Below are 143,222 nucleotides of genomic sequence, written 5' to 3'. Positions count from 1 at the left end.
GAAGGTGTGTAGTTTAAAGATTTCAGAATTGGATTTGCATTGTTTTCTTCCTCGTGCTCCCCTTTTCCCTCCCAAATCCATGTTCTGTAGTACACAATTTGTTAATGCTGTAAAGAATATTAATCCTGCTTGTTTCGCCCACACCACTCTCCACCTTCGTCCTCCCCATTCCTTTCTTTAGTACACAATTTGTTAATGCTGTAAAGAATATTAATCCTGCTTGTTTCGCCCACCCCTCTCCACCTTCCTCCTCCCCCTTCCTTTAACACATGTATGCGTGTGTGAATTACTTGCTTTAAGGTTTCAGTGTATGACTTGGGTATGCCTGTTTGAAAACCAAATTGGAAGTAGTTAGATGAACTTAGATTAACGTGAAGTCTGTTTCAACCTTCACTAACCCATGCTTATCTATCCTTCAGCTGCAAGAAAATATCAAATTTTATGCTTCATTCAGTGTTTAAGATTTTTACCGGACTCAAACATCATATGATGCGTATAGAAGTTAAATAGGAAATAGCAGTATTTTATGGAAAAAATGATTACCCAACATCCTCCTTTTCTTACAATGTGTAGTCATAGAGGTTATTTGTGTTATAGATTTTAGCATCCAATAAAGTTCATATAGTTACCTTTATAACTATTTCATCTGTATTTTCCTTACAAGACTGAGCAGTTGGGACAATAAATATAACTAATTCAGTTCTTCATTTGCTTCTATACTGCTTCGTTTGCAATATTGTTCTTTTCTTGCAAGATCTAAGTTATTGAAGGTGTTGCTTTCATTTTATTTGGCAGGCTGAGAAGTTGCATACAAAGACATTGCCCTATCCGTACACATCAAAGGAAGTTTTTGAACAGAGTATTCGAATGCCAATTGGACCTGAATTCAACCCAGCAACATCAGTTGGGGCACTTCATCGACCGGAGGTAGGTTTTGAATATAATTTTCTTCTACTTTTAGTTGAAAAATTAAAATGGAAACAAAGGGTAGTATGTAACAAAAAAGATGTGGGTTTTTTATTTTATTATTATTTTTTTTTTGGGGGGGGGGGGGGGGCGCATGGGGCTTTTAAAATTTATGAAACTTATGATGAACCTTCTTCTAATATTATATGCCCAGTAATAATAAATTGTCTCCTTAAAAATGGTGTTTGTATCAAGTTGCACATAGTCACATTTCTCACAACGGTGCCTTAAATTCAGGTGGTGAAGCGACCTGGTGTCATTATCAAACCCATTGAGTTTAAGGAGGTGAATCCATATGAGAAAGCTGAGGAACAGAAGAAAGGTGCACAAATGGCGAAGAAAAGTAAACGACGGGGTGAGAAAGCAACCAAGATGCATGTGAAAGTTAGAAGTTGAGTGCTACTAAGGTTGTTCAGCTAGAAGTCATAAATCGTGAGCTCTATTTCTTCTCAAATTGTGCTGACTGTAGGAGTTGGAAAGGTGGTTTGCTGGTGGTGCCCATGTCCAGTTTGTCTTTCCACTTCATTTTTGCTCCGTACCAATCCTTCTGATGGGGGTTGTCTGCTATTCCTATTTGTTGATTCTCAACTCATCAAGGTTATGACTAACCACCTCTCTCTTCTTTTTTTGGGGTTCACTAACCATCTCATTTAACTCCAGCAGCCGCAGCAGTATGTGATGTGCTAGCTATCCGAGTTTGAATGTATTTAGTTTTCTTCGTGTCCTTAGAATTCAATAAGTATTACGGATAACAAATCAAGAATATGGAGGAGAATCGATTGATGTATTCATGTAGTTTAGTAATTTTATGATGTAGCCACCCCCATGTATTTTTACAAACTCAAGATCGAAGAAGATTTTGGAATTATTCTCTCTTTAAGATAGTTGCAATAACAACACACCAATTTTTGAAGTTCCTAGGCCTCCATTTTTATTTTTTTGATACTGAAAAAACTTACTATTACTTAATGTGAATAGATACAAAGTTTAGTTGTCTCTAATACTACTAATGTCTTCTGATGTTCTACGGAGGATGCGGATGCTACATACTTGAGCCACTGTTGGAGTGTGGGCTGACTAAAATTCTTAATGTTAATACTCTTCATATTACATAATATATTTACCAAAAGCGGGACATAAGTTAATGGCCACTTGTTATGGGTCGAAGGTGAAAGTAGGTCTCATACATTCTTTTCGTCACACCAAATTTCATCTATTTATAGGTTTCTTTGTTGTGCTTGATCTATTCCAACTTGTATCCCATGTAGTAGCACGTCAGTCATTATCCCTTACTCAATTTCTCCTGTACTAATATGCTTTAATTGTCCTTCCCAGAGTAGCCCCACACTCCATCCGCCGCTGTTTAATACTGCATTATGTACCCCTACAAGCATGAGAATTGACATATGATTCATGTTAGTAATAGTTTTACAAAGGCAAACGTTAGGTTTAACACATTTCACTTTTTTCATTAGGCTCGATTTCAACGGTATCTATTGTGTTTAACTTTAGATCTTGGATCCAAGCCGAAGTGTTATATAACACTATTTTGGGGTTGGGGTGTTTCTATTGAAAACTGAGTTATTTCTTTCTTTCCAGACAAAGTAACAGGTAATTATGAAGACCGACACCATCCATTTTTCAGTTGGGTCGTTGAGTGTAGGATCTGATAAAAAGAAACTCCTGACGTATATGTGTATCAACCTTTCCGTTCTCAGTCCTAGGAGCCTAGCCGCCCAGATTTGTTTCGTCCAGTCACAAGAGACAAAGACATGCCATAATGTTTCCACACTTTTTCCGCATAGCTCACAAGTTGGGGTCATCGGCATCCATTGAGCATGTATTTCTTTAACTGGTAAACCTGCATTTATGAGGCCGAAAAAACAATTTAAATTTTGGGTGAAGAGGTAGTTTCCAAAAAAATTTCCACCATGTTTTAAGTGAATTAGATGTGGATGTCTCTCTTTGTTGTGAAAGTATTTTTCCAGCTAGTTTGACAGAGGATTCTCCATTGCTGGAGATAAGAGACATCCAATTATCACTTTCATTATTCAAATTTATGTTGGAAATGCCATAAAATTGAGAGGTTTGAGGTAGAGGAAACTCCCTATGTGGGTGATTGAGGGACGTTGCCGCTTGTGCAACAATTGAGTTTCTAGGCCAAAGCTCAATATCAGGTGGAAAGTATGTTCGAGCTGTTGAACCTTTTATCCAGGGGTCGAACCAGAAGCTTGTATTCCTTCAATTTTCCAATGTGGGTAAAATTCCGCAAATACCATTCCACGTCCATGATCCCTTACTTCTCAGTACCTTCGGATCAAACGGTGTCGTGTTTGGGAAATATTTTACCTTCAAAGTTTTTACCCACAGTGCTTCTGAATTTTAAGCATTCTCCATCCTTGTTTTAGTAACAAAGCCTTATTAAAATCCTCCATCTCCTTAAAACCCTAATCCTCCATTTTTTTTTTCCTTTTTTCTATTGATAGCATTGATCCCATGAGATTAACTTAAGCTGCCTTTCCTTTGTTGGATTTCCTAGCCAAAAATTTTGGCATAGAGAATCAATTTTTTTACACAGAGTGGTTAGGAATTTGAAGCACTGCATATGGTATAAGGATTGTGACTGAAGGATAGATTGAAGCAGTACTCCTCTTGCAGCAAAGGATAAGCTCGCCGCTTTCCAAATGGCCATTTTCTTCTTCATTTTGTTTGCAACAAATTGTAGATTTTTCAATTTGGATCGGCCATGTATGAGCTAAGAGCCTAAGTACACTGAGTCTTTACTCATCTCATTGATTCCCAATGTTGATAAGATTGCATTCTTTTTGTTTGGTGAAACATTTCTGCTAAAGAATGCCCCACTTTTTTCAAGGTTAATCTCTTGACCCATGATGTTTGAAAAAAATTCTAACAATGCTTTGAGTGCCAAGATATTTTTCTTCTCTGCCTGGCAAAATAAAAAAGTATCATTAGCAAAGAAAATGTGAGAAATCTCTGGGGCACTTTTAGCCACTTTAATCCCCTTGAAAAGATTAAGAGTTCTATATTCATTTAACAATCTAGACAAAATTTCCATGATGAAAAGGAAGAGTATGGACTCAGCGGGCATCCTTAATGCAATCCTCGGGTTCCAGAGAACTAGAAGTACGGATTGCCATTGTGCTTTATGGAAAAGGTAGCAGTAGAGATTAAGGACTCAATCAATAGACACCATTTCTGGTCAAAGCCTAAGAATTGAAAAAGTTTTGAAAATACATTCCACTTCACTCTATCATAGGTTTTTGACATGTCAAGCTTAAGAGCAACAAATTTTGTTTTTCCTCTGGTCTTACTCATGAAGTGGAAAACTTCTTGAGCTAACAAAATGTTATCCAAGATTTGTCTATTTTCCACAAAGGCTCCTTGACACGGGGAGATGAAATTTTTCAAAGACGTTTTAGTCTACGTGCTAGCAGTTTCGCCACAATTTTGTAGCTAACATTGTATAGGCTGATAGGTCTGAAATCCACAACCGACCTAGCATTCTCCTTCTTGGGAATAAAGCAAAGAAGTGTGTGGTTAACACCAAAGGGAAGTGTGGAGTGATTGAAGCATTTGAGGATGAAATCATAAAGATCTGTGCTCATTAAATCCCAATGTTTCTGATAAAAGACATCATTAAAGCCATCCATTCCTGGTGCCTTATAGGGATCCATAGAGAAAACAGTCTTTTTGATTTCCTTCAAAGTTGGGGTCTCGAAATCCCTTCCAGGTTTACACAGTTAGACATGTTCGGGAAGAGGCATTCAATGAAAAGGGGATCCAGAGGTTTTGAAGAAGTGAACAACTTTTGCATATAACAAGAGAAAGCATCAACAATTTCAAACGGGGTACTTACTGTTCTACCGTTGTGTTCAATGTTCTCAATCTTCCCCTTGCGACGATGGATTTTAGAGGATAAATGATAGTACCTGGTATTTCTATCTCCATCCTTGATATATTTACCTTTTGATTTTTTGAACCAAAAGAGCTCCTCAGCTTCCAGTGCCGATGAGAGAGCCTGTTTCTTTTGTGAGATCCTGTCCCACTCTGGACATCTTTGATTCTCCATTGCCTCAATTTCCGCAGAAACATTATGGAAAATATTGTCAATGTTCCCAAACACATCCTTGTTCCATTGAGTTAAGAATCTAGCAAGGTTCGCAAGTTTACAGTTTAACGTAACATTACCTTCACTTACCCATGTTTCTTCAATTGTTGATGTAAAGAGTGGGTGGCAATGCCAGGCCATTTGATAATGAAATTGTTTTTTTCCTTGTGGTTTGAAATTATCCAAGCAAAGGATGATAGGGTTATGATCCGAACCCATGACGGGTAGCTTCCTTAACTTGGCGTTCGAGAAAAGTGCAATCCAAGAGGGGGGAGGCCCAACACCTATCTAACTTCTCCTTGATTAAATTGGGGGTTTTTTGTCTATTTGACCAAGTGAAAGAAGGGCTTGGAGTGAGAATTTCTCGCAAGTCCAGACTGAACACTATGTTTTGAAGGGCAGGGAGAGCAGGAGATGGTTTGAAACTGTTTCCTAGTTTATCTTCCTGGTTCATGACTTCGTTGAAGTCACCTATAATGATGAACGGTTTAGAGATGGATTGGATGAAAAAAAGCATGTGTCCAAATTTTTTTTCTTGTGGCATAGGTGGGAGGGGCATAGATGAAAATAGTGACCCAATCTCTTCTTTTGAAAGAACAGTTGATGGCCAAGAAAAAATTTTCTTTTGTTAGAAGGGTGCACCCGGTTCCAAGCTTTTTGTAGCGCCCAAATTGCCCCCCTTCAAGCCTTTTACTCCTTGGTTGTCAAAGAATCCAATCGAAGAGTAATTCTTAAAAAACTTCCCCCTCAATTTTTTAAAAGTGTCATGATCCCCACATTTTGTTTCACATAAGAAAATCAGGGTGGGGTTGTGTTTGTTCATGAGTTTAGATAGGCATTGGGTAGTAAATTTACCATTGATGCCCCTAACATTCCACGAAAAAAATTTTCATTTTTGTAAAAAGTGAACAACCAACAGATATAAGTACACACGGTCTTCAAGTTTAGAATAGCTAGCGAATTCAAGACATAAACCACTTGGGAATAGACCAATATGAAGACAACAATGGTAAGGCAAGAAGAAAAAACAAGCCAATTCTAGAACCAATTAAAGGATAATAATAACTGAATAACAACCGGGAGAAATAGAAAATTCAGAGCACAATCTAAATGTTAGATCCTTATTAAACAGATTACACAAGCATTATTACAGAGATTAGGAGAAAAGTTCAGTCAGACTTACAGAGCATCAGGGCTTAAACCAACTTAGAATAATGGCTAATAGAAGCATAAAGTATACGATGAATTGGTCAAAAAAAAAATCAGAATATAGGTGATATGGGAATACTTGAGGGGCAATGGTGACTGGGTTCATAACATCTTCTTGGTTGGTTCCTTGTCGAGTATTAGTGTGATTCTCAAAGGTCTTCTCACCTTCAGCATGCTTGGGGAGGTTCGTTGCATTCATGTGGCTGAGTTGCTCAAAGATGTGATGACGAGCCTCCATCTCATGCTTGAACTGGTAGAACATCGTTAAAGGCTTAGCACAATTGTGAAGTGTTTGGTCCAGGTTAAGGCAAAGGGATGCTACAACGTTTTGGGTTGAAGATAATTTGGTTACTCTTCTTCTTTTGTGCAAGGAACCAAACTCAAATAAAAAAGGAACAGGCCCTGTTCCACCCCCATTAGATTCCCCCATTGCAGGTGACGCACATCCATCTTTTCCCTTGTTGACAGCCGCCTCACTCTTTTTATCTTCAATGATGAATGCCTGCATCAGTAACTTGAATCTTCTTTTCAATGCTTTCAATTCTCTCCAACAACTTGGTTAGGATCGAGTTGGTAGCACCTTGGTCTTGCATCTTCTTATAATCGATCACCTTCTGTTGATTGACAATATGGTTGTTGAGCATTGCTTCCATTTCCAACTGTTTCTCTATGAGGAATTGCAAATCCATATGGTTTCCTTCATCCTCTTCAACCAAGATTTGCTTATCCTTACTATTGGTTTGCATATTTTTTTCCTTTGATAATCAGATTACCTGACTTTAAGCTTGATGTCTTATGCCATTCACCCTCTTTCTTTGTCATACCTGGTGCACTTTTTTGTTGCTGTTTACCGCATAGAGTTGGATTACCTTCTTTTTTGAACTTTGATTCTCCAGGCTTGGCGTCATTGTTGGCTGATCCTTCCTCTTCTGATAGCAAAATTTGGTCCTCATCAATATGAATGTCAGGTACTAGTTGGACGCTCCCAAAATCCTCATCCTCCACTAGATTTACGTTTGATGCAGTATGTTGGGGCAAAGCCAACATGCTGCGGATGAAATCAGTGGACAGCATCTTTGGAAAATAGCCCTCCAAAGGATCAGTTGTCACGCCTTCATACACTCTCAAATGGAGGGCCTCATTGCAGAGAGACATACCCTCTGTTTCATACCTTTTGCAGAACCCAGTTTGGTGTGATATTTTTCCACACTGAAGGCATAGTACCTTAACTTCGTATTTCACATTTAGATTAATCCATTCATTCTTTTGAGATCTGAAACCTGTTTTTGTAAGCACTTTGTTATTGATATCAAACACAATCCTCACTCTTGCAATATTATTAAGCAGTCCGGCTTCTCTTGGGTTCATCTGAATTTCTAAGACATTTCCTAGCTTAGCCGCAGCCTGGAAAATGCCTTCAAAGGTTAAACATTCAGCTCTTTCACCACAGAGCTGTGTCCATATTACAATCGGGGGGAGGAGAGTGTTTTTCCAACATTCTGGAATGGGGTCTAAAGCCAAATGCAGAATGTGGTTCCCACTTAGAGACAAACAACACCTTGAAATTTTCCCTTCCGGTGTTAACAACGGAGGTGGCTCCAAGAGGATGCCAGAGGTCCGTTAGCTTCTTCTTCGTGACAGAGATCAGTTCTCTAGGGAAACCTAAGGCATAAACGTAGAGAATATAGCCTGTAGATGGAGCATCCATAAGATGTACATTTTGCTGTACATCCTGGAGGTTCCACTGCCTTCCAGGAATCAGCATCACTTCCTTTCCTCGATTCAGGCCCTTTTGTAGGGTATCGAACAGTTTCAGCTACATGGGGACTAGTAGATGATGAAGGACGAAATGGAGGGTAGATTGGGTATACACGTCCACTCTGTTGATTCATCTTTGCAAAATCCAATGGTAAATTTTCAGGGCATTGGTGGAGTTTGGCTTTCCTAAAGACGAAGGTAAACAGATCGTATTATCTTTCCTTAATGGGTTATCGGAGTTACCTGAAGAAGCTTACTGTGTTGGGGATCCAAAGGTAGTTCATGTGCTTAAATGGTAGGTGTTGGGTGGTAAAGATTTATGTTTATGGGTAGGTGGCTGTAATGTGTGGCTTGTAGGAGTAAGCATGGAAGGCTTCATTAGTGTGTGGTGCGAAATTGTTGGATGTGGTTTGAAAATGGTAGTCATAAATGGTGTTAGGATGGAAATAGCATGAGCCATTAATAAGATGTATACAGCAGCATGTAAAATGGAAGACATCGCATCACATCTCAGACCTGTTAAGAACACACCGACTTTCAGCTACCAGGCATTATTAGTTAATTCCCCCAGCCCCATATCGCCCAGGTCGATTCCCTCAGCCTGCCAAAGAACCAGTAACACAAGATGGACAGTGGAAAGGAGCAGAAACAAAGTTAACAATAGCAGAAATCAAACGTGAAAAGAAAGAGTTAGCCATATTTTTAAAAGCAAACATGAAAAACGCAAATATTCAACACTAGAAGAACACAGTTACTACAGATCTGTTGCTTTGTTCACACTTGTCTAAGTCTCCCAGCACTTGTCCTAGGCCTCCTATTGAATACTGTTGGTCTACTGCATTGCATCTTTGCACTATTCGATTGCAACTAAAAGGAAAAGTAGAAAAATGCAGGTTCGGCTTCTCTCCTTGGAGGGTTCTCCCAATGAGTTATAGAATTTATTGGAATATTTTTTAATTCAAAGGTTAAGGTAAATTCAATTAGTGTCATTGGGTTAGAATATCTACACATGGTAATTGCTCATCATTCGTCATTCACTGGGCACTCAATTGAGAAATGTGTGCTTCAAAGAGAGGATCCAAACCAAAAAAATGCAGCTACAGCATTGAAACATTGTGTTTGAAGTCGCTTACGGCAACTAACCCATTTGGACGATGAGCTGAACCACTTAATCAATGTCCAGTCTTGGGGTTTGACAGCATTGTGTTGCGAACAGTTGAGATCTCGTCCGTTTCTCAATAGTGTGAAAACACAATTTTCAGAAATGGATGGTTGAGATTGAAATCTTGGTCGAGTGCAGATGCTACGCATTAATTACGCAGAACCCAAGCAATTTCCCTAGTCTTGACCTACGCTCGTTTTTGAAATGGTTTGAACTTTGTAGAATGACTTGAGTAAAAAATTTTATTTGTTCTACGGGCTAAGAATATTAGTTCTAAAAAAAATCATATTCCCAATTGGTAATTCTATGTTGTGTCGGTGCAGACTGTGCAGTGATTATGGCCGTGATGGATGGAGTATTCCCTGGATTTGCTGTGTCTTAAATATGATTAGATTTTTCTTCCTTTCATTTTCAATCTTAAGTGGTCAATTTTGTTTGGAAGAAAACTAGAAATTTCATCCAATTCAAAAGTATTCAAATAGATCTTCTTGTTCATGATCCTTACACCAAATCCATGTGATGAAGAACAGATTTGCGGTTTCCTCCCAAAACAGGTGTTGGAAGTTCCTTGTCATTAATTTGGTAAGAAATTGGAGTTTTATATAAGTTGAATCAGCTGGAGGCCAGCTCAATTTATGGATTAGACCTAGCGGGGCCCCCCCCCCCCCCCCCCTTTTTTTTTTTTCCCAATAGGAATTATTTCCAAAGAACACCCCCCCCCCCCCCCCCCAACACCCCCCCCCCCCCCCCCCTTTTTTTTTTTTTTTTTTTTTTCCCCCCAATTATTCCATTTAAATTCTCACCTAGTCACATTTAATATGTTACCTTATAAAGCCTACATCATTAGGACATAATTGGAGCGATTATCAAATCACTCTAGTATTTTATAAGATTCATTACTAATTTAAATTGTTTCCAAAATCTGTGAAACTCTTGCCTAATCACATTTGGCATGTTGACTTTGATAATTTAAATTATTTCTTAATATATATTTCCATTTAAATCCCCGCCTAGCCACATTTAATGTGTTACCTCTAAGGCCTAAATCATTCGGACATAGTTGAAAAGATTAACCGACGATTCTATTACAAAATATCTTCATAATTAAATTGTTTCCATAAATTATTTCATGTATATATTCCCCCCTAACCACATTTGGCATGTTGACTTTTGAGGACTGATCACTAGAATATAGTTGGTAAGATCGCTCATTAATCTTGATGATTTTACTATAAAAAGTTTTTCTTTTTATAGGTTTTTCTTTGTGGATTTTCCTCCGAATTACTTTTAAAACATTAACTTTTGAGTCTTGAAACATTGTGATAAAAAAAAAAAGGATCTGAAGATGATAATCTCAACCACACATTTCGATTTTTTGGTAAAATTTAAATACAAAACGGTCAAGACTTTTTTTTGGACCATAAATTTCGATCTAAATTTGAAAACCCAAATAGAGCTCTAGAAGTTGACAGGCTTACATGGGAACCCATGAGTGGAAACGGAAAGATAACCACAATGAGGAAAGAAGAATTCAAACAAGCTTGTGTTTGACCTTGACCCATGAGAGTGAAGTGAAGAAATTGAGCCTGGCCACCTATGCTGCCATTTTGGAACACAAAAACAGTTTTCTACCATTAGTGGCGGGTAATGGTTCCCTTCTTGATAGAAACAAACAGTAAAGTAGAAAGGGAATTTCCTGACAAAGACACTGTTTGCAAGCCTAATTTGAAGGTATGAAGCTTTGGATTTAGAATTTGAACAGTGTAGAGACAGTAATGACTTTGAAACCAAAACCAACCCAGCAGAGACACACCACCATTCTTAACCTTGATGTGCTCCATCCATCTCTCTCTCTTGAGCAATCAAAGTTGCTTCTTTAACTGCGTTGCGTGTTGGGGTTGGTTTAGAAAACCTCAGCTTTTCCCCAGGTCTCCCATCGTCACTGCCTCTCTTTCACTCCCTCAACAGTACCAGGGTTAGGCTCCATTGCTTTTCTCCATTTGAATCCCAAATAGGAAACGGCTTTTCTTTTTCTTGCTTCCTCCTCAACGCCATCACACGTTGAAGTACCCATAAAATCCTTGAATTGAAACACACTGGTGGATAAGAAGAGCTTATCAGAGAGCAGACAGCCACACACACATCCATGATTCTATGGTTGTGGTCCAACCTTACCCTTCAATTCTTTGCGTCCACTTCATCTGAACCTTTCAATTCAATCTCCGGTGAGGCATAAATAATGACAATATGCGCTTGGAGGGCTTGGAACAGCTTGGCCTGTTTAAAGGTAGAAACTTAGAAACAAGATAACATGAGAGAAGACAGTATCTGCCCAAGAAATTGTCTTTCAATGAAGATCAGAAGCTACTGTAGAAAGAACCAAGTTGTCTCACCATTAGATGATTCACATGCATTTCCAGTGTCTAGTCAAGCTAATTTTGTAAAGTTTTTAAAGCAATGACTACAATTTATGAATAAAAACAAAACCTGCATCATGGTTAGGGAAAGAGAAAACAAGTAAACAAGATCTTGCAGAAGTTTGCAGCAGAAGAGAGTACTGTACCCACTGCAGGCACGTATAGAAATGTTACAGACCTGATTTTGAAGGGAGAGAAAAGAGAGGGGTGAGAAACCCATGTTGGAGAAGGGGAGCACGTGCAAAGTTGGGATGCATATGAAGCTTTGCACGTGCCCTGCTTCTCCAACAAGGAGCTACTCACCAAGTTGCAGAGCTAAAAACCATGCTCCTTCAATAATCCAATTACAACCAATTCAGATGTGATGGAAAAATATGGTGAAGAAAGAAAACTGCTCTCTTTATATTGGTAGAGAAAGTGAGGCGGTGAAAACAGAGAATAGTGGGGAATGAAGAAAGCAGGGTTGAAATTTAAAAGAAGGATCGATGGAGTCTTCAAATGGGAAATCTATCTTTAATTCAAAAGCCAAAACAGGACAGAAGCAATCAAGTATTTGAGTTGTAAGTGTTTGAGTGACAGAGTTGAATAAGAGTAGTTGCTCTTTTCCTTTATCCTTTGAGATACAAAATCCATTCAAACAGTAATTCATCAATAGTAAGGAAAAATCACAACTACGGCCTTCTCTGTCTTAACCGACACAAACCCATTCCCCAAATTCAAGAAGGAAAGTCTACATCAAATATTAGAGCATGTCAAAGAAGATCTCTTTCCTTTTCTTTCTCCCCATGCTTCCTTTTGGGCATAGTAGTGAAGCCTAATCATGGGAAGATAAGAGCTTATTAAGCTTCTCGCCCAAGCAAATCCAAATAGTAATGCAGAAGTAAGACAGTAATCCAAAATCCTTCAAAAGTTGGGAAAACCACCAGTTGGGGTCATAATAACTCATTGAAATTGCAGCAGCAGAGCAGCAAGAATCCAGGTTGTGATGATTGAGAATTTGAGATTGAGCGACAACTGACGTTCTTGCATAAATTTGGTAGGTAGAAAAAATTTGACAGGTATTGTTGATTCTTGGAGTTTGGGCTGTGGGGACTTTCTTCTTACTGCAATTTTTGCAGCTGCTAGTTAATCTAGTGGTGATTATACTAAATTATCCTAAATGACTTCTACTGGTAATATTAATCAATTTCTGATTACCACAGCCAGGAATTTTCAACTACCGCCAGTGAAATCACTATGACAAGTGGAGTAACAGGAATTGGTTGATAGGACAAGGGGGGGGTCTATATTGGGTGGGTCGTACCTAGCCCAAACACATCTCTTGATGGTGGTGGTGGTGGAACCGTGGAACCATGGGAAGAGCATGGAAAGGTGATTCTGGAGAGTTGGTCTTTGTGAATTATAAGGGAGTTTGAGTCACTGGATTGGATTGGATGGCGTCAGAAATATATATACTAGTTTTGCATGATGGGGCAGAGGACCAGAGTTAAAGGTTGCGTGTTGGGCGCAAAGTATTTGATGAAAGGTCTGTGGGTGTGCCAGTATGTGCCGTGCCCTGCTCCTGTGGGTATGTTGTTTTGGACATTAAATGAACCCTACTCTGTTTCCTCTCCATGTCCTGCCCATGTTGATATGATTTTTTTGTCAGCTCTCCTGATTCACCTCAGCCTTTACTCTCACAAAACTTTTGGCAGATGGGTTTGGTCCTCTGGTGCCTTCTTAGTAAACATGTCTGTTTTTTAGATGAGATCAGTGAACATATGTCTGCTTCACATTTAAACAAACATATGAAGTGCAGTCTGCTAAGATAAAAATGCCGCTTAGGATTATTTTGAGGAGAAGCCCATCAAATATCTGTACATTAATTAATCAAAATGACCAGATACAGATGGAAGATATGGTGTGGGGTGGAGGTGGGTAGTTGGGGTTTTTAGTGTTTAATTTAAAGCAGGTCGTCAGCCTTGTCTTGCTGGGGGAGAACATTGATTCTGGTCAATCCAATCAGTAGATTTGCTTTTCCCTCAAATCTGTTCTGTAAAACCAAGAAAAGAAGAGAGTAGACAGAGCACAGATTGTGAAACTTGCTACAAGTAACAGAGCCCTACTTTTGCCTAAAAAATTAACCATAGAGACCCTTCAGCAATGACATGATAGCTACATAGCAATTGTTTTATCCACACCTGCATTTCATATATTATAAAAGCTCTCAACACAATGATTCTCCAAACACTTTCACACCACTTGATTCATGAAATTGACTTCATGTCTAATGGAAGGATCAGACTAACCACAAGTGGCTTAAAGAGAGGGAGAGATTGTTTTGACTTTCTTCTTCCCCACCTTGGCCCCATTTGGTTTGAAAGTTAAGCTCAAAGACAAAATGGAAAATATCTTGGGAGGTTGACTAGGGAACTATTTAGAATATATTAGAAATATTATTCAGTTGAGATTAACTTGTCTTTAATGGATGATCTGACTTCTTTGCTATCTTGTTAGGGTTTTTTTTATCTTTATCTTTGGTGAAAGAGAAACTCTTACATCCAAATGTCATAAATGAGTGATTGATTATCTTAGATTTGAATTGGAGTAAGGTTTCACTTTGATTCTTAACCTTGGATAAGACAAACATAGACCAATTCAATTATTAATGAAGACTCCTAGAATTTATTCTATTAAACACATGTTCATGCTTTAACAGTTTTAAATAAGAAAAGGTATGTTTATCTTTACTAGATTTTTTTTGAGAAAAGAAATTAAAAAAAAAAACTTTGAAATCAGTTTTTTGTTCTTCATTCGCTTCTCTTCTTCTTTTTTATTTCTTTTAAAATTTGAAACAGGTTTGAAGATAAAGGGTTGAGCATCACTTGAACCCATTCAAATGATAATAGGGTTGAAGGTAAAAAAAATTTCAAGAGATGTAAACATAATACTTTATAAATATAATCGTTGTGTATTTTAATTTGAAACTAAATTCCTAAGCTAGAAAAAAGATATTATTTGAGAAATATGATCTCCATATTTATCAAGAGTTCAAGAAAATTTATAATAAAAACTATACAATTTCTTATTCTATTTTCAAACCGATTTTCTTCGTTTCGCCGTATTGGCAACCAAACAGGGCATTAGTGTTCTGGTGAATATGGGAGATCCAGATAAACCTCCGGGCTGGGCTTAGAAGGCAGATGGGCCTCAAGGCCCACAAAACCCTCAGCCCGTTATCAGACCCACAGAGCAAATACGAATATCATTGTGGGCCATATTGGGCTATATGTGAAGTCTCCAAGTGATTCAACAGATATGGAAGTCTAGACTTCCAAGCCCAGAAGTTTCTATATCGCAGTCAGCCCAACTTCCTTATAATTAGATTTTGATTGTGGGTTATTTTTTTGTTGGATTTTTTGGATTTTTTTTCTTCTTCTTCTTTTTCTTTGGGTACATAGACGGGTCAAAAGACCTAAATTAAAAAAAAATACAGAAACAAGATTAGCTAGCTTGAAAATCAACACGGAGAATCTCCATCAATTCCGAAGGAGTTTCCTAAATGAAAAACCATTAATTTTCTGGATCCATAGAGAACCTAGACAACCAAGTTGCAGCTTGATTATCATCTCTTCCCACATGATTGAAACGAACATGCCCTCTAGAGACAAATAGATGTTGAATTCCTTCCGTTATCTTGCCATACTTTACTCGCTCTTTATGACCTGTCAAAGAGACTATTTGCTGGGAATTGGACTAAACCTGGATTGGCCAAGCTCCCATATTTAATGCTAGTGACAAACTTTCTTGGATTGACCAGTAATTCTGCTTTGAGAACTTCACAAAGGATTGTGGGTTACTTTTTTATTGTATTTTTTTGGATTTTTTTTTCTTCTTCTTTTACTAAAATGAGAAAATACCACTAAATGGTTGGCCCAGTTGCCAATAATCAACACCTCTTAGTGAAAAGATTCATATTCGATTGTCCCTAGTGGTATATGTAATAATCCCATAATCCCCAACCCTAATTTATATAAATTTTCCAATTCCAATGAAGAAAAATAAGAGGGAGAACGTATCTTCAAGTTGCAAGCTTTATGTTTAGGCTTTGAGACCATCAATCACACACCTAGGTCACGATGAAGATGAATATGCTATCTGACACATTAGTGACAACCTTTTTTTGTAGAAATAGTAAATTTAAAGTATTAGATTTGAACCTCCGTGCTTCTATATTTTTTCCTCCACTCCCTTTTTCATTCTTGTAACTAATTTGATGATCATCGAAAGAAAAGTGAAAGAAAGAAACTAAATCATGTTTCTTCTTTCTTGAACTACTGGCCTTTCTGAAATTCTTACTTTTCAAGATATTGATTTAATTGAAGAAAAAAAGATATAAGTTAAATCAACAATTGTTCTAGTCAAGAAAAGATAATATTGGAAACAAGACTTAGTTAGTATGGTTTTCTTTTGGTAGAATTAATGAATGATTTTTTTAAAAGTAAAGTAATGAATGATTAAAACAATAATATTTTTTATATTAGTGGATGATTATAACAATAATGTGCTTAAAATATAAACCTTTTCAAAAGTGGTTAATACAAGACAAAAAGTTTCATGCCTAAGTTTCTTGACTTTTTACGTGTAATCAGTTTGTCATACTACAATAATTGGAAAATAAGTATTCATGGTTTTAAAAGTAATAAACAATTAGAGAATCATTTATTTATCAAAAAAATAAAAGAAATTAAGATAGCGTTTTTATTCTTAGTGAAGAGGTTGGGGTTTGGATCTTGCTTAGGCATATTAATAATATCCCCCATCCCCGACTTAATAAAACTCCTTTGTAAAAAAAAAAATTAATAATAAAAAAAAAGAAACTAAGATAGCGTTTTTTTGGGTACATCAAAATGGGGTTTCTCAACCCGAAGGAAACAAAAATCATACGGCCATTCTACTATCTGCCTTTAGGATCTCCTTAAGCAAGATCTAGAGGCTGATCCTAAAAGTCTAGCAAAGATTCCTCTGAGGTGGTTGGTCGTTTTAGCTAGCTAGCCAATTAATGTTAGAATCAGAATACTATAGGCACCGTATGACCGTATAAACAGATTAGTATCAGACAATAAGATACAAAATCACAAAGTAATATAATTTTATATCAGAAGCACTTACTCGTATGAAACAGAAGAAGCGTAAATGCTAAATAGAATAACACAAACTTGAACATGGTGAGTTGAGGTGTATGAATAATACTTTTTCTTGAGGAATTTAAACGCCCCCTTAAGTGCAAACCAGGTTTGACCTTGGATACAACTCATTTAGATTTGAAGGCTAGCACTTTAACAAATTCTACGTACATAAGACATACAACGGTAGTGTACAACACAAGAAGGGAAGAAAACAAAATTGAAATTTTCTCCACTTTTCAGAACATGGATTTTTTTTTTTGCTAAAACCAGAGTGCCAATTGTTGTTTTTTAATTTCTCATATATATTCTTAAACTCATATGGACACTTATATAGGAGAGTTACATTTGTATGTAAGGTCACCTCTGAAGGGAAATAGTTGTGACTAATCATTCAGTCACTTTCCCACAGCAAAACCCAAAAATGGGTTTTTTGAATCATGATTTATGATCCACGATCCATGACCCCTATATAGGAGAGTTACATCTGTATGTAAAGTCATCTTTGAAGGGAAATAGTTGTGACTATAAAAAAAAGAAAAAGAAAAGACGAAGAAGAGAAGGTCTCAAGATTGAGCCTCTGGTCTTCTATGTCATCTCCCCCAACTCCTTTTCATCCCTTGGCCGAGTCCCTTAGTCATTTTCTTCTTCTTTTTTTTTTTTGGGTTCCTCCTCCATATGAATAGGTTGATGGTAATAAAATTTTTTCTTTTTTATGTAAGTCTTTTAGTGGACCATAAACTAATTTTGAATATTCTTAATGTAAATATTACGTATGATCACCAAGCAGACTAACGTTGTTAATTGCTGTTAAGTATATTCAAATTTTATACGTGAAAGGACCAAAGTCTCTATCGGGTTATTTAATACATCGTGTTAATATATGATTTAAAAAAAATAATTAGTCATTAAGCATTAATTATATGGTTAAAAAATATAATATAGAAAAAAAAAGAAGAAAAAAACATAATGATACAATGTAATTAAATAACGGACAGGGGTTGGTCCGAAAAGTGATCGAATCCTTGTGGATGCAAAAATCCCCGTTGGGAGACTCAATAATACAATGTGCAATTGGAAATCACCCCCCGAATGAAGGACCATGAATTATCATTTAGACCCTAGACAACCATTTGCAATTTGATTATCATCTCTTCCCTTGTGGGAGACGAATAGATGTTGAATTCCTTAATTATCTTGCCATACTTCCTCACCTTTATGACGATCGGCGAAGAGACCGAACTTCCGGAACGGCCATGCTCTCATATTTAATGCTAGACAACCCCTCTTGGATTGCCAAGCTCCAACGGATTTGCAACTTGATTATCATCTATAACCTAGACAACCAATCTGCAACTCGGATCTGCAACTTGATTATCATCTATAACCTAGACAACCAAGCAACTTGATTATCATCTCTTCCCACGTGACGGAAACGAATAGATGTTGAATCCTAATTATCTGCCATACTCTTATGACCAATGGAAGAGGACAAAAGAGAAACCCCGAGCCAAGCCATTCCGAATAAAAGACCATGAATTTCAGGATTCATAGAGAACCTAGACAACATCTCAACATTATCACATAACCACAATTGCAACTTGATTATCATCTCTTCCCACGTGACTGAAACGAATAGATGTTGAATTCCTTTAATTATCTTGCCATACTTTCCTCACTCTTTATGACCGAACAGCCACCCAATAACAACAAACCCCTGATCAACTCCCATATACAAGGTCTTACCCAATTACGCCACTCCTTCCCCTGGAGACGAATAGATGTTGAATTCCTTAATAGACAACACGCAATTATCTCTAACCTGACAACCAATTGCAACTGATTATCATCCCCCAGACCGAATAGATGTATCCTTTTTTTTCTCTTCCCAAACGAATAGATGTTGAATTCCTTTAATTATCTTGCCATACTTTCCTCACTCTTTATGACCTGAATCGAGCGAAGAGACTGCCTGAACTGGCCAAACTCCCATATTTAATGCTAGACAACCCCTCTTGGATTGCCAAGCTCCCATATTTATGCAAGGTTACAATACATTAATAATGTTTTCTACTATTCTATATTCGATATATTAATAATTTTTTTAGTAATTTTTGTAAAATATATTCGATATATTAATCTTCCGTCTGCTTTCACAAAAAGGAAAAAAAATCTTCCATTGGTGATGACCTAAAGAATTTCTTCACCCAGTATCTTTAGAGTCATCGTTTCTTTTTATGTGTTACCTTTTTTTTTTTATGTAATACCTTTAACGTCATTGATGCTCATCAATTGGACTTTTCTGCACTTGAAACGACACTTAAATTATAATAAATAGTAAAATAAAAACATAAAAATACTTTAATGCCCTCATTTCGAGAAAATACGTCTCATCACGTGACCACCATACTGTTCGCTACTGGACAAAGCTGCCACGTAGCGGCTCGTTGCGTGCTTTACTCAAAAGAAATTGTGGGATACCCTGTCAAATCATGCTTATCCCCATCCCCACAACATTTACGTCCACATCCAAATGGTCCCACCTCTCACCCACTTTAATCTATATCGACGGTCCAAAACAATCTTATCCCTTTAAATTTGTTCGACATTTAAGGCCCTGTCTCCTATTAAAACATCTCTGCCGCCTGCAACCCAAAAGACCTGCAAATCTGCCATTCCTCCATTCCTCCATTCCTCCATTCCTCCATTCTTGGTGGGTAGTGATCAGTGAAGAATAACTGAAACCCTTTCACTCTACTGGCTCGCTCAGCTCAGTAGAAAGAAAACAATCGAATTTTCTTCATGGGTTTATTAGACAAGCTTTGGGACGATACATTCGCCGGACCTCGGCCGGAGAAAGGTCTTGGCAAGCTGCGTAAGGAGTCCTCCTTCAGTTTCCGATCTAATTCCGATAAGGGTATGCTTATCGAGCTCTGTTAACCAGAACAACTCAGATCCATGGATCTTTTTCCAAATCTTTGGTATTTTGATCCTAATTTTCTGATTTTGTTTTGGTTTACAGAAGTATCGGAAGGAGCGAACACAAGATTATATGGTGATGATAGTGGAGAGGAGGCCGTGAGGGTTACGCGCAGGATCATGATAGTGAAACCACCTGGAAATTATGGATCACCGCCGATTTCGCCGGCCGGATCCACTCCATCGGTTTCTCCATTTTCCGGTAAACCCTCCTGCTATTTCTCATCCTGGATAATGTAGTAGTTGAATGAGTAATCATTCATTGCCTTACCTGAAGTGGGTAGTTTCGGTATTTCAAATCTAGGGATTCTCGTGACCTCGTCAACGGAGAATCAATCAGTCTTGACTGACATGGTTGATGCCTTGAATTTTCCTTATAAGGACAAATGTGCCCTTGTGACCTAATTTCTCCGATATTCATGGATTTCTCCAGATATTCTGTAGGTCTGTGTTATGTTTCTAATGGGTTTGGAGATTATCATGCATCACTCGAATGTTTATGGGTTAGATCGGTTTTTAATGATGGTGGTGGTGGGGTGGCAGGAAATAGGGGATCGAATCCGTTCCGGCGAAGGTCAACGTCTGATGCATACGAGAGATCGGCAAGGGATGATGGAGCCAGGAGCCCTCCTCCTCCTTACGATTTGTGAATATGAGTGATAGACCTGTACGACGACGACGACGATGATGACGATAACGAGGGCTCGTTCTACAGCTCTTTTTTAAGCCGGCCGATGCGAAATTCTTCTGCTCTTTTACTATAAATATGTGAATTTTCTAAGTAGTGTAAGGAGTCTTTCTCTGTGTAGTAGATGTGGTGTCTGTGAGTAGTGTTGTGATCACTTGTGATGTAGTTGCAGGTGTTCCGGTAAAGCATAAGCTTCGGTGAGTTGGGAGGGAAGGGATCGGTGAAGCAGATTGTGTGTGTGTGTGTGATGTTGTTTATAGTATGTACCCAGGGCTGGTTTATGAGTTGTGTTTAGAGCTTTGTAGTGTTTTGGAAACTAAAAGAATCTCTCTTTCTAGCATGGTGAAGTTCAGATGTTGTTTTTGGATTTGGGTTTTTCCCAGATCAGTTAAATAACTATGCATTGAATGCTTCAGATGCTAGCTACAACTTCAAACCAGAATTAAGTCGAGATTAGATGCTAAAGCTTGGAACATAGATACCCATTTGGATCAGGTATCATCACTGGATTGAAGTTTGACAAAGTCCTGACTATTTCCAAGAGAAAATAAAATAAGATTTGGAACCTCCCTAATGTCTCCTGGTTATCCATCCTCAGCTCCTTGCACTCTGAAACCCACAAGCATAGTTGATGTTCTCTTGAGTCCAAAATCAATCAGTTTGGACTCTGAGATCCACAAGCATATAATTGATAAACTGTCAAGCATAGTTGATTTTGTCAAGCTCAAAATCAATCACTTTGCACTCTGAGACCCACTAGCATAATTGATCATCTCTCAAGCTCAAAATCAATTGATTTTTTCGTTTTTCTTTTTTGGGAAAGCATTATGTGTCTTTGTAAATTTGGCTGCTAGCTGGATAGCATGAACATCATACAACCACTGCTGATAGCCAATAATATAGAATTCATGTTTAGTATCTTTTATGATTCATTTCAGTGGTTGTCAGTAGGAATAGTTAGAAGATTTGTTTAATAGTTAACACGCTCACTGACACGAAAAATGAAAATCCTTAAGGATAGACTGATAAGTTCACGTCCGGATTGTTAAGGTGACCATCTTGCTTTCACTTCCCTAACTATCAGTTCTTCGTATATGTTTTATATTATTATGTATTATATCAAATTAATGGTCAATATATTTTATTATAATTTAATATATGTTAAAGAAAGACATTTTGATATGCATGGTATCTATACCTAATATAGATGGATACATATGAATAAATAATATCATATCCTATCAGATATTTTAAATCATGATTGCAATGCTATAAAGAAACTTCCACGTTTCATTATGTAACCTTTATGAAATTGTAAACAAATGTTGTGAGGTGCCGATCAAAATAAAAACTGTCAGAATATTCAACAGAGGCACAAGCAGTGGTAGAGCCACATTGGGGCCAAGGCCTCCACCTTCCATTTTTTTTTAAAAAAATTAGTTTTTTTTCTTCTTCTTCTTCTTACATGTGAAATATCATTTTCTTGTCTCCTCAAATATTGAATTTCTTTTTAAAGGTATTGATGATGGGTATAAATGTCATCCTCAATAATTATTTATTAGTTATGATTGAATCCTTATTTTCATAAGAATTTTTATTGGTATTATACATCTACTCACAACCAATGGGTTTATAGCATTTGAGCAGCTTAATAAGCTTCCCAAACATCATCATGTTTCATCAACTACATCATATCTTCGTTGCATCTAATTATAAATCTAATAAATGACTGAAGACAACTTCATAGTAAGTAACTGGATTAGGGGTGCCAATTTATAGCCCGAACCATTAAAACCGAATCGCATCGGCCCGTTATAGCCTGAACTGGCCCGAACAGAACCTTAATGGGCTGAGGGTTGTGGAGCCCGCACCAACCCGGAACAGCCTGAACTGGCCAGAACAGAACCTTAATGGGCTGAGGGTTGTGGAGCCCGCACCAACCCGAAACTGAACCGCAACCCGTTATAACCCGTTTTGTAATTTTACATTAAATAATTGTTGAATCATTATATTACCATTAGGTAGTTGGTATAGACAATTATAAAAAATAAAGCATGAATTCAAAGATCAAATAGTCATTTTACTATTTAATATCTAGATTCTTGATTTCTATAGAATGGGTGGGTTTTTTTTTAATGGAAATTGACCAATAGCAACTTTGCTTTCCATATAATTTTTGATTTTGTTGTAGGATGTTCAGTTGTTTCTTCCTTTTCTTTTCTTACACACCATAAACCTTTAGTCAACCCAAATCTAAACCGTTAACCCAAACCACACTAAACCGAAACCGTTATTTTGCTAATGGGCCGTGTTTGGGATAGGTGTTTTTCAGTCTGAAACCGTTAGGCCCAGCTCGAAACCGCCCCAAATCGCACCGTTGACACCCCTAAACTGGATCAATTTTATGCCAATGTTATAGTTATGTTCACTAAAAGTAGATCAAGTAGTCTAGGAACAAGCTATCCTTCTTGGCTACATCAAACTCTAGAAAAATAACTATCTAAGAATCCATAATTCTGGTGTTTCGACAAAGATGGAAAAAACATGATTTAGGTAAGAAATAGAATAGCAATGATCCAACTTTTGCAATACTAGGTTATACAATCTTAGCTTTGTAGATAAACCCCAAACTTTAAGATGGTTCAAGTTAGATTTATGAATAATCTGCAAAGAAAAATGAGTCAAAGGAACAATTTGAAAGGGACACGATCAATGATACAAATGGCTGTTATTAAGGCTTCACCCTATAGAAATTCAGGTAAATTAACTCTACTAAACATACTCTTCACCATATTCATAAAAGTGTGATTAAGCCTTTTGGCTATACCATTTGCTCAGGATTGTCAAACATAGTAAATTGACCAACTATACTCGAATCCTCCAAGTACTTGGTGAATGTGCCCTTAAACTATCCAGCATCCTCATGTCTTCTATAATACTCTCCTCCCTGGGTCGATGTAACAATTTCTATGACTTTTTGTAGATGTTTCTGAACTTTAATTCTAAAAATCTTTAACTTTTCAAGATATTCAAATTCTTCCTTAGTTGAGTATATAAACCCTATAAGGGGTGGACACCGGTGAATATGATAAAATAATAATTTCTACACAAGATGGTTGAATAAGGACCAATGATATTAGTTTGAATGACCTCCAATAGGTCAAAAATACAGAAAGCGGATTTCTTTTGGTCTTGATCAACTTACCCCTGCAATAATCTACATAAGTTTTTAAGTCACCTTAAAGGGTATGGAGGGTCTTAAACTTTATCAACTTTCCTACTCTTTTCTTAGAGATGTTGATAAGCTTTTTATGCACAAAAGTGTAAGACTATTTCTTAGACAAATGTCTTTTGGAGGCAACTATTCATCATTATGGAAGACATAGATATCCTTACAATTTATATAATATATATGACATTGTGTAACATCCAACCTTATTTGAATTAAAAAATACAAAACATTTGTTATCTTTCACTTTAAAAGGATAAATCACGCAAGTCTAAAACTGGATGAGAAATTAAATTTCCTCTTAAGTGTGGTAAATAGAATATGTCATCCAACATCAATATAAAACCAATATCTAATATTGAAATGATGTTTCCCACAAACTCTATTTCCTCTTCTATTGTCCCCATTGCGAGCTTTGATTCATCTCTTTATTGGCTTATACAGGTTTTTGAATCCTTCTATTGTGCTAGTACCACTATCTGGTCACAATAATCGAATGGGACAAGAAAAAAATTGGGTTCTCAAATAAGAGCTTAGGAATCAACACCTTTATTCTCTTACGTGGTTAACCAGACCTTATATTTGGTGCAACTTCTACTTACAGAAAAAGCAACGGTACCTCCCTTTTATAAAAAAAGGTTTATTAGATCTCAAATTGTTAGTCTGACCGGATTCTTTATCTTTATCTTAAGCATCTTTATGAGTATTGATGCTCATAAGAATAAAGTTCAATCTTGGAAAAAATAATTGGTCTTTATAATTACAAATTTGGTGGAAGATGTGGCCTTGAGTTTTGTTTTGAAAAACAATTATCTTATGAAGAAGCAAGTTTTCCATCTCTTCTGTGTTGAAAGTTAAAACCCTTTCACTCTACTAGCTCGCTCAGCTCAGTCGAAAGAAAACAATCGAATTTCCTTCATGGGTTTATTGAACAAGCTTTGGGACGATATACTTGCCGGACCTCTGCCGGAGAAAGGTCTTGGCAAGCTCCGGAAGGAGTCCACCTTCAGTTTCCGATCTAATACGAATAAGGGTATGCTTATCGAGCTCTGTTAACCAGAAACAACTCAGACCATGGATCTCTTTCCAAATTTTTGGTATTTTGATCCTAATTTATTGATTTTAGTTTGGTTTAGAGAAGAATCGAAAGGAGCAAACACAAGATTAGATGGTGATGATAGTGGAGAGGAGGGCAGTGAGGGTTACGCGCAGGATCATGATAGTAAAACCTCCTGGATATTATAGATCACCGCCGATTTCACCGGCCGGATCCACTATTTTTCGGTAAGCCCTCCTGCTATTTCTCATCCTGGATAATGTAGTTGAACGAGTAATCATTGCCTGACCTGAAGTGGGTAAGTTCAGAATTTCAAGTCTAGGGATTCTCGTCAACGGAGAATCGATCACTCTTGACTGACATTGGTTGATGCCTTGAATTTTCCTTATGACAAATGTGCCCCTTTGACCTAACTTCTCCGATGTTCATGGAGGAGACTGTGGGTTTGTGTTATGTTCCGAATGGGTTTTTAGGGTCAAACTGTTCCATCAGCTTTGAAACTTTTCATGCATCACTCGAATGCTTATGGGTTTGATTGATTTTTAATGATGGTGGTGGTGGGGTGGCAGGAAATTGGGGATCAAATCCGTTCCGGCGAAGGTCAACGTCTGATGCATACGACAGATCGGCAAGGGATGATGCAACTAGGAGCCCTCCTCCTCCTTACTATTTGTGAACATGAGTGATAGACCTGTCGACCAAGACGACGATGATGAAGATGATGACGATAATGGGGGCTCGTTCTACAGCTCTTTTTTTCACCAGCAATGCGAAATTCTTCTGCTGTTTTAGTATAAATATGTGAATTCTCCAAGTACTACATCTAGTGTACTGTAGTGTAGAAGAGTCTTTCTTTGTATGTACTGGATATGGTGTCTGTGAGTACTGCTGTCGTCACTTGCGATGTAATTGCAGGTGTAGCAGTAAATCATAAGCTTCGGTGAGGTGGGAGGGAAGGGATCAATGAAGCAGATTGGGTGTGTGTGTGTGTGTGAGTGATTGTGATGTTGTTTATAGCATGCATGTACCCAGGGCTGGTTTATGAGTTTTCTTGAGAGCTTTGTAGTTATTTTGGAAACTAAAAGAATCTCGCTTTCTTGCACGGTGAAGTTCAGATGTTGTTTTAACAGATCAGTTAAATGACTCTATATTGAATGTTTCAGATGCTAAAACCTCAATCAGAAGAAATCCAGATTAGATGATGAAGACTGGAACATGGAGACCCATTTGGATCAGGTATCATCAATAGATTGAAGTTTGACAAAGTCATGACCATTTCCAAGAGAAAAAAAAATAGAATTTAGATCCTTCAGCCTAACCAAAATGAAGCTGTAATACTACCTTGACTAACATCTCCTGGTTATGCATCCTTAGCTCCATGCCCTCTGAGACCCGCAAGCATAATTGATATTCTCTTAAGTTCAAAGTCAATCAGTCTGGATAAATTAACTTTCATTCTCAAAATCAATCAGTTTGTACTGTGAGATCCACTAGCATAATTGATCATCTCTGGAGCTCAAAATCAATTGGTTTTCTATGGAAAACAAATTAAGGGAGAGAAAGCATTATGTGTCTTTCTAAATTTGGCTGCTAGCTGGATGGCATGAACATCATGCAACCACTGCTGATACCCAATGATATAGAATAATTAAGTCTCCTTCTATGTTCATGTTTGTATTTTCAAAATGAATCTTTTATGATTTATTTTGGTTGTCAACAAGAATAGTTAGAAGATTTGTTTAAAAGTTAATACAATCACACTCACATGAAGAATGAAAATCCTTAAGAGGATGTACTGATCATTTCTCGACCTTATTGTTAGGTGACCATGTTGCTTTCAGTTCCTCAACTATCAATTCTTCCCTGATTGATGTTTTTAAGTATATGTTTAATATTTTTATACATATTGGTAAATATATTTTATTACAAGTTAATATGTGTTGAAGAAAGAAAGACATTTTGATATGCATCGTATAAGATTATATTTAACATAGATGATATGATATCCTTTTTCACTCCCCGTGGGGGGGGGTGAATTGTTTTCTACAAAACACCACCCCGTTGGGTGTGTTCCCCAATACCTTCCCATCACCCCACAACACCACCCTAAAATAAAAAAAAAAAAAAAAAAAAAAAAAAAAAAACACCACTTTCCATTTTTCCACCACTCCCCCCAACCCCCCCAAAAAAACACACAACAATTTTTTATTTTTTCCTCACTAACCTCTACTTTTTTTTTTTTTTTCACACCACACCCACCCCAAATCACTCCACAAAAAACACCCACCCCCCCCCACCACACCCCCCCCCCAACCCCCCCCTCCCAACCCACCCCCCCCCCACCAAACCCAAAACCCCACACCAACCCCAACCCCCCACACACAAACAACACAAACCCACAAAACCAAAAACAAAACAAAACAAACAAAAAAAAAACAACTCTTTTTTCCCCTCAATCTTTCTTCCCCCAAAAAAACCACACCACCCCTCCCGCCCTCCCTCCCTTTCTTTTCACAAAGCCTTCCCTCCCAACCGCCCCCTTCTAACCAACAAAAACCCTCATATCATATCATCTATCAGATAATTTAAACCACGTCGACTGCAATATTATAAAGAAACTTCCACGTTTGATTATGGAACTTTTATAGAATTGTAAGCAAATGACTATAAGCATGAGGTGCCTATACATAAACTATCAGAATATTTAAAAGAGACAAAAGATATGAAACTTCCAGTTGTAATAACATATCTTTTATTTGAAATTATGGATAAATGATTAAAGCCTATCGGATTACTTTTGAAAAGGAGATTTCCATGTTTAGATGTTGGTATAACATCTTTTCTACATTGTAGTACATGAATGCATATTATATGCTTCATAGAGGTGCAAGCTTGGTCCTACAAACCCAAATACAGGCATTTTTCACCTATAATTAATATAATTAAGCTCTTCATTTTACTGTTCCAGATGTTCAATATAATTAAATAAAGGTTTAGCCATCTGTCTCCATCTCCTGCAAATGATATTGTCTATAATATTTGGTCATCTTTTATGATGTACCGGTAACAAAATAAAGATTCAAAAGTATTCAAATACATCCCCGTAAAAACCCTACCCTCACAAATATAATAAGCATAGAGAGATTTGTTGTCTTCAAGTCGTGTTGTGTTGTGAATCCTATGATACTTCCAATTGTAATAACAGATCTTTTATTTGGAATTATGGGTAAATGACTAAAACCTATCGAATTACTTTTGAAAAGGAGATTTCCATGTCAATTTTTTATTAATGCATATTTGCACATTTTTAAACACAGGTCTTTTCTACCTAATAGTACATGAATGTAAATTATATGGTTCATAGAGGTGCAAGCAAATCCGAAAGGCAAACATTTCATTTGTAATTGATATAATCAAGCTCTTCATTTAATTGTTCCAAGTATACAATATAATTAAATTAGGGTTTAGCCTTCTATCTCCATCTCCCTCCAAATGATGTTGTCTATGATATTTGGTCATTTTTCTATGATATGCAAGTAACAATATAAAATTTCAAAAGTATTCAAATACGGCCCTTGTAAAAACCCTGACAAGAAAACCCTCACAAATATAATAATTAAGCGAACAGAGATTTGTTGTCTTCAAGTCATATTCTTACGATAGAGCTTCATAATCTCTATTGGAATACTTGTAACCTCATGAATCATATCCTTCAATTCCAATCCATTAACCGTGTCATTCATCAGCATATCTTAAGATGTTGCAGCGTTCTGCTTAACTGAAATGGTAAATATACGCAGTTTGATTTCTGGTTAGACACAAAACTGTAACTCTTTTGATTTTTTCTCCACAAGGGGGTTCCAGTTGAATCTTTTCCTTAGAATTCTGGTGCTGTCACTAAAAACTACAAACTACAAATTCACTTTGTGAATAACTTCTCGTGTGACTCGCCCACATTTGTAATAGAAGATGATTTGAGAGAAAAGGATACGGTTGGGAGTCTTAGGAGTGGTTAGGACAAGCAAGAAAAATTTGAGAGCCTAATTCAATTGAACACCTTACTTTAAGAAAAGTTTTATTATAACATAACCAATTGAACTGTAAGTAATATCGAGCAATTAATATTTTTAAGTATTCAAACTCGAGAAATCTAAACAAGGATTAAACTAAGCTGTAAGCTGCCTATGATAGTAGGTCATTTTTCTATTATATGCCACTAATTAAGAAAATATAGAGCTAAGAGTCTTCAATTATCTCATTCTAGGTACTGACTCTAACAATAGAACCCTGAGAAATATAGTAGAAATGGAGAAAATTATGGTCTTCCAGTTCCATTTCCGCATGATGGAGCTTCATGGTCTCTGTTGGAATACCTGTAATGTCATGAATCAGCCCCTTCAATGTCCGTACGCTTACTGAGTCATCCGTCCTCAGATAACGAATTTCAGTGTTGTTTAGAACTGTAAGGGTAAAGTCACCAAGACGTACGTAGGTGTAACTCATATATATCTGCTTTCCATCTTTTATTCCATAGAAATCAAGGGTGTTTTCATCTGCTAACTCTTTCATATTTTCACCCCACAATTTTTGTCGAGCAACTTCAGCACCTAACGTTGTTTGCAATCTTTGTTTCAGTTCAAGTACAGTCATTGATGGTTCTACGGTCATCTGATATTCGTCCCGATGTTGAGTTTTAAGGCTGATCAACATTTTATCACTTAAGCCTGCTGGCCTGGAGCTAAGATATCTCTGAGAAAAAATTTTAAAAAATAATATTAATAAATTGACAACTTTAACGTAGCTAATTTGAAGAAAAGGAAGAGATGTAGAACTGTTACCAGAAGGTGGCAAGGATCAATATCTAAAGACGACTCCAACCCTCTGTGATGTGAAACGAAATGCAAGAGGTGGGTTCCTTATAATTACAAAATTCATGTTAATTGGATGCTTGTTTAACTTGCTAGTTGCATGATATATGCTCATGGAAGTGGTGGTTGTTTTAACTTTTAACTTGTTAGTTGCATGATCAGAATAAACTGGATAAATTATCGATAAATGAGTGGACAAGTAAGTTTTGTTTTCTTAGTGAATGGGCTGGTAAATTTTTAGCTCTCACATTTTAGAGTTTTAATTCTAAAGCATCATATACGAATCTAATAATAACCTTATAACCTGTCCTACAACTTATAACCTTTGACATTCTCAAGGTACCCCAAGAATATATATACATCCTACTCCTAGGTTTCAACTTTCTAATGCTAAGATGAGCAAATTAAGGCACATAACCAAACACCTTGGGATTATTCAACTTGGGTGGTTTCCCCCACCACATCTCGTTAGGCCGGATCCTTAGAACCTATGGTAACAAAAGACCATCTATTGATCAAGGAAACAACTATAGTAACAAAATGACTCAGAATCCCCTGAGAACCCCATAACTAATAAACATGCATCTTATTTTATTTAAAATTGTTTTGTATATTCTTTCAACAATGCAATTTTGTTGAAGGGTAAATAACAGTACTATGTCTATGAATGCCTTTATCTTTACAATACAAATCAAACAATTCATTGAAATTTTATATTGGTTCTAAGGGTCTTAACTTTCTTACTACTCAAGTTTTTACTAGTGCACACTATTCTTTAAGTTTGGTAAAAGTCTCATCCCTAGTCTTTAATAAAAAGACCTAAGCCTTCTTGGACTAGGTATCAACTAGGGATAGAAAATAAGAGTTACCTCCATAAAACTTGACAAATCCCACACTCCTACCCCCATAAATCAACATATATGTAATTTGATGTGTCACTGAATGTGTGAGACCCGACTCCAAAACTTAACCTATATTGTTTGACTAGGACACAATGCTCATAAAACTCCCATCCAAAACATACAAGTCAAATTGAACCATATACCTAGGGGTGTCAATTTTCAACATGAACCGGCCTGTTATAGCCCAAATCGTTCTTTAATGGGTCGTAATTGGGCTGAGGGTCCTCAGCCTGAACGGTTTCGGACTTGGCGGGCCAGCCCGTGTGCGGCCCCGTCAGTCCATTAGCCTTTTACATAAATTAAATTAAAATGTTGAATGTAATTAATGACCTATTGAATTTGAGTCGGTGTTTGAGACTTTGAGACTTTAGTAGTTGAGTGTTTAACACGTTTAAGTTTTAAGTTTTAACTTTTTAAGTTTCAAATTTCATTTAGTTTTATTATTTTAAAATTTCAAGTCTTAACTATTAACTGTTAACGCCTTAGCATTTTTTATCTCAGGCAGGTGTGTAAACAATGCAAATGAGGACACATATGGTAAGTACACCCTGAATCTAAAATCCATCCATCTTGCCTATCACTTTTAGATATGGTCAACACTTCACAAATGTCTTCATATACATTAGCTTGACCATTACTAGATCCAGGCATATCAGAATGAGATGTTTCACTTTCTTTCATTTTTCTTTTGTATGCAAAACAAATTTTCTTAAAATGACCCACTTTCTTATAGTAAAAACATCTTTTGGTGCTAGAATTAGACTCATTTTTCCTATTATTGTTCTTGTTGTTTTTCTTGATTGTCATACACTTTACCTTTTCCTTTGGGCTTTCTTTGTTTGTAAGAGCCCTTGCCCTTAACAAACAAATTTTCTCTACTCCCTTTAGTATTTCCAGAAGCCAATAACTTTGACTCCCTATTCTTTAGAGCATCAATACATTGTTATAGGGTAATGTTTTGACAAGCATACTTAATTGAATTCTTAACAATAAGATAGTTATTATGAAGGAAATTTAACAAGATAATAGACAGGTCTTGGTCATCCAATTTGCTCTTCTCCCAGATCTGGTCAAGTCTGAACCAATAAACATATTAGGTTCTTATCTAGACGAAGAGGAAAAAAAATAAAAGATGAAGGTTTCGGAAATTTGTTAAGTTATCCACACCTGAAGGATATGTCTCTATTAAACACAATACACCATCGGTGATGGAGAGCAACCAGCAATCACTCAATCCTCAAACAAGATCAAGGAAGAAAGTGGGATCATCTATTGACCTAAGGAGTTTGGGTCATGAGAGAGTTTTTATATTAAAATCATCAAACTTTATGTCTACCCAGAACCCCCCAAGGAGTGTAAACTTAGGTACCAGGGTTCTTAGACAAGGAGAGCAAGGGACTAAGGGAGGAGAATCCTCCGGTAGACTAAATCCCTGCTCAACTCCACTTGGAGGTAAAATATACAAGATATAAAGAAAATTAATTCCAATATGATATACAATTCTAAAAATAAAAAAAAAAAAAAAAAGATTATAATAGTCAAGCATTGATCAATTACACTTTATGGCTAATAATATACAATATAGCATCATTAATTAAGCAAATTGTTAACATAATAGGAATACAAACAAATAAAGTGAATGTTAACAAAGAATATAATAATGCAATCGTATAAATTAGCAATTATAAACAGGATTAATTAAACAATTAAACATATAAGAATTACTCTCATACATAGGTTATACTAATAAGAATAAAAACAAGCATACATATAGAAGAATGCAAGGTTAGGTTATGAGGAGAAGAATATGTATAACAGAAATTAAATTGTAATTAACCTACATACTGGATGAGATCAAACAATCGAATTATATGTAAAACTATACATAAACCCTAATTCGATTCCCTCTAATCACCAATCACAAGGGAGAAGGATCGGGTGGTAATAGACCCATGTAAATTACCTAATTTAAGTAAAAATAACACAAGAGAGTTGATTACGGAGTTCGGTTCATATGAACCTACTCTCCAGGACTCGAGATAAAGTCCGATCTTCACTATGGGTTGAAAGAACTTACAAATGTCAGGGAAATGAAATGTACAAGGATAACCATATAATGGCAACAAAAGATGCTCAAACCTCCATCGAGTCTCCCTCTCCTTGTGATGAACACAAGCCCCTCAAAGGCAAAGAACCTCAAGAACGATGAATAGAGACGAAACCAGAGAGTCAAAGCACAGCCATGGACGAATCGCGAGAGAGCTCAGAAAACCCTCAAATCGTATTTGCAACATATAACTTAAACCAGCCCAGCAACATCATATACAAACAAGTGAACCAGCTGGTTCAACCAAACTAACTTAACACATATGAAATGCCCAGTCACTAAATCTTCACTCTGAAAAAGAAGATAACCAACAGACTACAAATTAACCTTGGGAACACCTTCTGGTGTTACTCACCCTCATTTTGTCATATGGAAGATGATTTGACTAAGCCACTGTAAACCTCAAAAGAGCCTAATTCAATCGAACTCCTTATTTTAGAAAATGATTATTACAAAACTGTAAGTAAATTTGAGCGATGTTTTATGGATTCAAGCTCAATAAATCTAAACAAGGATTGAATTAAGCTGCCTAAGATAGTTTTTCATTTTTCTATGATATGCCACTTACAAAATGAAGAATTAAGGGTCGTCAATTATCATTCTCAATACTAACTTTAACAACAGAACCCTCACAGATAAAATAACTGAAGAGAGAATTATCGTCGTCTTGCAGTGGTATTTCTACATGATGGAGCTTCATGATCTCCATTGGGATACCTGAAACTTCGCGAACAAGCCACTTTAACTCCGATACAGTAATCGTGTCATCGATCATCATGGGATAAGTTGCATTGTTGGTTTTAATTGAAGCTATAAATATACCATGGGGTAAGTAGATGTACTTCATAACTATTCGCATTCCATCTCTGACTCCGTAGTGATCGATGGTTTTTTCATCCGTTAACTTCTTCCCATCGAACCATAATTCTTGTTGAGCAGCTTTGGCACCTGACATTGTTTCCAACCTTTGTTTCAATTCATGTATAGTCATTGAAGGTTGTACAGTCATCTCATGTAGCAAATGATGTTCAATTTCAATAGAGATCAACATTTTATGACACAAGTTTAACCTGAAATTAATTAAGATATATATCCTTAAGAGAAATCATTTTAAAAAAAAACTGGTACTGTTTCGTAGTTAAATTGAACAAAAGAAAGAGATGTTGAACTGTTACCTGAAGATGGCAAGGATCAATATCTAAAGATGATTCCTACCTCTTTGAGTTTTGAAATGCAATACAAATGGTGGACTCCTTAATTTACAAAAATATTCCTTTTAATTTTATGTTTGTTTTAACTCGTTAGTTGCATGATGTGCTCATCTGGAAGTGGTTGATAGTTGTTATTGTGTCTCTCTTAAGCCCCAAAACTGGTTTGCTTTTTCATGATGAATAAGAGAAGTTAGGGTTGGACTGGGCTGTGCTGCACTAATAAGGGTTCTAATCGTGATCGTTGAATAATTTATTGTCATGTGTCACAATCCTAATCATTCATTGTAAGGTATTGCAGGACTGCAAATTGTGGAGGATGTGAATCGGTAGTACCCAGCATTGGATGGTCGGCATCTAGATTTCGTTGAATCTCATCCACTCAAAACATGGTCTGGTTTGTTTAGAAGAAAATCCCTTTCACTTAAGTTGGTTATTCGTGCACATAGTGTTTTGAGCAGTATAAATTCTTTCAATGAAGACTAAATGTCAGACATTCAAAGTTGAGCACCACAAGCACCACCATATCAATGGCACTAGCCTACCAAGATCAAAGCAAAATGGGTAATCAGATCTGCTGAAAGGGTTACAAGAGTCATAATACTTTTGTAGTTATAAAAAATTTGATTTCTGAGTATTGCCCATTGCTCCTTCTAGAGATTGTGGAAGCTCTAATTTGTTTGAAAGACTGATTGCCATCATTGAAATCTGGTAATTACTTTGAGTTCCTTATTATCTTAATGTATCTTACATGAAATCTTGGCCTTACACTAACTTATCTTGATTTTTATAATGTATGATGTATCAGCTATTGCTGTGGATGCAAGACTTTTGTGGAAATATTGCATGGGCCTTTTGAAGGTATTAAACATTCATTCCTTATCCTTAACTCATTCTTCTCAGGTTTACTTATTTGGAAATTTCGGTATTCAGCGAGTGGGAAATATTAGAGAAACAAATTGGGATATGGGACATCTGCCAAAAATGATTTGGAACTTGTGAATATTGCCGAAAATTTCGAAGGTCCATCGATCCATGACCACCACACAACACCAATCTCCATCATTGCTTCAATTTATCTTCCTCCATCGTTAACGATGATAAAGCTTTAACCAAGAGGACTGATGGGCATTTTGAAGGATTGACTTTGCAAGTGCGGCGTGGATTTTGCCTTCGAGAATTTAACCTATGTGCTATGGCTGGGGATCTTGCCTGAGAAAAACATAAGTCGATATTCGTCTTCTCCCTTTCCTACGGAAATGAACCCTATCCCTTTTCTCTAATAGCATGGCGTGAAGAGCTCTGCAACTCATCTTCTCGAGGTTCACACATTAGGCAGCGACACTTGTTTAACCTGCAAATCTTCTTCTCTCTACTTCGCCAAACCTTTGCATCTCGTCTTCTTCACTTCACCAGCGGCAATCCTTCACTCCACAATTGGGGGCTCTAATCATAGATCTGAACAAGTGATGGGTATTAACGAAATCTCGACAAAATCGTCAGGATCGTCAGGTTCTCCAAGGGGCGAACTAGCGAATTTTGCCGAAACTTCACACCTTGTTCGATATATTAATCTTCCGTTAGCTTTCACAAAAAGAAAAAAGAAAAAAAATCTTCCGTCGCTTATGAACCAAAGAATTTCATCAGAAGAAAAAAAAATTCCTCGACTATGCACACCTCTATGCTATACATAGCAGTGCACTTTTATCCCAAATGGAAAGTTGTGATTAAAGGTTTAATTTTGAATTAAAAAAAAACCTCAATATTCTTTTAATTTTTTAGTTTCCTCATCTACTTGTTTGGCATATAAATGCATTGTTGTACACAATAGAAAGATGTGTGCTTTAGAGGATGTTTTTCCGAATTTCTTCACCCAACACCCTTTTTTTTTTTTGGTAGAATCACCCAGCACCTTTAATATCTTGGTGGTCATCAATTAGACTTTTATGATGACTTAAAACGACACTTAAATTATAAAATAAAGAACAACTTACACTGGCACCCCAAAATGGAGGCCTTAAAGTACTCTCTCCCTCACCTCCTCTCTCCGCCTCTCTGGCCATCTTTTCCACCTCCACCCCTCTTCTCTGCCTCTATGTGTGTCTTCTCCACTTCCACTGCTCTCTTCGCCTCTCTGGTCTTCTCCAACTCTCTCCCTCTCTCCGCCTCTCCCGTGAAGTCCCTGTGTAGAGGAAAAAAAATCAGTTTCTCATTCTCTCGGTCTTTATCCGTTTTCCTCTTTTTTCTCAATTGGTGAAAAGGTTTCAGGTTATTTGAGAAGAAAAAAAAATTAAGGTAGATGCAATATCTAGTAGCGCATTCCGCAAGTCTGAAGGTTTTACGCCAGAGTTGGAAGTATCTCCTGTGGATCTGGAAGTTTTGCTGCTGTGAGAGTCTCATGTTGCTTGTCGCTGTCAGTGTGTTTTCGCCGTTGCTGTTGTTTCCGCCCTTGTGGCATGTTATCGCTCCACCCTTGTGGCGTGTTATCTTTCTGTTCTTGTGGCTTGTATTTCTGCCCTTGTGGCATGTCTATGTCTGCCTTTGTGGCATGTCGCCTTTTATGGCGTTCGTGATGAAGGATATGTATGCCGTATTCCTTGTGCTTAATGTTTGTTGTGGTCGTTACAACCATTATTCTAAGGGCTTGGACTTGACCCATTCCTTAGCTAGGATGACCTTGCATATTACATATATGTATGACATTTGGTCAATTTTCATTCCTTGGTTTGGATCGAACCTTGTGTTTTCATGCACTTATCTTATGTATTTCACTATTTCTGTCTTTTTTTTATGTGTTTGTATTTCCTTTCAAGTTTATGAATGAAGTTTTTTAGTTTAGTATTTAAAAAAAAGAAAAATTTGAAATTGGGATATCCTGTGAAATCGTGCTTATCCCCACAACATGTACGTACCCATCAAGATGGCCTACTTCTCACCCACTTTAGATTCATATCCACGTTAAAAAAACAATCTTATCCCTTTAAACTTGTTTGACATTTAAGCCCTGCCTCCAATTAAACGTCTCTCTGCCCTCTGCAACCCAAAAGACCTGCCAAGTCTGTCATTCGTGTATGTATTCCTCCATTGTTGGGTTGGGTAGCTAGTGATCAGTGAAGAAGAAGAAGAACGTTTTCCATCTCTTCTCTGTTGAAAGTTGAAACCCTTTCACTCTACTGGCTCGCTTAGTTCAGTAGAAAGAAAACAATCGAATCTCCTTCATGGGTTTGGACAAGCTCTGGGACGATACACTTGCTGGACCTCGGCAAGAGAAAGGTCTTGGCAAGCTCCGGAAGTAGTCCACCTTCAGTTTCCGATCTAATTCCGATAAGTGTATGCTTCTTGAGCTCTTAACCAGAACAACTCAGATCCATGCATGGATCTCTTTTCCAAATCTTTGGTACTTTGATTGTAATTTTCTGATTTGTTTTGGTTTACAGTAGTATCAGAAGGAGCAAACACAAGATTATATGGTGATGATAGTGGAGAGGAGTCGGTGAGGGTTACGCGCAGGATCATGATATTAAAACCTCCTGGAAATTATGGATCACCGACGATTTCACCGGCCGGATCCACTCCTCCGGTTTCTCCATTTTCCGGTGAACCCTCCTGCTATTTCTCATCCTGGATAACGTAGTTTAATCATTAATCATTCCCTGACCTGAGGGGTAATTTTGGTATTTCAAAGTCTAGGAATTCTCGTGATCTCATCAACGGAGAGTCAATCAGCCTTGACTGACACGGTTGATTCCTTGATTTTTCCTTATAAGGACAAATGTAACCCTGTGACCTAATTTCTCCGATATTCATGGATTTCTAAATTCTGATGGGTGTCTTTTTGGGCTCAATTCGTTTCATCTGCTTTGAACTTGTCATGCATCACTCAAATGTTTATGGGTTAGATTGGTTTTTAATGATGGTGGTGGTGGGGTGGCAGGAAATAGGGGATCGAATCTGTTCCGGCGAAGGTCAACGTCTAATGCATACGAGAGATTGGCAAGGGATGATGGAGCCAGGAGCTCTTCTTCTCCTTACGATTTGTGAATATGAGTGACACAACTGTTGACGACGACGCTGACGATGATGAAGATGATGACGATAATCAGGGCTCGTACTACAGCTCTTTTTTTGAAGCCAGCTAATGCGAAATTCTTCTGCTTTTTTACTATAAATAAGTGTATTTTTCAAGTACTTCTAGTGTACTGATGAGTAGTTTAAAAGAGTCTTTCTATGTGTACAGGATATGGTGTCTGTGAGTAGTGTTGTGGTCACTTTTGATGTAGTTGCAGTTGTTGCGGCAAAGCATAAGCTTCGGTGAGATGGGGAAGGAAGGGATCAATGAAACTGTACTACTACTACTACCTCCCTAATGTCTCCTGGTTATGCATCCTTCGCTCCTTGCGCTCTGAGAGACCCACAAGCATAGTGTTGATATTTTCTTTATCTCTTGGAGTCTAAAATCAATCAGTTTGGACTCTTGAGATCCACAAGCATAATTGATACACTTTGAAGCTCAAAATCAATCATTTTTCACTCTGAGACCCTTTAGCATAATTGATCATCTATCAAGCTCAAAATCAATTGATTTTCTATGGAAAAGAAAAAGGGCGAGAAAGCATTGTGTGTCTCTCTAAATTTGGCTCCTAACTGGATAGCATGTATGTAAGTCATGCAACCACTGCTGATACCCAATAATATAGAATGATTGAGTCTCCTTTATGTTCATGTTTGTATTTTCAAAATGAATCTTTTATGATTCATTTCATTGGTAGTCCTTAGAAGGTTTGTTTAATAGTTAATAATACAGTCACTTTGATATGAAAATGAAAATCCCTAAGGATAGACTGATCATGTCACGACCTTATTTTACTATTTCAGGTGTACAATATAACTAAATAAGAGTTTAACTTTCTATCTCAATCTCCTATGTTATTTGGTCATTTTCCTATGATGCCAGTAACAAAATAAAGACTCAAAACTCTTCAAATACATTCCCTGTAAAAACCCTGATAAGAGAACCCTCGCAAATATAATAAGCGAAGAGAGATTTGTTATCTTCAAGTCGTGTTGTCTCATGATATAGTTTCATGATCTCTACTGGAATACCTGTAACCTCATGAATCATATACTTCAGTTCTAATACAGTGACTGTGTCATCCATCACCATATCATAAGATGTTTCAGCATTATGCTTAACTGAAATGGTAAATATACCATTAGGTAAGTAGATGTAATTCATAAATAACTCCATCCCATCTCTTACTCGATAGTGATCAAGGGTTTTTTCACCTGCTAACCTCTGCCCGTTGAACCATAATTCTTGTTGAGCAGCTTTGGCACCTGACCTTGTTTCCAAATTTAGTTTCACTTCATTTATAGTCGTTGAAGGTAGCACAAACATCTCATATAGTATCATATGTTCAGTTTCAACGGAGACTAACATTTTATCAGATATGCTTAACTTGGATTACCTAGCTAAACTGAAGAGAAGGAAGAGATGTTGAACTGCTACCTGAAGATGGCAAGGATCAATGTTAAAATTATGACTGGAGCATACCCTCTTTGATTTGAAATGCAATGCAAATTAAATGTGGGCTCCATAATTACAAAACTCATGTTAATTTCATGTTTGTAAGGGTGTCAATGGTTCAGTTTGGAGCAGTTTTAGGTGGGGTCTAATGGTTTCAAGGTAAAAATACATAGCCCAAACACCAACCATTTGCAAAATAACTATTTTGGCTTGGTGTGATTTGGTGTCCTTTGGGTTCAGGTTGACTAATGGTTTAGATTGGAGTGAGCTATTTTTTGAGATCATTATCAACCCATTTTTAAACCGCTATAACTCTTTTCAAATTATAATCTCTTTTAACACAATTAATAAGCCAGCATAATATTCGATCTAGATAGTGATTTAGTCCATTTGATTTGGCCTAATGGGTCACTAACGGGTTAGATTGAACCAGCTCAAACCATATGGCCTCCCCCCCCCCCCAATCCGTACCCCATCCAAGAAGCCTAGACTTGGAACAATTTGAGTCATAACTAGCCAATTTGGTTTGGTCTATAAATTGACACACCTGTATGTTTGTTTTGACTTTTAAGTTGCATGATATGTTCATTTGAAGGTGGTTGTTAGTTGTTACAGTGTTTCTCTTCTATTCAAGTGGAGTCTATATCTATAAGGGGTAATCTGGGTATATCATTTGTATTACTTGGTTTTGGCTGAACCGGTTGGTTCAGTTTTTTGTATATCATATCATTGGGCCAGTTCACTCTCATTCGTATGCAAAACACGAATTGGGGGTTTTCTGAGTTTGGAGTTTCTGAGCTCTAGCGATTCTGGCTATGGCGATGTTCTTCCTTGATCTTCATCTTTGAGCTTCGTTCTTGGATGATCCTTGTATCACTCTAAAGGTAAGATGCTCAGCAAAGGAAGGGGAACACTCGATGGCTTTCTTGAGGCGATTCGGTGAAGACTGGCTAAGTTGCTGGTTGTATGAATCTCCTTCTGTGGTCTGCTCTTTGATGTGATTCTAGAGGACTTTCATTCCTCACATGAAGAGTGATACTCGATGGTGATTTGAGCCAAATGGTTGCCATATACGGTGACTTCTGTACTTTTCATATTTCCCCTGATTTCTATAATTATCTTTGATTATAGTGGATCGGATTTTATCTAGAGTCCCGAAGACGTAGGTTCGAAAAAACTGAACTCCGTAATCAAACTCTCGTGTTCTTCTTCTTGCTTAATTAGGGTAATAATGCATAGTCTAAACCTCGGTTAACGATCACAAGATCATCTACCAAATGGTTTCATCTCTAAATATTTTTTTATTTCGAATGTGAGCCAACATAGAATGTGTGGTCAAATGTGTCAGGTATGAGATGATCCAGACTCATTCAAGTGGTATTGGTATTTTCTTCTATTCAAATTAAAATCAATTAAATTAACTTGATTTTGTGATTGATTCTGGCTCTTAAAAACCTGGACGTAATCTTTAGAACACAAATTATGCGGTGGTTGAGGAATCCAAATTGATATGTTGGCATCTGAAATTTTCTAAATTGGCACATATTCGTTGTTTATCTGAATTAAAAATTAAAGGGCTGTCATTTCCATCATCACTAATGCAGACATCATAATAGTTTTGAACTAAAAAAAAAATCTAGAGAAAGATTAAACTGAAATAAGTATGGAATGGTGAACTAATTAGCTGCCTATGATATGCCACTAATAACATAAAGATTGAACAGAACTCAATCATCATTCTGTAAGAACCCTAATGGTGGAACCTTCAGAGATATAATAAATGTAGAGAGCTTTGTCATCTTCCAATCTTGCTTGCTTATGATAGAGCGTCATGGACTGAATTGGGATACCTGTAACCCTTTGAATCATAAGCTTCAATTGGGGTACAGTTTTTGACTCATCAACATTCACTATATTATGACTTGCATGGGAGGTTCTCGCTGTAACGGTAAACAAACCAATGGGTAAGTAGACATAAGTCATGAAGAACTCCATCCTGTCTGCTGCTCCATAGTAACAAAGAGTATTTTGATCTTGTAATCTCAACCCATCAAACCGCCATAATTCTTGTTGATCAGCTTTGGCACCTGAAATCTCTTCAAAATTTTCTTTCATTTGTTGTACAGTCATTGAAGATCGCACACTCATGACATATCGTAATTCATGTTCAGTTTCGATGGAGATGATCATTTTTATCTCGTAAGCTTAACCTTGGAATTAATATATCTTTGATAGGAAGTTGAGAACTAATATTAGCTTGTTAAATTGAAGAAGTTACCTGAAGATGGCAAGAATCACTATTTAAGGATGACTCACGATCTTTGATTTAAACACAAAAATCATATTAATTTGATGTTTGGTTTAACTTGTTAGTTGCATGATATATGTTCATTTGGAAGTTGCTGTGAGTTTGTTACTGCATTTCTAGAACATCTATTCAAGTTCTGGTTTGCTTCAAATCAAAATCAACTGGACTTGATTCTGATCAGACTGGTTCTGGGCCTTCTGGCTCTTACTTGGACCTTTATGAGCCAAAGAAAGAACCCGACAGTTTATACTTTGAATACACTGAAACTCAAAATTAATATGTTCAAATACAGATGAGGGGATTAAGTTATCCATCATGTACCATCAATTACCATTGTTCGGTCAGCTTGCACCAGACGCGGTTCACTCTCGATCTATTCCCGGTTCTTACATCAACCAGATGGACCGCTGGTCTGAACTAACCCATACACGTTTTGACACCCTTGCTCGGGCCAACCAATAAAAATTTCGAACATCATCTTAATTAGTAGGGGTGCAAGTTTGGCCCTGGGGGCCCTGACCCGCCCTAATTTACAAAACTCATGTTAATTTGATGTTTGTTTTAATTTGTTGATTGCATGATGTGCTCGTATGAAAGTGGTTAATAGTTGTTATTGTGTCTCTCTTAAGCCCCAAAAGTGGTTTGCTTTTTCATGATGAATAAGAGAAGTTAGGGTTGGGCTAGGTTGTGCTACACTAATATGGGATTTAATCGTGACCATTGGATAATTTATTGTCATGTGTCGTAATCCTAATGATTAATTGTAGGGTATTGCAGGACTGTAAATTGTAGAGGATGTGAATCCGTAGTACTTAGCATTGGATGGTCGACAAATATGATGGAATGCAAAATTTGAGCTCCTTAATTACAAGTTTCATGTTAATTTGATGTTTGTAGAGGTGTCAATTGTTGGGTTTGGGGGGCTAAAAATCCCAAACCCAAACACTGACCATTTGTAAAACAGCAATATCGGTTTGGTATCAATTGGATGAGACTTGGGTTCGGGTTGACTAACAATTTTGGATTCTGGATAGATCGGTTTTGAGACCATTAACTACCCTTTATTAAACCGTTATACCTCACTTCAAGTAAAAATACTATGGGTCTTTGATTTTGCCTCTTAGGCTTAGGGTCCAAAAAAATCGATATCTTTAAACGTCTTTAACCTCTTTAAAGTGTAAAGTAAACTTAGAATCTTATTGGAAAAAATAAGACACACGAGCTATCAATGTAGAAACACAAAAAGCTATCGTTTTAGGCTGTCTCTCTTAAGCCCCAAAAGTGGTTTGCTTTTTCATGACGAAAAAAGAGAATTTGTTAGGGTTATGTTGGGCTGTGCTGCACCAATATGGGTTTTGATCGTGATCGTTAGATAATTTATTTGTCATGTGTCACAATCCTAATGATTAGTTGTGGGGTATTGCAGGACTGCAAATTGTAAAGGATGTGAATCCGTATTACCCAAAATTGGATGCTCGCCATCTAGATTTCATTGAATCTCATCCACTCAAAACATGGTCTGGGTCGTTTAGAAGAAAATCCTGGCTTACTTTCACTTAAGTTAACTATTCGTCCACATAGTGTTTTGAGCAGTTGAGATTCTTTTAATGAAGACTAAATGCGACCATTCAAAGTTGAGCACCACAAGCACCACCATGTCAACGGCACTAGCCTACCAAGATCAAGGCAGAATGGATAATCAAATCTGCTGAAAGGGTCTCAAGAGTCGTAATACTTTTGCAGTTACAAAAATTTTGACTTTGGGTGTACGCATGGTAATGGTTTGAAGTATCCCACAATTCAATGCAATAAGCAATGTACATATCCATATTTGTGTTAACTTCAACCAGATATGTAGATCAGTGATGTTTGATTTCTGGTTAGACACAAAACTGTAACCCTTTTGATTTTTTTCTCCAAAGGGGGTTCCAGTTGAATCTTTTCATTACAATTCTGGCGGTGTCACTAAAAACCACAAACTACAAATTAACCTTGTGAATACCTTCTCGTCTCACTCACCCACATTTTGACATTTTATCATACAGATGATGATTTGACTATTTTAACTATGGATCAAGAGAAAAAGATACGGTTGGGGAGTCTTAAGGAGTAATTAGGACAACCCAGAAAATTTTGAGAGCCTAATTCAATTGAACACTTTACTTTAAGAAAATGATTATTATAACAGAACTAATTGATGAACAGTAAGTAATATCCAGCAATATTTTAAGTATTTAAACTCATCAATAAATCTAAACAAGGATTAAACTAAGCTGTAAGCTGCCTATGATAGTAGGTCATTTTTCTATTATATGCCACTAAGAAAATAAAGTGCTAACAGTCTTCATCCGTTATCTCATCATCGGTACTATCATCAGTTATCTCTTTTTCGGTACTAACTCCAACAACAGAACTCTCTTCATCAGTTATCTCATTCTCGGTACTAACTCTAACAACAGAACTCTCTTCATCAGTTATCTCATTCTCGGTACTAACTCCAACAACAGAACTCTCTTCAGTTATCTCATTATCGGTACTATCATCAGTTATCCCATTCTCGGTATTATCATCAGTTCTGCCATTCTCGGTACTAACAACAGAACCCTCTTCAATTATCTCATTCTCGGTACTAACTCTAACAACAGAACCCTCAGAAATATAGTAGAAATAGAGAAAATTATGGTCTTCCAGTTCCATTTCAGCATGATGGAGCTTCATGATCTCTGTTGGAACACCTGAAATGTCATGAATCTTCTTCTTCAATGTCCCTACACTTAGTGTGTCCTCCACCTTCAGAAGATGAGTTTCAGTGTTGTTCTTAACTGAAATGGTAAAGTCACCATCACGTACGTAGGTGTAAGTCATAAATATCTCATGTCCATCTTTTACTCTATAGAAATCAAGGGTGTTTTCATCTGCTAACTTCTCAGCCAACCATAATTTTTGTCGAGCAGCTTTGGCACCTAACTTTGTTTCCAATCTTTGTTTCAGTTCACGTATAGTCACTGAGGGTTGTACAGTCATCTCATGTCGGTCCCAATTTTGAGTTTTAATGGAGATCAACATTTTATCACGTAAGCCTGACTTGTAGCTAAGATATCTCTGAGAGGAAATTTTAAAAATTAATATTAATAAATTGAGAACTATAACGTAGCTAAATTGAAGAAAACAAAGAGATGTAGAACTGTTACCAGAAGGTGCCAAAGACTCCAACCCGGCCTCTGTGATTTGAAATGAAATGCAAAAGGTGGGCTCCTTATAATTACAGAATTCATGTTAATTGGATACTTGTTTTAACTTGCTAGTTGCATGATATGTTCATCTGGAAGTGGCTGTTGTTTTAAATTGTTAGTTGCATGATCATTTGGAAGTGGTTGATAGTTGCCACCTGTCTCTCTTCCATGGATTTTTATTTGATGCAGCTAAAGGCTGAAATTTCGCCACGTAATCAAAATGAAATCAAACGGTGTAGAATCAAGTAGTGGGGTTCATTTGTTAATAAAAATTTTTATTTTTATATTATAAGGGTTTAATAGGCCCTATCAACTTAGCACCGTCCATAATAGGCAAGGATAAGCCCTCATACAAAAAATGCGATGTAATTCAGATTGAAGGAATTAGAAGGACTAACGTAGACTTAAAATAAACTAAAGTGATGAGAATGGATATGCACAGCTTAAGCTTTGGATCGAGTATGACCTAAAACATAGCTGATTGGGAGGTTAGAATATCAAAAAAAAAAAAAACATGAGAAAGATCTGATGCAATGCATCTGTGTGTATTGTATTGAACCTCAATGGATAATATATACAAGAATAATTTTCTAATATAATTATTACATAGATGGAATACACAACTACATGAATCGAGTTTCCTAATCTTATATACACAAATAAGGACTTTACAATAAGGTATCGGATATACATAATTGGATGAGGTGTTAAGATAAGATTGCATGATGTGCTTTGAAAATTAAGAGAATCCATGTAGTCAAACCCATTTAATTGGAATAACGCTTGCTTTTGTTTTTGTTGTAGTAAGTAAGGTTATGTCGCTACTCTCTAGATTGAAGGAGATTAAGAACATCAAGAAAATAAGAAGGAAAATGGGGAGGAGAAGGGTCTCTTGAATTGATTAGAAGCTTGACTATTTCATTTACAGGTTCAAATTAGATAGTTTTATTTGATTTATGAGGTGTGCAGATGTTACGAGTATGGTTGGTAAGTATGGTCTAATGGGAGGGTAAGGGAACGAATGGAATGACATTTTAAGAAGTAAGTCATGGTTGGGAATACTAAGGTTAGAATGGCAGTAAAAGGGTTTTTTATATAAGGAATTAAAAAAAACAAAAAGTATGGTCTAATGGGAGGGTAAATTGTAAGGGATATCTGAATTGGAATGACATTTTAAGAAGTAAGTCATGGTTAGAGAATACTAAGGTTAGAATGGCAGTAAAATAGAGTAGTCCTAGTTTATATATGTAATAGGACAAAGCAATTTCAAGGTAATGAAAACACAACAATTTCTATCCTTTATCTCTTCGTTTCGAGGAGGTTTGTTGCCCTAGAAGCAACTCTTTCTTTTGCTTCCCTTATCCGTAATTGACGATTGTATCAGCAAATAAAGCTCGTAGCTAGGGTAGCAAGTAGCGGTCTACCTCTGCCCCTTATGGTATCCATAAGCACTGTCGTGGATAATGTGGCACCTGGAGAATATGTGCCAGTGCCCTAGTAGAAAAGCGGATCTCTATCTCTCTGACCCTGCTCTTGAGAATGAGTCTGAAAGGACGACCTGGTCCTCTAACCTCCTCGATAGAAGCAAGGTTGCTGAAGAACAACCTCACTAGCTCAGGATAGACGGGCAGGTCCGCCATGAACAGATGAGTCCATGTCTAAGTGTCGAATCTCTGTCGGATCCTGAACACCCTCAGCTCTCGTAGGTGAAGAAGCCGCCCATACTCTATGTGACAGTACTCGAAGAATGCCTCGTACAGGAACTCTGCATGCGGTTAGAGTCACAATAAACAATGCTTAACAATAATCATGCTAAATTATCAAGAATCTTAACCAATATGCCCTAACATACCCTCACAGAGGTTGATTGCATAAAACCCCTCTAGATTTCACCAAGAACCAAACCCTAATCATTGCTTTGATACTATTGTTGCGACTTGGTGATTAACTTGGTGCAAGGTTAAACAATAATATCAATGAATAGAGGAACATACGAAGAGTTTGATGACATAGTTCAACCAAGATGGCTATGTCTCCAGAGCTTAGGTAGAACTCTAATCCACTACAGCAAGGTGAGATTACAGTTACAGTACTTGTTCAAGAACATGATCGAATATAGATCTAAGCCCTAGACCAAAAACCCCATGAAATCTGATCCATTTGAGCTAAGAATCATCCAACATCCTCAAGAAACATGCTGGAATCATTAAACATCAAAAGAGAAAAGAGAGAAACCCGAACCATAAAGTCACAACTCCCTATGACTTCTAAAATCCATAAATGAAACGCCCTTACAAATGAAATGAACCAACTCAAATACCATAAATATGACTAGTCTAACCAAGGATCAAATTAGCACCAGCTCAAGAAGATCAGACCAAGGATAAACACCAGCTTTTACTAGAAAGAATATAAAATTCATCCCAAAAAAATAGATCAGTAATGCTTGGTTTCTGTTAGACACAAAATTGTAACCCTTTAGAGTTTTTCTCCGCCAGGGAGTTCCAGTTGACTCTTTTCCTCCAACTAGTAGAATTCTTGTGATGCCACCAAATTTTTCACACCGAAAAGGAAAATAAGAACGAACTAGAAAGTGATTTTCTAAACAGTAAACACCTTCTGGTGTGACTCTCTCTCTCGATTTGTCATACGGAAGATGATTTGATTATTTTTTTTTTTTTTTGGTAAATGATTTGATTATTTTGATCATGAATAAAAAAGATACAAAATCAGGATATAACTAGTTAAATTTCATAGCCCAATTCAATCCAACACCTTATTTTAGCAAAGCATTATTACAAAACTAACTGAACTTTAAGTAAATTTGAGGAATGTTTCAAGTATTTAAACTCCAGAAATGTAAACTATGATCGAACTAAAAAAAACGTTTAAATTGGTGAACTAAGAATCAACCGTCATCAATTATCATTCTCGATATTAACTTTAATAACAGAACCATCAGAGACATAATAAGCGTTGAGAGAAAAATCGTCCTCCTTCAATCGTATATTTGCATGATAGAAGTTCATGGTCTCTATTGGAATATCTGAAAACTGATTAATCCTCCACTTCAATGTCGATACAGTAACCACATCAGTCACCCTTAATGGATAAGTTGCAACGTTGGTCTTAACTGAAATAGAAATTTCACCATGGGGTAAGTAGGTGTAATTCATAAGTATCCTCGTTCCATCTTTTACTCCATGGTAATCGAGGGTTTTTTCATCTTTTAAATTCTTCCCATCCAACCGTAATTCTTGTTGAGCAGCTTTGGCACCTATCTGTGTTTCCACCATTTGTTTCAATTCATGTACAGTCGTTGAAGGTTGTACAGGAACCCTTACTAGGATATGATGATCAGTTTCAATGGAGACGAACATTTTACCAGTTAAGCTTGACCTGGAACTAAGATATCATTAAGGGAAAATTAGAGAGAAAATAAATTGAGAACCATTACCTAGCAAAATTCAAGAAAAGAAAGAGATGTTGAACTGTTACCTGAAGATGGCAAAGGATCAATATCTAAAGATGACTACTACCCTCTAAGATATGAAATGCAACGCAAAAGGTGGGCTACTTAGTTTCAAAATTCATGTTAATTTGATGTTTATTTTAACTTGCAAGTCGCATGATATGCTCATCTGAAGAGTTGTTACTGCATCTCTCTTCTATTCGGGTTAACTTTTGCTTCCGCTGAACTCCACAAATTTTGGGTCATAATTACTTTATTCTTTTTTTTTTTTTTTTTTTTACTTGATTTATTCCTTTGAGTATTGGACTCATGTAATTCATTTATAATATTGGATTATTTTCCCTGATATATACAACATTATTACAGAGGAACCGGGATCTTGGGTGTCGCACCACGGTTGTCGGGCGGGACCGATACCGGCGAGTGGGGTATGACAATATCAGGTTAAAAATAGGTATTAAAACAAGATAATACAACAAGATTGATAAACATAAGTACACAAACCACACTAATCGAACCAGGTTTAACAGAAAATGAGCCGAATCAATAATCACAATATGTGGTAGTTAACAAATTCATTCAAAAAAATCAAGATGTAACAATATACATATTAAATGCTTTGGCCGAACCATATTGCAGAAGAACTGTACCCATATCAGAGTCATAGTAAACAATGGTTAACAATAATCGTTCTAAATTATCAAAAATCTTAACCATATGCCCTAACACACCCTCACAGAGTTTGATTGCATAAAACCCCTCTAGATTTCACCAAGAACCAAACCCTAATCGTTGTTCTAATACTACTGTTGCGAGTTGGTGATTAACTTGATGCAAGATTAATATAATAATAGCAAAGAATAGAGGAACACATGAAGAGTTTGATAACGGAGTTCAACCAAGATGGTTACGTCTCAAAGCTTGGGCAGAACTCTAATCCACTACAACAAGGTGAGATTACAGTTACAGTACTTGTTCAAGAACATGATGGAATATAGATCTAAGCCCTAGACCTCAAACCCCCCATGAAATCCGATCCGACTCAAGAAGATCAAACAAGGATAAACACCAGCCAGCGGTTCACTTGAAATCAAATGAGATGGGCACCCCATCAATTTGTATGAACTTTGTAGCAACCCCACCATTCCCAAGTAAGTATTCAAGTCTATGCATGCATATGATGCACAAAACACATATTTTTGTCCTGCCCATTTCTTAGATGAAAATGGACTATCCATTTCCTTATGAATGAGTGACACGCGTCCAATGTTAGATCTAAGGAATGAGGTTAAATTTAAAAGATATAAAGTTGTTTATTTATATTTAACATCAACCCTTAGATCTAACCTTAGACACATGTCACTCATCCATAAGAAAATAGAAATCCATTTCCACATCAAAAGTCGACAAGATAAAAATCCCACAAAACGGTGCAAACCCAGGAGACAAGAGTGTTGTTGTCTCTAGTTTTCATCCTCAAATTCCACTCTAGAAACGTGAGATGTAGCTATCTCAAATCTTGTGGTAAAATTTTAGATACTAGAAAAACTCCAAACCATTCCAAATCTTATCTTATCTCTCCATTTTCACCCTTTAACCTTCCTCTTTCCACTATGTACACTCTCTCTTTTAGAACCATATATAAAAATTGGACTTTGGATGTATACATGGTGCATACAACAGTGCTAATAGAAATTTCATTATGTATCTTCTATTATCATAGGGAGATTCCTTGATTTGTATTTTAATAACTTAACTCATCTCAAGTCAAAAGTTTGTCATTTCAGCCAGATAAGTAGATCAGTAATGCTTGGTTTCGGTTAGACACAAAATTGTAACCCTTTTGAGCTTTTCTCCCCCAGGAGTTCCAGTTGACTCTTTTCCTCCAACTAGCAGAATTCTGGTGATTCCAACAAAATTTTCACTCTGAAAAGAAAACAACAATGAACTAGAAAGTGATCTTCTAAACAGTAAACACCTTCTGGTGTGACTCTCTCTCTCAATTTGTCATACGGATGATGATTTGATTATTTTGATCATGAATAAAAAAGAGACGATCAGGATAATTGAACTTTTAGCAAAGCAAATTACAAAACTAATTGAACTTTTAAGTAAATTTGAGCAATGTTTCAACTATTTAAACTCCAGAAATGAAAACAAGGATCGAACTAAAAAAAAGTTTACATTGGTCATTGTTCTATAATATGCCATGCACTAACAAAGCTAAGAATTAACCGTCAGTCAATCATCATTCTCCATATTAACTTTAATAACAGAACCCTCACAGATATAATGAGCGTAGAGAGGAAACTCGTCATCCAGCAATGGCATTTCTGCATGATAGAGGTTCATGGTCTCTATTGGAATTTCTGAAATCTGATGAATCCTCTCCTTCAATGTCGATACAGTAGCCTCATCAGTCAAACTTAATACATAAGTTGCAATGTTGGTCTCAACTGCAATACGAATTACACCATGGGGTGAGAAGGTGTAATTCATACATATCAGGGTTCCATCTTTTACTCCATGGTAATCGAGGGTTTTTTCATCTGCTAATTTCTTCCCATCCAACAATATTTCTTGTTGAGCAGTTTTGGCACCTGTCTCTTCTTCCAACATCTCTTTCAATTCAAGTACAGTCATTGAAGGTTGTGCAGGTAACTTATGTAGGATATGATGATCAGTTTCAATGGAGATCAACATTTTACCAGTTAAGCTTAACCTGGAACTAAGATATCATTAAGGGAAAATTTTGAGAAAAAATAAATTGAGAACTATTACCTAGAAAAATTGAAGAAAAGAAAGAGATGTGTTGAACTGTTACCTGAAGATGGCAAGAATCAATATCTAAAGATGACTACCACCCTCTAAGATTTGAAGTGCAACGCAAAAGGTGGGCTACTTAATTTCAAAATTCATGTTTATTTGATGTTTATTTTAACTTGCAAGTCGCATGATATGCTCATCTGAAGAGTTGTTACTGCATCTCTCTTCTATTCAGAAGCCCAACTAGTGGTTTGGTTTTTCAAGCAGAGTAAGAGAAGTAGGATTGGGCTGGGCTAAGAAAACATAAGGTTGGGTTGAGGTTTTGATAAGCCCTGTCATTTTAGCTTTCTAATAGGTAAGGTTGTGTCACCACTCTCCAAGATTGAAGATAGATTAAGAACGCCAAGAAAATATGAAGGTAAATGGGGAGAAGAAGGGTCTCCTGAATTCATTGGAAGCCATCACTATTTCATTTGCAGATTCAAATTAGGTAGTTTGTGCAAAGTCCTCAAATCTATCATCTCCTGGTCTAATAGATGATAGAACCACTTTCTTCACTCAGCTGAATCACTCATGCACCACCCATAAACACAAACATGCACAGAGAAACTAGAGCAGAAGAACTGATTCATTCATAAATTCACTCATTCAAAGGAAAATACTACAGCAACACAACTCTAGCTAATCAGTTCATTAAATCCAAAACTTCAATGCATCAACTCAACTAGAAGACCAGATTTCACCTACCTTCCTAAACCTTACCCAAGAGTAGAACTCTCTCCCAGCAAGTACACCTTGTTCTTCCTTACTGACTCCTACCCTGGTCCTCCCCTCTAAATATCCCCGTAGTTCTCCTAACTAGTACCCTTTCCACGTAACCCACATTCTCTAAAAAGTACAAGCTCTGCTGTACTGTGCATGGTTGAGGTTGCTCACCTATGCCTGCTTGCCAACAGTCCTCTCACTTGCTCTTGCCTCCAGTGGGCTCGGCTGGATTTGATCCCCTCCTGCCCTCCCCTTTTTATGGGTGTATATGCCTTAGTTACCAGTGGCTTATCACAACACTTTCAAGTCACCAGTTCATCTGCTCTCCCTTGTCTCCTCTCCTTTTCCCCTTCCACGTATCCTTTTTCTCAATCGTTCTCCCCAACTAGATTCAACAGTGGATTCAATGGTTTTCTTCCTTCAGAAAGTCGGAGCAGGAAAAGATTTTGTGGTTCAGAGTAAGCTGAAAAACTTCAGAGAATTCCCTGAGCAAGGAATCATGAGTAACATCTATCAGATGATGGGAAGTGTGTTCTGTTCCTGATCCACTGGAAGATCCAGATTCTTGCACAAGTCTCTCAATGCTTCCAACCTGACGGTCCCTTATGCCACAGGGAACTATATGTTGAAAGGGTGTTAGATCCGTGGTAACATTTAGTGCTAAGCCATGATATGTTATCCATCGAGAGATGCGAATCCCAATGGCAGCTAGCTTCTGATTGCCTGAAAGAGATATAAAAATAAATATATATAAATAAATAAAAACTCACAGAAGGGGCAAGGACACTCTATGGGACATCATTGTGTTGCTGAGAAAAATTCACCAAGCTATACGTGGATAGGTAAATTTTATTTTTTTGGTGAATGGAAGGGTAAATTTTCAACTCCCCCAATTCAGAATTTTCAATCCTCAGGCACCATAAAAGTCCAATCATAAGCTGTTCACCAACCATACTATTACTAATACAAGACATTCATACTGTGCCAGAAGTGGATCACTAGAAATAATTAAAAGAAACACGAGGTAACAATTCATAATGTAGCACATATAATCAGTTAAATCACATAAACACAATTAACCATGAAAGCATGAGAATGTCGAGTTTGGGAAGCCACAGTAGTAGAAAGGGTGGATATAAATTGATTCTAAGTGATATTAAACCCATAACCATTACAATTAAAGGCATGAAAATAATCATCTCAAGCAAGGTGGTTCAGCTGTTCAGTTTCAGAAGCAGAAAATACCCAGGGATATCTTAGCAGTTTCACAACTCATCTAGTGTATATACAAGAACAACTGTAGGCACTGCTACCAACTCTGAAACTGTTCAGGTGACCTAACAACTGCCCCCAAGGTAATTCTATCAAAAAACAAGCAAAATTATCGTCCATTGCCATATGCTGTTCTTATCAATAGGGTCGATACATTGTTACCTTCTCAGAGCATGGTCAAATTAGAACCATTGTCTGACACTAAGACTTGGTTGGTGGTCAAAAAACTGAGAAGGAGAGAGATCTCACTAAGACAGTGCATTTTTTGGACTGAACTCATTTCGCCATCTCAGAGGTTCTTTACTTTGGGTTTGAAACTTCGTCTATGGCCTATTTTGGAACTTCCAAACACAATGGCACTATTAGATTTTGTAAAAACTAAGTTGAACTAAGAGTCTGACTTTGGACCATGGTTGTTAATGATATGACATACTAAAAGTCTGAGATAACCTATTCTACACATAATTTAATGATAGAAAGTAATCAACTCTTACTTTTGATGTATGACAATTTTAATAACCATTAAAAAGGGGGGAAAGTGCAAACTTCATCAACCTTGACATAGACCTCATCATTATATTAGCAGTCTCGCTCGTTCTCACTTGAGACACTTGACTCACTCATACATCAAATACTACAGCGCTAAGCTGCTAATACATCATTCCAATGTTAAAATGCTAATTCCAAACACAAACTACACCAACTGAAACTCAGAAGAATGTCAGCCTCTGCATGTAACAAGACGGCTTCCCATGAAATAGTGGTGCAAAGAATCAAATTCTCACCCAACCAACATGTTTTGAACAATTTTTATTGGAAAAGGCAAAAAGAAGATTTGGGAGAAAGTGGCTTGCCTTAGCTTAAATTTGTTCAAATCTAATCTGCTTTCGTTATAGATGTCACACAAAGCAGGGATGATTTATGATATGCAGCTGCTCTGAAAAATTCTCCCTAAAAAAGCAAGCTCATAGGTGATATTGCAACACTCCAGGAGTCAACGGCACTAAGAGGATCAAGTCATGTGAAGATCTCTACCAACTTTATCGAGATATTTGTTTTTTGATAATAAGGGGCTGGGATGGGATGTCTACCAAGATATGCTACTTCATTATCTCATAGGACACCTCATCTTTGAATGTGAAAATAAAGAGATATTTCCAATATCTCAGTCAGATCTTAATGAGTTTTTGTACTGTAGTGAAGACAACAGCCAAGATAGCAACCCCAGCTAAAATGAACAACATAAAATTATATACATGATTTGTATAGAAGTTTAGTTTTTTAAACAAAAGAGAGCATGTTTCTCCCTATTAAACTCAGTTAAGTCACGTAACTCATCCAATGTTTTACTGTCCATGCACATTAGAAGCAATCTTGAATCCTCATTTACCAAATCCTCGACAAAAGCACTAAATAAATAAAAAAGACAACATACATCCGAAACATAAAAGAACAAAAAGATAACATACAACCAGAACACATAAGAACCTATATTGCCAGAAACTCATCGTTACTGCAAGAAGGAAACCATACAATCCGTCTGGTTTCATGACAAATCAGCAGGGGAAAAAATAACAGAACAGAGACAGTTGGGAGTGCCAATTGGGTAATCAGATCTGCGGAGAGGGTCACAAAAGTCATAATATTTTTCCAGCCGTGGAAAAGATATCTTCCTGACAAAGACAAACTGGCTCTTCAGTGAAGACATTGGTTTTGAAGCATAGAAATGTTCCTGTGTAGGAGGTTGATGTAGGTAGGACACAGAAGGTGTTAGTTCTAAGATCTACTTCCTCTTCTAAACCTCTTCGGCAGGAAAATGAGGTTATGGAGTTGAGACATCAGATGGGAACTTTCAATACATAAAGTTTACAAGAGCCTAGTTGAGAGCTGTTTGACTGATAGAGGAGCTTCTTCTATGTTTGTTCTGATTTCCTATACAACCCTTGTAAAGCCAGATTCCACCAAGGCCAAGACAAGGTTCCCTACTTCCCATTGCTTCTCTCAACAGCAGCAGTTGCAACTTGCAACAGAATATTATCAATGCTGCTTCAGTGACTTCTACAAGGAAGAGAGAGCTAGAAACAGAAAGGAATTGCCAACTCTATAGGATACACATAATGAATGTCTCCCAGAGGGAGATGGAACAAGAACTGAGTAGTTGTTCCCCCCGGCCTTTTTTTCTTTTTCTTTTTTTTTTGGGGGGGGGGGGGGGGGGTTGTCATGGGGTGTGTGTTCTGTTATTCTGTCAGAGCAAGATCTTGATGACCAAGTTGGGGCACCCACCTCCATTGGAACATATGCCTGGGGTCTTCATGGATGAGAACTGGCAGTTAGGCGAGGCTCAGCCGATCAGGTGTTCTCTGTTTCCCAGTGAAGACATGGAAAGAGGACTTTTGCATGGGTTATTACATAACCAGCAAAAAGATTTCATAGGAGGCGAAATGTGAAAACAGTGAGATATTTTATTATTACTTCCTCTTCTGTCTCCATTGATCTATTTTCTTTTCTTCAACCACTCTAGGGACAATGTCCCTGTTGTTTGTTGATTTATGTCCCTTTTGTCGTCTCACTCTCCCCCACCACCACCCACCCCTCTTCCCATTTTCCCATAATGGTGATTGGACTCAGACAAGGATATAAGTGAGCTCCGCCTCAAGTCTAACAACCTCATCTACTCCTTTGTGGAGTCACATAAAGATTAGCTTACTAAGCACACTGGCCAAATCAACCAAGAGGCTTTCACTGCAGCCCAAATGGTTGATCAGCTGATCCACAACCACCAAACGTGTGTGCTTTTGGCTTGGTGATATAAAAAGAATGTGATGTCAATGTCATCATGACAGTCATGATATGTGTCACCTGCATGGTAGACCAACCATAAAACCCATTTCCTTTTGGATTGCTGATATAAAGAAAAGTGAGTGTCTAAGGCTCTTTTTGGTATCAAATCTCATTTTCTATTATGCCTATTTAAAAGAAATAAGTACAAGAATTCATTATTGGTCAAGAATGAAAAATGGTTTGGTGAATTTTGTCAAAAATAAATTATGAAATGAAAAATAAGTTTGGTGTCAAAATAAAACATTGTTAGTAGATAATAGTGAGCAAGTGATAAAAGAGGGAAAAGTTACGGTTTTTATAAAAAAAATAATTTAAAAAAAAAAAAGTGTGTATTGACTATTTTACCTCATCTTAACCATAAAGTTTTAAGTAAACTCGTGTATAAATGAAGAGAATGAAATTCGCACCATAATTCATAATTGACAAAAAGTTCATTATGGATTTTGGAAGATTTTCTATTATTTTAAATAAAAATAAAAGTGATAATAAATGCCAAACAACTTAAAATAATGAAAAAACCTCATAATAGAGAATGAGAATTGATACCAAAAAGAGCCTAAGTCATCATGACAGTCATGGCATGTGTCACCTCATGGTAGACCAATGCCACATGTTCTTTGATGCTTTATCATTATCATGGACATGGTTGGAAGTTAAAGTGGCAAGACAGTGATGTAAATTGTCCAAAGCTTGCCTCCAAAAGTGTTATGCCATACTACTGCCTAATCTGCAATGGTCACTCATCTTTAGTTTCTGATACTGCTCATATCAGAAATGATCATATGTCAGTATCTTGGACATGATTTTCCCACCATAGAGGAATCTAATTCTGAAGTTGGCCATGGAAAAGGTAAAAACTGATAACTTTGACTTTCCTCTTTTTTTTTTGGTGCAACTTTGACTTTCCTAAAACTAGAATTTCCTCACTGAGATCCAAGGTAACTTGACTTAGAAATAAAATGAATCAAATCATATAAAGAAATAAGTCCAATATTACCATTAGTGTGAAAATTGATACATACTTAATTTTTTGGCCTACAGCTTTTTTTCAGATATGCTGGACTGATAGTGTTAGCATCCCTGTAAAATATCCCTAAGAAATCCTTGTTTCAGCGTACCAGACATCTTGTTAAGCATTTAATGAAATACTCATGCATCATTTATCAGAACAACCTAGCAGAAGAGTTATAAAGCAGTTGATGTGCACTGGTAGAAATTCCATAAAAAGGATGACGAGGCATACCAACCCAAACACCAGTTAAACCATCTTGTCGAGAAGCCTTAATAGAAAATGTTGATTGAAGAACTCGAATTACCACTTCTTCAAGTGCCCTTAGGTACCAGTGGAGATCCATCCTATGATACCTCAAATTGAGAATGGGGTACATGACTAGCTACAGAGAGGTATAAACCACAAATCAAAATAAAAGATAAATTAATAAATCATAAAGCTCAAGGGACAAGAAAAAAAATGTCATGAATAAATTAAACAACCTGAAGTTGAAAATGCCAGTTTCAGAAAATGTAACCGCTACATACTCCACACTTTAACAGTCCATGTTGAAGAAACACCACAACCACCAAAATGATAAAATAAAGAATAATAAACCTTTACTAGATCCCTCTACCAAGTATTGTCATTAGACAAAAATGCAGTTCACACCACATCTCCACATTGCAAAGTGAATTTCAGACTGGATCATCTCATATCATTTACGCCAATGCCCTCAAGGCATTCATTGGAAGCAGTCATCCAAAGGAGTATCAAGGCAATCCCCACCTTGCTTTTCATGACCATAATAGACCACATGGATATCACCAACCAATTCCCAAGTGTGCCAACCTGCAAGGCAATGGGATGGAGACCTCCACAAAGAGACCCTTGCGAAGGAACAGTTGAAGGTAATAGGCAGCGGTAAATAGAATTCCCATGGATATTGGGGATACTGAAATGCATTGAACTAAGAAAAGGACAGAAGAGACGAATTTACTTAAGATGGGTGCCAAAGAAACCAAAGATAGACATTGGAACTGTGACAGTAAGGAAATTTCAAGGAAGCAATACAGGGGGCATTACAAGCCCCTTCTGCTTGTTTATGTGGTTCATTAGGCAATGTGGGAGGGGTGCAAATAGAGTTTTATAGATCTGGAAGTGGAGGACTGGCAAGGCATGCCTGGGCTACTGTGGTAGTGTCCATGATATCCATGAATAGAGGGAGAAGTAACAATTGGCAAGGGAGTGGACGGAGAGGAGGATAGTGGAGGGAGGAGTTGATCTGGGGGAGCACTGAATGGGTATGGAGGGGAGCCACATGGATAAACATTGGGATAATAGAACATGAGAGAAATGAAGTGGGTGAAGCCAACAGGTACTCAAGCTGGGTAACAGATGATACAAGGCAAGTTCCCCATCGTAACACCCCAAACTCCATGTGGAGGAGAAAGTTGTCATTGATCAAGGATCAACATTACTTAGGTAATGAACTCAAACACACAAAGGGATTTCTCCATGGAAAAAGTGAATAGGTCAAATCCACTAAAAGAACAATAAAATTGCAACAGAAATTTATTTAAATATAAATCATAAATATTGTCATGAATTGTCTTATAGTTCCATCGAAATCCAAAATAAACTTCTAAATTCCAAGAATTACAATTACCAAAAGTCTCCATTAACTATCCTAAGAAATAAAATAGACATGAGCTTGACCTTCATACTCCAAATATCCACCATCCCCCTAATCAAGTTCATCTATAGAAGGGGTATGTTTTAGAAAGAAACTTAGCAAGTAAAATCAAGTACAAATCAACATTTTTCTTTTCTATTTAACCAAATAACAATTTTATACAAAATAAATTAACTGACATGTATAAAAAACAGTCATGACATGCTTAATTACACGGATGAGACTCAATAATGATAACAAGACATAAGTATACACCTTCCCACCGGTCTAGGGTTGATAGAATGTCTTATGTTGTTACATGGCCTGCGCGCATTACACAACCCAACATCCATCCTAACCAAATGTTTCAAACTCAATGCATGTTTCATGCCATTACATGGGTTGTGTGCATTATACACCCTAATATACATCTTCCTCCAAAACACAACTATCATCCCATATGCATCTTACTAGTCTAAGGTCAATAGGATGTCTCTCACGCCATTACATGGCCTGCAAACGTCCCTACCACAACCCAACATCCATCTACCCTAACCGAATGTTTTGAAATCAATGTATGTTACATGCTGTTACATGGCCTGCGTACATTACACAGCCTTAACATGCATTCTCATCCAAAACACCTATGCTAACTTGACATCACATGGATACTAAATACAAGTACGATCATGGCACACCTCGATGAATCATATGAAAACAATGCAAGATTATATGAGAATATGAAAATACAATTTATTTTAGCCCGCTAAAATTTAATTATGATTGAATTCTAACAACTACAAGATCGTTATCAAATCGATACAAAAATACAAAAATGACAATCTAATAAGACAAAATCTAAGAACATAGTCATACACAAAAGATCAAATTAATAAGTTTAAAGAAGAGATTTGACTACTAATAAATCATCATAGTCTACTAAGACATAATCTTTAAATAAAAAAACATATTCATGCTCATAGATCAAATTAGTAAATTTAAAGAATAAATTGACAACTAATCAATCTTGATAATCTACAAGACATAATCTAAAAACATACATACTAAAGGACAAGAACATATTCATTCTACAAATAAATCAGGATAACCTAATAAGACATAATCTATAAACATATTCATACTCAAATATTAAATTAATAAATTCAAGAAAAGATCAATTACTAACAAATCATGTTAATCTAATAACCTGATCGTACAAAAAAATAATATCATGTTGAGTATAAGGTTGCACTTACCATAGCGTAGTCACAACGAACGATAATTCACCCTTAGATAGAGGAGCTTCAATGCACAATCTAACCTTGTTGATCCCTTCGTCCTGCCACTCCTCTTCTACTCCTTACAGTCTCTCATCCCTATTCCTCACTAAACTGATCAGAATATTAAGTTCTTATCACCCCTCTCTCTCTCTCTCTCTCTCTCTCTCTCTCTCTCTCTCTCTCTCTCTCTCTCCTCCCACGTTTTCTTCCCCATATTTGACTTTCTACATATTTCATTCCCCATATGAAACTTTCTACATATTTCCTTCCCCATATTTAACTTTTTACATATCTATCTTTTCTTTTCTTTTCTTATATGTAATATTATTTTCTTCCCCATATTTAACTTTCTACATAATTTTCTTTTCTTTTCTTATATATAATATTTTATTTTCTTTAATATTTGTTTTCCTTGTTTAATGTTTCCTTCCTTGGCTTATTCTCTAGTCTAATATTTGTTTTTTATCCCTAAATTTCCAGACATGAATTTCTTTCTTTTAGAAAGTCAAATATTAGACCAAATTAAGCCAAGAAAAGAAACATTAAACAAGGAAAACAAAAACAAATATTAAATAAAGTCATATTTCATATAAGAAAAGAAAAAACAAATATGTAAAAAGTTAAATATGGGGAAGAAAAGAAAAGACAAATACATAGAAAGTTAAATATGGGGAATGAAATATATAAAAAGTTAAATTTGGGGAAGGAAATATGTAGAAAACCAAATATAGGAAAGAAAATATGTACGAAGTCAAATATGGAGAAGAAAACGTGGGGGGAGAGAGAGAATAGAGGATTGAGAAATTGAGGTAAAGTAGGAGGGGAAAAAGGAGAAAAAAATCGTGGAAATTTTGATGGATTGAGGAGTTGGGGAATCGTAGAAAATTGATGTTATAAAATAGGGGTGATAAGAACCCAATATTCCATTAGTTTAGTGAGGAATAGAGACAAGAGACTATAAGGAATAGAAGAGGAGAGGCAAGGCGAAGGGAACAACAAATTTAAAAGTGTGCATTGAAGCCCCTCTATCTAAGGGTGAATTACCATTCGTTTTGTGACTTCGCAATGGTAAGTGCAACCTCACACTCTCAACATGATATTATTTTTTTGTACGATTGGATTATTAGATTAACATGATTTATCAGTAATTGATCTTTTCTTCAATTTACTAAGTTGATTTTTGACCATGAATATGTTTTTAGATTGTCCCATTAGAATTATCATAATTTATTAGTAGAATGAATATGTTTTTGCGTTTGAGTATGAATATGTTTTTAGATTATGTCTTAGATTATCAATGATTTATTAGTAGTCAATCTCTTCTTTAAATTTATTAACTTGATCTATGAGCATGAATATGGCTCTTTTTTTCCCTAGAATGTGTTATTAGACTATCATGATTTATTCGTAGTCAATCTCTTATTTAAACCTACTGATTTGATCTTTTATGTATGAATATGTTCTCAGATTTTGTCTTATTTAGTTTGCCCTTCTTGTATTTTTGTATCGATTTGATAACGATATTATAGTTGTTAGAATTCAATCATAATGAAATTTTAGTGGGCTAAACTATCATATTTTTATTCTCTCATAAGATCTTGCATTCTTAGCATATGATTCATCTTGGCATGCCATGATCATACTTGCATTTCGTATCCAATGTGATGTTGAGTTAGCATAGATGTTTTGGATGAGAATGTATCTTAAAGCTGCATAACGTGCACAGGCCATGTAATGGCATGAAACATACATTTATTTCAAAACATTCGATTAAGGTAGATGAATGTTGGGTTGTGTAACGCGTGCAAGCTATGTAATGGCATGGGACATCCTATTGACCCTAGACCAGTAGATGCATATGGAATTATAATTGTGTTTTGGAGGAAGGTGTATATAAGGGTGTATAACGTGCACAGGCCATGTAACAACATAAAGCATACATTGAGTTTGAAACATTAGCTTAGAATAGATGGATGTTAGGTTGTGTAACACACGTAGACCATATAACAGCATTGGGCATCCTATCGACCCTAGACCAGTGGGAAGGTGATTTACTCATGTCTTGTTAACATCATTGAGTCTCATCCATATCATTAAACACGTCATAATTATTTTTTATACATGTCAGTTAATTTATTTTGTATAAAATTATTATTTGATTAAATAGAAAAATAAAAAGAAAATTGTTGGTTTGCATTTGGTTGCACTTGCTAAATTTCTTCCAGAAACTTACCCCTTCCACAGATGATGGACTCAATCAAGGGGATGACGGATATTTGGAGGATGAAGATCAAGATCATGTCTATTTTATTTCTTAGGATAATTTAAATTTAAAAAATTTTATAATTCTTAGAATTTTGAAGTTTATTTTAGATTTCGAGAACTATAAGACACTTTATGGCAATATTTATGATTTATGTTTGAATAATTTTCCGTTGCAACTCTATTGTGCTTTTGGTGGATTTAATCTATTTACTTTGTCTATGGAGAAATCCCGTTTGAGTTCACCACCTAAGTAATGATGATCCTTGATCAATGACGATTTCTCCTCCACATGGAGATTGGGGTGTTACACCCATGCCCATGGGAGAAAAAAGGGGCTGGGTTAGGACAGCCATATTAGTGGGGACCAGGAATAAAGTGGGAGGCTTGGGATGGCAGCCTCAAGGACAAGCAAGGGAAATAAAATGGGGGGTCTAGGTTGGAAGAACCGAAGGAATGACTCCTCAGTAAATGGGATAAAATTATGAGGAGGTCCATCATACATAACAGACGGAGGGGAGTTTGAGGATGAGATTGTTTGACCTAGTAACATTGTGGGGGTGACTTGCTAAGCGGGGAGGGGTATGGAGAGATAGATTGGCTTTCAAGGAGGAGATATTTGGGGAAGGGTTCTATGAAAGAGAAGAGAGATAAAAGATGGGTGGTTGGATAAACAAATGGGCAATAATCAAAGTCAAGAGTGATGGCAACGTGTCGAGAGGCAAGGAGCTGCACCTGCCATGACCTCAAGAGGAATTTAGGACTGTCGGCAACAACACCAATAGTAGGGAAGGCAGGGAAACCAATGGCTACTTCTAGGCTGAGGACAAGAAGTCTTGAGATATCGACAGTATCACAGCCAAAGGGAAGCCAATGGAGAGCACAATACCAGTTACCATGAGGCCAATGACTTAGGCTGACCCCAGCTTTGAGATCAAAGGCCAGATGAGGGGGAGTAGGATTGGGCTTGCAGAGGAAGTTCAAGGAGGGTAAATTGAGATGACGTGTTTGGTGGTCGAACATGCAATGGTATCTAAAAGGAGGAACTGCTTGAAATCCATGATTAAATTCAAAGAGCACAAATTGGAGTCATTTCCAACCACCTACAAATGAGATACTGGTGAAGTCTCCATCAAACTTATGGTTGGATCGTCTATGTTAGTCATAGGCAACTAAATGGAGAATAGTCAAAATTCCTTTGCAGACAGCTTGATACAGATTTGAGTGAATGCAACCCGATCTTTCTTCTTAGTTCTAGCATCTTATTAAAGGTGTTTCCCCAACACCAAACTAATAATACTAAGACCAGCAGCACACTAGAAGTTTAGGTGGAGACGATAGCAAGGTACTAAGGTCAATTTGATGAAGTTGGAAACATAGTTGTCAAGGCGTCGCCTAATCGTCGCCTCGGTGTCTGGGCTCCTTCGGAGCGCCTCAAATTGGCATCGCCTTATTTTTAGGCAATAAGGCGTCCGCTTTTTATTTTTCTTTTTTAAATCACGAGAAAAATGCCTAATCAAAGACATATATTAAAATACTTATTAGATTCCGATTGTAAAGTATCTATTGTTTGAACCTATATGCATATGTATAATGACGCTACATGTGATCAAATGTTAAAATAAAAATAAAAACAAACAAAATTGAAAGAGAATAAGTTCTTGACTCAAGTCTCTCACTCTCACTCTAATCCCTAATCTCTTTCTCTCTTCCTCTCTTCTTCTCTTCCATCCGCGACGACACTCCGCAAGCAGGGGCCAGCGACAACCAACTTCTTCTCTTCCTTTCTTCTCGCAACTTTTTATTGAGGACCTATTATTTGTGGTTTGTAGTATGTTGGATGACTTGAGGTAGTCTGATATTAGTTTTTTTATTATATAAGATATGATAGATTTAGAGTGAATGAGATGTACACTAAAAATTTCACTTAAAATGCCTCAACCACCTCAAAAGCGCCTCGGAGGGCGCTTTGTCGACTCATTGCCTCAATTAGCCTAAACCGCCTTGCATCGCCTCGTCGCCATGACAACTATGGTTGGAAATGACAAACCCATTGTAGTCGGAAAATTGATTTCCAGCCAGCTTGTCATGGAATTTAGAGCATGCAACATATCGTTTTCGTCAGAAAATTAAAAAAATAATAAAATAATAAAATTATTATAATAATAATAATAATAAATATTAAAAAAAAATAATAAAAACCCACTAGTCATTAGGTAAGTATCAAGATTCCCTTGCAGTCACCATTGCTTGATCAGGAAGAATTTGCCAATATTAAAGAGAGGCTGACTTCCAATGAAATTACCAAAGAATTGAGCCAGTTACTTGCCTTATTATCCAGTAAGCCATTCAGACAGTGAATTGTCTAGGAGCTCCAAAGACCTAAAATTGAAGGAATGCAAAGTGGAGAGAGATCTTTAGAAGGCATAGGTACCTGACTGAAGAGGGCACCATGCCCATTCAAGCCTGGGAAGGTGAGGAGAGGGAGCAAAGCCTCAGCGAGGAGATAAAGGATAGTAGGAGGACCTAGGTGCGGACGGCACCACCTTAGGGAGGCCCAGCACTCGAGGGGAGACAGTCACGGTAGGGAAGGCTCTCATGGGAAAGCACTCATCGTAATTTTGATCCTCTAATAGCATTAGTTTAGTCAACTGCAGACAATAGGAAGTGTCAAGCCTCTGCTTCTCCAAACATGGATTGAGCAGATAAGCAAAACCAATCCCCATCATCGAAACCTTGCTTGCATGGTCAGGGTGTGCATGCCGGAGAATATAAGTTTTGTTCTCAATACCCTTGGCCCCCAGGCCAAAAAAGAAAAAGAAAAAATGCAGCCAATGATAGACTAAATTATAAATCAACACAACATATATATATATATATATAAGAAGAAGAAGTACCTGACCCGGTCCATGGAACGTAACCTCCCCACCACGTTCTGTTTGGTAAACATCATACGGAGCATTCCTCCTGTCAAAATTCAAGTATTTTTCAGAACTACCAGTACCCAGTGTATAAACAGGAGGGTGTTGAAGAATAATTAGATTGTCAGAGCTATCTTCATCCCTTCCTACCAACACCAGCCTTTTTCTTACTACAGATTTTTGCCAGGACCATGCATCTTGATAAGGAATGAGTTCTTTGTACAGATCAACGTATTCACATCTGTAAATTGAAGGAGAGGGCAGGGGGAGAGGAACTGATTAGAATGGGATAGTAGTTTCTTTGGGATAAAAATCCAATTGGCAATATATGGGACACGTCAATCCTGAGTTAACCTCACAAATTTCTGAAAAATATAAGAATGTCATCATCCAATAAGTGGGCAACCAATTAATTCAAAATTTCCAGATCTTGTACGATGTTGATGACTTGAAGAACAAAATTTTGTTACTATTAAATTTAAAACACTATGTTACAAATTGCAAATGTTTGTGGAATAGTATCATAGAGAACCTGACCCTCTGACTCTATGGTTCATCTCCAAGGTGGATACTGGGGCCTTGAAATTGGAGACCTGGTTCAACTTCCACACGACTTTGTAATAGTTAGAATGACATATTTTCCCTGGTGGCAGGCATGCTGGACATGATGTGGCAAAACCACTGCCCTTAGTCGTGTCCAGAATCATCTTCTACTAATTAAACTGGAACAGACAAGCAGAGTAATTTATTTCAGAGCATTAAAGGATGGTGTGTTAAACCTATTCACCATACTAATATTTAGTATCATACTGAAAATCTATGCAACTGATTATTTTATCACATGGAACAAATACCAAATAATGGTTCTCCATTGCCCCTCAGATGCGTAGCTGCATGGAAAACATCATGTTTTAAGGTCCTCCCATCTGAATGGCTGAAGAAAGTAGTATTTGATTTGCAAGTAGAAGAGTCATCATTGTAAGACATAAAAAGACCAAGCAGCACTTGGTTGAGAGATCTGAATTTGTGAGCGTGTCTTATAGAGTGGTTCTATTCCACAAGTAGCTTTGTCCAATTAATTTGTAATGCAATTCAACAGCTTATATTGCTAAAACTTTTGCCTAAGGGGATCCAATTATCCTTTGGCTATGATCCCCAAGCAACATTCTTGGGATGTAGGAGAAAGCCAACTCATGTTCTTAGTTGACCCTGACTTTTTCCATCCTGAGCCTTCCCTGATATTTGATCCTGAATTGAAGCTTAAACTTGATTCAGGACCAGAACTTGATCGTGAATTTGATCCTAAGTCTGAACCTAATTTGAACCTTGATCACCAACTAGTGTTTCTCAGTGGAGGGTGTACAGCACAAAGGTCTGTTGAGTACAATCTTGTGGTTTATGTCGCATAGTATCTACAATGGAGTATTTGGGTATATGTTTATAACATAAATCTGGAGGCACATGTAAATAGTTCACCCAAAAATAGAGGAACATGGCATTAGTCAACACCAGTGTCTCAGAATGATACCAGCAAGGTAATTCAGAACCCCACAGCTCATATTTCAGAGCGATACCAGCAAACATAATTCAAAAACCCATTTTATCACCTTGTTTTTTTTTTTCTTTTCAAACAAACATCACAACCAACATTCACTAAGAATTAATGAATATGGGCAATGCACAAGCACAGGCGGAATTTGGGGATCAGGGAGGACGTGCCCCGGGCATTCACTGGCATTGGGCCAACATAGGCTAGGTTTCATTTCAAAGCGGCGCACTTTGCATAGATTTCAAAGAAGAGAATCATCAAACGGATTATAGAAGAAAATGTACAACAAAAGGCTACTGCAAATCTAAGCACACAGAGAGAAACCCCAAAAGAACAAAACATTACGGGGTGCTTATCAATTCACCCAAACTGGAAAAGAGGTTAGCAACTCAAAAAATATATATATCAAGGCTTTCCAAAGCTGAGCACAGAATATCGCTGGTCACAGAGATGCATCCATCTGAGAAAGGACTTACAGGAGAGAGGAAGGGGAACGGGAACGGGACAGTGGAGCAGGAGATTGCCGGCGAAGAGGAGCAGCGATTAGTCTTTCCGCCGCTGCAATCGCCGATTGAGTAGAGAAGTTTCAGTCAGTGAACATCAATCATCCGGAAAGGAAAGTCAGCGGGAGAAGAAAGGCAACGTCGATTGCATCGAAAATTACAAGATTCTCCACCATTGGGTTTTCTTGTACAGAAGTGTCAAGGACTTAAGTAGTCAGGTGTCTACCAGGTTTGAATTTACAAGGATAACCAAAATTGGCTTTGGGGTTTTTTTTTTTTTTAATTTTTATTTTTTTTGGGGGTGAATTTGGCTTTTGGGTTTGCAAAACTATAATTCGAAGTTCAAACTGATCATGTAATTTTTTTCGATTAATTTCTACAAACTTGTTTTAGTTTAGGCTTTATCTATCTTTTGAATCTGTGATTTTACAAAAAAATAAAAATAAGAAAATTAAAAACTAAAATCTACGATATCATTTCTCATTCACATGCTACGGCACAAAACACGTTTACACCAGCTATTTGGTTCAATTTGTGAACTCCGTTTCTCCACGAAAGTCAAAAATTGTTTCTAGTTTGTAGGAATCCTAGTGAATACTGGAACACATCTTTATTATCGAGTTCGAGCAAACAGTAATATTGTAATTTCATTTGGTAACTTAGGACGATCATCTCCACCTGAGTAAGCAAATTGTCGTGATCCTCTCCACTCAAGCAAGCCATCTCTTCATTTTCCAACCCTTTAGTTGGGCTGCCCATGGTAAATGTGTCAGCTTGGGTGGAAATGATCTGAATTATTTCATTTATTTGCCCGAATTGAGCTAACATATGAGCAGCCCAACCCAAAGGATGGAGATGGGTGACAGCCAACCTAGGTGGAGAGAATATAGATTATCTAACTTGTATGCCAATGCCTAGGGCCTTCCAAGCATACATACTTTTAAGGCTCACCAACCAGCCCATCTCCTCTTACTTGTGTTACTTGGGACCCGTTTGATAACTCACCCAGTGTTTTGCTTCGAGAAACACTAGTAACAATTCTGATGTTTCTAGAAACAAAAACATTTTTTTAAGCGTTTGATAAAACTTGTATCTAGAAGTAGAAAATCTGAAAATTTATTAAAGTTTACAAATTTGTCATTATTATGTTTAGAGTGCCAAATTCCATAAATACCTCTTTTTAAAACTGTTTCACTTAAACTCAACCTACGCCCAAACTTCGAGAAACAGACACAACAATAAATACTTGTTGTGTAGAAAATATTTCTTGAATAAATTTTTTTCATAAATTTCAATTTATATTGCAAAAATCATGCTAAAGAAAATGGTCTTATAAAACACTTTTTAGCCAATTTTTCTGCATCTCCAAGCAAGAAACACGAGAAATTATTTTTAAGTGGTTATCAAACGGTCCTTAAGTTTTTATAAAATATGAATCGATTTGGTTTTAATTTTTGAAATGACAATGGATCAATGAAAGGCATGGCCGTATACAAAAGAAAAAAGAAAGATAGATCAAATAATACATTTAGTGTGGAAGTAAATTTTTTAACTAAACCACCAGGCTGTCATTTGATTTTTTTTTTTTTTCAGAACCTTATACAAATCACTCATGAAGTCTGCCAATTTCTGAGAATATTTTAGTCAACCTCTTTGAAAACCATTACACATTGTAGACAATTACAATGACAAACACTTTCATTGAGGAAAGACATTTTGAAGCAAACTATGCTGCTCCCCTAAGTTCTCAGACAAAGGCAGTTCTGCTCTCTTAATTTACAGATGGTGTATTACAATACTGGATTTTATAAGAGCATTGATTGATGCCAACCCAGAAGGAAAACATCGAAGGGGGGAAAAAGAAGCAAACTACAACAAAACTAAGTTCCCGAATTCATCTCTTTGGATTAATGAATCAAATCTTCAAAGCCATTAGATGTAAAATGTCAAACCTTTCAGACTTCTTGGGAGTTGCTTATCAAAAATCAGGAGATCCTGTTGATAGGAGAACCTGTCATCACATACAGAGAGATGCAAAACAGAAAAAAACCATATTAAATGTTAGAATCTGTAAATTACAGAACAGATGACAATCACATACAAAAGACGATACCAAAATGTTTTTGGGTACCTTCTTCAGAGTTAATCCTGATGTATTAGAACTGCATGATGGTGGCTTACTTTCAACTGGCTTATTTTCAACTGGTTTGTTATCAACGTGTTTGTGTTGTTCAAGAGGTTTCAATATTTCAAAAGAACACATTAAAGCTTCGTCCACACTTAATAAAGCACCTGCATTATCGAATTCACCACCATAATTTGGAGCTGAAAATATTGTGACTAATCTCTGTTTTGCAAAGAACTCAAATCCATCCTCCACTACCTGCAGATCATTTGAAATAACATGCACCAGTTGAAAAAGGGAGAATCAGCCATGGCTAAAATAATAATAATAATGCCCATATATGTATCCCAATTCATATAACAGTGACTCTGTTTTCAAGATCATTTGATTCAAGAGATTGCCCAGCTAGAACTGATTATGGCATTTAACAAATTCATTGGGATTTGAGGCTTTCACTGACGATTCAATTCAAAAGATGGAGAAGGGTGTTAACCTGATGGCCCCGGCATATGAGATCAAGATCATTCTTCTCTAAAAAATCTTCAACCCTATCAGCTCCAAATGTACATGAAACACCTCGATCACTATCAGCCCAACCCTCAACATTGGGATCAGGATCAGACCAAAGCAAATCACAGAGGAGACCAGCATCTGGAATCTCAGAAGGCCTTGTAATGTCATTTATTTGATTCACAGTATCCAATTCAGGTGAAATTCCCCCATGCATGCAAATTATCTTTTCATCAATAAGTCCGGCCGATGGCAAACAATTAAAGCAGTCCGTGAAAATTTTCCATAGTCGAACATTAAATCTCCTCTTACATTCATCGTAAAAGCCATAGATTCTATTGATTTTTGCATCTTCATGGTTCCCTCTGAGAAGAAAGATATTGTTAGGATACCTAACTTTGTAGGCTAGAAGCAAACATATAGTCTCTAAACTTTGCTTGCCGCGATCCACATAATCCCCAAGAAAAAGATAGTTTGCAGTAGGGGGAAAACCACCATTTTCAAAAAGTCTCAAGAGATCTTGGTACTGTCCATGTATGTCACCTGTAAGTAGTAAATCAATAAGTGATCATTACATTGCAGCATTGTAGAAGACGAAGTGAAAAGAACAAACCGCAGATTTTGATTGGTGCGCGGAGGTGAAGGAGATTTGGCTGTTGGAGGAAGATATGTCTGGCGTGAAGGCAGAGCTGCCGGATCTCAATCTCGGATAATTGAACCTGTCTTCCTCCTTTCCCTTCCAGAAGTCTTCGAATAATGTCGTCCAATACCGTTGGATCCATCACACCTTCAACCGTCGTCATCTTCACCAATCCAATTTCTATTTCTTTCTAAATCGCTGACACGATCTGAGACAGATAGACAAAATTCAATGGATGAGAGACGATGAATTTATTTGCAGATAAGCAACATTGTTATCCCACCATTGTATCCGTTCTTTTGATCTCATGATGTCGAATGCTGCGATCTGAATTGCTCTACCGGTCTCTCTGATCCCTAAATCCGTTTTTATCTTATCTTATCTTCCTTTTCCCAATCAATGGAGGTCGAAATCTGAAATCCGCTCTCAAAACTCAAAACTCGAACGCTCTTGAAGCCGAAACCTTCACTTCTGATCTCTCTCTTCTCGCGCACAAATGATTGGCGCCTAGATACTCACATTATAGTGGAAATTCAAGGCGTAATACGAATAATTCCCTGCGCATTTCTGGTTCTTCAGGGAGAAGAGCGCGAGAGAAGAGAAACAGAAACAGAACAGAGGGAGAGAGAGAGAGAGGCCATTAGCTCAGGTCAACAAACGTGTAACGATTATATCAACTAATAGGAACGACACACGTGGTCGGCAGTTGTATGAAAGAAAAGATTAGACATGATTGAATCAGAAAACCCTGTCAGCCTGTGTTTGGGGTTTGGACAGCTTGGCTCCACACTCCATATCCTACGGTCCACGGTTAATGGAGTGGGCTTGGGCTTGGGCTTGGGCTCTGGACCGGATTATCCTAAACCACCTTGGGCTGCCTTGAGTTTAGACAAGGTAGGGCTCTAAACTTTGGCCCTAAGGCCCAGTAGGGTGGCACCTGCACTAGGATTTTGATCAAAATGGGGTTGAGTGTTTAACTTGACCGGGCTCAATAAATGTTTTGTGGTTAGACTCAGGTCAAAGTCAAAATTGAGTGTTTGACCTAGTTCAATCAAAGATAGAGGTTTGAATTCAAAACCTCTTTGATCTCAATGTCTCTAGAATAGGGAGACTATCGCCATTGTGATTCAAGAACATCCACAATCAATGACATGAATTAATTCTACTGGATTGGAATAGCCATTTTGGTTTCAATTGTAAATTATTATCCTTGCTCGGAGATCCGTCAGATTAAGGGTGTCAATCGGTACGGTTTTGATAATTTGGTATGGTTTCGATACGATATCAACTTTGAATACCGAAAACCAGAACCGTACTGTATCGAATTTAAACGGCACGGTATGGTTTCGGTATTTACAAAAACGGTTCGGTATAGGTTTCGATATTAAATTGGTACGGAAAAAGGTTTAAACACGATATCTATTGCGGTACAATTTTTGTACGAAAGAACTTATGCCACTTTTGTTATTAGTTCATTAAGATCCTAATGAAATTGTGATTCAACCAATCGATATAATTTGAAATTAACATAGATGAAGCAAGTAAAACTAATTAATAGAGACAAAACAAGTGAATCTAAGAAGAGGAGTGAATGATGAAACGAAAAACTGAAATAGGGAATTAGGGATAAGGTAAAGGAAAAGTGTTTTAATTGTAAAATTACAATTTATATCCCTTAATTTGGTACGGGACCAATTCGGTATGGTTTCGGTTTGTACCGACGGTATGAGTACCTAAAGCTGGAACCGTATCGAAGAAATTCAATTTCGGTACGTACTACACCGAATTTTGAAAGGTACGATACGGTGCGGTTTTAGATGGTGCGGTTCAGTATGGTTAAACGGTTTCGGTATGCAATTGACACCCTTATGTCAGATCATTCATTATAGCATTGGGTAAAATATAAATCTTTTTTTTTTGTTGTTGGTATAATAAATGCTTTTTATATCGGGAATGGGGATAATACATATGCCATCAGCAAGAGTTGAATCTACTTCACTTAGAGGTATTAGTCTTTCGTTGGCTAAAATATGAATCATAGGCTAATAAAGCAAGGAAAAAATAATGTTTTAACCACAAGGAGTGGCTTAGTTGGCAAAAAACCAATGTTTCCACGTAGGAGAAGGTTCTCCTTGAAGCGAGGCAAAGTTTTGCCTATATTAATTATATAAAGTTCCCATGAGAATGTAGTCGAGGTGCCTGCAAGCCGACCTAGATAAACCTTAGATTGAATAAAAAGAAAATATTTTTTAAATCAATGAATTATAACAGTCGAGGTGACTACGAACTGGTCCGAATGAACATCAAATTGAATTAAAAAAAAAAGTTTTATGAATCGATGAATTATATTTGTAATTTATCTTATACATGCAAAAAAAAAAAAATCAAATGACTGAATATTAAAAATTATTTAGATATAAGGAAAGGGTATAAAAAATGAGCATCACAATCGAGAAGCATTAATATTTATTTGGACAACCATGGTTTCTCCTTACAGAAAATTAAATAGCCGAAAAGAACTAAAATCTACGGCAAAGAGGCACTAGGCATCCATTTGGATTGGACCATTTAAAATTTTAATTGATTATATACAAATGCCAAAGAAAAAAGGGAAAATTACGAGATTAGACAAACTTATGTTTCTCCTTACAAAACTAACCATTACGTGTTTCAGTTAACAAAATTAAAGAAAATTGAGTTTCTATTTACAAAATTATTCAAAATAGTCCCTCGCTCTTCATTACTTATGTTATATTTCAATTTTAACCTTAGTTCTTCTACTATCCCACCCATTAAACCACCAAATATGGAAGTCATGAGGACACCGATTCTCTTCCTCACAACCTTCCGATTCTGATCCGAGATGACAGCTTCTTCTTCTCCTTTTCTCTATGATCTTTGAGAAAACTCTTTTAACACGCTGGATCTAATATTAGTCCAAAAATCACAAAACAAGAGGCCAAAAGCACCATCAAAGAAAGTCACAAGCCCAAAGAAAAACTGATTTTTTCTATCAGAATGTAGAGGAAGTCAACTACTAATCCATTCGTAAGGGGGAAGAAGCACCAATCGAAAAAAAGAAACAGTACGGAAGAACATATATTTACTAATCCCAGTCGACTTCCCTAATAAATCTGAAGTTGAAATGGATTTATTCATGTATTCAACTAATCCACAATTAAAGGATTCCGATTGTGGTTTAAGACCCGAGCTGAGTTTCTTAAGAATGAACCAAAGAATCCACTTCTTGGAAAAATAGCAACAGAAGACAAGTTTGAAACATGAGAAAGGTAACACTTTTGAAGCGCGGTTCCCAATGATTCCTAGACGCAATCCGTTTTGTTTCAAAAATTCAATAAATCACCTCATTTTCTTGACAAAGTATAAGAACACCGGAACTATTGAGAGATTAGATCATCTTCCATCACCATCAAAACCGAAGACGCCCTTCCGCTCCAACGCATGTCTCTTCCCAAAGGAAATAGATTATTACTTTACTTTATTCTATAGTATCTATCCTTTAGTATGCCTACAATAAAAAATCCGTGGTTGGATTTTTGTCACCAATTTTTTAAATTGACAGCTTTTGTTAAACTTGTCTTTATTTAATGATTTATTAAAATTTAAGGGGGAACCATATGCAAAAGGAAACTAAGCGGAAGGAAGAAGAGTGACCTGAGATCAAATCGTTTTAGCTATTTTTGTAAATGAAAATTACCCAAAATCTAAATCTCTAAAAGAACTAAAATCTGAAACAAGAGGACTAGGATCCATTTTGATTGGACCATTATAAAATTTTAATTGATTATATACAAATACCAAAGAAAAGACAGATTATTAATTTATATACATCTTCCAAGAGGAGGTCCAATTAATTTCGAAATTTTTTTTCCCGAGAGCATAAAATTAAAGAAGCTAAAAGATTCTTGAAAGGGACTTTTCACGAAGAATCAAACTGTAATTTCAGCTAGAAAGGAAAATACTTAAAAAAATATGTTGATGTTTAGAATATTAATAAAATTACATAAAATAAGTTTCATTGATTACGTCTTTGATTTGATATATCATTTCATCCGGGCTAGTTTGCGTGCGCTTACATCCGTAGAAGTAGCTTTGTCTTTTTTAGCAAATTTATTTTTTTTTCCCCATTCCCCCGACATCTTCAAATTAATGCCGTCGAATGGGTGCGAATCCAAGACATCCCCGTGGGAGGTAGAGTCTTTAACCGCTTTACTAACCCATCATTGCCTATAAAGATAGCTTTGTCGATTGTAAGGATTAAACCCATGATCTCTTCACTGAGAAGTACAGATCTCCACTAATCCTACATTTACTGACAATATTTCAATCTAAGAATATTAATTAGATTTATCTTCACCATTAGCTTAGAATATTTCACACGTAATAAACTATAGGATGTCGACGTCATCCATGCTTACAAGAAAACCTGTAAGAAAGAAACCACTTTAAAGAAGAATTACGTGGCAAAATGGAACTTTGACAAAGCATAGATTCCAAGTTAGAGGAGTTGTTCAAATAAAGCGACTAGAAAAAAATCGACACGTGTCTGATATTTAAATCACGTTCATGTGATTTCGTTTATTTTTATATTATTAACTTGGAATCTTATTCAAAACATTTCTTTCTCTTATTTTCTATATAAAGAGAAGAGAAGCCCCCTCTGTAAGCATAAGCTCAGTAAACCTAGAAGACGACCTAAAGAGATAGAACTCTTAGAACGATAAGCGGCGATCAGTTTCCTCTACTGTTGCAGAAGATTTTTCTTCTAGATCCTTCAAGTTCAATTGAGAATGGCTCGCTCTCTTTCCAAGGCAAAGCTTCTTTCATTTCTCATGGATTGCTTCTCAGTATCAATCAACAGGTAATAAAATCAAGCAAACAATTCTTAAACAAATCTTTTCTTTCTTTCTTATCGTTTTCTTGGCGTTAATTCATGGATGGTGATGATGATGAAGCAGGCGAGGTTACGCTGCAGCAAGTGAGGGAGTTGCAGTTGCAATTAAAATGGCGAAAGGAAGTGGGTCGAGGAGCAACGTGGTGAAGGCAACCAAGAAAGAAGCGTCGGAGAAAAAATTCTGGGCACCAGACCCCGTCACTGGCTACTACCGCCCTGAGAACATCACCGGCGAAATCGATGCGGCGGCGCTGCGTGAGAAGGTCTGCAACAAGGCTGCGCCGCAACGGTAGATCTATTATATAATCAAAACCAAATGAAGTGAAGTGAACAGAGAGACGTGGATGGCTAATGCAGGGTTTGCCCATTTGTAATTAAAACCCATACTTCTAAGTGAAGAAATCATGAATTTGACCTGGCATATGTAATCTATACATAAGAATCTCACGGAAGGGCCAAGTTCTGATATTTCATATACAAGTATACAATACAATAAGTTTTTTATTTATCATCTTTATTGTTAAAAATTTTCTTTGGTCAAGGACTTTTTTAAGTGAGGATATTTCAAACATGGGAAGAAGATCAAGGGGGAAGGGAGAAGGGCAAGTGCAGATTGTTCATACATGCAAAGAAGACTATTAGGAAAAATTTTAAACAATTGGCAAAGCAAAAAAGGAAAATTCAAAAGAGGGACCCTAATGTTGTCTAGGAGATTTTTTTTTTTTTTTTTCAATTCAAACAGTTAGATTTATGACATGTGTTTTATTAAAAGACAAAATCTTGTTTTTTCAAAAAAAAAAATTTAAAAATAGAAATCCAAATCTTTTCTCATTCTTTCTCGCACTCAAAAGGGGATATTGTATTTAAATTAAACATGTAGCATAAATCTAGTAATGTGAACTGAAAATTTTACTATACGATATTGGGGAGGATCCAAACACAATAAATACGAAAGAGGGAAAGGAGCAGCATATTCCCCCTTGGGCCCTAATGTAACATCGCCTCTGTCTATCTACTTGGTGAAAAAATGTTTCAATCTACGCCGTTAGATTTATGACATGTGTTTTATTAAAAAACCAAAATCCCTCTTTTCAAGATAATTTAAGGGCCTGTTTGGTTACATGAGTCTGGAGATTTCAAATATCTAGAGATTTCTCTATAGATTTCAAGTCTATGGAGTTATAATTTATAAAATTAGATGTTTGGTTGTGGAATGAAATTTGTGGATTCATCTTAAAAAATTATGTGTCGACGTGATTTTTGGGAATGTATCAAATAATTTTTAAATCTCATTTGACCCATACGCTAAATCAGGTGGAGGATTCAGGTAAACACAATGTGAATCTCAAGATTTCATGAATCTAGAGATTTTTACAACCCACAAAAAAAAAAATCGTAATTCATGCATGCATTGAATCTCTAGATACAGCCACCTGAGCCCTAAAAATAAGAATCCAAATATTTTATCTTATCTTTTACACTCAAATGAGAATATTGTATTTAAATTAAACATGTGTCATAATCTAATTATTTGTATTAAAATTTGACAATACAGTATATATGGAGGATTCAAACACAATACCCACATGGATAACAAATCTAAATTCAGATTAGGTTTGATCATATGATTCATATCTATATTTATTATATTTTTATAAATTCTATATTTGGAAATTTCAGGTTTAGAATGACTATTGATTTGATTGTAATTGTTCATTCTGTTTAGCGTTTCCAGCAAGAAATTGGTTATTCCTTCGTTAAACTACTTTCCATAAAGAGTTACATTTACCCAAAAAAAAAAAGAAAAACTTCAATGTTAATATTCCTTACTTGAATCTGATTTGTTTAATTGGAGTCGTTCTTTATGTGTTATATATATTCATGATCAAATAATTAATCAATGAAATGATAAGTAAGGATCTTTCCCTTATTTCCTCTTTCGTTCGTAGAATGAGACATCATTAAAAACATGATTTCAGAAAAGACAATAAAAAGCACAAGAAGTAACCATAGCATGCAGTTAAACGATAGTATATCAAGGCAATTTTGTTTGTGCTTATCTATCTAATGGATAGAATAATTAAACGTAGAAAAATACTAAAGACTGATCAACTGAATCAAAGTTAAGATGGAAGACCAGCTTCTTCTTCTTTAACTTCAATTATTGGTGTTGTGTTATAGTATATGTCAGCTTGAAGTTTGACAATGTAATGGAAGAAAGTGACTCTAGGCTCTTTGAACAAGCTATTCTATTATGTGAACAACAAGCTTCACCACAAAATAAAAAAAAAGCATCTTTCTTTCTTTTCTTTAAAACAAAAAGGCACCTTTCAGATATACGAATCTAAGGATTTTTTTTTTTTAAATTAATCTGAAGAGTTTATATTTAGGGTAAGGGGAATATTATTAATATAGGTGCCACTGGGTGGGTGCAAACCCAGGACCTTCCGCAGGAGGTTGGGCTTTTTAACCGCTCTAAAATTTTGACTCGAGCAATAGATTATTGACTAAACCATCTTGAAACTCATCAAACTTATATTTAATGTAACGTTGCTAACTGACAGGACTGCTGTTGATCAATGTACAACTACCCTTACAACTACAATGTTGAAGTAAAGCTCTCGAAGGAGGTGAAAATTTGCAAAAGATGCATGTGAATTCAATCTAAGGAATGAAGTATATGTTTTGAACTTGGTGGGAGAGATGTAATTAACTCACTGAATGGAGGAAATTTTAGAGATGCGTCTCTCATGCAATTGTAGCCTTTCACGTCTCTCCCATTTAAGAGTTGTGTCTTTTCGGAAGAATTTGGGAAGGGATGTTTCCCATCGGAAGGGGTGTCCATGGTTAGGGGAGGTAATGAAAAAACATACCATAACTGAATTGAGGTTTTACTTTTACATAGTAGTATGAGGTGATATGATTTCTTTTCATTAAAAATAAATAATTTGAAGATTGGTAAACAACAAGATGATGGACTATAATTGCAGGTAGATGACTAACTAAAAGAGATTATACTTTAGAAGTGCAATAAACTGCAAGAAACTAAAAGATTAAAAGCAAGGAATGAGTGCATGCATAGAGTTTAATTACATGGTTACCAAATATATCAAAATGAATCAATCCTCAAAATGATACAAGAAATTGAGGGGAGGTGAGAACAAGAGTAAGTTGTAAGTTTTTGGAGGACCAAGACAAATGCAAAGGAATATGGAATTGATGAAGATGATGAAGGAGAATTTCCAAGAAAAGGCCAATTTGGAGGGAATATATATATATTATACATGAACAATCAATTTCGAAAAGTGATTTTGTCAATAGGGTCCAGAAAGTTCTAGGAAGATCGATGAAATCTCATCGTGAAACCCACTTGAATCTTGATCAAAGAATACTGAAAAAGTATTTTCTCCGACATAAAAAGAAAAATAGAGTCATCTTGCAAGAGTTAAAAACCGTTATCTATCCATATTTATCATAAAGCATAAAGAGAAAAATACAAAAACAGTGACTTGTAAAAGATGTAATGGATGAGAAGAATGATTAATCCAGATTGAAAAGCGAGATTTTTTTTATTATTTTTTTAATTTATTTCGCTTTGGTCTGTTTTATGGAATTATCCAACTAACAGCTATGAGAATATTTAGAAGAGTAATTTAAGAATCAAAATGCCTTTTCAATGAGAAAATACAACATTAATGACGTATTTGATATGTATTTGTTAGGGAAAATCTCCCTTTTATGCATAATGGATCAAGCAAAATTAGAGACAAGGGATAACTATTTACTTGGTTCAGTCAATTGATATATATCCAAGGATGAGTCTAGAGGACTAAAGATAATATGCATAATTAAATCAATGTGAAGTTGAGTACAAAGGAACTCTCAAATAACATATATAATTTATCCAAGAAAGAACCCTCAAAAGATCAACCAAGAACTCATGGCCTCACAACACTGATCACCATAGAATGATCTATCGCACATGGAAATGCCCAGCAACAACACATCCACGAATAGCACGAAGCTCAACCGAAAACTAGAATACCTTCAAATCGCAGAGGGAACCCAACACATATTGCCAAGACTTATGAAACCCTAAACCCAAAAAGAGGTTAAGAAAAATATCACTAGAAAGAACATAAATGCCCTTCTAAATGACATCAAACTACAAGTAAACCACTTGAATAAAGAATGACAAATATGCCTCTGTTAAGAGAGATATTCCAACATCCTCCACCTTGACATTGATTTTGGCTGTGCAGAAAATTACCTGGATCACAAAGAATTCATCAAAAAAACAAAAAACAAAATGAGAAACCAAACAACAAGCACGACCTTCAACATGTTCAAAGCAGTTTTTGAATTTGTTAAAGGTACAACATTAGTCAAAATATCAACAGGATTGATAGAGATATCAATCTTTTGAAGATTGATTAAACCTTTAGAGATAACATCTTTAATAAAATGCAACCTCACATCCACATGTTTAGTACATTCATGAAACATGTTATTCTGAGAGAGATATATAGAAGAGCACATAGCACCAAAGCCAAGTTCTCCGAGGATATCCTTAACAGCCTCACACAAAACAATATATTCAGCCTCAGTGGTTGAAAAAGCAACTACATGCTGAAAAGAAGACTTCCAACTTACCAAGTTACCATCAATGGTAAACATATAACCAAATAATTAAAGACCTTCTCTTATCAAGATCAATAACAAATTCAAAGTCACAATGTCCAACAATATTCATCTTATCACCACAAGCATTATCATATAATAGTTTGTAACTAATTGAACTTTGCAAATATCTCAAAATCTATAAAACAACAGTCCGATGAACATCACTAGGATGACTCATAAACCTACAAACCAGCCTAGTAGCACAGGCTAAATCAAGTCTAGAACAGACCATAGCATATATAAGAGAACCTATACGAGTTTGATAGGACATTTTAGTCATACTAGCATCATAACATGATTTTAACTTAAAATGTATACCCGAAGGAGTATCAACAGCTTTACAATTAACACTTCCAAAGTTAGCAATCAGTTTATGCAAGTAACCTACTTGAGACAAGATAAGAAAACTATTAGATCTATATCTAAATATGCTAATACCAAGAACCTTTCTTGCAACCCCTAAATCCTTTATTTCAAACTCAAAATTAAGAACATTCATCGACTTGCAAATTTGAAATTTATCTCTGCAAACAATAAGCATATTATCAACATATAATAAGAAAAAATGAAAGTATGAGGCTTAAATTCACAATAGTACACACAATGATCATAATAACTTCTTTTGAATTTATTCTTAAGCATAAAATCATCAAATCTTTTGTACCATTGTCTAGGGACTGTTTTAACCCATACAAGGATCTCAACAACAAACAAACTTTACCTTCATCACCTTTTCTTACAAAACACTCAGGTTGATTCATGAAAATTTGCTCCTCAACTCTACCATTCAAGAAGGCAGTATTGACATCCATTTGTTCAACTCAAAATCAAATATAGCAACAAGAGACAAGATAACCTGAATAGAAATGTGCCTTACCACAAGTGAAAACACCTCATTATAATCAACACCTTCAGTTTGGGAGTAACCCTTAGCTACTAACCTAGCCATAAACCTAAGTCTTTTTACTCCAAGGATCCCAAACTTAAGCTTATAAATCCACTTATTGTAATAACCCCCATGTACCTAACCCGAAACCTGAATTGCAAGTCCGAGTACCCGAAGCTCTAGCTAGAAGAAGTTGTTGGTCATCCAAAATGAAACCCATGTTTTGGCCCCATAATCCATGAATTTGGATATTGTTAGTGAAGAACTTGCCCTATAGGGAACCGAAAGAAGATCCATCAGGGTCCCGGATGGATTAGGCAAATAGACATCAAACACGAGAAAGGTCGAATTGAGAGATGTCTGAGAACAAAGTAAGACCCCTCCACATGTTGATTAAAGTTGTAGCAATGTTAGGGATTGATTGGAGAGCAAAACGCCCAAGTACTAAAGAGTACCAAGGGGCGATTTCTTAAAGCGTTTGATTGACCAAGTGACAGGCCACCTTGGTGGTTGATTGAAAATTTTTGCCGAAAGCCCTAATTTCCCCCTCCCCCTCCCCAACACCTTGTTTAAAGCTTTCCACGACCTAAGTTCGTATTATTTTATTTTGAAGGCTGTTGTGGACTAAGTGGAGGCAGAAAACACGTGGTTAGTGGAGGGGAACATCTTTTCGCGGAGAATCTTCCAACTCTCTTTGACTTTTGGATCTCAGTGGAGGCAAGTTCAGCTACTTTCTTAATCTATTGAATTTTTGTCTTATTAAGGAATAGTTATTCCTCTCTTAATTCTGTTGTGGTGGTTTAGACGAGTTTATTTCTTCCTCCACTTAATCTTGGAGATACAACAAGAAACTCAACCCATTTGTAACCCAAGTTTAAGCGTCTAACACTAACGTAGAAACTACTTATAGTGATAAATTCTTTTTAATGAATATTTCCTCTCATTAGAAAAAAAGAAAGAAAATTCCGAAGATTGGTAAACAATAGGATGATTAACTATAGTTGCAGCTAGCTGACTAACTAATGCATATTATACTTTAGAAGTGCAATAAACTGCAAGAAACTAAAAGATAAAAAACAAGGGGTGAATGCATGCATCATGTTGGCCCAAGCCTGATGATACAGTCGCAAAAAGTATAATAAAGTTTAATTAGATGGTTACCAAAATATATCGAAATGAATAAATCCTAAAAATGAGCAAATAAATTGAGGGGGAGGTGAGAACTGGTAAGAGTAAGCTCAAATTTTTGGAAGACCAAGCCAAATGCAAAGGAATATAGAATTGATCAAGATGATGAGGAATAATTTCCAAGAACAGCCAAAATGGAGGGAATATCTTATACATGATAAATCAATTTCGAAAAGTGATTTTGTCAATAAGGTCCTGAAAGTTCTAAGGAGATAGATGAAGTCCTCATTGCATAAAAAAGAAAAGAAAAAAAAGATAGAGTCATCCAGCAAGAATTACAAACCATTGCTTATCCATATCTATCATAAAGCATAAAGAGAAAAATACAAAAACAATAACTTGAAAAAGATGTGATGGATGAGAAGAATGATTATACAAGTTGAAAAGCGAGATTTTTTTTCTTTAGCTCTGATCTATTTTATGGAATTTTCCAAGTAACAGCTTTGAGAATATTAAAAGAGTCATTTTAGAATCCAAATGCGAGAAAATACAACATTAATTAATGATGTATTTGGTACCTATTCTTTGATTGCATTATGTCTGAATGAAAATGCCTTTTCCCTATTCCCAATGGTAACCAGGAAAAGCATTGATCTATCTACTTAACCCGAAGAAAAGGGGGAAAACGAAAATAAATTTCGATTTTGACAATGGGGTTGTGATCGAAATATTCAAAATATTCTATATCCAATGAAAATTTTGTTTTTTGTTTTTTTTCTCAAAAAGTGTTTTTCACCGTGGGTCCCACTATTTTGTGTGGTCGGGGGAGCTGATCCGGACTCATTGCCAATAGTCGAAATCGAAATCGAAATCTCCATTGTTTGTAGCATAGAGTTGTGCATTAAATGTGCAAATATTAAAGTTGAAGCGTTGTTTTGAGTAATGAAATTTGTATCTAGAAAAACAAAAATAAATAAGGCATAAATGTAGTTGAATGGATGTGTAAATAAATCTTACCATTAAATGTATTGAATTAAATCTAAACCGTTTATAATGGACGGTTTAGATTTAATTTCAACGAATTTAATGGTAGGATTTCTAGAACTGTTTAACCAAGCAATTTACACAATCGTTCAGCCACCACTTTCCAATAAATAAATATTTAAAAAATATTTACGTAATTTCTCATGCCTGACCGACATGACCCGAAAGGGTTTAGAGCCTCATTTCGTGGTGGGTTGTGAAATGGGTCCGCTCTCACGAATAACTTCAGAATCTTCTTCAAAACTTTTATTTTTTTATTTTTATTTTTTTTTTTTTGTGGGTGAGAGGAAACACCAGGCGAAAGGTCGTGAGCCTCTCTGGTGTTTTGTTTTTCTACATAAAGAGAAGGGAAGCTAGCTCGATCGCTCAGTAAGCATAAGCCCAGCAAACGACCTAAAGAGATAGATAGATCGATTGATAGATCTCTTCAACAATAAGCGGCGGCGTTAATTAGTATTCTCTACGTACTGTTGCACAAGGTTGTTTCTTCTTAATTATATCCTTCGATCGATCGAGTTCAATTGATCGAGAATGGCTCGCTCTCTTTCAAACGCAAAGCAGCTTCTTTCATCTTATCTCATCGAATATTATTCCGTCTCAGTATCCATCAACAGGTAATGAAATCAAGCAAACAAGTCTTTTCTTTCTTATCGTTTTCTTGGAGTTAATTTTCATGGATGGTGATGGTGATGGTGATGATGATGATGATGGTGAGCAGGCGAGGTTACGCTTCAGCAAGTGAGGGAGTTGCAGTTGCATCAAACATGGCGAAAAGAAGTGGGTCGAGGAGCGACGTGGTGAAGAAGGCAGGACATGAGGAGATAATTAAGCAGCAGGCAACCAAGAAAGAAGCGTCGGAGAAAATATTTTGGGCACCAGACCCCATCACTGGCTACTACCGCCCTCAGAACATCGCCGGCGATACTGATGTGGCGGCGCTCAGTGAGAAGGTCTGCAACACGGTTGCCCAACGCTAGATTTATTATATAATCTTAGACCAAATGAAGTGAACCGATGTGGCCGAGGGGTTGTCGGTCTACTTGTAAGACCCATACTTCTTAGCGAAGAAATCATGAATTTGAGACTCCTGGTATATGTAATCTATATAAGAATCTTCAGCCAAATCTGTACAACATAATAAACACTCTAAAGTATTTAATGATATTTCACACATGAAAAAAAAAATCTAACCGGAAAACAAAGGATTTCTGCATGCAAGAAGACTATTATAGAAAATCAAAAAACAAAAGAAAACAAAGAGGGAAGGGATCACCCCCTTGGATCCCTAATGTAGTATCGCATCTGTTTACTTACACGTGTTAGATTTATGACATGTGTTTTATTAAAAAACAAAATCCTCTAAAAATAGAATTCAAATCTTTTCTCTTCTGTCTCACACTCAAAAGAGAATGTTGTATTTAAATTAAATCATAAATCTAGTAATGTGAGTTCAAAATTTTACTGTACAATATCGGGGAGGATCTAAATACAATAAATATAGAAAGAGGCTTCGCCCCGGGAGCCTCGAGGGTATTCAAACTTTGACTACCTATATAAAAGCCTTGGTGAGACACCCCTGAGGTTTGATTTCCATATTTTATTTATGATACCCACCTTTAGCCTACAGGATCCGTATCATTAAGTAAGGAGACTTCTACAATATAGATGGTTCACATCTATCCCCATCTGTAAATACCCATATGGATGACAGAATCTAAATTCAGATTTGGTTTGATCATATTTTTATTTATTATATTTTTATAAATTGAATGACTATTGATTTGATTGTAATTATTGATTCTATCTAGCGTTTTCAGCAAGAAATTAGATATTCCTTTGTAAAACTACTTTCCATAAAGAGTAACATTTACCCCCAAAAAAAAAAAATTCATATTAATATTCCTTACTTGAATCTGATTTGTTTAATTGGAGTTGTTCTTTATGTGTTCTATATATATCCGTGATCAAATAATTAATCAATGAAATGATAAGTATGAATCTTTCCATTATTTCCTCCTCTCATTCATTGAATGAGACGTCATATAAAAAATGATTTCAGAGAAAACAATAGAAAGCACAAGAAATAGCCATAGCTTACAGTGAAACGACAGTGTATCAAAGCAATTTTGTCTGTGCTTATCCATCTAATGGATTGAATAATTAAACGTATAAAAATACTGAAAACCGATCAACCGAGTCAAAGTTAAGATGGAAGACCAGCTTCTTCTTCTTCTCTAACTTCTATTCTTGGTGTTGTGTTATTGTATATGTCAATTTGAAGTTGAAAGCGACTCTAAACTCCATTTGTGACTAATATGCTTTCTGGAACCTGTCAACTAAAATCTATTCTATTACATTTATAATACCAACTTCAATCTTCACCACAAAATAATAAAAAAAGCACCTTTCTTTTTTCAAAAAAAAAAGGCAGCTTTCAAATATGCTAATCTAAGGATTTTCCAAGTTCACCAATACATTTAAAGCCTTTTAAGGTGATCATTTAAAATATCATAGACCTAAAAATTCTTCCAAGACCTCATCAATTGGTTTTGTATTAAATCTCAAAAATACTCAAAATTAATACTTCTCTTGTTCCCAATCTCAAACATTATCTTATTATATAGAGAATCAGTAAAATTTTCTGAACATTGCGCAAATTGTTAAATTACCTGTGAGACCGGTTAGTCTTGGAGATACAACAGGAAATTCAACCCATTTGTAACCCAAGTCTGTGTGTCTAACACTAATGTAGCAACTACCTATATTGATCGATAAATTTATTTTTAATAAATATTTCTTTTGATTAAAAAAAATAAAGGGAAAATTTTGAAGACACTCAAAACACTTCTACATAGGAAGACTGGTAAACAACAGGATGATGGACTATAAGTGCCGGTAGCTGACTAACTAAAGGAGATTATACTTTAGAAGTGCAATAAACTACAAGAAACTAAAAGATCAAAAACAACGAATGAGTGCAGGCATCATGTTGGCCCAAGCCATCTGAATTATAGAGCAGTCACATAAATTATAATAAAGTTTATCATGTTGTATCAGATGGCTTGGGCCAACGTGATGCAGTCACATAAATTATAATAAAGTTTAATTAGATGGTTACCAAAATAACGAAATGAATCAATCTTAAAAATGACAAAATAAATTGAGGGGGGAGGTGAGAACTGGTAAGAGTAAGTTCAAATTTTTAGAAGACCAAGCCAAATGCATCGGATTGATCAAGATGATAAGGAAGAATTTCCAAGAATGGCCAAAATGGAGGGAATATCTTATACATGATCAATCAATTTTGAAAAGTGATTTTGTCAATAAGGTCCCGAAAGTTCTAAGGAGATAGATGAAGTCCTCACGAACCCTTCCTTTGATCAAGATCGCAAGCCAGGAATGAAGAACAAAGAAGAACAGACAAAACCCTTGCACGAACCCAAAAGCCCCAAATCTAATTTCGTGAATGACTTCAGATCTCACCCAAACAAAACTTATATATAAAATAGCTTGAACCAAAACTAGTTCAAAAATGACTCAACCCGAATCGAACCGGTTCAATACAGATTACCCCAACAAAAAAAAAATCCTACATGATAACACATTGTCTCTTAGTCCAGAATTTATTATCCTAGATTGATTTCAGTATTTTTGTAGAGCAGAAAATTCTATGGCTGATTTTATAGCCTCTAGTTATTACCTATTAAGGCTATTTTGTGTTTAGTGGGTTGGTCCACCACTTTTTGTTTCGCAAATAGGGGTATAAATGGATTGGATTCGGATAAAATAGTGATGATACTCTATCTGTATCCTATTATATTAGGATGGAATCAGATAATATCCTATTAGTCATCGGACAGATTCAGTCAGATTTGAACGATAGTTGGATAGTTATTTTCTCAAGTAGATTCTTCTAAATTGGTATGAATACAAACCAAACACAAATTTTCGACTACCTGTTGACATCTTTAGCACTTTATTTGTGAGAGCTAGGTTTGAAATTTAAGAATTTAACAACTTTGATAGTTATTTTAGTGAAAAATCTAGAGAAATAGTCACATATCTCAAGTAAAAAATTATAAAAATGAGAAAATAAATACAGGTAAGTAACTTAATCCAATAATTTTATTGGACGGATAATAATCAGTAAGAAAGGGGTATACAATATCCGCATCCTATTAGTAATCAGACAGATTTGAATACCCTTAAACGTATGCGGATGCGAATTTCGAAAATGAATTTCACTTATCCATTTACACCCTTATTCGCAAGTATTCATTTGTACCACTAGACTGGTTCAGCCTTCTATCTTTGAGTAATGAAATTTGCAGGTCATCGATGGCTATCGAAATCTAAACTGAGATCTCAATCCGACAGTCTCAATTGTCTCATAAGACGATTCTGCACATTTATTGCGGGTCCCGAAAAAGGATCTAGAGCCTTATTTGTTGGCGGGCGGTCAATTGGGTCGGGTCTGCGATTATTTTTATATTAATAACTTGGAATCTTCTCCTAAACCTTTTTTCTTTTATTCAAATTTTTTTCTTCCTCTTCTTCTGTGAGGGAACACCACGCGAAAGGTCGCGAGCCTCTCTGCTCTTTCTTTCTTTCTTTCTATATAAAGAGAAGCTCGCTCGCTCTGGAAGCATAAGCCCAACAGACCCAGAAGAAAGAGATAAAAATCTTGAACGATAAGCGGCTATCAGTTTCCTTTACTGTTGCAGAATACTTTAGTTTCTTCTAAATCCTTCAAGTTCAGTTGAGAATGGCTCGCTCTCTTTCCAACGCAAAGCTTCTTTCATCTCTCATCGATTGCGTCTCAGTATCCATCAACAGGTAATTAAGATGTAGCCAAGCAAATAGCTCTTCCATTAATCCCACCTCCAGAAAATTTCTTTTCTTTTTTATCGTTTTCTTGGTGTTCATGGATGATGATGATGATGAGCAGGCGAGGTTACGCTGCAGCAAGTGGGTCGAGGAGCGAGGTGGTGAAGGCAGGTCAGGACACAATTAAGGCAACCAAGAAAGAACCATCGGAGACAAAATTTTGGGCACCAGACCCCGTCACTGGCTTCTACCGCCCTGAGAATGTCGCCGGCGAAACCGATGTGGCGGCGCTCCGTGAGAAGATCTTCAACAAGGCTGCGCAACGGTAGATTTTATTTATGCAATCTAATCCAAGTGACGTGAACTGTGAGATGTGGCCGGTCGAAAATTAAAGAAGGAAAAAAAAATCTATTAATATTTATGTATTGTTCCACATCATCTATTTTTTAATGATAATGAAATCTTACCCAGTACCTACATAAAATTATATGTGGTGAGCTCCCACCGCGAAGTGAAGATTTAACATTGGAAAAGAAGAGCTAAGTATTGATATTTCATGCATAAAATAATAAATTTTTTATTCATTATTTTTATGGTTAAAAAAATTTATTTAATGAAGTGAGCTTAAGTAATGATATTTCACACATGAAAAGATGATCAAATGAGAAATTTTCAAATTCTGGAAAAAGAAATGAAAAAAAAATTCAAATTTTTTGAGGTAAATGACAAGTACAAATTTTTCAAACATGGAAAGAGGACTATTTCAAAAAATTGGAAGCAAAAGGATTCACATCCTCTGTAATTCCTTTCTCTACAATTCCTTGTAATTCCCTCATTGGATTGTGCTATGTGGCATTTCAATAATCCAATGGTTATCCAATTTAAACTAAATTTGAATTTTATTTAAATCCACCAATAAATTTGAATTTTATTTAAACCCTCGTTTGTTGGGTAACCTCTGGATTCTGAGAGCTCCATGTTCAGCGGAAAAGGACATTGTTGAGATCCCATGAGTTAGCCCATTTCCATCGGACGAGTGTCCATTGTTGAAAGAAAGAAAATCCACTAAGTGGTGTTGAAAAGGGGGGATTTCAAAAAAAATGGGTCGAAAAAAAGTCTACCACGTGGAGAAAAAGCAATCCCATAGTTAGATTTATGACATGTGTTTTATTAAGAAAAAGAAGATGTTTTATTTAGATTGAAAACGTCATAATCCAATCATGTGAATTGAAAATTTGATTGTCTAATATAGGTGAAGGATCCCAATTCAAAAAATACAAGCGAGATAATCGATTTCCATCTTTTATGGATGTATGACACCCACTTTGAGCCTACATAAGTCATCTAGATCATCTCTCTTTACACTTCTTTAGCCACAAAATTGAGTGAGGTTCACAAGCTTAAAAAAAAAGTTATGGGGGACGGGACACTCAATAGTACCCTGTGGCTCTCCCTGTAACTGTGGATGAAAAGTGTGTGAAGAGCACAAAGTATGCAACCTTCAGATATGGATGATTCACATCTATCCTATCCATACAGACAATATGGATTGCAAATTTAAATTCAGATTAGATATGATTAGTTTGACCATATCTTTATAAATTCTATACTTGGAAATTTCAGGTTTAGAATGACTATTGATTTGATTTTAATTATTGATTCTGTTTAGCGTTTCCAGCAAGAAATTAGGTATTCCTTGGTTAAACTACTTTTCATAAAGAGTTTCCTTTACCAAAAAAAAAATAAAATATATATATATTAATATTAATATTCCTCACGTGAAGCTGATTGTTTAATTGGAGTCGGTCTTTATTTGTTACATATGTTCCATGGCCAAATAATCAATAGAATAATCAATCAATCAATAGATGATAAGTAAGGATCTTTTCCTCAGTTACACCTTTCATAGAATGAGACATCATATAAAAAACAATGGTTTCAGAGAAGAAATAGAGAGGAGAACAAGTAACCCTAACTTAGACGCAATCTGAGTAGATATATTTTCAAATTCCGCTCTTTAGAGATGATTTAGAATGTCATTTATTTTTATAGTTTTGTTAGGCTTTTTTCTATGCTCCACTCCTTGGTTAATGATACCCCAATGAATAAGCTCATTGTTGTCTCAGGGGGGTTTCAACTCCTCTCTCTGGTCTCCTTCTTGAAGGTTGATTACCCTCCTCCTTTTTATCTTTGGTTTTTTTTCTAATTTAATTATTTCTAATTACATTCTAAAATAAAAAAAAAAACCTAGCTTACAATAAAATGACAGAATATCAAAACAATTTTGTTATCCATCTAAGTGATCTAATGGATGGAACAATTAAATGTATAAAAATAATGAAGATGTTTGACAATGTAACATAAGAAAGCGACTCTAAACTCTTTAATCGTGAGATTTATGAATTAGTGCTTGTTGGAAACTTGTCGCGAAAATCTATTATATTATGTGAATACCAACTCCAAGTTTTACCACAAAATTAAAGAAGGCACCTTTCAGATATAGGAATCTAAGGATTTTTCAAGTTTACAAATACATTTAAGCCTTTTAAGATCATCATTTAAAATAAAGATAATTATTGTTGCCTCTTGTATTGTAGCTTAATTACTATTGAATCTTCCACACTTTTTGAAATTATTAATTTAACCTTAGACTTTGCCTCTAATTACTAATGCCTCATTGGCATTAAGTTCTATTAGTTAAGTGATGACGTGGCATATTTGATTATCTAAATATTCAAATATGTTTAATATTATTTACTGCACTTTATATTAAATTATATTACTACCTTTAGTAAGTAATCATAATCAAACGATCTTCTTCTCTAGTCAGAATAAAAAAAGAAAATACATAAATAAAAAAGAAGAAGAAGAAGAACTTTATCTCATTATATAGGGAACCAATAACTTTTTGAACATAGCCCAAATTTATTAAATTACCGGCTAAACTTGTTAGTCTTGGAGATACAACAAGAAACTCAACTCATTTGTAACCCAAGTCTAACACTAACATGATAACTACCTATATTGAGAAATTTCTTTTTAATGAATATTTCTTCTCATAAGAGAAAGAAGGAAAAAAAATTTCGAAGACACTCAAAACACTTATATACAAGAAGACCAGAAAACAACAGGATGATTGACTATAGTTGCGACTAGCCGACTAACTAATAGAGATGATACTTTAGAAGTGCAATAAACTACTAGAAACTAAAAGATTAAAAGCAAGGATTGAATGCACCCATCATGTCCCCCCAAGTCTTTTGCTACGATCACAGATCTTAGAATGAAGTTTAATTGGATGGCTACCAAAATATGTCAAAATGAATCAATCTTCAAAATGATACAATAAATTGAGGGGGAGGTGAGAACTGGTAAAAGTAAGTTGAGGTTTTTGGGGACCAAGCCAAATGCAAAGGAATATAGAATTGATCAAGATCACGAGGAAGAATTTCCAAGGACAGCCAATATGGAGGGAATATCTTATACATGAACAATCATTTGTGAAAAGTGATTTTCTCAATATGGTCCTGAAAGTTCTAAGAAGACAGATGAAGTTTCAGCGTGAAACCCAGTTGATTCTTGACGCTTTGAAGAATACAAAAACGACCACTTGAAAAAGATGTAATGCATGAGAAGAATGATTACTCAAGTTAGAAATGCGAAATTTTCTTTCGCTTTGTCTATTGTTATGAAATTTTCCAACTAACAGCTCTTAGAATAATAGAAGAATTATTTAAAAATCAAAATGCCTTTTCAATGAGAAAATACAATATTAATGATTTATTTGGTATTTATTCTATGAATTTAATATGTTTCAAAATACAGGATATTCCTATTAATGAATTTTAAAAATACATACCAAACATAAAACAATGTGATCTTTTATTCTTTCAATTATGATTATGTAAAAAGTAAAAACTGTCTAGATGCATTGAATCATTGATCAATACTAACAGAACCAGAAGCTGTGCTTTTTCGAGGAATCGATATCAACTCACTAAAAGCATTCACCAGTTATAGTGAAAAGTGAAAACCATACTTGGAAAGATTGGGAATAATTAGTTTGGGACCAGAAATCTCCATCACCCTGTTAAAGAATGGAATGAATTCCAGTTGAGATGGAATGAATTCGTTGAGATGGAAACTTCCTCAGCAGGCTTGCCCCCGTATAAGACCATTTTATAGTTGGATCAAGACTATCAAGTGTTGGCCCCACAACAAAGCCTAGGTTCATATTACTTTGGTATCTAAGTCCTTCCAATCCACTCGTGGTTAGGAGGAAAGCCATACCTATATTAATTGTATAAAAATGTTCCTGAAGATGAAGTCGAGGTGCGCGTAAGCTAGTCCAGAAGAATCCTCAGATCCACAAATAAAAAATAAAACAGTGTGTATAGAACTTTCTCAATAATGACCATTGTCTACAGGATATGTGGTACTTGACAATATTTGATTTTTTTTTTTTTGTTGTGTGTGTGTGGAGATGTAATCGGATTAAAATCCTCTGTGTTAATTTGGGCTAGCATCGGTTGGTTGTTCTACGTGTGCATGATACTAGGGTTGGTTCCCAAGTACCACAGGTAAGGCATTCAGTGACTGGAGGCCTTACGCGATTGTAAATGATTTCAATCCGATGTAAGAGGTGTTCATGCATCATATAATGTTGGAGCTTAATGCATAAAGACTCTTTCCATTGTAGAGTGTCCATTAATTACCTTAAAAATTTTATAAAAAAAAATCTACTGTAGAGTCCTACCAATTCTCAAAGTTACAAAATAGGAATCTGAACTTACAGAAATTGAGATAAAACTTTTCTCTCTTTTTTTTTCGGTTCCATTTTTAATAGGTAGGGTTCTATTTAAACTGGGAAGAACTTCTGCTTAGATGATAGTGTATATCGATCTCCCTTTAAATAATGGTTTATAGATTCTAATATTCTTCCAATAGCCGCCCCAAACCTCACACTCGCATCCATACCTGCAGGAGAACCCTTTTCTTTTTCAAGATTGTTTGATTCTTTTTCTTCTTTAAGAGTAAATTCGAGGTGACGAGCCTCTGGTTTTCTATATAAACAGAGAAGACGTGCCCTCGCTCTACAAGTATCAAAGCATTAATCCTATATCATCAACATGGCTCGTTCTCTTTCCAACCCAAATTTTCTTGCAGCTCTTGTTGATGGTGCTTCAGCATCAATCAACAGGTAAGAAACATCTCTTGTTGCATGCATTTTATTTCACTTCCTCTTTTCTTCTGCATGATAATTAAGTATATATGTGGTGGTTTCAATGGCTGATAATGATGAACAGACGAGGTTACGCTGCAGCAACTGAAGGTGTTGGCCTGGTTGCAGCAAATTTAAGTATGGGAAGTGGGACAAAGAGAACAGTGATTAAACCAGGAGAGGAGATGGTGAGACCAGCAACATCAACAACAACAATTATGGAAGGAGAACCGGATTGTAAGTTTTGGATACCAGACCCAGTCACCGGTTACTATCGGCCGGAGAATGCTGCAGGAGAAATCGACCCAGTCGATCTTCGCCAGCGGCTGCTGAGAAAGACTAAACAAAATTAAGCTATAGTACATGGGGCAATAGTAATTATCCCTATAAATAAGAGCTAACAATGGCAAGTTCTGATCATGGTTACCATGTAAGTGTTATTCACTTGTTCTGTTACTACTTATAAAAGAATGAATCGTATGGGAATATAGAATATATCCATAGCTTGCTGGCTGTTTGCTTGGGTTTGTCACTTGTCACTAGAGTGATTTGGATTGAGCTCCAATAATTCTGCATTGACTCCTTTGTATGTCCATTACATGTTTATCTTTTGTGAGCTTTGAGCATATTACCACAACATATATGCTATTCCAGTAGTCAGCTCTCCACCATCACCTAGTGAGGTATTTGGGTTTGGCTCCTTGATTTTCTTGAACAAAATCTCTCAATGAGTGTTTGATGAATTATAAGATTCAAACACGTATAATATTTTAATTCAAAAACATTCATTGGGTTTACGTCAGCCCTTGGATAGTAAAATCCTATAACTCATGCACTCATTGGAAAAACTCTACAAGAAGAGAATCCAAATTCGAAAAGGAAAGTGAATTGCAAAGGATGAAATCCATGTTTTTGTGTATAAATTAATTATTTTGTAATATCCAACTTTAGGAATAAAAATTACTGGAAAGAAAAGCATGGTTCTTACTTTTTTTGATAAATAAACATTGATTCTTACTTGGGTAGTAAGCTTGGATTTTTTTTTAAAATTTTTTTTTTGTGTCTGAGGTTCATTAGGGCCAGCTTGCACGCACCTTCATTACATCCTCAGAGGGAGCTTTATTGTCCGCGAGAGTTGAACCCATAATCTCTCCACTAAGAAGTATGGATCTTATCACACTACTAACCCTGCATTGACGGATAACATGATTGTTCTTAAGTAGTCTGTGAAAATGGAGTCATTTAGATTTTTCTTGTATTTATAAATTATAAAAGAATGTATAACATTTTTGTATTTTGCAAAATAATCTAGATTTTATCCTTCATTAATGGAAATCTTGCAATTTGGTGCCTCTTTGAATAGTAACTATGAGGGTTTTCGGTAATCAATTGCAGCAATCTAAAAATTGTATCTAAGATTGTGACACGTGACAGTTAAATATCCAACGGTCACGATTAAAATTTAACTAATAATTAATCCCTAAAATCTCTCATAGTATCTTCTCTCTTTTTTTCTTTGGAGCTTAATTTTAGGGGTTTATTAGATTCATATTCTAATTGAATTTTAAATCTAACCGTTGGATAATCTACTAGTCACAATCTTAAATATGAATTACAAAGAATTGTAGGGGTGGAAATTGTAGTAGAGGTAGATCCATCAAAATATCTAAAACAGAAGAAGAAAAATCAAGAACTTAAAACTGAATTTTCTATTTTGTTGGTTGGTATTTGCTCCAAATCTTCTCCTTGAGAACACAAGATCTAGAGGGCTCTCTGCTCTGAGCGCTCTCTCTCTCTCTCTCTCTCTCTTTATATAAAGAGACGAGAATCACAAGATTCCCTAGCTCTCGGATTATTGCGAAGCTTCTTTTGGGTCTCATCAACGGAGCTTCAGTACCAATCACCAGGTAACGAGGAAACTCTCTTCTTCTTCATTCCTGTTTACTCATGTTGAAAGGGATTTCAACATACCCATGTATATATGATGATGACGATGATGAGCAGACAAGGTTGTGCTGCAACATCTCAGGGTGTCGTTTCAACAAATGTGGCTGAAGGAAGTGGGGGAAGACGCAGTATGATGAAAAGAGGGGAGATGTGATCAGGGCAAACATGAAAGAAGAAGAAGCATCAAAATGCAATTGCAAATGCCAAACCCAGTCTCTGGTTTCTACCTCCCAGAGAATGGTGGAGGAGAATTGATGTGTCTGCACTTAGAGAGATGCTGGTGAACAAGGCTAGGCAACGTTCCAAATGAATTAGAACCCCATTAAAACAAGATCCCTGTAGATATCCTCTGAAATTTTCAAGAAACAAAGCCTTTAGGTTGGCACTGCTTACAACATTTAGTCTTTGTGTTTACTTGGTTAGTTCATGTCATATAGAAATCCATGGGCATTCTACTCATGGGAGAGAAGGATGATAATTTTTTTTATTTGTAAATATTTTGTTGGGGGATGGATGCACAACCGCGATGAACAGTACAGGAAACTATTTATAGGTAAACCTAACACCTTAATCACAATATGAATACACTTGCCCTGGTTTGAATTAGATCTATTTCAAAACTTGCAACTATTCAAACAATCATGGGTGCCAAAAATATCCATAGCCTGTGGTTGAATTGATTAATTAGGGTATGTTTAATTACACGAGTCTGGATTTCAAATCTAGGGAATAATAATTCATCAAATTAATTGTTTCGTTAACCGGATGTGGAATGAAACCTATTTGGTTGACGTGATTTTTTGAAGATGCAAATGTTTAACGCTTTTATAGTGAGGGTGACATACCCATAAATCTACAAATTTACATTTTTTGTGTAAAAAGATGAATTTCTAGATTTCATGAATCTAGGGATTTTCATATCAAATGGATATAAATCTTGCATTAATGAATCCCGAGATTTCAAATCTCTAGATTCATGTAACCAAACAGACCTTAAGGACATTTCGTTCTAAATGTATCAAGAGTTCGGAGTTCAATAGTTGTGCTTGAATAACTTGCTTCTAAGAGATTTTACTGAGCGTATGGTAAAAATGGTCATTCCATATACTCTGGTCTAAACCGGTGAGTGAACGGTCCGTCCAGTAGTTTTGTATAATATGGTTTGACCAGTTTGCCTATGGTAGGGTCGACAACTTCCTCAAGAAAGCCCGGTTAGAGTAAACTCCTATCATCTATGAACTTCATGGAAAGACAAGTTAGGGTAAAGAACTCTTTGTAGAGTTACTTTCCTAGAACAACTCATCTTAGAGTCATATTCCAAATCTAACTCTACCATCTTACTACTATATAAACACCTCAGGTAAACATAATAAAGTAGGTATTCATATTTTGTGAGATCAATTACTTGAATTCTCTATTGAGTAGTTGTGATCATATCTTATAAGTATTGACTTGCTCGTCGGAGACGTACCTCAACAAATTAAAGTCGAGCACGTATTTTAACGTGATAGAAAAGGACGAGCAGAATTTCGTATCAACACTAACAAAGGTAGACTCTTCCTGTGTCTATCAAATTATTGGCTCTTCTACTACCTCTGAGGCTCGAACCCATACTTCATGTCTTGGCAGAATCACTAATGCATCATACCTATGGCTTTCAGAGTATCTCGGATTAAAGATTTGTTAGTGTCAAGATTTGTTTACAATGTGTTTTTCATGCTTTCCTACCTTACAATCAAATAATAATGAAGTTTACATGGGACCCACGGAAGCTTCCTACAATTTTATTTTATTAGTAAACATGGTGGGCCCGATTTCAGTTTTTTTTTCTTTCTTTTTCTAACATAGCTCTCCAAAATTGACCACACGTCCCATCAAGGAATCTATTTTTTTTCCATTCTTCCTTGGTCTTCGTCTTCCTAGTGGAAACTGTTAATCTGAATTTTCTGTTTTGTTGGTTTGTATTTGTATTTGCTCCGAATCTTCGCCTTGAAACCTCAAAGATCAAGAGGCCCGTCTGATCTGACTTTTCTCTTTTTCTCTCTGTATATATAAACACACAGGAATCACAAGACCCACAACGCTCTCTCTCAGAAATCAGGATGGCTCGTTCTCTTTCTAATGCAAAGCTTCTTTCTGGTCTCATCAACGGAGTTTCAGTATCAATCACCAGGTAAAGAGGAAATTCTGTCTCTTCTCTTCTTCGTTCCAATTTACTCTGTTTTGAAAGGGATTTTAACATGCCCTGTATTTATGATGATGATGATGATGACAATGAGCAGACGAGGTTGCGCTACAGTTTCTCAGGGTGTCGTTTCAACGAATTTGGGAGAAGGGAGTGGGGGGAGACGCGGCGTGGTGAAAGCAGGGGAGATGAAGAAGGAAAACGTGAAAGAAGAAGAAGCATCAGAAACCCAATTGCAGACGCCAGACCCGGTCTCTGGTTATTACCGCCCAGATAATGATGGGGAGGAAATTGACGTGTTTGCGCTTCGGGAGATGCTGATGAACAGGGCTAGGCAACACTAGATTTGCATCATCGATCCAAATGAATCAGAACCCCATTCGAACAGGATCCCTGCAGAAGAGCCCTTGGGATTAGTTTTTTTTTTTGGTTTCTTATCAATCGATGTACAAAACAACAACATTTCATCCCCTGTTTATGTGTTCATGTTATATAGAAATCCCCTATTTGGTGCATCAAAAATTCTTTGTTCATGCCCCAAATCAAGTAATGAACTTTTCCAAGTTACTAAGTTCCCCCTACATCGATGGCACATCAAAATGTAGTGAGATAATTAGGACTTTTTTTTGAGTTTATTTTTATATATTCAGTGAATATTTCATGCTTTCAATTAAATCAGGTTTTCTGGTTTGAAATAGTGGTTCAGTTATAGTTATTTTGTAAATATTCCTCTCTGCTTTGGTCCCTTTTTAAATGATAATAAGGACTTTGCTTTTGAGTCTATTTTGGTTTCCTAGCTACTTCAAGTTACTGAGTAGGTTATGGATTGGGTTTCCTTATTAGTGTAGGAGTCCAGTTTTGAGTCTTCTCCTTATTAGATTAGGAGTCTCTTTTGAGTCTTCTACATATGGTTGTAAAGGGAGCAAACACTGAAAACGAATTTGACAAAAGAAAAGCTTTTGGTGCTAATCATTTGTTTTCCATTGAAGGCTTCTGTCTTATTATTGATCAAGTTTGATCATTTGTGGCAGAAGTCCTAGGAGGGTCTAGTAGAAGCTTTCTTTCATGTTCTTGAAGATCTCTTTCAATTCAAATTCAAGGTCAAGATTCAATCTTCTCTCAACTCTTGCTGCCCTGGAAACAGGTTCAATCTTTTCTCAACTCTTTTTGCCCTGGAAACCTGAAATTTTTTTCCCTCCCAAATCAAATTTCTATGACAGAGTTGGACAAAACCACTATCAGCACACTTGCAGATGCGGCTCTCATGTGGATAACTAAAGCTTGATGAGGTTGCTAAATGATTGGGATTCTAAGAAGCTTCTCTAAACTAAAAAGACAGGAAAATTAAGAGCTATCAACTGAATCCCATCCAATGCATATTATAATTAAGTCTCAAATAATCACCAGAAATGCCTTAAGAATCTAATGGATGTCATTGGAACCCCCAATACAATCCATGTGTCTAATCTTATCCTGTTTCCATCTGAGCCCAGAAATATGAAGCATTTCAAGAAGTATCAGAATCACTGAAAAGAAGTGCTCAGCAGCATTTCAAGATATCAAATACTGAGACAAATCAATAAGCATTCCCTATCCATATGAAAAGAGTTAAGAGTTAAAATCCATAAAGGTTGGCATCAGGACTTCCAATATGGCATATTTGAAATAATATAACCCAGCCATATCCATATACCATGACAATCAGAATTGCTATACAGATCCAGAAAATTAATCTTTCAATTCAAACCCACCAGCAAGAACAGAATTTGATGGTTTAACCCGTAAATCATATCCTTATAAACCGTCGGAGACAAGAATTTCCGACTGGGACTGAAGAAGACTTCGGACGACAAACCCATCTCTTACTTTCTCTGATCTCTACCTTCCTCACCTTCGAATTGCTCTCCATCCCACACAGTCACTGACACGGTAGAAAAAACTGAATCCAACGAAGCGGCTTCTAAAAGGAGATTAAAAGAGCAACCATGCTAAGGAGGTGCCTCGTCAGCATAAATGAGGTGGATGAATTGGAGGGTGACACTTGGCAGATAGTTCGTCCAGTGTTCTCCAATTGAGGCTGTTTTTATTTATTTATTTATTTATTACTATTTATTTAGTTCTCCACTTGGCATAAAATGATAACTTTAATTATTTGAAATCTCTAGATTCATGAATCTGAGATTTATATCCATTTGGTTGTGAAAATCTTTCCATTCATGAAATCTAGATATTCATCTTTTCACACTAAAAGCATGAAGCGATATGGGTGAAATTCAAAGATTTCATTGACAATATAAAAACACTACACATTTGTGCATTCACAAAATTCACGTCCACCAAATATTTTTTAAAGACCAATCCACAAATTTTATTCCACAACCAAATAGTTAATTTTATGAATTATGACTCCATAAATTTGAAATTTTAGATATTTGAAATCTCCAGAATTTCGACCCCTATTTGGGATATTTTTTGTCATTTTGATCTCAAATTTAGTGCCTACCTAATTTGATGCCAATATTTGATAAATTTGAATTATTTCCTATAATTTCTTCTACTTAAATTCTCCTTCGTAGTCAATTTAATATGTTACCTTCTTTGGACATAATTGAAATGATTACCTGGTCACCTTGAAGATTCTATTACAAAATCCCTTCATAATTTAAAGAGTAAAGTTGGCACATTAACTTTTGAGGCCTAAATCACTAGAATATAATTGATAAGATTGCTCATTAATTATGAAGATTTTGCTATAAAATGTCTTCTTAATTTGAATTATTTTTAGAAATTATTCTATGTAGATTCTCCTTGCTAATCACATTTACCACATTACCTTTTGAATCTTGAATCATTGAGATAGAATTTGTAAGATTGTCCATTGATCCTAAAGATTCTAGTGTAGATTAGCAAGAGAAATCGCATAAAAATTGCAAGAAAGCGCCTAAAAATCCTAAGAATTTAGCAAAATATCGATATTTTGTTGAGATATCACAATAAATAACAAGATATTGCCGAAAAATCGGCGGTATCTGGCATATCAAGTTTCGGTTCACCATGAACTAAAACCACCGAAATTCGGCAATATAACTTTCTATGTCGAATACACATAACACATAAGATGACCATTATATCCTCAAGATTTTTCTCTTTGGGATGCAACAATCATTAGACAAACCTTGGTGACTTCCCTCATATGAAGCACTTCTCACTCATCAAGATAATGTTATCTTTTATCTAATTTGTATGTAATGAGTAATACAGTTTGGCCAAAAAAAATACAGTTAATTCATTTAAGGGCCTGTTTGGTTACATGAATTCAGATATTTCAAATCTTTGAATTCATGAATGTGATATTTATATCCATTTGGTTGTGAAATCTCTAGATTCATGAAATCTAGAGATTCATCTTTTTACACTAAAAACGTAGATTTGAAATTTATAGATTTAAAATCTCCAAACTCATGTAACCAAACATGCCAAGGCCTTCGAAATTCAAATGACTTGGAGAAGATATAGTAATTATAAGAGATACTTTCAATTTTTTGTAAATAAGAGACATTGACCCTTACAGATATATTTTACTTTCATCATATGATGAAATAAATTATTACCCTCGTAATAAAGCAGATTAAAATACAATCAAATTGAGGGATTCAGTTTGCACAAGACGACAACAACAATAATTATCAGTTTTTATTTTATAGAAGTTCATTTTATCTTGAATCTAGTTTGTCGCTATGAAATAATTATGCAATTTTGAAAGTGACTTCTAAAGTATTTTTTCTTTGAATCTAGAATTTATTCAGGCCAGCTTACACACATTAAATATACCCTAAAACTGAATGAAATCTATGACTACTTTCATGCACTAAGAAGCATTGATTCTGACCAACTCAACAACCTTTTGATATAGATATTTGACAACCACAAAGATTCTAAGGCTCTTTTTGGTATCAATTATCATTGTCAATTATGAGAAATTTTCATTATTTTAAATTGTTTGGCATCTATTCTGAATTTTAGTTTTATTTAAAATAATAGAAAAACCTCCAAAATCCATAATGAACTTTTTGTCCATTATGGATTATGATGAGAATTTCATTATCTTCATTTGTGTAAGTTTACAGCAAAGAAGATGAGGGTAAAAGTCTCACATTACACCTATTTTCCTTTTCTCACGTACTATCATTTAACAATCTTATGACACCAAACTTATTTCCTCTAATTTATTGATAAATCACCAACCATTTCATTATTGACCAAAAGATTTGTACTTATTTATTTATAGGCATATGAGAATGAGATTGTCAGGCCTAAATATATTTCTAAAAATATTTTTATGCAGAGACATTTGAAAATAAGATAAGAACGATATGGTGTTCTCTGGGGCATAACATTGTATCCAACATGTATTCTAAAAATGAATGTTCAGAATACAACATATTTTAAAAATCTATTTCTCTTCTACCTTCTTTCCTTCAAAATCTAGATCGAGATCTTGATCTAACAACCTATGTTTTATTGCTTAACAGTTCAGCGTAATAATGTCACTAAACCGAAGCAAAATCCTTCATTGTCACATGAATTCTGAATCTCTCTTCCCTCAAGAAAGAAAACAGTAGTATATATAGAACTCTATACGGCACTACTTTGAACACTCTTGTCCTATGTTTCTACTCCATTATCCACTGCTTTTTGGGCAAAATTTTCTTAAGGAAATGTATTGTGTGCTCATGACACAAGCTTGTGGTCTTTGTGCCCTATAAATATAAAACAGTTCTTTTTTGAATTTTGGACAAATTATATATAGACCCTCAGTATTTGCAATCAATTACATATACTACCCAAGAAAAAAAAATCAATTACAAACATATGGAATCTATGTATAATAACTTTTGTTGATCATGAACACTTGTATTGATTGGTGTGCGCTTCATACGAAGACTGCACCGGTAGATCTTCAAGTAGAATGTGTGGTTTCAGACTTTATAGACTTCCCTCCCCATCTTGATTTCAAATAGTGCTCAACCTACAACTTGTATCTTTTTATTATAATCCATCAATTTCTGGATTTTTAGCATCTATAATGATCTTGAATGAACAAGAGAACTCGAAGTCTGCTTGTCTCCCAAGATCAACATGTATGAACATATTCTAATATACTGTAATTTACTCCCATAGTTCATAAAAATAAAAATAAAAACACAGAACACACCCTCATGGTAGTTAAAGACTGGTGTTATGGAATTGTAACTTGAACACAATGTAGAGCACAAATTAAAACCTCTCGAGTTACTTGCTGTGATACCATTTAGATACCACCACTGAACTCGCTGAAGAGAACAAATTCATACTCTATCCATGGCTTCACCTGCTAATTTGCTTTAAAATTGAAAATACAAAAGGCTGTGCCAAGCAAATAGCAATTTAGAAGATAATTTGTTGTTGTACTGATTTATTAATTAATCTAAAACCAGCAAAGTATCAATCTGCATAAATGACAGAAAGACGAGAGAGACCACACTAGAGGGTACCATCATTGAGACTCCATAGACGCAACCTGCAACTAATTTCTCCTAAGAAGCAGAAACTAGAAGGTCTCCTTCAATCCTCTTTGAGGGTTTTTCATCGCAGTCGAAGCCACAACCACACTGCGGGGACTCAAGGAAGTTTTCGATAGGGTAAGAAGCAGAAGTGATCCCCACAGAGAATTCAAGCTCTTCGCCGTTCCGAACCACCTCGACGATGTTGAGCCAAAAGAGAAACACTTTAACACTGACGCCCTTCAATTGGGTAAGCCTGTCTTTAGAGATATAGCCTGAGATGGAAGACTGGTAGTTGAGCTGGTACGAATTGACAAGAGAAAAGCTGCAGCTACCATTCAAATAAGCTGAAAACTTCCCAGTAGATCTGTCTAAATCATAACCCAGGATCGATTTTGGGATAATTCCCACTGGGAAATCGTATTGTTGGAGGGCTTCAAAAGCAGTCAGCGTATCATCATCCGCCACTGATGTTGCAGAGAACGACACGAAACAGAGCAGGGTTAGACACAAAACCGGCATCAAAGACATGGGTTTTGGTTCCATGAGTCTGAAATTTACCTGCAACAAAAAACAAGAGAAGATGAATTAAGGAATTGGGTTTGTTTCAATCGAGAGAAATACCTAGGGTTTCGGGAGAAAGAACTGCGTATTGATTCCCTCTTAAACAGAATGAGAATGCCCTTCCTTGCTTGGGGATACCTACAGAGTACTGGATGAATCGCTGAGACTTGCGAAGATAGATTTTTGGAGGTCGAAGGGAGAGAGTTTAATGGCAGGGAAGCGAGGGCTCTCTCTCTCGCGCGCGCGAATGAGGCACAAAGGTTTACTCTTCGGGTTTATGCCTTCCCACAACAAAACAAGACTTGCAAGTCTCGCATCACAGTTGTCTTCCCCTGGTTTAATCTGTCAGTGACTGAAGTTTCGTAAGCATCAAAGAAGTGATTCCCTGCACCATCTACTACAGAATGCTTTTCAATAAGCCAAACCCTCAATTTAGAAAATAGTTTTTTTAAGTGTGACTCTCCTTAATGAACTAGAAAAGAGTTTTTCATGTGTGAATCTCCTTAATGAAACTACCAACTAATGTTGGGTCTACTTTTGTTTTTCTTTTTCTTTTTTTTTTTTTTTAATTTATTTATTTATTTTTGGTAATCAGCACTTCATTTAGATAACTAAAAAAAAATACAGACACAACTGCATGAGTACATAAGGTTCGCACCAAATCAAGGAGTGGCAGATGACCAAACTGTCATACATGCAATAGACAAGGCCAGCCAGGGTAAGGGTTGGGTCAAGTCTAAAATGGATCGCGTCCACTAAACCCTTAGAACAAAGACGCCAGAAAACCACCAACACCCATGTTGGGTCCCTTTAGTACAATATATTACGTGTGCGTTCTAATTAGACTACAACATCATTAGTTATCGTTAAGTATATTCAAATTTCAAACATAGAGGGACCAAAATGCCCCTCAAGTTATTTAATACATTGTATCTAATCTAAGTCTATTCCCACCTGGACTCTAATTCAAAGCCAATGATTATTGTCCATAACCCTAAGCCCTACAGGGCCAAGCCAAGCCCATTCCTGCCTTGATTCGCCCTATTTTTTACCCTGATTACCATGGGTCCTTAACCTTGATTGACCATGTCCTTAGCCCTGATTGGCCCTGCAAAGGACAAGTCTCTTAATTCAAATTCAAATTCAAATTTACCATAACTAGCTATATCCTCGATTGATCTTATCTCCACTTGATCAAGAAGAGTTTGAGTTATAACTAAAGTATCAACAAGTTGGAAAGTTTGATTGTAAACAAGTTGTAGTTCAAATTCAAATATTTGAATTGTAATTTATATAATATTAATATACATCTCCCACTCACTAATCTGAATGTGGAAGAATTTTCTTTCAAACGAAATTCTAACTGGCCCTATCCCTGATTGGCTTTATATTTGGCCTTGTCCCTGACCCTAATTGATCCTATACTTGGCCTTAGGGTTGATTGGACATATTATTGTTCTTGTTCCTAATTCATTGAGATCAAGCATCATGGACAAAATTAGGGTTAAGATTAGAACCAAAATCAAGGCCAAGGTTAGAGCAAAAAATCAAGGACTAGTTGGAACAGATTCGATTGGCTAAAGAATAATCCCAAACTCACCATTGGCCCTAATAAGGGTTAAAATATGTAACCCATCCTCATGGTTAAAATCTTAGCCCAAGTCCTATTTGGGCTCAAGACGGACTTAAGGTAGATCAAGGCCAAACATGCACCCTAGTATGTAAAGAGATATTGGTCTTATCACTCGAACCACCCTGCTTTGGTCTCCTAAGAATATTAAGTGCGAAACTTTTGACAAATAATTGAATCAGGTAGATTGTTATATTTATCGTTGTTGTCGTTATATTGGTCACTATGAGACACAATACAAGATCAAGGGGTCATTGTCTTATTTCTAAATGGTTCAACAGCTGTGATTGTGAGAATAAAACAGACCGCAACCTGTAGATTAAAAAACACCACAAATCATCGCACAAGAGTCAAACAGAAATTTCAAGCAAACTAATTGATACATATGTTTCAAGCCATTCTCTACCCACCAGATTCTTTTAAAGTGTGACATTGTGTCCCCAAAGGCATAACTAAATGGCTATATGGCCTGACCTCATTATTGATTAAAATGCATAGAATCATTTAATCAATAGAACCATACAAGGAAGAAGCCAAGCAACTTCGTGGAACCAGCAACTTCGTGGAAGAAGCAAAGAAATGCTTTGAAGAAACTCCTGACAGAGTGGCTCAAGTCCAAAGGACATAACAGTTGATCACGGCACGGCAACATGGATGACAGCCTTTCACTGTTGTTACACACAGAAGTATCTGGACTCACATGAGCTTTAACACCAAGTTCTCACGTACAAGGACCAACGACACCAATGAAGCTTCCCAATTAAATAAAACGTTTGCAACAAAATATCGTAGAAGAAACCCTTAAGAGGAAGGAGGGTAACCAAATCTCTTCCTCATACATTCTGGTAAACGAATTATTCTGACCCACATCACCCATCTGCCAAAATCTTCCTTCCGATTTAATTTTCCATAGCCAGAGATCAGCAGTGGAACACACAGGGAAAGTTTCTTAAGTAAATCGGGTAAACAAGTTTGGACTTAGATTTAAATGGTTTCCATGTCCACACAGTTCAGGGCAATGTAATTTAAGTTCTGCAAGAGAAACCATCAAGACCATCCCCACCTCCATAAAACTCAGAACTAACCTCAACTACATCACGCTAAGCAAGCCAGCATGGCAGCATATTAATAAATAATATTAATTAGACATTTATGTCATTATCTCATCTTCTCCTTGTACCTGTGTGAACCCAAAAGAACATACAAATGAATTGTGCAAATCAGAGATAAAGCTCTTTAGTTACTCTAGGATAAATCTTTCAACTAGATAAGAGAGTAAAAAAATGAGAAAATAAAACGACGCAGATGAAGGTCAGAAATCACAGACAACAATCACATAGTTTCGCACAATGATTTGGGTAATCAGTTACAGAAAACGTTTACTTTGTAATCAAAGGAAATAGGGTTACAGGGACTCATCCTCAGGCTGGACAAATGTCTCTCAAATGGATTACAGAGAAAGAAAGCTTGCTACAAACTCATAACCCTGTAAAAAATTTGACCAAAATAAACTTTAATAGTTTTACTTGCCAGGCCTCCTGCTTCTTAATGAACCTTCAGAATCAACCCACTTATGCAAGATACAAGATGATACCATATCCACCTAAACCCAACCACCATCAATTCCACAACCCAACCCCCCTATATTGGAGTTGCCGAAGGGAAAACAGGGGTCCATTCCTCCACTGAGATATCTTGATTTCCCAACATAAGGTGTGGAAATGGAACTCTAGGAACAATGGTCCATTCACGTATGTCTTGCCATTGAATAATGAATACAAAATCCAAACAACCCAACAGAGAGGATAACTTTTCTCCTTTTTCTTTTCCCTGGGAAGGGGGTTTAAAAGCAGAGTAAATGATGACAGCAGGTTTTTTTCCTTTCTCTATTTTTAAATGAAAAGAAGAAGACTAAAAGATAAAAACAATATGATGGCATCCAAACCTGCTGAACAGACCAAAATTCCTATCTACAGTGATAATGTATATCTTATTACATCAGCCAAAAACATAACTGAGTATGCTATCATAAGATGGCTACAAAGAATCAAAATACAAGAAAACGATTGGAGGAAAAGAATTTAATCTTCATTTCTTCAGGTTTTGTGGTAGGAAGGGAATCACAGCATGAGCAATAATGTTGGATGAATAGCTGAAAAAGCTTTTTCAAACTAAGCCTGAAATTGACAGTTATGAACATATTTATGCAAATCATAATCACAACCTAAAGTGTGAAGGGATAAAAGATTTGATACATACAGGCAGGCATCAATTCAGCTCACTTCTTTGAGTCTCTTTACCAAAGCATCTAATGATTTCTTCTTCGGGTTCTGCCTCGTCCCTCTTGTTCCAAAGGATCCAAAATACCTTTCTGAAGGATCCTTTAACTTCTCTGAGACCGTCACCACTTTCCTATAGTCCAGCAAATTATAGCTCCTCTCCCTGATCACAGGATTGAGAAAACTCTCAGGATGATTACTTAAAAGTAAATTAATCAATTGCCTCGGTTCAGCCAGTGCTGACTTCAACTGATTTGCATCTGCATCTGCGAAAAGATTAGCTTGGTTTTCTATGAATGACTCTAGAAGCCTAATATCCACATCAATCCCCATAACAGCATTTACATTAAACTTCTTCACGGAGTCTCCAACAAGAACCCCAACGATAGTCTCAGATATATGGGAAAGAACATCTTGCAATACCCTTTTAAGTACTTGAACTGGCAGAATCTGTTGAGCAGTGGAAATCAATGTCTCAAGATATATGATCACTTCATTGACGTACTCATTCCCATTTTGTAGTGGCTCATCAGGCATCCAATTCACATTTTCAGTTAATACCATAAACGCATCGGCTTTCGCTTTAAGCATACCGGAAAGCATCTCTTCCGCTGCATCACGGGCATTTTTCAGAGGAAACTGCCGCTTCCTTCTCTCTGCAATTCTCAAGGGTATGCCCGAAAGTTGAGCAGCATGACGGAAGAAAAAATCACAGGCTCTCTCGAAAACCACCATGTTCGCAGCTACCTGCATTGCCTGGGCGACTCCATGTACTGATGTATTGATAAGTTTAACCAGTGCCCCATCCAATACCTCACTCAACAACCGGTCCAAGTATTTCTTGACCACATCATAAAAATCCAGCTGCCCACCATAAGACATGAAGCTTACAGAATCCTCTATGAAGGACCGTACAAGTCGGCAACAATCTGGAACAGTGGAAGAAAATGGTGCAATAAAAGGGAATGCCGGAGTTATATCAGATGTCTGGAGCTGAAAGGACAAAACGTTCATCGAATATTCGTACTCCTTCTTCATCAGCATCTGCTCGAATTTATCAGCAGCAAGAGCTTCTGCAATGGATTTATTACAATCGGAGAGCAAAAGCTCATGATACTTGTCTCTGTGTTTGCTTAAAACAGCAAGCAGAGCATCCACGGGATACCCATATCTACGCAGAGTCACACTAAGCAAACTAACGTAATCTTTTATCAATAAGAGATGATTGGCGGTTTGCATCCTGGAGAACTGATCCTCCAACACTGAACACATTTTACTGACGGCAGTTTCCCACAGAGTATCAACCTCAAATTTGGAAATTAATTCACCACCAGTCCTGAAAACCCGATCCTCCACAATAAAGAATCCGGCAATCTGAGCGAAAAAGGTCTGGTGGGATTCGAGAAATGGAGTCATGGAAGAAACCTGAAAATCAGACGTCAACTGAAGTTTTCGGTTCTCGAAATAGTACTGCTTAAAGCGATCCTCGAGCCCTAGGGTTTGATGGATATGGTAAGCCCTGTACAAAGGCGTCAAGTCAAAACCCAAGAAATCACTGTCACCGTTACTGAATTTCTCCCTGCCATTACCGGCAGCTCCAGCGAGAACATCATCCTCGTCTTCCTCTTCAAGGGCATATACACAATCCCTCAAGCTGAGCCTGCTTTGCTCCTCGGCTTGACGTTGCTTGCTTCGAAACTCCTCCTCTCTCTGCCTAGCAGCGGAGGCTTGCCCTATGGCTAATTGACCTAAATTCCGACTGACGATTCGGATCTCGACAAGCCAGTCGCCGAATTCCTTATTCACTCTTTTCTCTACATGCGAACGGATGGCCGGGATCTGCTTCTCGAGCATCTTCCGAAGCGTGAAAGATGGGGTTTTCTCAAGAAAATCCCTCTCGATCACATCGACACACTTCAAGGCCATGTAAAAGTTGTTTCCGGAGAGATGAACGTTGGCTCTGGAACAGAGTTCCATCAATCGAACACAAACTTGAACTGACTCGAGCGCAAGAGAGACGTTGCGGCTGACATTCTGAGTCTCAACGAAGGCGTCGAGAGAAGTGAGGAGAGGACCGGCGACCGACTGTAATACTTCATTAGAGTGATTGAGGGAAGACTTGAGAGAATCAACGTCAGAGAGTAGGGATCGGAGATCATCAACGGCCTTAATAAAGTCCTGGTAGTGTTCTTTGCAGACTTCCTCAATCTCGGACTCTGTGGACTTCGAAAAGAGACGAAGGTGATGAAGAATCGAATCAGGCTTACCAGAAGCGAAAGCTTTGCGTATGAGAGGACCTAAATCTTCGCCGTTGCAGATGGCAGCAGAGAGATGAAGTTGCTCAAGTTTATCCGAGGAATCACCATCGCTGGCTACTGGAGCAACTTTGCGTCTTATCCTTGAATTCTGCATATTCTGCATCGCTCGTTACTTCTACTTAGCAATCAGCGTTAGAACTGAGAAGTTAGGTTTTGCATCTATCCACTTTCTGGATAGAAGAAGAAGAAGAAGAAGATTCAGCAGTAGAAAAGAGAGAAGAGGGGTTTCTTCCAACATGCGAAGAAGAAGAGAACGATGGAGAAGGAGAAGAAGTAGCTCTGATCTCGTCTCCTAGGAAGAGAAGCTCGACGATTTCGCGACTGGTTGAAACCTCGATTTCAGGAACGATTCTGGAGACGGAGAAGAAGATGGTTAGATACCCGAGTCTTACTCTTATCTATTTCTAAACCGGTTGGCGGCTATCCTGGCTCGGTCGGACCGGTTCTACAATTTGGAGCGGTGGTTCATTATGTAACAGTCTCTTATCCTGTGTTTCTTTCGAAGTTTAAAGTATCCCAGAATACCATAAGATACTATCCGTTACATATCCATATCTGGCCAAACCGATATGATCTCTCCATCGAATTATACTAAAATACATTAGTCAGAGCGATACAATACTCGATACCGGATAATACGTTTCTTCAAATCACCTGACTGATATATATTCAACATTGATACTTTAAACCTTGGTTTCTTTATCTGGTCCAAAAACTTCAAACTAAAATAAGAATGACAGAAAATAATTTTTAAATATATTTTTATAATAACGTTTAATGAATTTTATTTTTATACCATGGGCCATGCTAAGTTTTGTACACATAACTCAACTTTACATGGTGGTGGATGATGCCATGCACATGGTCTCTAATTATTTTAGTTGTCAATTATATATTTAAAACCAAACTTTAGGTATAATGTAGATGGTACAACCAACTTGAGCTTTCATATTTATTTAAAATTAAAGACTTTTGAAAAAAATATATATATTAGAGGGTTACCTCTTTTTCTAATAGACATGTAAATGATTGTTGTACTTAAGGTTTTTTATTATTATTAAATATGAATATTGGACCCTGGAAGACTTGGTTAAATGATTGATTAACATATCATTTAAAGAAGTATATGATTATGATACAACCCTTGATTATTAAATTATTGAATTATAATCTCAAGGGATTGGTTCAGGTGGTAAAGACCAATGCCTCATAATATAAGTGAAGAATTCAAATCTCTTAGAGTCGGTGGTGGGTGGACTTGTTTAAATAATTGATTAGCATATAATTTGGAGATATATATTAGTTATTGCTTAAAAAGTATATATAAATACTAGTCAACTTCAAGGAACAATGAGACTATGAAGAATATACTCAAAAGTTTGAAGAATCAAACACACAACCTCATGCTTCTTTAAGCAATCTTTCCTATGGTATAAAACCAAGGTCTTTCAAGTTTAATGTTGAAAGTGCATGATAAGTCATCAACCTAAAAAAATGGATGCGACTGAGCCCACTATGATTTTTTCAAAGAACATCTTTCTTCTCCTTTGTGTTTATATAAAGATTTAAGAGTCTAAATCTCCACTCAGTCCGCCCCTCCACCCATCCGTCAACACTTATATGAATGTAGGACCCACGCTCATAAGGTCGTTCGTGTTAGGTAGGGACAATGCAAATGGAGAGATTTTCCACTAAAAATTTAAAGGGTAATTTTTGTTTGGACCCCCCCCCCGGGTTTGGTCCAACTTATTTTAAATCTACATTTGTTTCCTATGCGGTATATAGAAAACCAATTAAAGACATATCATCATTTTTATGACCAAAATACCTTATAATTTTTTTATTTACTTTCTTCAACTTGTAGAATATTTAAGTAGAAGCTTACTATTATTGGTACCTCATACCAATATTCAAAATCCGAGTAAATTGAAGAAAAGAAATCAAAATTAAGAAAAAGTTTTTCACTTTCCACAAAACATGTAATACGCTTGTATGTTTCAATTTCTTGGAGATTTCTTCTATATTAAAAAATGTTTGATTGAGTCTTTGATATAACTTTAATAAAACAGAGATTGGTGGGAGGGGGTGGTGTTTGAACTTATCAAACGAGATTTCGAGTGAAAAAGTCTTGTTCCACGAGCAAGAAAGTAGGCAAAAACATTCTCATTCCTATTGATGCACATAATGAAAAGAAAAATTCCTAGACAAAAAAAAGACAAACTGAAAATGTGATGCGATGTCAATGCAAGGTTGATAAAGTGGTAAGATCCATACTTCTCAGTAGAGAGGTCATGGGTTTGACCCTTGCGGACGACAAGCATCCCCCTGAGGATGTAATCAAGGTACACGCAAGCTGGCCCGGATAAACCTCAGATACAAAAAAAAAAAAAAGGATCGGAAGGGGAATTGAGATGTTGGTGTTTTTTCAATCCTTCCTCCAAATCTTCTGTTCTGTTCTTTGCTTTTTTGGGATTTCTGTAGATAGCATAGAGCACTAGCTGAGCTGCTCCAAGAAAACATCCAATCCCATTGGGTACCTGTTTAGTAATTCCTTCTTGTTGTCTCTTCTTCTTTGATTTCAAAGGAATTTATTGCCTTGCAGTTGCAGAAATGAAGTACAGTCTATAGAGGAAAAGATTAGCTTCTAAGAGAATTTGAATTAACCCCCCAACTACTAATTGTTGAGAATTTGGATTAGATTTCTAGGCAGGTGGATACACATACATACACCTCCTCAATCCCAAAATATAAGTTTTAAATATTATAGGTTCTTGTTTTATCTTGTATAGTTACTATTATAAAATTTTGTGATTTTTGTTTTGATCCCACTTTTTTTTTTTTTTTTTTTTTATAGAAAGATCTTTAATTAGAAGACTGACAAGAAAAAATCAAGACATCCTGAGTAGAAGCTTCAAGAAGCCAAGGAATGGAAACAGACCATACAGTCCTACTTGCCACGGACAGGGCCTTCCTAGCTAGACTATTGGCTACATAATTAGCCCATCTAGAAACATATTGAACCGACCAAGATGGTTCAAGTGCAAGAAGCTGGCAAATATCCTCCACCACTCGATAAGAATCTGACTCAAATGGAAGGAAAGGGTCCACAAAACAATGACTAAGCTTGAGCGAATCAAATTCGAAGAGAATATCTTTTAAGCCTTTATCCACACACCACAGCATCGCCTCCCTTAGCGCCAGAGCCTCGCCGGAGAAGATGGTCGAGCAATTGCAGGGAATTGAAACGGCAGTGAGACAAAGGCCATTCGAATCTCTGAAGACAAAACCCAATCCGGCCGAGTCTTCGCCATCAATTTTTGAGAAGTCGGAGTTCATCTTGAGCAGGTTATACATGTGAAGGAATAGAGATTACTATACATGCTTTAAGATTAGATTAGATATTTCTATCAAGATTTCAACAAAAAAAAAAAAAAAGTAAGATTAGATTGCCAATCAATTATCAATTTGCTTAATTTTTCCCTCCTTTTTATACTACATCTATGGAAATTTCATATAGATCAGAAAACTTTGAAGAGTGCATTTGAAAATGACAAATTTATTAAAATGGGATGTTTCTTTCAGCACCTACTTAAATGTTATATTATTTATCTCTGTATCATTTTTATCCTTAATTTAATACTATTATACTTAGATCTCACATGTATACCATCTTTCACTTCTAACAGTGAAAAATAAAACAAACGGCAATAGAAAGAAAGTATATATTCATCTTATGTGATGCAATTTTCTTCCTTTGAAAGTTTAAATGTGTTGCTTTCATTGTAGGAAACACTTCAAAGGAATTGAAGTTATCAAATGATTAAATCTAGTCTTGTTACTCTCAAATGATTGCTATACATGACATAGAAAAGTGTTCTCCACATGTTTTTAAATCTAATCTATGATGTAGCCAATTAATTTATTGTTTTACAATTGCTACATGTTGCAGGCGTTACTTTTTCTTTTCATTTCTTTTGGGTAATATCTATAGAAATGGTAATACTATTGGTTAAAAAAAAAGTATATAAGGTTAACTCTTTTTCTAATAAATACTTTGGTTCAGATGATAAAGATCAATGCCTCATAGTATGAGTGAAGAATTCAAATCTCCTTGGGGTCGATGGGTGGACCTTTTTAAGTGATTGATTAGCATATAGTTTGGAGAAACACATTATTATGAGACAGTCTTTACTAAAATATTGAAGAATAACCTCATGGGGCTGGCTCAATAGCTAAGACCAAGGCCTTATAGTATGAGTAGTACTAGAGAATTCAAATCTTCCTAGGGCCAAGGGTAAAACACCTCTTGAAGATGTAATCGAGGTCGTTTGTCCAGACGAACCTCAATACTAAGAAAAATTATTGCATAAAGAGTATTTATAAATACTATTCAACTATATTAGGCGTGACAATGATGATTTCTCATCTTTCCCTAATTGTCTCTAATTTGAATTCTTTCCATATCATTTCATCTTCTCATTTGAATTATTTTCATTCATCATTCCTTTCATTTGAATTCTTTCCATTCATCACTTCTCTCATTTGAATTCCTTCCATAGTTCCATTCATCATTCTTTACATTTGAATTATTTCCATACCATCTCATTCTTCCATTTCATAAATATTCTAATTTGGCTTTGGCTTGATTAGGTTTCTCTATTAAATAATTTCCATGTATAATATTTACATACAAACATTTCCATGTATTGTATTTCTATATTTTATATCTTTCTTTTATTGTTCATAGTTACCTAACAGCATGGGATGTATGCTGCCTATATATCTGAGGTTCTCTCATATGAAATCACTCAACTATTTTTCCCATTGAGATTGTTTCTTAATAAACTATGTATGCATACTTTGCATTAAATATTCCTGAATACCGTAACAACAACTTTGATTTAGATGACCTAGAAGAGAATTTGTGTATGCATACTTTACAAACTAACAAAAACATTTTGATATGTATAGGGGTTTCTCACCAGCAGCTAGGAGTAACAGGTTGGAGCATTGGGATATGCAGAGACAGACACCTACAGTCCGTCAATTTTGGAAAGCGGGAACTTAATGGAATGCTGGACACTATGTTTTTTGGCCTACAATTAGGCATGCATATAACGAAAGGAAGGGGGATAAGGGTAAACGAGATCTATACTAATCATCATCAAATTATGAAGCTCTTACCATGGCCCTCAACAGAGAAGTGGTCTCTAGAGGAACTACCAAGGTTAATGGACTTAACTGACACAACAAAATTTGTGAATATGTTGACTTCCCTAACCCAGTGCTCCAATTGTATTTTGAAAAGTATGCATATTTTGCAGCCACACAGCTGGAAAATTGTAGTAGTACATCACGTACAATATATAGGTGCTATCAACACTAACTTTTCCTTTAATTGAAGTTTTTCTATCACAAAAAAAATACTATTCAACTAAAAGGAACAATGAATACTAAATATTCATATGATGAGTGTCCCCAAAAAATATGAGGAATCAAACTCAAGACCGCATGCTTCCTTAAGCAATCTTCCCTATGTATGAAACCAAGTCTCAACTTTAATGTTGAAATTGGACAATAACTCATTAACCTAAGAAATTGATGGTGACCCACTATGATTTTTGCAAAGAACATCTATCTCCCTCTATGTGTTTGTATAATAAATTAAAATGTAATTTTCGCTTAAATCTCTTAGTGTTTGTACAAATCAATTTTGTCCAAAGAAGAATGACATTTTCAATTGCCTCCGATGTAGTATATAGAAAATCAATTAAGAACATATCATCATTTTTATGGTCAAAATGCCCTTATCATTTTTCGATTCTTTTCTTCAATTAGTAGAATATTTAGTTAGAAGCTTACTCCAATGCCAAATTATTGGTACTTCATACCAATATTCAAGATCTCGGTATTTTGAAGAAAGGAAATAGAAAGGACGTGTCGGCAATTCGATCATAAAAACGAGAGTGTCTTTAATTGTTTGTGTTACAGAAAAAACAAATGCAAAATATTATTTTATTTAGACTAAAAATAACTTAAATCAAACCCCAAAGAGTCCCAATAAAAATTATCCAAATTTTTTTTTTTTTAAATTCTTGTGTTATAAAGGGTGCACCTCTTTGTGATGACAACAAAATACAAGGATCAACCCCACTACACTTAATTATATTTAATGACACATTCAATTTCAACCACTCAATCTATTAGAGTTTATGTATATATGGAACTGATTTCCATTATGATCCATCTGCATTTAATTGTTCACTTCTCCAAAACATGTATGCTCTATGTTTCAATTTCCTGGAGGTTTCTTCTATATTACAAAATGTTTGATTAATTCTTTGATATAACTTTAATGTAAAAGAGATTGGGGGAGGGAGGTGTTGATCCGCCAAACCTTATTTAAAGAGAAAAGTCTTGTTCCATGAGCAAGAAATCTGCCAAAGCATTCTCATTCCTATGCATGCACATACTTAAAAAGAAAATTTTCAAAATGTAAAAAGAAACTGAAAATAACATCGCAAAGACTTGACGTTGATCGATCCAATTGGTTTACATCAAGGTTTAAGGATTAGATGAGAAAAAACTTCCAACTACCAGTTGGTGAGAATTTGGACTATGTTTCTAAGTAGGTGGATACATATGCATACACCTCCCTAAATGCAAACTACAACTTTTTATAGTAAGAAAAGTTACAACCAAAATTAAGGGATTGCCGGGGGAAAATGGTAAAATTAGATACATTATCAATTTGCTTAATTTTTTAGTAAGAAAATTTCCTTAAAAGTTTATAAACAACCAAAATTAAGTGAAACTAATTCCACCCTTTTTGTTTTGTAATTTATGGTTTGTGTAGTGGATCTATGAATTTTTCATATAGATTAGAAAACAATGAAGAATACGTTTGACAAATTTATTAAAATAGGGTTTTATTTTTATTTTTTTAACACCTTCTTAGAAGTTAAATTATTCATAATCTTATCTTTTTATCCTTTTAGTTTGATATTATTATACTAAAAAAACAGATCTCACATGTATACTTAAAAAATATATAATAAAATATATTATTTTAAGGAATATATTATGATAATTTAAGTCAGTTTCAAATCGTTTGTATAACCTCCTATCATTTTTAATCTTGAAGAATAAAACAATGAGCAGTGAGATAGAAAATACTTAACTTATGTGATGCAATTTTCTTCCATTTGAAGTTTGTAGAAAACACTCCAAAGGAATCAAACATATCAAAGATTAAATCTAGTGTTATTACTCTCATATGATTATCATATGTTTCATACAAATGTGTTCTCTGTGTTCTCCCTCACTCCATGTATATGTTTTTTATAAATTTAACTAATGATGTAGCCAATTAATTAATTACTCTACAATTGCTATACGTTACAGATCTCTTTTATTAAAAATTTCTTTTGGCTTCTTTATTTTTGGGAACATCCGGACCCTAGAGGTTTGGTCAAAGTCACTTTTAGTCCAGTTTAAATCTTCTTTTGCATATGGTTCCCCTGTGGTTTCATGAAATTATTAAATAAGGACAAGTTTAACAGAAACTGTTAATTTAATAATTTTTGGGACGAAAATGCCCTTTTCCAATTTATTTGTTTTTTTTTAATAAGTTTCTTTCTTTTATTCAAAGAAAAAATGTGAGTCTTTCCGTCTTCTTCTCCATCGTTGGCCAAGAACTCAGCCCTTGTTGCAGCTGATTTCGAAAGCTTCGGAGACGAAGTAGGCAAGAGTGGGAGAAAACAATTACTTAGTCACGACTCATGTTAGGTGTAGCTGTGGGTCCTTAATTTCATGGCGTCTCCAACATATTCATGAGATAATTGCTTTAACAAAACACCCTGGTATTTGATTAATTCATACAGTCCAGGTTTCAGCTCGCATTTTAGGCATTTCGCCTGCTGCTGCTGCTGAAGCTCCTGCGGCAGCTCCTGGTTATCATGGTTTTCTTCTTCCCGTACGGTTCCAGACAAGGAAGAAGAGGAGGAAGAATAAGCAGAACTTGAAGGGTCACCATTGACGTGGATAGAAGAAGGAGAAGAAGATAAAGGTAGAGAAAGACCTTCTTCCATAGCGAGAAACCCAATTCCAAAAATGCCTGGTGTGCAGAACAAGATTCGAGAGTGCCAGAGAGAGAAACATAAGAAGTTGAGCAAAGTAGAAGAAACGAAACCACAAGTCCCAGGGGGAAGCTTGAAATTGAGGTGTGGTAGCCATTTGAGAGCAACACTCGAAGAGCTTAGAAGCGTAAGGTGAACCTAACAGTCACATTTCGCTTCTTCCTCTTCAGAATGGTAGCTGGAATTTCCACTGTAGGTTGGTTGGTCGGTACACTCTGCTCTCTCTCTCTCTCTCTCTCTCTCTCTCTCTCTCTGTGACTGTTGGCTTTCTCTTTCACTAGATCCAGAGGGATTTTGATCCTTCCTTTGCTGTCTTACATTCTTTCTGTTTTGTTGTCCATCGTTGAGATGCTGTCATGATCCAACCTTCACCTGAACTTTATGAATCTGCAGATCCAACTTGAATTTAAAACTAGGGTTGAGAATTTTAAAAATGGGGGTATTGATTTCCATTAAGAGACCTCTACGATGGAGGTAAGAAAGGCAGGTGAGAAGCCTGAAGGCAGAGGAACAGTGAGGGATGAAAGAAGGGACCGGGAGGGAACGATACGCCATGTTGTAGATTCTTTTCTTTTTTGGGAAAAGAGATTCTTCAGGATTAGAATGAGAACCAGACGTATTCCCAGAAGTTTGGAGTTATATTTGAGATTTTTCAAGGGGCCTCTCGGCGAATTGGCCGACGATGGAGAAGATGGAGAGACTCCTTTACTATCAATAATGAAATTTTTACATTTTTCCTTGAATAAAAGAAAGAAACTTATTAAAAAGAAGAAGGAAAAAAAACTAAAACAAAAAATTAGAAAAAGGGCATTGTAAAAATTATTAAATTAACAGTTGTTAAACTTGTCTATGTAATCATTTATGAAACCACAGGAGAGCATATGCAAAAGAAAACTTAAACTGGACAAAAAGTGACTTGGACCAAACCTCAGGGGGTCTAGATGAAAATTACCCTTATTTTTTTGTCTTGCGAACTCTTTGCCTCCTCTACCTCTTAGCTTATGTTATTGTTTGTCAGTAATACTATTCACATTGTAATAAATTTTTTCAATGGGGACATGGAAAAAAAAATATCATGTTTGCATTGAGAAGAAGAAAAAAAAGTCATGATCACGTGTGAATTAGAATCTAATTCATCAAATATCATATATTTAATTCATTTAACAAAGATGATTTGAAAAGTTTAAACCATAGAAATCTAAGAGAAATGACATCCTCACATCTGGTTGATAATTGCAGACAAATGAACACCAAATTTTTTTAGATCTTGTCGGGCCCTTGCAGATTTTGTTTTCATTTTATTTTATTTTATGGTGAACTCCATTTTCCAATCAAAACATCCTCCACCAAATTCCATTTCTTAATTAATTATTTTAATAACAATTTGCATGTAAATTAATTTGATTGTAGAATGAAATTCAGATTAAAATGAAAGATCTTTGAGAACTTACTCCAAGAAAATAGTCTCCCACAAGAAGTGCAAAGGAAGCCTAAATCCCTCCATTCAAGAATATGAGAACAGCTAGAAAGAAAGGCATGTATTTCACATTCTTCATGTAGTCACTGTTCTCCTCATTTTTCCGCCAAATTCTTTTCTTCTTCTTCTTCTTCTTCTTCTTTGTTCTTCAATTTTTTCTATTTGTGGGTTTAAAGTGTACTCTTCATTTTCTAATTGGTTGCTTTAAAGTCACGGTTTAATGACTCCTAGACATATACACTTTTTTATTTATGGTCAATTTGTTTCCACGTAAACAAGACAAGAAAGCAATTTTCTTCCCCACAAAATCAATCTAGTTTTTTGTTTTAAAAAAAATTAGTTTATAAGGACATTTTGGTCATAAAAATGAGAATATGTCTTTAATTATTTGTATCACACAAAGAGTAAACACAAAATATTATTTGTATTTTATTTGGACTAAAATAATTTACATCAAACCTTTAAGAATTCTAATAAAAATTATCCACAATTTAAACAAAAAATCTTCCGATGTTATAATGTATGCACCTCTTTTTTATTACAACAAATTTGTGTTGGATTAACCCCACTACATTTAATTATACTTAATGACACATTCATATTAAACCACTTATCTATTAAAGCTTATGGAACCTCCATTATGGTCCATCTGCATTTAGTTTTCCACTTTCGCCAAAATAATGTATGCTCTATGTTTCAATTTGTTGAATGTTTCTTCTATATTAGAAAATGTTTGGTCAATTCTTTGACATAATTTTAATAAAACAAAGACTGGTTGGGGGTTGGATCCACCAAACCCGGTATAAAGAGAAAAGTCTTGTTCCACAAACAAGAAAACCTGCAAAAGCATTCTCATTCCTGTGCATGCACATAATGAAAAGAAATTTTCCTTGACATTAAAAAAAAATGAAAATCCCAAGCGAAGAAGCCCAAGGCAAGCCAACAGCCAGACAACCCAGGGAACCCCACCCAGCCCACCATCTAGAGTCAAGTGAGGAAAGTGTTTGAGAATTTAATAAATAATAAAAATAAAAAATTGCAAGCTTAATATAAATAAAAAAATAAACACAATATCGGCATGGACATACTCTACAACATGATATATAAGTGTTCATGGCATATACATCTAAATATTACATAACCTTGAACACTTCTACACTCAAAGGGATCCATGGAGAAAACTCAACTTCAAACTTGAAGGAAAAACACTTCATAGGCTCTTCCATACATTAAAAACAAGTGGTTCCTTATTCATCTCTCTAGTCTTGGTTTCTATCAGAGGGGGAAATGAGATGTTGCTGTTGTTCCCATCCCTCCTCCAGTGCTGCTTCTATTCTGTTCTTTGCTGCTTTGGGGTTTCTGTAGATAGCATAGAGCACTACCTGAGTTGCTCCAAGTAAACATCCAATCCCATTGGGTACCTGTTTGATTAAATTCACAAATGTACATACAAAATCAATCCCATCACTTTCTGCTTCTGCAATTGATATATCAAACATGTTTAGTAATGTTTTGAAATGAAATGAAGTTGAGTTAAGTTCCTTTGTGGTGTCTCTTCTTAGGCTTCAAATGGGTTTATTTTCAGTTGCAGACATGAAGTACAGTCTAAGGAAACAAAGATTAGCTTCTAAGAGAATTTGGATTACATGAGAAAAAACCTCCAACTACTAGTTGGTGAAAATTTGGATTAGGTTTCTGGGCAGGTAGATACACATGCAAACTACAACTTCTAAATATAAACTGTTCTTGTTTTATCTTGTAAAATTATTGTTATAAAAAGTTATGATATCTGTTTTGATCCACTTTACATTATAAATTCATGAGAAGTAATTGATTGCCAATCTATTATCAATTTGCCTAATTTTTTATTAAAAAAATATCCTAAAGCTATTAGACTAAAAAATTATAAAACAACTAAAATTGAGGGAAACTAATTCAACCTTTCTTGTTTTGTAATTTATTTTTTTAATGTAGTAGATCTATGCAGTTTTCGTTTTAAATTATAAAACAATGAAGTGCACTTGAAAATGATAAATTTATTAAAATGGAATGTTTTTTTGACACCTTCTTAGATATTAAATTATTTATAATCTTATCTTTTATCCTTTTTATACTCTTTGTTTAATACTATTATGTTTTTCTTCTTAAAAAGAAAGAACTTAAGATTAAACCCATACTACTTAACTATATATATACACATTATGATAAGTTGGTTTCAAATAATTTATAAAATCTTCTTTAACTTCTAATATTGAAGAACCTTGAAGAATAAACAAGCGGCTACCAATAGAAAATACGCATCTAATGTGATTTCATCCCTTCAAAGTTTAAATGTATCGCTTTCATTATAGGAAACACTCTAGAAGGAATTGAACTAATCAAACGGTTAAATCTAGTGTTATTATTCTCAAATGATTGCTATAACTACATAGAAAAGTGTATTTTCCACATGAGTGACATATGTTTCTAGCCAATTAATTAATTATTCTACAATTACTATATGTTATAGACCTTTTTCTTTTCTTTTATTGTAATATTTATAGAGATGGTAATATTACTGGAATTTTCTTTTTTTGTGTTGAAACTTTTTTTTTTCCTCTAGCACTCTAAGCTTATGTTGTTGTTGTTATTAGTTATATGTTTCACAATATTGTTCATAAAGATTTTCAAGAAACAGAAAAGAAGATTTCATGTTTGGATCGAGAAAGAAAATTTATGATCACATATGAATAAAAATCTAATTCATCCAATATCATAGATTTAATTCCATAACCTGATGATTAAGAAAAATTCCAACCACAGAAATCCAAGAGAATGACATCCTCACATCTGGTTGATAATTAACAGACAAATGAACACCAAACCTTTTAGATCTTGTCGGGTCCTTGACGATTTTGTTTTCATTTTATTTTATTTTATGGTGGACTCAACCTTAGGAATCGATTTAATTATATGCTTCTTTCTTTCCATGAAATGCTGAATATTTTTACCAACAAATGAAAAAAGAAATGATAAATATATCCTTTCTTTAATTATTTGATTGTAGAAATTCAAGTAAAATAGAAGAAGTTCGAGAACTTACTCCAAGAAAATAATCTCCAACAAGAAAAGCATAGAAAGCCCAAATCCCTCCATTCAAGAATATGAAGAAGGATAGAAAGAAAGGCATGTACTCCACACTCTTCATGGTAATCACTGTTCTCTGTAAATTAATATAAATCGATCTACAAGGTCAGATTTTGACTTCCAAAAAAAAAACTTGAAACCACATATCCTAGTTGCCATTAATGTATGGCATATTTAAATTGAATTAAAAGGAAGCTAGCCAGCTAGCTTCATTAATTATATATGTCGCTAGCTATTAATTATAACTTAATTAAGAGATATTTCGTATTACATTTGCAAACATGTATTTTTATAATCGTCTTTAATATGAATTAAATTATTTTAGTGGTGGAGTAGATAAGAAGGTACTTGGCTGAGGTTTGTATTTGATAGAAACCCATCAGAACTCGGAGCTAGATTAATGGAGTTTTTGTGAGGAAATTAATTCAAAGAAAGTGAGTTGAGCTTACCATAGCAACCAGAGGTGAGCCATACATGATTATATTTAGGCCTGCACATATGACTCCCAGAACATCAATACTGGTGTCTCCTTGCAGTGCAAAATGAGTAACCAGAACCACTGCTGCTGCAAATCCTCCATCCAATACCAGAATAAGAACAGATGTCTTTGCCTGAAATTAACAAGACCAGATATGTTGTTGAGTTGAAGACCCACATATAAAAATGATAGTGGTGATGGATTAGGGTTAGTTAATTAGCAGTTACCTTCATCTTTGGAGGTGCAAACACGAGGAATAAGACAAGATAAATGGCTTCCACAAGAACACCAAAAGCATTGATGGTGGCCACAAGATAACTACCGGGTTTGATGATGCCATAGTAAGTCCAAAGGCAGCAGCTGAGCAGAGTGCAGATATAAGGGAAGCTCTCAAACTCCTCTGTGGATCTGTTCTTCACTATTCTTACAAATGTGCCTCTGTTAATAATTTCATCATCAACTTAATTAGTTCTAGCCAGAGACCCACCCAGATGATGAACTGAGAATATTCAGAGTGAAAGAAGAATCCACTTACAATGGAGAAAAGTAGAGTAGAACTGAGATGATATTACCTGCAAAAATGAAGTCAGTTAGAGCCAACCCATGATCAGAACTAGTGTTGAGAAGATTGAAAAGGAGCAAAAGCAAGAAAAACTTCTTCTTTTTTCTTTCTTTTTCTACTAAGTACCTACGACACCAACATATAAACTGAGGCCTTCCATTTGCAATGAATTTCCTTGCAAATTCAGAGGAGGAATTGAGGTTGAAGAAGGGTTGGAATTGTGAAGTTGATTATCTCTTAAATAATCTGAATAATTAATCTCTTAATTTGCTTCAATTTGAATTGTTTAGGAGTGGAGAACAGTGAAACCCATTCATCTTTGAACTTTGACAATTAGCTTTTGGCTGGCATGTGAAGTTTTCTTGGGCAACGGTAGAGCTAAGCCTTGTTGCTTACACGTTTTGTGGCACTTAATTTATAATTTAGTTCTTACCAATAATTTATAAATTTAATCGACTAATCCATGATTGAAGGAGTGTTTCTATTTTATATAATGCTGTTACTCAACCATCACCATTAACAGCAAGCGACAGTAATCCTTTATTTAGAAGAAAAAAAAACAGTAATCCTAATCTAAAGTAATCTTGGGGGTGTTTATGTAATTTGTTCTGACATATTACGAAATCTAATATTTGATTGATATAAACACAAGAAATCTTGGGAGGAAAACCTCGACAATCCCATTCGTGGCAGCCATCCAACTGCCAGTACGGATGAGCGCCGCATGGTAAACAAAAGATTATGGCCATTGGCGGATTTCAATCATGAATTCTAGTTATACAGTGTAAAATGAACCCAGTTTGATATCGATATAAATTTTTTTATCATAACCAAAGGGGGGGCCACAGGCCCTGAGGAGGGAGAACGTGTGGTGGGGGCGGAGATTTGAACCCATGAATTCCTTAGACTTACCCTCTGTCTCTACATAAGAATTTACCACTATTATGCTAGGCATGATATGCATATGATGTAAATTATCAAAATCAATAAAGAATAACCAAAATTTAATGTTAAAGGCCTAAGGTCTATTGGTGATTTTGTCATTTCGTACACTAGCAGAAGAAGTCATACACAGGCACTCCCTTTCTAGGGTTTTTCTATTGAAGAAAATACATAAGCCGATACGTTTGATCACCTCACATTACATTTCCTCCTTTTTTTATGAAAAATACATATAAAAATCATGGTAAAGAAGCGTGCGTCAATGAAAATTTCTAGCCCTTTGTTTCTTTATTACTTGTATATTAAATGGAAAACATGCTCGTGAGGTTTTTTTCGATAAAAATAAAACAAAAAGTTTAGTTTCTCTGATTTTAAGATGAACTTTCTTATTTGTTTTTTTTTCTATGGTCTCAGATTCCCAGCATAATCCTTTCTGAATGTCTATTACCCACGTGTCTAATTATTTTCCCTAGAAACTTATAATATTTCCTTTTGGGACTGAAAGAAGACCATCTGTACTAGTGTGTGCAACCTTTTTGTTTGGTTTTCATACACATTATTTAATATGTTCATATTTATTTAATATAAAAATTTTAAAATTTTTTTAAAATGTAGAAATCATTTCATACGATCTTGTGTTGTAAATGCAAAATATGTATATTGTATGGGACTTTGTAGAATTTTAACATAAATGTTAGAAAATTTTAATTACACGTTAGATAGATTTGTTGAAAATGTTCTTGTTATTAAATCATCCTTGAGTTGAAATTTTATTGGGGCACTTAAGAGATGCCTTTAGGCATGGATGGGATTTAAGATCAATAATTCAATTTTCATTAATCGCTAGAACACTCACGGCTAGTCAATCCTCCACAGATAAGAAAAAAAAGATAATCATACGTAAAATGAAAAAAAGGTAAGAATACGTAAAATGTTATTTGAAAATTTGAAGTTAAATAATCTAGTCGACCACTTACATAGATTTTTACATTAGAAAAAAATGCTATATTTTCTATAAGATAAGAGAATCAAACCCATTTCTTAATATTATTTACACCCCCATTCCTGCTAAAAAACAAAACCTGTTAAGGGATCTCAATTTAAACGTATTTCACTTGTTTAAAAAATTAATAAAAAGGATTATTTTTATTACCAAAAATGATGCATTAATATGGTGATTTCAAACCATTTCGTTGCGTTAAAGGTTTAATCATAAGAAATATTATTGTGAATATCATCATCATTCAATTATATTCTTCTTCTTTTTTGTATATAATTTAATTGAATAATCTTCATTTCCTAATTTTCTTTTCTTTTGGTTCAAAGTGTACTCTTCATTTCCTAATTTGTTGCTTTGTAGGTCACGGTTTACATATACACTTTTGTTTCCATGTAAACTAGAGTCAAAAACAATTTTTCTCCCCCCACAAAATCAGATTTATCACTGTTTGTTTTGTTAGTTGAAATCCGATTTTTGTTCCCAAAAAAAATGGTTTTGATCTGGGTTCAGGGTTCCCAAGACTGGAAAATTTTACTCCAACCTGAACTTGTAACAAATTTAAAGCGATTTTACCCAGGAAATTAAAGCTATCTTCTATGAAAAACTGGGTTGCAGAGAATGAAATCCCCAGAAAGACCTGAACGGTCATACATTATCAGCAATGGCAAAATTGTGTCAAACATGATTGTAGGCGTTGCCCTTGTCAGTGTCATCTTGGTCGAGCCAATTCTCAGACTTGAGGCCAAGAGATTGTGTCTTTGTGATTTTCTTGAAGCTCTGCAGCCGAGCAACAGAGGTCTTGGGAAGGCTTCTTCCTTTGTGGAGGCTCTGATGATGCTTATCGTCGCCTGATGGATCAACACCCATCTCAACAGCTCCACGCACAAGGTGGGCTGACCCTTCTTCTTCTTCCATCTTCTCAATTGATCTCTGCTTGCTCGGTGATTTCTTCATGTATATTGCATAGATCACCAGCTGTAGCGTTCCAAGAAAAAAGCCAATAACGTTGGGCACCTGCAAAATATATCGACACAAGATGGTAGCTTTCACTCTACTCCAGATAACTTTTGTATTAATGGAAGGTAGTTGATCAATGCACTCGGTTCATACTAACCAGGTGAACCGGCTAGGATCCAACCGATCAACCAGGTTCGAGAATGAAGGACTGAAAGGGGGGTTCGAACCCAAGGTAACCGAGGATTTACTTAGGGCTTATTTTTTTGAAATAAAATAAGATTTCAAATCTATGAATCCATTGTTCAAAAAATTAACTGTTTGGTTGGCCTCAAATCTATCAAAGTTCATAGAGTTTCATCGGATTACTCCGTGAATCCACAAATTTCATCAATTTTATACTTATAGTGGAGTGGAATCCATGTATTTTACCCAATACCCATGAATGACTTAATTCACGTTTTTAGGCAAAAAAGTGAAATCCCCAGATTTCATGAATCCAGAGATGTTTTACAACAATCAAACAAGTATAAATCTCCGATTCATGAATCCAAGGATTTAAGTTATCTCTAGATTCAGATAACCAAACAGGCCCTTACCTAATTTACCTCACCAATGAATGTAGGACTTGCTGTGCACGAATAGAACACTACCTAAAGTCCGACCAGGACTCTACTTTGTTGGACAGACTCAAGACAAAGTAAGCTGCCTTAATCCAATGACTCTCATTGATCGGGTTAAACTATACAAACCTTATCTCCACTCACTCGAGATTATTTTAATTCATTATATTCAATCTAAGACTCTACAACTACTTAAGAGTTTTCTTCTTTCAAGTATATAAGTACTGACTTGATCATCAGAGGTGGCACTTTTATCGGCACAACCTAACCCACCGTTAACAATTCAAATCATTTTACCCTCTCTTTTTTTTGGTAGAACAAAAAATCATTTTACCCATATCATAGTAAAGTGATTCATCTCATATCCATACATTACAATGGACCCCATTAAACACCTAAAGAAGTGGCTGATATCCCGTGTTGATATATAATGATGCCAGAAGGCAAAAGCAGAAGGCACGAGCCATGAGCGGTTGGCTGTAGAACACAGCCAAACATAGCTGATGCCAACCTCATCTGCTCGGTGCTCTGACTCAACAAGGAGCAGTAGTAATAAAGAAATCCTTGCTTCTGGCTACTAGTTTACACGAGAAAGCTTAGGCAGACACAGGAGGAGAAGACCCAGAATAGGGAAAAGTTGAGAACCCACTTACCCCAACGAAGAAAGTCCTTGACCAGCACTGCATACACAGACCATACACCACCATTCATGAACAGGAAGAAAGATAGGGAGAAGGGCATGAACTCTACGCTCTTCGTCTTTATTACTGTTCTCTGCAATTTTTAACACATGAATGAATTGAATTCTTTCTTCATCAAAAAACCCACAAAAAAACAAGACCTGAAATTTAACCTACCATGGCTACAAGTGGTGAACCGTACATGCCTAGCGTTAGTCCAGCACATATAGTTCCTACTACTGTCAACCGAAGACCTCCATGGATCACCACAAGACTCAATACTACCACCAACCCAAAAAATCCTATATCCAACCCTGCCGCCAGCTTCATTGATCTCACCTGAACAGCCCCACATCGATGAACCATGTTAATCAGTGATCAGAGAGAGAAGAAGAGATAGCTAGGTGAACAGAAATGAATTACCTTAGTCTCCTTTGGAGCATAGAGGAGAAAAATGGTGACATATATGAACTGTAACACAGCGCCAGCACCATTGACAGTGGCAATGAGCAAACCGCCAGGCTTTATCAATCCATAGAATGTCCATAAAGATGTGCTCAGTAATGTACAGATGTATGGAAGTCCCTTGAAATCCTCTGTTGATTTCTTCTTCACCACTCTCCTGAAAGTCCCTCTGCCATATTCATCCATTAGTTAGTTTGTTACAGAGCTTTAATTCTTTCAAAACCTAAGAAAACCAGGAATTCACTTTTACAAGATTCAGGGATGAAGGTACTCTTGAAATACTCACATAGGAGAAGTAAACACAAGTATGGAGATGATGTTGCCTGCAAAAACAAAATCAAAATCAAAATAGAACACAGAATTACAATGAGCAATGGAAAAAAAGAACTGTTTCATCAATAGTAGTAACTAGCAAACTCAGTACTTCACTCACCAAGAATTCCAACAATGAAGCTTAAACTGGCCATAGATGATTGAAAGGGAGAAACCCACCTCAAGTCTTCCAAGATTGTCAGTAGAGAGATAGAGAGAGAGAAGAAATGTGTTGTAGTTCTGGATGCCCTGTCTCTCTCTCGGGTTGCCCTGCAACTCTCTTTTATATGTCACCAAAAAAAAAATTCTCTGCTATTTACACGTATAATAATGCAACAAATTTACCTGTTAAACGTGTGTGGTGTTTCATGTTTGGGCTTGCTTTCCCATCATCTTTAGCTTCAGGACCACTGTTCCATCATCATCTCTGAGATTGTCTTCTTTCCTCTTGAAAAATGCCCACCCCCAATCATTCTTTGTTAGGTAGTACCCCACCCTTACCTTACTCAAGTCTTCCTTTATGATCATAAAAATAATGAAATGAGACTAGCTAGAACATATTAAACCACTTCAACAATCTTACGCAACCTGCTTTTGTTTGGCAAACTTGGAATCCTCTCAACTGGATACCTTAAACAGAACTGGAATCTTTGTTTTTTTATCACACCCCACTAAGAGAGAAAAAACATACATTGGAAGGTATAGGAATGAATCCATGATGATTCATGTCGGGGTTTTATATGAAATAAAGCTTAAACCTATCTATAAAGGTAACCGCCCAAACGATATCAATACCTAAAAGTCTCTGCTCTTACCAATCTGCTGCTTTGTTAAACAACATGCTTCCAATTGGAATGGAGTAAATTGAAAATTGAACAGTAATTGTGTTATTAAAAAGATGATAAGACCTTGTCATTGGTGTTTAGCGATGTCGGCATCAAACCTAAACTGGTTAATGTTGTGATCAGAATTTGTCGTTCATCCACAAAAACACCTCAATAGCATTGGCCGGCCGACATTAAGCTCATGGAAGGACACTTCGAAATTAAAGCAGTGGTCTAACTTTCTCTTCTCGTTCAAATGAAGACAGGAACTCATCACCATGACATCAATTGCAGCTGCTTTTCATATCACTGTCAAAAGTTCTGAGACTCCAATTGGGTTTTTAAGCATTACCCAGAAAATTTTGGGTTCATTTTTTTCAATTGGTGAAGAGAAGATGAGTTTATGAAACAGTATAAATCGAGTCATGAAAAATACAAATCTGGGCTCACCCCTACCGTATTTCACCATCACCATTTTATTTCCTGCGTGGATAAATGATGTAGCAACTTTGATAATTGGGCTTCATGCATTACCCAAAAAAAGGGTTCCCATGCCCTTGAACGCCCAAGAATTCAGCCAACAACCAAGACCTTCAAAGCCATATTTTTACCAGTTTGCAAACTTCTAACTGGGCTGAAACTTGATACATAAGTAAATGAGCTATGGTTCCATCAGTCACCCACAGCTTTCCCTTATTTAATACTTTGATTATCACCAAAACGGATAGGAGAATCTAAGTTCAATAATGGTGTAAGAGATAAGAATGATGAAACCGCCTGAAACTGCTGATAAGACTTTATTAGAAATGGTACAGAAATCACTGCATTATTGCCATCCTTAAAATTATCGTCTGAGACATAATTTAGCAATCACAAAGACAATTGAGCAATAATTTGGCACTGATCTAGCTTTCTGTAGGGTCAAGTATGAAAAAACTAAGCAGATGATATTGCAGACCACCAGACAAGCATATCTTAAAGCCGGGACTTTGCCTGATCCACCGGGGCACTCTGCAATAGGTAAACAAAGTAATTAGTGTAATTAGTGAGCAAAAGTTATCTGAGATTAACCACAAGAAAAGTTATCTATCACAGGCGTAAAGGTAGACCCGACACATACAGATGGTTCATGGACCACGGTTCATCGACGTGGTCAATATAGTGCTAAGGTATGGAATCAACAAGTTTACTCATGTGATAGTCAACAGATGGTATAGCATAATTTCCCAGTTTTTCTACCATGTATGAAGTCTTCAGGATTGGGAGGTGGATTTGAAAGGAAGTAGAAAATGAATAAGTTCAGTTTATGCAACTAACACAAACTTTATCTAGCAAGAATTCGCCTGGCAGAGGGGTTCCACATAATAAATGAACACTGAAAGTCAAATGCTGCGATACAAATGGGTATATAGATTTTATGTAAGTGAATTAATCAACAAGAAAAGGAAAACGTGTCTCACCAGAGAAACCCCTTTGGCTGCCCTTTGTGCTAAGTAAGAACAAGGCTTGAAGAATTCTCCATACATATTTGACCACTCCTCCAACCTAGAGCAAATGTATTTTGATCCAAGAGTATCTGCCCAGAATATTACCCCTCCCCTGAAAAAGGGAAATACTTCCAATCATAAAGCAGACAAAGAGTTCAATACTTTTTTTTTCAAAAGCAACTTAAATTAGGCTCTCCAGATTAAATCTTCTGGAGGCCATAATTGAAGGTTCCATTGTAAAAGGAGGTGTGGTGCACCACCAAGACCTAGAAATGGGAGTGCCTCAAAGCACCCTTAGCTAAAAAAATCTGCATACACATTGTTCGATCCATTCACAAAACTAAAAAGACAAACTGAAAACTATCTAGCAGCTTTAAGACCTCATCAGATATTGCGAGAGAAGTCCAATCAAGTGAGCATGGCCGCTTGTCAAGCGCTAAAATTGCAGACTTGCAATCTAAAATGAGTTGAATACTTTTTCCTGGGACCTTTTTCCCTTTTTGTACATATGAAAATTTTCTCTTTTTTCTTTTAAGGTGGCTGGGGGAGGAGGGGTGGTGAGGGTCGTGAGGGTGGGGGAGGGGAGAGGAATAGGGAAGCAGTAGACTAAACTTTAACAGAAGCAAGTCACGAACCTGTATGGTGGAAATCCCATACCAAATACACCTGCAATGTCAAGATCTGATGGCTTGACTGCAATTCCTTCATCAAGGACACGGCAGGCTTCATTCACAACAGGGAACAAGGTCATCTCCACAATGTCCTTATCTGACAACTTCATTAGCTGCATACAAGTAGTGAGGCAAGAAGAAATTAAACTTGGTCAGAATTAGTTAACATGCTATCAATTTCAAAAATTCAAACAAAATTTAGCTAAACTCGAATTGCCATCCCCTTCTCAAAGAGATTGATTAAACCCAAAAAAAACACACACACACACACACAGAGAGAGGCAATCTTGTATAGTAGGAAGTAAATGGATTTATGGGAAGTAACAAGATGTGATGACTCGTGAGAATAAGCCTAAAGATTAACAAGGTAAACTGTTCCATACCTAAATAAATCAATCTAATAGAAACGAAGTTGACTTTCCAATGTTTAATTGTATCTTGCCCATCAAATTCTAGTTTACTACTTCAAAAAGAATTTATTAAATCCTCAGATTTCCAAACCTATTTTGGTGGTTCTGTTCATCATCTATTATTGGTTATTCAACCGTCAAGACTCAAAGCCTTAATCGCTGGCAAGATTATTATTCTGCCTATCAGCTCTGCGATTGTTGAGCTATCCTTCTCCAAGAAAGATTATTCCATAAGAGTGAATCTGACTGTTAGATTTGATCCTACTTTACAAAGCTCTTCTAAACTAAACTCAGACCCTTCAATTTGATAATTCGCAAACTAAGAACTACAGCAATCTTGCAATTAGTTTTCTATTGAATTATCGTTTTGCCCTTTTTCCTATGATCCTATCCACACTGATCTCCCTCTAGATTTCACAGGGTCAAGATAATCATGTTCCTGAAATGCTTTTGTCCTCTTCTTTTCTGCTGGAAATCTGCACTACAATTGTGCGTAGAGAGGGGGAGAGAGAGAGACAGAGAGAGAGACCTTGGGATCAACGGTAACTCCAGAAATATCCCTTGCTTTCTCAATGTACTTTTTTATCTCAGGGTCTGGGCTAGCTTTGCGCTTGTTATCATAGACATAGAAACCTTTGCGAGTATTTTCACCTGAAACAAGTGCCACAACAGATGAAACTACAACTCCCCCCACCCCAAAAAAAAAAAAACATAAATAATAAAAAATCTCAAGCCTTGACTATCTAGTGACAATCGTTTGTACCTAATCTTTTATCTTCTTGCATGAGTGGAATCAGTAAAGATTTATATGACCTCTCTGGAAAGTTCTCAACAAACTGGGAACCCGTGGCAATGGCAACGCCAAAACCCACCAGATCAACCAACCTGAAAATTTTAAGTTGTAAAAAGAGATCCACATTAAACAATGAAGCAAGGGACCCACCTCCCAACAGAAATGGATTTTCTTCCAATCAACAACCAAGGATCTGTTTTTTATATACCTGAACGGGCCCATGGGCATCCCAAATTTAGTAAGTGCCCGATCAATTTGGTATATATCTGAACCATGCTCAACAAGTAGGAGAGCTGCTTGAGTGTAGGGAAAGAACATCCTATTGACAGCAAAGCCTGTGCAGTTTCCCACCACAATTGGTGTTTTCTTTATTCTCTTCCCAACATCTAGTAAGTCAACAATTACTTGGGGAGATGTCCTCTGCGTACGGACAATTTCCAAGAGTGGCATGACATGAGCTGGACTGCACCAAAATATTAAAACAATGTTCATGGATAGAGCTAAAAGAGGGGGGAGGGGGGAAGAAGATACAAAAGCAGAGGTTGTGGTAGCCCCATAGACCTTCTGGTGCTTGGAACCTGACCGAATGTTGCACCAGTGTGCAGGATAAGTTCCCAATTCGGGGTTGAGTTTCAATGTACCTCAGATCATTCTACCAGGGGTATCATTCCCCAAGAAATTGATAAGGCACAGTTATAGAAATTACCTAAAGAAATGGGCGCCAATAATCCTATCTTGGGATTTGGTGTCCTGACCAATCAAGTTCAAATCAATCGTGGAAGTATTGCTAGCAAGTATGCAATGGGAAGGGCAGTACTTTTCAAGATCGGCAAAAATTTTTCGTTTTAACGAGATATCCTCAATAACTGCCTGTTGCATGCACACAAAAGGAAATAAGGGGACATGTTAAAAGGAAATAAAATAAAATCCAAATACCGATTAAAATGAAAACTGAAAGATAAATCTACCAAAATATGTTTTAGAATCACCTCTATAACCATGTCCACCTCCCTGAAGCTTTCATAGTCAAGAACCCCCCTGAGAAGCGACAGTGTCTTTTCAAACCTCTCTTGGGTCATCTTCCCCTTTTTGACACGACTTTGCAGATTGGCTGAAAACACGTAATAGCAATGATACATGATGAGCTTTTTCCTGATTGAGAAAACATGGCTAAGTAATAAAAAACCAACACCAGATTCTTGCCACACCTTTGACTCTACCAATCCCAGCCTCTAGGAACTTCTCATTTACTTCTTTCAAAATCACAGGGTAATTACTAAGTATCAGTGCAGTTGCAATTCCAGAACCCATTAATCCTCCACCAAGAATGGCCACTTTATTTATTCTCCTGGGAACCAAACCCCGATCTGTGACCCCAGGAACCTGTTGCACAGTAAAGAGACAAGTATTACTTTTCTACTCCTGGTCTACTCTTCAAGAATATGGTTGGAAAGGGGATGAAGTTCACGATAGGAAAGTTCAAAATTAAAAAATCCACATTGTCATGAAAGTAAACTCAGATTAAAAATACGGATCTGACTTAAAACAGACTTTGAATCTAACACTAAAGACTCACTGAGACAACGAGTTATGTTTGTGATCTTAAACATTCTAATCCCGGCTTCCAGCAGCTAAGATGTGCCAGGAAGCTTTATCAGTCATTCCATTTCCCATTTGAAGCAAATCAAAGAATAGCCATCCAAGCTTTCATTTTCAAGTTGGAAACTTTTTTTTCCAAGTACCCATTTTTTGGTCAAAACAAACTGAAATTATGTAAAGAATGAAAGGAGATCTTTCAATTTCCAGCAAATTTTAAACATATCGTTTAACACCAACGAACATCTAAGAATAACTGCAAAAAGGAAATTTTGGATAATACTTTTATGGTATTGGTACCTAGTTTCATTAGTGTTGACTTATGGGGCACATGTACCATGGGCATCTCGCATGTGTTACTGCCTTTTTTCTTTGGGAAATTATCAGTGCCACCCCCTGAGTTACCCCTAATATTAATGACATCGCTTGAGTTATCCAATTTATCAATCAGACCCCCTATTACTGACTCCATTAGTCTTAGTTAATTTTTATTTCTCTATTTCCAATATTAACCCCATATTCTAAGGGAAGATGGCAAAGGAGAGGAAAACAAAAAAAAATATTTGTGCAATAATGGAAGGAGCGGGTTGGTTGTAGACAAAGATGAAACAAGCATAGGGTTTTTCGTTCAAGGGTATTCTTGTCTTTTTGAGAAGTTTAACTTGCTTACATCAGCACTTTGATTTCCTAATTGCAAGGGGTATCACTGATATATTTTTCCCTTATAGGGGGTCTACTTGATAAATTGAATAATTCAGGGGGTTGCATTAATTTTAAGGGGCAACTCAAGGGGTGGCATTGAAAATTTTCCTTTTTCTTTTATACCGTTGTATTAGTAAGCAACCGTAGGCTTGGTGAGGTAGTCTCTTTTATTCTTTGAGTATTTATTTCCTACTATTGATGAAACCAGTTGATGTCGGTGCACTAGCTGATGGACCACAGCTGTAGCCTGAGATCAAGGCATCAAAACAGCCTCTAAGCATAAATTGCTGGGGTAAGGTTGCATAAGAAAATCCCCCCCCCCCCCAAAAAAAAAAAAAACAAAAAAAAACCCAATGCTGCCTATGCGGAAGCCTTCGGCACCGGGTTCGCCCTTTTATTGATGAAACCCATTGAGGAAGGAGTGCTTCCAAACTGGATTCTTTCTTTTATAAATAATATTGTCATGAAGGGGGGGGGGGGGACTGCAATTCCACTCCCATGCAATGTCCTCCATCTCCTTCATCTCCCTCTCCCTTTTTTCTAGATTCAGAAGTTACTGTCAAATTGTTTGTAACCAAATAATCTGATAGATATACAACAAAGTTAGACTAGCAACATCCACATAAAAAATGCAATCTAAAACAAAGAATCTCCTTCATCACACTTCAAAACCCTTGAAGAAGGCAACAGAAACCACATCAGCAACAAGAAACACTCTTTCATAACAACAACAACAACAACAACAACAATAAGCCTTTTCCCAACTAAATGGGGTCGGCTACATGGATTCTTGCCCTCCAATCGGTTCTGTTCAAGGCCATGCTAGATACAAGGCCTAAGCTATACATATCCTTTCTCACCACTTCTCCTAAGGTTATCTTAGGTCTACCCCTAGCTCTTCTAGTTCCTCAATATGGATTATATCACTTCTCCGAACAGGAGCATTTATAGGTCTCCGTTGAACGTGGCCGTGCCACCTCAAACGACTTTCTCTAAGCTTATCACTTATAGGAGCAACTCCCAGACCAACTCTAATATGATCGTTTCTTATCTTATCCATCCTAGTTTTGCCACTCATCCATCTTAGCATCCTCATTTCTGCTACACTGAGTTTATCTATATGATTCTTCTTAACAGCCCACCACTCTGCACCGTACATCATAGCTGGTCGGACAACAGTCCTATAAAATTTTCCTTTAAGCTTTAATGGAATACGCCGATCACATAAGACCCCAGATGCACCTCTCCACTTCATCCACCCTATTTTAATTCTTTGGGAAACCTCATCTTCTAAATCACCTCTTTTACTTATGATTGAACCTAGGTACCTAAAACAATCACTCTGAGGAATCTCTTTATCGTCAAGAAACACTCTTTCATACACGTCACATTTTCTCTTTTTTTCTTTTTTCTTTTTTTTTCCACATGGGATTTAAGACAATTATGGGTTACAAATAAAAATTAGAACAAAAATAAGAGAGAAAGGTAGGGGAACTCTCTCATAGAACTAATATCTTACAAGATAAGTAATCAAATTAAGGATAAGGTTGCAATCCATATCATAATGAGACACTCCTTTGTTACATTCAGCAAGGTCAAGGATAGGACCCCCCCCCCCCCCGGCCAAAAAAAAAAAGAGAAAGAATTGATCGTTTGAGTATCTCAAACTGTTTAAAAAATTAGGAGGAAGAAAAGCACACAAAAGCAAGAGCGAGCATCGATGTAAAACAATGACGAGCAGAGCAAAAATGGCTTTCCATGTGATGGGAAACAAAAACTATTAGTTCCACATGAGGTTTGTGCTTAAGTCATTGTCTAATAAATACGGATGAATATCCATCTTTCTGTAAACAGAATCTATTAATCTCATAATTCAGTAGAAACCTATTATGGAAAACAACTAGAACACCAAATTCTTATCCCACATAAATGGGGTCAGCTACATGAATCCTTTTTTTCTGCAGTCAGCTCTAATCATTATTTCTCTAAACAATAAAAAAAAATTGAACATAAATAAAATAATAACATACAATAACTTGTACACCTTTAAAGTCGCACGTTGAGAAAAAAATATGTGGACCAGGCTCTTGCAAGTATCAGATTGAACAAGTCCCTGAAAAGCCTCTGCCTCCTGCCAAGACCAAAAATAAAATATTATGGTCACACTACAGCTGATTTAATGAAACAGGAAAATAGATATACATACCTTCCAAAGTCCAGCACGGGGTCCATTAACTATACCCTCTTCAATAACATCGATGCATACTATTGGGTGTTTGAGATTGGGAGCTTGTTTTCGGGCCTGAGCTCTTGCAAACTTAAGCACCTCCCTAGCCTCCCCAAGGGGCTCTAACTTGCTAGTCTTGTGAAGACTAGCAACCCATGGTTTTCTGCACTCCACAATATCCAGGGCCCAATTACGAGCAGTACTTACTAACTCATTTGCCGGCACTACGGCATCAACAAGGCCTACCGCATGAGCTTCATCCCCTTTAATTGGCTTTGACATCTGTTCAGAGACATATATGCAGGTCTCAGCTGATCATGTTGAATTATAATGCAGAAAATTTCACTTAAAGAATGTATAACAAAGTTAACTAAAAATGAGGAACAAGAAAATGGAGAAAAGCATGTCACACACCAGTATCATTTCAAGGGACTTTGTAAGACCTACAAGGCGTGGTAGCCTTTGTGTTCCTGAAACAAAATGACAAAATTAAGATAAGACTCTTTCTGCAATTAAGGTCTAGTGATGTTGAATGATGATAAAGGGAAATCAGAAAGCCTAGTGCAGAACTTTAAGTACAAGATGTGCAGTTGTTGACCAAGGGCAGAGAGTATTAGAAGACACGCAGGATTCACCAACCTCAATATGAATTATGTTACACTATGCCAAGATATTACCTCTGCAATAGAAAAATTTTAGTTGACCGCCAGGAGGGTGGAATCCATGTATTCAGATTTCAGACAACCTTAATTCGTCCCAACAGTTCATATTATTCACAACACACCAAGAATAGTCCCACCACCAATCAGGAAGAAAGTGTTATTCTTCCATCCATGGAAGACTCCTACTGCTGACAACACTATCATCCAAAATGGCCAGATCTACATTGACCCTAGTCTAAACTAGAAATAATCGGACACTGTCACCCAAATGAGTCCCATGAGTGGAACACTTGAAATGAATTTTTGAGGGTACAGACACAGGCCCCCACTTTCATGCCATTTCCATAATCCATTGTTACTAAATCATAATGTGTCACCATAACATAGAATATACATAACCCATACCTCCAAACCCCGGAATGATTCCAAGTTGAAGTTCAGGCAACGCTAGCTGTGCAGTAGAAGTAGAAATACGTGCATGGCAACCCTGAAAGTAACAATAATGAGGAAATATAGAAGTAATATATATTATCAAACCAATAACCATAGTTTGCTCAACATGGCAGCTTTTGTATAAAACAAATAGCAGCACTCACCATTGCAATCTCTAATCCACCACCAAGGGCAAGGCCATCAATAGCAGCCACTGATGGTTTTTTAGCGCCTGAAAGCAACAACCATTGAAACTACGAACACACATCTATTCCAACATTGAAAAACCATGTATCTGGAGGGAAGCGAAGTAAAGCCATGAACAGGTAGGTACCTTCCAAAGCATCGGTGACGATTTCTATTGATACAAAACCAGGCTTCTGCTCCTTCACTACAAAAGACAGAGGAGAGTCGTCTTAGAAGAACAAATAGTCTGTCACAATGATGTAAAGTATAACAAGAGAAAAAGTAATCATACCCTGTCCACTCTGAATTCCACCAAAGGCTGAGATGTCAAAACCTCCTGAAAATTTTCCTCGAGAACCTGCAAAAGTTACTCAATGTATCAACTTCATACTTCAGTTAATCATCTCATATCTTTCAAGGAAACGATTATCATTAGTCCTCCAGTTTACCGGTGAGAACAATTGCTTTCACATCATCCCTTAGCATTGCTTGCTCATAATTCTCCTTCAGGCTGTATAGTACTGGGAAAAAAGCAACATGAAGGTCATATTGTGCTGATTCAGGAAAAAGAAGTACCCATCCAATATTAGAGATAATTGATAAATTGCAGAGAATATAATAATTTCAGAATTCATAGAAGTGGTATTGTGCACTTATTTTCCAAAGGCAAAACTTTTTACAAGTCCTGTACAGCCACTGACGGTCAGAGAAGAAAATTGTTAGCCTGTAAAGGACTTGACTGGACCCATCATCAATTGCAACGAAACAGTTATTTCTAGGGGTTGATGCACACAATTGCAGTCAATAATTGCAAGAGTCCAGTTAATGAATCCTTTCAGTCTTGCAGGCTTGCAGCAGTTACTGTGTGTACAGCTATTGCCATAAGTGAATAAAGTTGTAACTTTTCCAATCCACATGTATCGTGGTATGAACTGCCTACTTAGTTAACTGTTATTCAGTGAAAAGATTACTGTTTCGTCATTCCACTCTGGTCAATGCCATCTCTTAATATTGCATTTAGAAAATTCATCCTACACAACAATCTTCTTCTTTTTTTTTTTTTTTTTTTTTTTTTTCTTTTTTTTTTTTTTCTTTCTTTCTTTCTTTCTTTCTTTTTTTTTTTTTTTCCCCTTTTCTTTCCTCAATGGAAAATTCGATAGGTCACCTTCAGTGTTTTAATTTTGCATAAACCATGGGCATGTAAGTTTCTTTCCCTATGGGTGAATGTTTCCCACAGGACATCAATTGATTGCCATTTTGAGACAACCAATCCTGGTATAGAGTTCCCTTGGCAGTACATGAAACAGCCTAAGGAGGTTCTTCCTTGTGAAGATGTGCTGTGGTATAGAAGTAACTGCAACTTGCGGTAGGATAACCCTAACGAAAGTTTTGCAAATTCAGAGTAGAAAACTATAAATTTTGACTCCCCAGTACACAAATATCCTAATAATTTTTGTATGTCCATCTGACCTGACCTATATTTTTGGCTTCAAATCACCATTTTTTTTATTAATACAACCCATTTTAAAGCTACTGTGAACATATCTGAGAGAAGGGTCAAAGTTTGGCTCTTGAGTAAAAACAGAAGCACCATATAACAGTAAAAGAAGCTGAAATGTCAGCTAAACGGGGCCGAGTAACCATCATTAACAATCTCTCAAAAACTCTCAACTTTCCATTGGCAACCACAGCTTCCTTTTTCTTCTTCTTTTTTTCTTTTTCTTTTTTTCCCTTTTCTGGCCCAATTACACATCGTAGAAGAGGTATCGTAGTGGGTTGTTAAGAAGTGGGGCAAGTAAGATTGAGAAGTTGATCTGTCTGAAATGCAAGCAACGGAAGATCTTACATGTAAAAAGAAATCATGTATGTCTGTAATTTGAAACAATTCGGAATAAATCCACGAAACAGGGTAAGAATAAAGAAATAATCAGAGAGAAAAAGAAGAAAAAAATGAAATAGGATGAGCATGGAAGAGTACCGTCAAATGAAAGGGAATTCACAGGAGGGTTGATGATGGTGATGACAGCCACCCCATCAGCTCCAACCTCCATGACCGTTCTTCCTTTCGCCATATCTCCTCTTCACTCTCTGTGATCTACCGCTTCTCTATTTCAAGCGGAGCTTCAGGGGAAAATAAGTATTTTATTAGAGACGAAACTTGTTGAAATGGTTAGCAATCACAATCACAATCACAATCACAGTGAGAATCGCGAAATGAATTAGAAGGATGGTGTGATGATAAGGAACGACAAACGAGGACGTTTATCTGCGCCAGTTACGTGTGAAGGTGTGGGACGTTACTTTGGAAGTTAGCCCACGCTAGGTTGCAAGCGAGTGTAGGCCTATATCTTTGACCATCTCGTCTGGCAAAACCCTATATCAACCACAATATGGGCGAGCTCCACTGGATCACTGCTGGGTGTCGGTTGCGTATCAGTTTTTCCGGTTCCGTGCCGTTTGTGAAAGGTCATCAAGTCATTGAATATGTGGAGATCGCTTCAGTCTTGCCCATTTACATCATGCGAAACAATTCAAGCCGTCGGATCGAAATCTCAACCGGAATTTTGGATATGACGGTGTGAAATTCCTCATGATGAGCCTGTACATTTAATACATAGGAGAAGCATTTTCATTGAATATGTATTATAGAGGTTGGCACATTAGAGAAGGGCCGACTTCAACGCTGCAGAATTAATGTGTAGTAATGAGTTGTGTACAGTCAAATGGGAATGGATGATCGAGGGTGAAATCTCAACCACCCAATTGACATTTTCCTTTTTTTCCACTTTTTCAATTAATACCTATTTATAACAAAAAAAAAATACAAAATTATCGTCGAAATTATAACCTTGACCACTCAGAGAGATCATGGCCATCCGCAGTACTGAAGTTAAACCCTGTGGTATAACTCGTTGGAGCTGGTTGGTCATAATTAGTTCATAATAAATTTTAAATTATCAATATTTATTATTTTTTATTTCATTTTCTAGAAAATAAATTATTGTTTTTTAGTAATTCGATAATAAGTTATTATTTTAGTATATATGTATTCCTTATCTCTAAAAATCCTTTTTATGTCAACGCCAGAAGTTGCCAATAAAATATCCGTGCATTATTTTAGAAAAGCGACGATGTTGATGAGCGTTGTAATATTTCCCAGGTTCACAGTTCCCAACGTTATCTATATATTCGCCACTGGCCCATTATTATTTATTCCCATCGCCCTCAGGTATGGAATTTTGATATTAGACAAACAAACAAAATGGTAGACAAGGCTTCCTAGCGTAGGCTAGAAGTTAGGCCACACCCTTTCTTTTACTGGAAGGGAAGTTCTTATAAAATTGGTGCTACAATATCTCTCTACCACATGCAATGCTTCTGATTCCCAAAAGTTGTCTGTAAATAAATTGATTCCATTTGTCAAATATTATGGCTAAGAAATCATAAAAAAAAAAAAACAGTCGACTCTAATTTCTTGGGATAAATGTTGCACACCAAAGCACCTAGGGGGCATGGGGTTCAAAAAAACTAAGGACATCAACAAAGCCCTATTCTTAAAGCAAGATTGGAAACTCCTTAATGAACCATCATCCCTCTGGGCTACCACTATGAAGGCCAAGTATTTTTCCCAAATCAAGTCTGTTCAATCCTAAGTTAAATCCCATAAATGGCTCTTGGCCATGGCAAAGCATTCACAGCATCACTCCTGAGCTGAAAAAAATGATTACCAGGAAAGTAGGGAATGGTGTTGATACTTCCTTCTGGTACGACCCCTGGCTCCTTGATGCAAAGAGTGTAAGTGAAGCATACCCACAATCCAACATCTGGGTACAAACCATCACTGTAGGCCAAATGTCACAATACATTTCAACAAATAGGGAGTATCTCTCAAACTTTAATATTCCTCTCTTCCCACTCTCACACTTAATTCTCAATCTATCACTTAATACTTGGGTATCGCATTTCCACCAATGGTGAATTCTCCTCTAAACTGGCAAGAAATGCATTGATGAAGCAAAAATATGAGGCAATGCCTACTGAATTCACAAATTAGTGGAAAATGTTCTGGAAGCTGCCACTTCATCCTAAATTTAAAACCTTCTTTTAGCGTCTACTAAATGCAGGGTTACCGGTTAAAGCTACACTTTTACGATGGACGGAAATGCACGACATTTGTGAATTGTGCGGCGATAAGACAGAGACTCTCTAGCATATTTTCATCTCATGTGAATGAACCAAGAGAATCTGGGCAGCAGGACCTCTTGGATTGCGAACAGAACATCTGTCCCAAAGATCCTTATTGCACTTGTGCAATGGCTTTTTAGCTGGTTTCCAACAAGACTTGCATAAAAAACAATGGGGTAGATAACAGACCACTAGACATAGCGGGATGGAGCATGGGACTTATGGAACATGGGACAATTTTGATTGCAAAGACAAGGTACCTGGAAAAAAGTAACTCTCTGGAAACACTAATGAGGGCGATGAAGGAAGGCATGCAACACACAAATAACATCCAGGAAGTATGGGTGAATGAGGAGGCGGCAACTCCCCTATTCTACACCCCCCCCCCCCAAACAACAATGACCCATCAACCTTATTCATGATTTGGTAGACATTAAGTCTAAACCAGTTAATGTAGTTTTTTGTAACTATAAGTCCCCAGCCCTCCTTAACTCACTAAACAGCCTGGCTAGTAGAAGTATTAGTACTTATGCTTTGAACAGTAGAAGTGAAATGAGCCTCATACAGACTGAGGAGCTATGTCACTCGATTAATCAGTAATAAAATGGTTTTTTCTTTTGAACAAAAAAAAAAATT

The 143,222-nt window shown here is 36.2% G+C and overlaps 16 protein-coding genes and 1 pseudogene across 21 annotated transcripts in view; 8 read left to right on the top strand and 9 right to left on the bottom strand.

Moving 5' to 3' along the window:
- Positions 1 to 1,834, top strand: part of LOC149019652 (U3 ribonucleoprotein (Utp) family protein) — a 6,785-nt gene extending 4,951 nt beyond the window's left edge. Inside the window, exons 10-12 of the mRNA XM_089153616.1 lie at positions 1 to 4; positions 796 to 927; positions 1,204 to 1,834. The exon at positions 1 to 4 is cut by the window's left edge and continues 368 nt beyond it. Of these exons, the coding sequence (XP_089009742.1) occupies positions 1 to 4; positions 796 to 927; positions 1,204 to 1,362 (295 nt within the window). The 3' untranslated portion in view covers positions 1,363 to 1,834. The remainder of the gene's footprint in view (positions 5 to 795; positions 928 to 1,203) is intronic.
- Positions 1,835 to 19,465: 17,631 nt separating this feature from the next.
- Positions 19,466 to 20,735, top strand: LOC149019651 (dormancy-associated protein homolog 3-like). 2 transcript variants are annotated; one of them, XM_089153614.1, is made up of 3 exons: positions 19,466 to 19,723; positions 19,829 to 19,987; positions 20,336 to 20,735. In XM_089153614.1, the coding sequence occupies exons 1-3, from the start codon at positions 19,609 to 19,611 to the stop codon at positions 20,443 to 20,445; spliced, it is 384 nt and encodes a 127-aa protein (XP_089009740.1). In that variant the 5' UTR covers positions 19,466 to 19,608; the 3' UTR covers positions 20,446 to 20,735. The 2 variants fall into 2 exon arrangements, with proteins under 2 accessions (XP_089009740.1, XP_089009741.1); XM_089153615.1 differs by having other exon boundaries at positions 20,329 to 20,735.
- Positions 20,736 to 36,867: 16,132 nt separating this feature from the next.
- On the top strand, positions 36,868 to 38,617 carry LOC149019650 (dormancy-associated protein homolog 3-like; annotated as a pseudogene). The gene is made up of 3 exons (XR_016172727.1): positions 36,868 to 37,174; positions 37,282 to 37,440; positions 37,779 to 38,617. The product of XR_016172727.1 is annotated as a dormancy-associated protein homolog 3-like (transcript).
- A 196-nt stretch (positions 38,618 to 38,813) lies between these two features.
- Positions 38,814 to 39,284, bottom strand: LOC149019649 (ubiquitin-NEDD8-like protein RUB2). Its single transcript, XM_089154115.1, has one exon. It carries the CDS (start codon positions 39,282 to 39,284, stop codon positions 38,814 to 38,816), a length of 471 nt encoding a protein of 156 aa, XP_089010241.1.
- Positions 39,285 to 41,105: 1,821 nt separating this feature from the next.
- Positions 41,106 to 41,561, bottom strand: LOC149019648 (ubiquitin-like protein-NEDD8-like protein RUB3). The gene has a single exon (XM_089154114.1). The coding sequence runs from the start codon at positions 41,559 to 41,561 to the stop codon at positions 41,106 to 41,108; it is 456 nt and encodes a 151-aa protein (XP_089010240.1).
- Positions 41,562 to 50,183: 8,622 nt separating this feature from the next.
- On the bottom strand, positions 50,184 to 67,167 carry LOC149019647 (octanoyltransferase LIP2p, chloroplastic-like). The gene is given in 6 exon segments (XM_089153613.1): positions 50,184 to 52,325; positions 52,328 to 52,638; positions 57,272 to 57,422; positions 65,134 to 65,398; positions 65,695 to 65,879; positions 66,012 to 67,167. Coding segments are annotated over 5 exon segments (939 nt in total). The 5' UTR covers positions 65,865 to 65,879; positions 66,012 to 67,167; the 3' UTR covers positions 50,184 to 52,283.
- A 1,552-nt stretch (positions 67,168 to 68,719) lies between these two features.
- LOC149019646 (serine/threonine-protein phosphatase PP1 isozyme 9-like) lies at positions 68,720 to 71,117 on the bottom strand. Of its 2 annotated transcripts, XM_089151084.1 has the most exons (5): positions 70,768 to 71,117; positions 70,458 to 70,692; positions 69,828 to 70,387; positions 69,341 to 69,592; positions 68,720 to 69,220 (listed from the first exon to the last, which is right to left on the bottom strand). In XM_089151084.1, exons 2-5 carry the CDS (start codon positions 70,645 to 70,647, stop codon positions 69,188 to 69,190), a joined length of 1,035 nt encoding a protein of 344 aa, XP_089007210.1. In that variant the 5' UTR covers positions 70,648 to 70,692; positions 70,768 to 71,117; the 3' UTR covers positions 68,720 to 69,187. The 2 variants fall into 2 exon arrangements, with proteins under 2 accessions (XP_089007210.1, XP_089007209.1); XM_089151083.1 differs by having other exon boundaries at positions 68,721 to 69,220; positions 70,458 to 71,117.
- Positions 71,118 to 75,190: 4,073 nt separating this feature from the next.
- Positions 75,191 to 75,751, top strand: LOC149019645 (late embryogenesis abundant protein Lea5-like). Its single transcript, XM_089151081.1, has 2 exons — positions 75,191 to 75,366; positions 75,461 to 75,751. Exons 1-2 carry the CDS (start codon positions 75,296 to 75,298, stop codon positions 75,690 to 75,692), a joined length of 303 nt encoding a protein of 100 aa, XP_089007207.1. The 5' UTR covers positions 75,191 to 75,295; the 3' UTR covers positions 75,693 to 75,751.
- A 7,681-nt stretch (positions 75,752 to 83,432) lies between these two features.
- On the top strand, positions 83,433 to 84,250 carry LOC149019644 (protein SENESCENCE-ASSOCIATED GENE 21, mitochondrial-like). Its single transcript, XM_089151080.1, has 2 exons — positions 83,433 to 83,754; positions 83,859 to 84,250. The coding sequence occupies exons 1-2, from the start codon at positions 83,672 to 83,674 to the stop codon at positions 84,115 to 84,117; spliced, it is 342 nt and encodes a 113-aa protein (XP_089007206.1). The 5' UTR covers positions 83,433 to 83,671; the 3' UTR covers positions 84,118 to 84,250.
- Positions 84,251 to 87,772: 3,522 nt separating this feature from the next.
- LOC149019643 (late embryogenesis abundant protein Lea5-like) lies at positions 87,773 to 88,505 on the top strand. Its single transcript, XM_089151079.1, has 2 exons — positions 87,773 to 87,976; positions 88,089 to 88,505. Exons 1-2 carry the CDS (start codon positions 87,906 to 87,908, stop codon positions 88,294 to 88,296), a joined length of 279 nt encoding a protein of 92 aa, XP_089007205.1. The 5' UTR covers positions 87,773 to 87,905; the 3' UTR covers positions 88,297 to 88,505.
- Positions 88,506 to 93,081: 4,576 nt separating this feature from the next.
- Positions 93,082 to 93,804, top strand: LOC149019642 (late embryogenesis abundant protein Lea5-like). Its single transcript, XM_089151078.1, has 2 exons — positions 93,082 to 93,167; positions 93,274 to 93,804. Exons 1-2 carry the CDS (start codon positions 93,097 to 93,099, stop codon positions 93,539 to 93,541), a joined length of 339 nt encoding a protein of 112 aa, XP_089007204.1. The 5' UTR covers positions 93,082 to 93,096; the 3' UTR covers positions 93,542 to 93,804.
- Positions 93,805 to 97,009: 3,205 nt separating this feature from the next.
- On the top strand, positions 97,010 to 98,802 carry LOC149019641 (protein SENESCENCE-ASSOCIATED GENE 21, mitochondrial-like). Its single transcript, XM_089151077.1, has 2 exons — positions 97,010 to 97,308; positions 97,418 to 98,802. The coding sequence occupies exons 1-2, from the start codon at positions 97,238 to 97,240 to the stop codon at positions 97,662 to 97,664; spliced, it is 318 nt and encodes a 105-aa protein (XP_089007203.1). The 5' UTR covers positions 97,010 to 97,237; the 3' UTR covers positions 97,665 to 98,802.
- A 3,944-nt stretch (positions 98,803 to 102,746) lies between these two features.
- Positions 102,747 to 103,409, bottom strand: LOC149019640 (uncharacterized protein At5g01610-like). Its single transcript, XM_089153612.1, has one exon. The coding sequence runs from the start codon at positions 103,407 to 103,409 to the stop codon at positions 102,897 to 102,899; it is 513 nt and encodes a 170-aa protein (XP_089009738.1). The 3' UTR covers positions 102,747 to 102,896.
- On the bottom strand, positions 103,399 to 110,011 carry LOC149019639 (exocyst complex component SEC15B-like). Of its 3 annotated transcripts, none has more exons than XM_089153610.1 (2): positions 107,317 to 110,011; positions 103,399 to 103,424 (listed from the first exon to the last, which is right to left on the bottom strand). In XM_089153610.1, exon 1 carries the CDS (start codon positions 109,755 to 109,757, stop codon positions 107,331 to 107,333), a length of 2,427 nt encoding a protein of 808 aa, XP_089009736.1. In that variant the 5' UTR covers positions 109,758 to 110,011; the 3' UTR covers positions 103,399 to 103,424; positions 107,317 to 107,330. The 3 variants fall into 3 exon arrangements, with proteins under 3 accessions (XP_089009736.1, XP_089009737.1, XP_089009735.1); XM_089153611.1 differs by lacking the exon at positions 103,399 to 103,424 and adding an exon at positions 106,072 to 106,089; XM_089153609.1 differs by lacking the exon at positions 103,399 to 103,424 and adding an exon at positions 106,104 to 106,237.
- A 10,304-nt stretch (positions 110,012 to 120,315) lies between these two features.
- LOC149019638 (bidirectional sugar transporter SWEET16-like) lies at positions 120,316 to 123,791 on the bottom strand. Its single transcript, XM_089151076.1, has 6 exons — positions 123,562 to 123,791; positions 123,409 to 123,445; positions 123,101 to 123,311; positions 122,845 to 123,006; positions 122,352 to 122,471; positions 120,316 to 120,690 (listed from the first exon to the last, which is right to left on the bottom strand). The coding sequence occupies exons 1-6, from the start codon at positions 123,593 to 123,595 to the stop codon at positions 120,529 to 120,531; spliced, it is 726 nt and encodes a 241-aa protein (XP_089007202.1). The 5' UTR covers positions 123,596 to 123,791; the 3' UTR covers positions 120,316 to 120,528.
- Positions 123,792 to 125,647: 1,856 nt separating this feature from the next.
- On the bottom strand, positions 125,648 to 128,905 carry LOC149019637 (bidirectional sugar transporter SWEET16-like). The gene is given in 7 exon segments (XM_089151075.1): positions 125,648 to 126,391; positions 127,608 to 127,619; positions 127,621 to 127,728; positions 127,812 to 127,973; positions 128,058 to 128,268; positions 128,386 to 128,422; positions 128,533 to 128,905. Coding segments are annotated over 7 exon segments (903 nt in total). The 5' UTR covers positions 128,567 to 128,905; the 3' UTR covers positions 125,648 to 126,052.
- Positions 128,906 to 130,000: 1,095 nt separating this feature from the next.
- Positions 130,001 to 140,709, bottom strand: MFP2 (multifunctional protein 2). The gene is made up of 18 exons (XM_089153608.1): positions 140,380 to 140,709; positions 138,851 to 138,922; positions 138,694 to 138,759; positions 138,550 to 138,606; positions 138,380 to 138,447; positions 138,189 to 138,270; positions 137,536 to 137,591; positions 137,101 to 137,403; positions 136,939 to 137,025; positions 133,805 to 133,979; positions 133,586 to 133,707; positions 133,303 to 133,466; positions 132,805 to 133,059; positions 132,567 to 132,688; positions 132,333 to 132,454; positions 131,358 to 131,506; positions 130,696 to 130,834; positions 130,001 to 130,246 (listed from the first exon to the last, which is right to left on the bottom strand). Exons 1-18 carry the CDS (start codon positions 140,471 to 140,473, stop codon positions 130,211 to 130,213), a joined length of 2,169 nt encoding a protein of 722 aa, XP_089009734.1. The 5' UTR covers positions 140,474 to 140,709; the 3' UTR covers positions 130,001 to 130,210.
- Positions 140,710 to 143,222: the final 2,513 nt, after the last annotated feature.

The sequence above is a fragment of the Hakea prostrata genome, chromosome 4, assembly GCF_041222555.1.
Source record: "Hakea prostrata isolate BN-2017 chromosome 4, UWA_Hpros_2, whole genome shotgun sequence".
NCBI lineage: Eukaryota > Viridiplantae > Streptophyta > Magnoliopsida > Proteales > Proteaceae > Hakea > Hakea prostrata.
This window is presented reverse-complemented; position numbering and strand designations above follow the sequence as displayed.

Coding starts and splice junctions, on each gene's coding strand:
- LOC149019651 (XM_089153614.1), top strand. CDS start 19,609: ATGGGTTTATTAGACAAGCTTTGGGACGATACATTCGCCGGACCTCGG. Junction 19,724..19,828: donor CCGATCTAATTCCGATAAGG/GTATGCTTATCG, acceptor TTTGGTTTACAG/AAGTATCGGAAGGAGCGAAC. Junction 19,988..20,335: donor ATCGGTTTCTCCATTTTCCG/GTAAACCCTCCT, acceptor GGCAGGAAATAG/GGGATCGAATCCGTTCCGGC.
- LOC149019649 (XM_089154115.1), bottom strand. CDS start 39,284: ATGTTAGTCTCCGTTGAAACTGAACATATGATACTATATGAGATGTTT.
- LOC149019648 (XM_089154114.1), bottom strand. CDS start 41,561: ATGATCATCTCCATCGAAACTGAACATGAATTACGATATGTCATGAGT.
- LOC149019646 (XM_089151084.1), bottom strand. CDS start 70,647: ATGACGACGGTTGAAGGTGTGATGGATCCAACGGTATTGGACGACATT. Junction 70,388..70,457: donor CGCACCAATCAAAATCTGCG/GTTTGTTCTTTT, acceptor TACTACTTACAG/GTGACATACATGGACAGTAC. Junction 69,221..69,340: donor CAGGATTAACTCTGAAGAAG/GTACCCAAAAAC, acceptor ATGTGATGACAG/GTTCTCCTATCAACAGGATC.
- LOC149019645 (XM_089151081.1), top strand. CDS start 75,296: ATGGCTCGCTCTCTTTCCAAGGCAAAGCTTCTTTCATTTCTCATGGAT. Junction 75,367..75,460: donor TTCTCAGTATCAATCAACAG/GTAATAAAATCA, acceptor ATGATGATGAAG/CAGGCGAGGTTACGCTGCAG.
- LOC149019644 (XM_089151080.1), top strand. CDS start 83,672: ATGGCTCGCTCTCTTTCAAACGCAAAGCAGCTTCTTTCATCTTATCTC. Junction 83,755..83,858: donor GTCTCAGTATCCATCAACAG/GTAATGAAATCA, acceptor GATGGTGAGCAG/GCGAGGTTACGCTTCAGCAA.
- LOC149019643 (XM_089151079.1), top strand. CDS start 87,906: ATGGCTCGCTCTCTTTCCAACGCAAAGCTTCTTTCATCTCTCATCGAT. Junction 87,977..88,088: donor GTCTCAGTATCCATCAACAG/GTAATTAAGATG, acceptor GATGATGAGCAG/GCGAGGTTACGCTGCAGCAA.
- LOC149019642 (XM_089151078.1), top strand. CDS start 93,097: ATGGCTCGTTCTCTTTCCAACCCAAATTTTCTTGCAGCTCTTGTTGAT. Junction 93,168..93,273: donor GCTTCAGCATCAATCAACAG/GTAAGAAACATC, acceptor AATGATGAACAG/ACGAGGTTACGCTGCAGCAA.
- LOC149019641 (XM_089151077.1), top strand. CDS start 97,238: ATGGCTCGTTCTCTTTCTAATGCAAAGCTTCTTTCTGGTCTCATCAAC. Junction 97,309..97,417: donor GTTTCAGTATCAATCACCAG/GTAAAGAGGAAA, acceptor GACAATGAGCAG/ACGAGGTTGCGCTACAGTTT.
- LOC149019640 (XM_089153612.1), bottom strand. CDS start 103,409: ATGGAACCAAAACCCATGTCTTTGATGCCGGTTTTGTGTCTAACCCTG.
- LOC149019639 (XM_089153610.1), bottom strand. CDS start 109,757: ATGCAGAATATGCAGAATTCAAGGATAAGACGCAAAGTTGCTCCAGTA.
- LOC149019638 (XM_089151076.1), bottom strand. CDS start 123,595: ATGGAAGGCCTCAGTTTATATGTTGGTGTCGTAG. Junction 123,312..123,408: donor CTACTCTACTTTTCTCCATT/GTAAGTGGATTC, acceptor AATTATTAACAG/AGGCACATTTGTAAGAATAG. Junction 122,472..122,844: donor GCTCACCTCTGGTTGCTATG/GTAAGCTCAACT, acceptor ATTAATTTACAG/AGAACAGTGATTACCATGAA.
- MFP2 (XM_089153608.1), bottom strand. CDS start 140,473: ATGGCGAAAGGAAGAACGGTCATGGAGGTTGGAGCTGATGGGGTGGCT. Junction 138,448..138,549: donor CGTCACCGATGCTTTGGAAG/GTACCTACCTGT, acceptor TGTTGCTTTCAG/GCGCTAAAAAACCATCAGTG. Junction 133,467..133,585: donor AGGTGGACATGGTTATAGAG/GTGATTCTAAAA, acceptor TGCATGCAACAG/GCAGTTATTGAGGATATCTC.